This window comes from Carassius carassius, chromosome 39 (assembly GCF_963082965.1).
Source record: "Carassius carassius chromosome 39, fCarCar2.1, whole genome shotgun sequence".
Taxonomy (NCBI): domain Eukaryota; kingdom Metazoa; phylum Chordata; class Actinopteri; order Cypriniformes; family Cyprinidae; genus Carassius; species Carassius carassius.
Window position 1 is genome coordinate 843,651 of NC_081793.1, and position 144,179 is coordinate 987,829.

General features: G+C 38.0%; 1 protein-coding gene across 1 annotated transcript; it reads left to right on the forward strand.

Annotated features, from left to right (window-relative positions):
- The first annotated feature begins 20,946 nt into the window (after window positions 1-20,946).
- On the forward strand, window positions 20,947-93,971 carry LOC132120900 (ras-related protein Rab-26-like). Its single transcript, XM_059530121.1, has 9 exons — window positions 20,947-21,291; window positions 22,971-23,081; window positions 50,162-50,203; window positions 55,263-55,329; window positions 69,997-70,049; window positions 91,085-91,150; window positions 91,265-91,321; window positions 91,861-91,937; window positions 93,813-93,971. Exons 1-9 carry the CDS (start codon window positions 21,121-21,123, stop codon window positions 93,913-93,915), a joined length of 747 nt encoding a protein of 248 aa, XP_059386104.1. The 5' UTR covers window positions 20,947-21,120; the 3' UTR covers window positions 93,916-93,971.
- Window positions 93,972-144,179: the final 50,208 nt, after the last annotated feature.

Consider the following 144,179-nt stretch of genomic DNA (forward strand, 5'->3'; position numbering starts at 1 on the left):
CCGTTACTGAAAAAATAACGTCGTTACCTAACGCCGTTCTTTTAAACGCCGTTATTCCAAACACTGCTCATAATTAGTATTTTATCTCATAGTCATGATTTACAAAATGATGACTTTTTTTCTTATATAGCAAGAATTGGCTTACCCTACTTGTATGTGATGCAAATAATTTTAATCGAATTTATTTCTTTGTTTTCTTTTATCCAGGTGCTCCTTTGGTGAGTTATCATCTCTCACATTGTTTGTAAAATAAAGTCATGCACTTTTGGATTTCTAGTAGCAATATTCGCATAAATGTGAGTTTTTACTGAATCAATGCAACAGAAGAATAAATCAGGACTTGTTCTCCCAGAATTCCCTTCAGTGTTTCGATTTTTGATTTGGGATCTCCACGAGTGTGACCGATAGAGGCTTTGAAGCCAGATCCGTCCGGTACGATGCGGCCTGCGCCAAGTCACAGTGGGAAGATGCTTCATCTCAGCTCTTAGCCCAGCGTTTGACCTCATTCCACTAACCACATCTGTGATCGCTTCATCCTGTGTTTTACACCAGTTTTGTCATTTAAAACTGTTCCTGGTTTTAGGGATCAGTCCAAGTGCATGTAACATTGTAATGGTTTTCAGATGATTAGAAATCTGTTTCCATTTTCAAAAGTGGACATACTGTACCAGGGGTGTAAACTAGCGTTATGGATCGATGCATCAATCAAATGACTAACAATATAATGCATGGATGCACTGTGTAAAAACATTATAATAATAATTTGATATCCTATAAGTTATACTATAGGAAATAGATCGACTATTCAAATATTTTCTGACAGATTATTGACAGTTTGAAATCTTTTAATAAGTTTTTACGTTATTTTTGAAATATCTTTTTTAAGTATTTATTTTTCTGTATAAATAATTTTTTTTCCTTATGTTGTTGCTTGTATTTTAATGGTTGCATATTTTAAAAAACACATAATGATATCTATATTTATAATATTTGTATAGTTTATGTAGTTGCATTTAGTACATTTTAATGCAATTTAGATGCATATATTTATATTTATAGCAGAATTATGTTATATTTATTACATTATTAAAAAAAAGTGGATAGAGACTCACAATTCTGAAATGGCAAAATAAAATGTGTCCAAAATAGTCAGAATTGCGAGATATAGAGTCAGAAACTCTGAGAAAATAAAAGTCAGAATTATGAGGGGAAAAAATCTGAAATTTAAGACAAAAAAAATCACACTTTTTTTTCTTCCTGTAAATCAAAAAAATTATATTTCTCCCCTCCCAATTCTTCCTATTTTCCTCATAATTCTGAAAAAAAAAATCTCAATTGCGAGAAAGGAAATAGAATTTTGAAATGTTGCAATTATTATTATTATTATTATTATTATTATTATTATTCTTCTTTTTTAAATATCGGGGCAGAAACAAGCTTCCATAGGATCCCAATTAGGATTCAGGATTTGCAATGAAATGTTCATGTTGCAGTTTGTTGCATTTGTGGATTGATACAAAAGGAACAGGTTATGGAAAAATAGGCACATAACCTAACATCAATACATTGATCACAGACTGTTTGAACTGTAATCTAATTGTGGAATCAAATCGTCCAATGTAAACCTCTAAGACATTCAACATACAATTACATTTGGTCATATTTTTATGAACAGTAATTTTAGTGTGAGTGTTAAATTGCTAATCTGTTTTGTGGATGGGAGTGCCATCCAAAAACTCCTGTTGAGTCTAGTTAGGGGTAAACCAAATTAAGTGCAAAGAGAACCTGGCAGCGTCTCAAATATGCAGAATCTTTCTGTTCCTCTCCCAAAACTCAAATGCAATCAGCGGAGCTGCAGATGTAATGAATTATTCACTCCCAAACCAAATAATTGTGTCTGGAAATCTGATTAGGGGGTGTAAAAATAGCAGCGAGATGCTGGAGCGGATCTCTCGCCCGTCTCCTGTGTGTATGATACTCTGGAGAGATAAATGTGAGCACCTCCAAACTCTGTCCAATCTCCAGGCTTTACACGAGGAAACACAGTGCTGCGACGCTCCGAAGGACGTTTCTTTCCCAGAGAGACTTGAGGGTGAAATCACAGCATTTGTGACATCAGTTCTGCCTGGAGGCTGTTTGCAGGTGGTTATTACTAAACATTCAGTGCGCTTGAGGTCAGGTGAAATATACTAGTGTTTAAACACTTGGATGCGGTGCGATGCATGGATGGATGTCCTGAGGAGATGTTTAGATGGCAGTGATTTAGAGATTCAAAGCACATTCTCTTTGCTTTAAAGCAGCCCACGGCAGAAAAACACACATGGATGATGGTGTTGAATGCCAAGTGAAATACAATTGAGAATATTTGATTATTCGATGCCCAGAGCTCTTGTTTTACAACAGGGCCTGTGTACACCAAAAGACTATAAGTTTTAATAATCATTTAATTAGAAGAGAATAGGGAAGTTCTCATCACAGTAATGTTGGAGTCACTCCCTGAATGAATCTTTTTGACCCTTAAAGAGCTTGAGCGGTTAAAGCAGCAAAACTGTTGCACATCATATTCTGAATTAGAATTTATTTATTTATTTAAGTTTTTAGTAGTTGTGATTTTGTCATTTTTATTAATTTTCATTTAAAGCTAAATTTAAAAAATTTAGTATTTTGTGTGTTTTTCTACATTTTATTAGTTTTTTTGACTATTTTAAATTAGAATACATTTTTATATTTTTCATTTATATGTTTCATTTTAATTTTAGTAAGTTTTAGTAATTTTGTTGTGCTTTTGTTAATTTTATTAGATTTTATTAATATTTAAATGTAGATTTTTTTATATATTTTGTTTTAATAAAAATTTTAGTTAAAGTTTTAGTATTTTGACATTTAATTTTTTTTTAATATTTTGAATTTATTTTTATATTTCCTGTTTTCATTTAAATTTTAGATAAATGTTTAGTAATTTTTTTGTATGTTTTTGTCATTTTTATTAGTTTATGTTAATATTTAAAATTAGAATTTATTTTATATTGCCATTTTCATTTTAATTTTACTTAAAGTTTTAGTATTTTGTTATGTTTTTGTCATTTTTATTAGTTTTTTGACTATTTTAAATTACAATTGATTTTGCTATTGTATGCTTGTTTCATTTTTATTTTTATTACATATTCTTTTTTATGTAAATTTTAGAGATCTGTAACATTTAATTAGGGTTATGGTTCAAATGTAAATATGCATTTCTATCAGTAAAAATGTATAATTTTTTTGGTGACCTTCTCCCTCTCCAGTTAAAAAGCCAAAATGAGATGCGTCCAAATGCATCCCATTACTGATACACATCTGCTGAAAATCATGCGTTTCTGCCTCTTATGACCAGATCTCATAACTGGAGACTGAAATCCTAGAATATTGCCGATTTAGACAGAATCAAACAGGAGGAGTGGAGATGTTTCGTGAGCAGCTCTGTTGTAGTGTTTTGATTGTCATGCTGGTTTTGTTTGCTCTGACAGTAATCTTCCCCTCACAGAGATCTCTTTCGTCAGTGTTTGTGTGTTTGTGTGAGTGCAGGTTCTGATGTGGAGTTTGCTTTCATGTACATGCATGTCTTTCCCTGCTCGCCTCCAGTCATGTGTGTCACAGGACGAAGGAAAAGTACATGTGCACAGCTAATGCACGCATTAAACGCCGTCAGACGACTTCTGTCTGGATTTTTATGGCTTGTGCGACTGGTCTATATAACTATTGACTGCCAAAGTATGGAGGTTGGCATAAAGATGAAAATGTTTTTCCATTTAGCGCCACAAATGAGGAGGAATGGAGAAGGGAGAGCTGCACGTTCGGTTAAAGCAGGCCAAGAATATAATTACAACTGTGAAAACCCCCAGACACACGAGGAATAACAACGCCTGGCTTCTAAAAGCATGTAATGATGATCACTTGTTCAAGGTGTCTGCTCAGATTTCTCTCAAATAAAGACGTGTGATTGGGTGCGAGACGCTCTTTCGGTCCCTGATTCGTTTGGTTGCAGAGGAGTCATTAAAACTGATTGGGAACGTCGATATCTTTAGCCAATTAGCAAGACAATTATTCATGAGAATGAAGTGTGTTTGTTTGCAGTACTTTTGTGGAAGCTTGTTGGATTGAAAAGAAAAGAAAAGGCAATTGCAACTTTTTATCTCACAATTCATAGTTTATTTCTTGCAGAACCATTTTTTATAGCAGTTCTGAGTACATTTCTTTCACATTTAAGTTTATTTCTGCAATTCTGACTTTTTTTTCTCGGAATTAAAAGTTTATTTTTCTCAAAATTGAGTTTATAAATCACAGTTCTGGCTGTATATTTTGTCGTTTTAGTTATTTTTCTCTGTTTCTTCTGTTGCATTTTTCTGAATTATAATTTTTTTAATTCTTATTAACAATTCTTTTTTTATTTCTCTCAATTTTGGGTTTACATCTCACAATTGTGAATGTATTTCTCACAATTATTACTTTTTTTCTCAGAATTGTGAGTTTATTTCTTGCATTTCAGAACTGCAAAAAATAAAAATCAAAAAATAAAATTGAGGTAAAGGGTCACAATTATTCATTTATTTATTTGTAGAATCAGGCTTTTATAAGTTTATTATAGTTTGTATTAATCTGAATTAATAATACATATTATTTTATTAACATTAATAATATTATATTTTTTATATTTAGTTTATGTTTTAAAATTTTCTGGTTTTACTTTAATTTTAGTTTGTTGCGTTTTTTTTGTGTCATTTTTAAACATGTCTATATAGTTTAAATTTGTATTTGGACGTTTTAATTTTAGTTAGGTTCAAATTAAGCTAAAAGCAAATGAGAAATGTTGCCTTGGCAACTAGCTGAAATGAAATGTTTCCCTTTTTATATTGATACTGTATTTTATTTGAGGTAACACCAATGTTTTTCTAATGGTTTTAGTTGTAGTTATCTCATTTAATAACCCTGTGTTGTAGCTGGATCCATCTGTGGAGGTCTGTTACACAAGCACATGCTTTAATTCGCCAAGTGCTTGCTCCTCGTCATTTTTTCGAGTTTGCAGCAAGTCACTAAACAATCTGCAGAGGTGCCTTTAAATGTAAATAAATAATCTCAAAGTGGTCAAATGATGCTGCTAAAAATAACATTATTTTGTGTACTTAGTGTAATGCAATGTGTTTATGCGGTTTAAGGTTAATAAAAAAAACACATTATTTTCCACATAATGTACATTATTATTTCTCCTCTATGCTCCGCCTTCTGAAATGTGTCGATTTTACAAAGCTCATCGTTCTGAAAAAGCGAGGTGTGCTCTGATTGGCCAGCTATGCAGTGTATTGTGATTGGCTGAATGCCTCAGAAATGTTACACCCCTTACTATACTGTGGCCCTGTCCCAAATTCCCAATTGGATTTGGTGAACTGGTTCTACAGGTTCACTAAGAAGATCCGTTTAAATAGAAAGATTAGTTTGCGATCCGAATATCACTAGAGGAGACAAAACCCATTATAAACGAGGCATTTGTTGCATCCAGTGGGGACATAATTACTGATTATAATGATTTATACTACGTAAACATAAATGTGTTTAAACGAGGTGTTTTAGGGGGCGTGGCTGAGTCTTAACTTTTTTAAATAATATCTCTTTTGATTTGTGAGTTTAGTCTGTGCAACCTTACAGATCTTCCGAAATGTGTGAATAATGCAATTATTTTTGGAGTATTTGAACAGAAATTCATCAAGAAAGTTTCTGGAGAAAGGTTCATCTCGATTAACCTGAAATCTTAAAGGGACAGTTCATCAAAAAATTAAAATTGTCATCATTTTATTAATTCTAATGCAGATTCAAATATTCTTCTACAATGCAAAAGAAGATATTATAACCATACAGTTTTGGTGTCCATTGATTTTCATTGTATGGATGAAAATCATTTTTAGTTAAAGTGTTAGTTATTTTATAGCGTTTTTGTAATGTTTGGTAATTTATTATTATAATTTTTTTAATTTATTCAAACTTTTTTAAGTACATAAAGTTAAATTAAAATTTCAAACGTTGCTTTTGTAAGCTGAATTGTTTTTATTTTATTTGACGTAATTTGTTATGCAGTTTTATTCTAGTTTTAGTTAATCCTGTTTAAAAGTAAGTTCATTATAATAAGTAATAAATGATGACATCACTTACGTTTCATTGTTTTTAAGAAAAAATAAATAAATAAAAAAATAAAACAAAGAAAATAAAAATAAAATAAAAATGACTAGTTTGGGCCATTGTAATAAGTGTTAATTAAAAAATAAAATAAAATAAAACAAAGACAATAAAATAAAAATGACTAGTTTGGGCCATTATAATAAGTATGTTAATTAAAAAATAAAATAAAATAAAAAAAAGAAAATAGAAATAAAATAAAAATGGCTAGTTTGGGACCATTCTGCTATAGAAAACAATCACATTTCAAAGTCCATTGTTTTTTCTAATGAATAAAATTAAGTCCATGCCACATTCCAGAAGTAAAATGTGATGTAAATATGCTTTTACATTTTAAGATTTTTACCGTTTAGTCTCTCTAGAGCTCACTATTAAAACTAATTTTATTGTGAAGTTATCATTTCAAATTTCACTTAAATTAACCTCAAATTCTTAGTGCATAGATATTGTGTTGTTATTTCTCTTCATAGTATTTTTTAATCTGAAAGGCACATGTTGTCGCACACACTGTATGTTGCAACTTTTAGTTTGTGAAGAATTCAAATACGCTTTAGGGTTTCAAATGTGTTATTTATTTGTGAATAGGAAGCATTATTCATGCTTTTCTGCTCTGTGGAGGTCTTTGACATTTCCACACTTAATATTTTAAGTCTGTAATTGTCCAGATCTGGAGGTGAATAAGTTTTAAATGCACTTGGTTGTTATTTTTCATCGAATTACATAAAACATAGTGTGCATTGTGTTCAGGTTTGTGTGCCAGTTAAAAACGAGACATTCTCGTTTTTATGCATCAGATTTAGATTATGAGGAGAAACTGCTCTTGCTGTTTCCTTCTGTTTGATCATTTCTACACAGCTGTAGAGTTAGATGTTAGTGTTTTGTATAAGGTTTTGAAGAACCGACTGCTGCACAAAACATATGCAATAATTTTGCTACAAAAGCATTTGGCTGTCAACTAGTGGAAATAACTTTATTTTATGTTTTTGCTTGAATATTTTCATCGGCGATGTTTTAAAAGGTTGAATTTGGAGACAAAACGTATTTTTAATGTTGAGCTGCACCAATAAAAAACATTGAAATTCAAGAGACCTTTAGAAATCACAATAGTCAAGTTTCTCATTCATCTTATGTTATTTTAAATGTAACTTTGCATGCTTACAGTTAATACATTTTAGTACTTAATGTCATTTTTAGAATAAAAAAATATTAAGGCCTAAATTTAAGTTTTATGTATTTATGTTTTAGAGTTGTTTATAACATTTTTACTGTATGTTTGATGTAATTGTTTTACATTCAAGAAATATTAAAGCCTAAATTCAACTTTTATGTACTTATTATGCATTAAAATCGAATATAACATTCCCATCCATTTAGATTACACAGTTTATTATCAACAAACCAATAATCTGAATCTGATGCATATTTATTCAGTCATGCATAAATGAAATTATTTCTATACATAAACAATTATTTGCTATAGTTATTTGATTTGATTTAAATAATCATATTTTCTAAATGCATTCAGATTGCTCAGAATCATAAAATCATCATCAATTGCGAAATCATTAAAATATATTCAGTTCATTTAAAAGGTATGGTTAAGACGGAGACATGTGGGATTTATTGACAAATATGCATCACATTTCATCAATAGTTTGTGTATTAGTTCATCTATGTTCATGTTATACAGTAAGCAGTTCAAATTTACATTCATCTTAAATATTAGATTCTGCTGTTAAGCATAAAAATGGCTGCATATGTAATTATTATTCCTTAAACAGTATACATGTGTTGATTCTGTGCGTGTTAAGCCTCAGTATTTCAGTGAATGATTTGATTCAACCACATCAGCTTAAAAGTCAAAATGGCTCTAATATAGATGGAAATAAACGCCTGATTCCCGTCTGATTCGGATCTATTTACCACGATCTTAATCAGATTTATTTGTAATTCAGCTAAATAAGTAAATGGCATGTAGGATGTGAATGGCGATCATTAAAGCAGTGTGACGCTCTTAATGCTGGCTTTATTTTTTGGCCAGTTGAGGGTAGGAGTCAGTCATTTTCACATTAGTGCAATCGCATTTTAGGGAGCGAATACTCATTCCAAGGTTCCTTATTACATTATCCTTAATGTCATAAATGCAAGAATGCACTTGATAAGCAGTGAAAGTTACTGATGCAGTGGTTTCTCTTGTCTCAGGAGAACGATCTGACTGTGGATCCCGTACTGAATCTTAGGTTTAACCTCAGTGTTTTGTGACTTAACATGTACTGTAGCTGGTTGATTTGGTGCAGAGAGATCCAGATCACCTCAGGTTTATAAAAACAGCTGTCAGGAGTTAAAATGTTTAGAATCTGCCACAAGTAATACATCTGATGGGGAGAAGAAGCGCTTCTCTGTGTTTATGATGCAGCTCTTAAAGGGACAGTTCAGAAAGTCTGTCGGTTTTTACACTCTGTTGTTGTTCTAAACCTTTACCTCTTTTTCTTCTGAATGGAGTATATTAAAAGCATTATTGATAGTTCTGTCCTCCAAAGAAATATTCAGTTGAAGAAAGGAACTCATATGTCTATTTAACCCTTTAAATAGGTCTCTAAATGATCAAGATGATCAAAACTTTTGTTGAACCACAATCTCTTTCTGATTCAAAAGGGTTGTGCACAAAATATAGCTGAAGTTAGCTCTAACAGAGACTGACCATCCTTTCCTTCCTGTTTTTTGCAGGTCAAGTAACCTTTATTTCTATAATGCTTTATACAGATTGTGTCAAATCGGCTTCACAGTGTTAAACTGGAAAAACGTGCTATGAAACAGACTATTATTAGCGTAGATGCCATTCTTCTTATTATGTAACAAGTACATCAGGATGCACTGCATTGTGAGGTGTACAATATCAAGCACATTTCTCAGAATACAGCAACATAATTCATGTGGAAAAGCTGTTGGATACCTGACAGAAGTAATGAAGAATGAGGTGGAAAGTTGCTGTATCAGATCAGGTTTAATATAGCTAACAAAACCATTAAAATATCATTTTTATTGTTACTAAAATGAAACAGAAACAGTAATACTTTACAATCCAGATCCACTGGTTAATTATAGTGTAACTAACAGTGAAAAATACTGACTTAATGTTAATTTAAACATTTATTAATTGTATCTTGATTTTTTTTTATGGACTAATATGAAGTAACAATGAACAGCTGTGCTTTTATGAACTAAAGTAAACACATCTGAATAAATACTGCATCACTCATTGTTATTTCATGTTAGTTCATGCATTAACTGATGTTAACTAATGTAACCTTATTTTAAAGTGTTACAATAAAAAAACCTTAAATGCATTTTTCAACATTTTTCATTTTCGTTTCGTTCAGTTTAACTTGATGCACTAAAATAACTTAAAATGAAATAAAAATTCATTAACACTAAAAACATATAACCAAAATTTTAACTAAAATTGAAATGAAAATGGAAAATATAAAAATGAGAATTAATTCACATAGAATTAAACTGAATAAAAACTTAAATAGTATCTCCACGGCAAAGGATTTTTGTCGTTTCAGTGCAAATATCTAAAGATAATATATAAATCAAAAAACATCTACTTGAGAAGTGAAATGATTTAATGTTAGGTCTTGTATTTTGAAAAAATATAGAAAATTAAGTTGGTTTTGCTTAATGGGGTCTAAAAGGTAAACTTAATTCAAAGAGAAAACATGACCGTTTTTCTTGTTTTAAGCAAAAAGTTACTTTCGTTTTGATACATTTTTCAGAAAAAAAGACTTAATACCTTTAAATTATTACCTGATTAATCACCTTCTTAAGTCATTTTGCTTCTCAAGTAAATATATCCTGATTTAAGAATGCTGTATATATTTGTACTGGAAAACGTCAAACATTCTGAGTAAGAAAATACTTAAATGATACTTAAATACTGCAAAGCTAATAGAGACCTATCCATAATCAATATTAAAAAACTAAAGCTTAAAGCAAGAATCTTCTTAATTAGCTTTGTATGATTGTAAATTGCTTGAGAAGATAATGTTAAGGAAGTTCAGTGTCATTAGGAGAAATGTTGAAAATGATTTTTCATAAGACGGTCTTAGTTGTCTAATTTTTGAACACAATTACACCAGGACATGTGTCTCAACAGTCGGTCTGAAAGAGTGTGGCTGTAGTGTTGGTCTTATAAAGGCAGTGAATTGTTCTGGATGGACAATAAGAGTGTGTATAAATGCTACAATAAAACCTTTATTTCAGCATAATGAGGGGAATCCAGTATAGCCAGCACTATATGCTCATATGAGACATTCCCGGGTCAGTGGAGGTTAATGGCGGTCAGACCTCACATGGGCTCAAGGATAATTTAGGGCTTATTCCTGAAGTGGGTTTTCCCTCCTGTGGTTTTCAACGCTCAGCTCAATTGTGCTTTTATCAATGGCTTGCAATCCATAAGTAGATTAAACTAAGCACTTAATGGAGGATGTTTTTCTGGTTTTAACCTTCCAGTGCCAGCAGACTGCCAATGCCAATCTTTAAATTAATAATGACATGATAACCCTCGTGTAAATCCAGACATTCATCACTTTCTTCTGTGAATCAGAAAAGATCCAATATTATAGCTGGAACCCGCTGACTTATATTTTTACATTTCACACTTTATTTTAAGGTGTCCTTATTACACATTACATGTACTTACTATTAAATTTACAATTAATTATGCATATTACATGCAAGTAACCCTAATCCTTACCCTAACCATATAGTAAGTACATGTAATTAAGTAAAATTACTCAGTATTTAAATGTTTAATTACAATGTAAAAAAGACACCTTAAGATAAAGTGTAATCAAGATATGTATTTGTGTGTTTAAATTAGCTTAAAAATTGCAAAAACATTTCATATGAGGTGTTTTTGTTTTAAAAACATACATTTTACTTTTACATATGCAAATGAGGCACTACATAATTAAAAACGCACACATTTTGCATACATTACCAGAACATAAATCTGAAAATTGGATCAACATTTTTCTATTTCATTTTACTGCAAATATGTGTTCTTGTAGACTTCAGTTGCAATTTTAATAAATAATAATAAATCTAATAATAAAAATATAGTATAAAATGCATTGATTCACTTCAGAAGGCTTTAATTTACTCCCCATAACCCTGTACAGCACTTTTTATGATGGATGGATGCACTTTTTGGGCTTCGAAATCTTGACACCCATTCACTGCCATTATAAAGCTTGGGACATTTTTTGAGATTAACTCTGATTGTATTCGTCTGAATAAAGAAAGTCATATACACCTATGATGGCCTTACTAAGGTTTTAGGGTAGTTTACATTTTTGGGTGAACTATCCCTTTAAATCAAGGTTTTCTTGACAGATTTGATCAATTAAACAAATATGAGGTGAGATTATGTTTGAAAGAAGAATATCTCTCAATGTTGTCTGAAAACTTGTTTCCCCTTTGAATTGATTTTAGTTTTCTGATCCCATTTGCGGATATTTGTTCTTGTTTTAATCTTAAACTCACTTAATTTTGACCACTTTATCAGAAACTGAGTCTTATGTCATTTGGCTTCTTAAGTAAATTGATTTTGCTTTAAGAATCTTTTGACATCTGTCCTGAAAACATAAAAATACTAATTGTTTGCTCCCTAGACAATTACATTTAGAGAATGTATTAGCATTTTTAATTTATGGGTGCACTGTCTCTTTAAGTGCCTCGCTCAAGGTTGGGATTTGAACCTGCAACCTTTTTTTCTGGTCACCAGCCCAGATCTGTAACCACTAGCTAAACCATCCACATCACTGTCTTTAGACAACGGGATTAGGAAGAGCTGCACGTTTTCTCGGTTTGAAGAATTGTTTTTTTGCGAAGCTTCGTTAGCATCTTGAGTTGGATTACCCAGAGGGCAAAGGCAGAAGTTTTGGAGGAGCCAATGGAAAAATGAAAACAGAAAGTGTATCATTTCCAGATTGAAGTGGAGTCATTGCAATGGTTTGAAAATGACTTTTTCCCCATTTTCCCAAAACACACTGAGAAACATAAGGCAGCAGAACACAAGGCTAAACTGTGTGTATTTTGAAGGTCAGTAGAAACAATAAAACCACTATCAGTCTGAATCATGTGACGTATATTATTCCTTTACTGGACACTAATTCACCGGCTGACTAAAACAAATGATTACCAAATGTGTATGTTTTACCAAAAAAAACAACCCCACATTAAAATTGCTATAATAAAATGTTGCATTCTTTATGTGTATCATATGCAAACATTTTTAGGTGTATTATGATATATTTGATGGGATGTATATATATAATGCAACACTGTGGTGTTCCTCATATTGTTTAGTTTGTGGTGGTGTATGGGCTTAAGAATATAACGAGCCTTAAAAAGCTAATGTATGAAACACACACAGGAGTTTAACGGGTGACTTGAGTTTACAGTGTATGGAACTGATTTGCGCTCCTGTTTTAAAGCTACAGCTGAACATTGTAATAAGCCTGAGCCTGATTTATGTCCGTATGAAACCAGGCCGCGTCCCAATTACAACACAACTGGATTTTCAATCATAACTTTTCACGTTAACTCTAGTTGTGGCGATCAGCGAGTATTTGAATGCATGCACAGGAATTTTTAAGATAATGAATCTGTTTTGGTGGCATCCTCTCATGCAGCAGCTTTCAGACGTATTGATTCATAAGTTCATTGCTCTGTTCTTGGCTCGCTCTTCTTAACCCTCGTTGCTCAACCAGACCTCGTTCCTGTCCCGTGTCCCATAACTGTTTTTAATTTCTGAATGTTATATTACAGTGACATGGCAGAGCCCCCAGTTTTTTTCCATCTCACTTCTGTTGTTCAGTTTGGCAAGCTCACAGGAAGTGATGACGAATTATATTGTATGAATCCCTTAAGGGAGTCCCCAGTTCATTATTAAGCTCAAGTATTTTTAATTCTCACTGGAGCTTTAACAGCTATGAGGCCTTGCACAGTTATGTTTTATTAGCTCAAATCTTTGTTTATGCACGATCCAGCAGATATGTTGGAAGTGGAGTAGTAATGTAACATGTTTAATATAATACGTTTAAATGAATTGCCATTAAGAAGTGTTTTTAAAGCAAATCATAGTAGACCAGTCACAATGTTTATCTTTCTCAAATCAAGATTCATTTACTTGAGAAGCTATATGGCTGATGATATTCAACTTGTTTTCTGAAAGAAATATCTAAACTTTGCTAAAAATAAGAAAAACAAATATGCTAATGGAGTCAGAAAAGTAAACTCTACCTTTTTATGGATTAGATTTCTTACCCCATAGGTAGAAATTATTTAGTTTTAAGCATAAACTTACTTAATTTAGCCCCCCCCCCCCTTCCCCCCTCAAAACAAGACTTAATATTGTGTCATTTTGCGTCATGTTTTTACGATTGTTTAGGCATTTCGTACTGGAAAACAAGACAAATTTACCAATTTAACTTTATTATTATTATCATTATTGGCAGTGTAGAGGAATGTACTGTAGCTTTAAATCAGTGTGATTTTTACATCATTGAGACACTATAATAGCTTTTATTGTTATTTTAGATATTGTTCTGTTTTCACTTTAATTCTAAAATGTTAGTAATTTTTTGTCATTTTTAATATATATATATTTATATTCATTATATCTCAAGTAAGGGAATGTTTTTTTATTGTTTTATACCATTATACATGTGGTTAAAGTTTAGAAATTAAGATATGAAGTCTATCTAAGAATAGTACTCATAGTACATTTAGTCTTATATACCATTTTGATTTCAATTAAGTTAATGAGGTTAAGTTAAACACGCCGCACGGCATGCTGGGAAGGGCTCGCGGCGGGTGAGAGGGCCACTGTCTTCATGTTTGTTCACTGAAAGCAGCAGACGTGGCTTTAGTTTGGTTATTTAAGGTAGTTTTCCTTCGTTACAGACGCCTCTGTTTGCTTTGTGGCAACATGAGCACTCCATCACCTCACATTTATCTTAATTATCACATCGCCAGCAGCAAATAGAGAGCATTTCTGTGATATTAATGGTGTAAATGAAATAAACAGACTATTTTGGGCTATCATTAACATTTTTGCACCTACGTGAAGAGCTGTTGTTCAGGTTAATCTGGTCAAAAACACCTGTCTTGACCTTAGGGTGAAGCTGCTTCACACACACACACACACACACACACACACACACACACACACACCGGGTGTCATATGCCTTCCTTCAGATGTGAGCTCCATTCACTTAACTACGGCTCATTTACTGCCACAGCTGAGTTTAAAAGAGGCTCTAAACCTGTTAACATCAGACCAGGGTTTGAGCTGAAAGCATAATATATCATATATTATATATCATATTTTTTTATTTATTTACTTTGATAAATTTTTAATTTACATTATTAGATGTATGCACGCTGCATAATTACTATAATTAGTCTTATAAGTAGTGATGCAATGTACTATATAAAAAATAAATAAATAATAAATTGTATATTATTAATATTTCACATATAATTAAAGTGACAAAAAATAAATAATTATATTATATTAATTGTATATATTATAATATTAAATATAATGTATAGTTTTATATTTTATTTTTTATTTTTTTTGGATTTATAATATTAATATTAAATATATATTTTTTCATTTGTTTTGATATATATTATTAAATTACATAACATTAACATAAATGTACATGTACACATAAGGGATAATTATGCAAAAACATACAAATAGTTGTATAATTATATTAGTAGGCCTATATAAATAAGTATTGTTGTGATGTGAAATGATGTGATGTTTTCACACTCTCCAGGGATCAAATGCATCTTAAATGCCTCATACTGCATCCTAGACCCTGCTACATGCATCTCCTGCTTTCATTGCTTTAGACGCTCAGCATCACTTCATCATGAGGTCCTGCAGATCCTCTTCCAGGTGCATTTCAGAGCTAACTGTTCCACACTTCTAAGTCTGAGAGCTCATCCAGATCATTTCAGAAGAGTTTCAACATTGTTGCCATCTAGTGGCATCACTGGGTTTTTAACCCGCTCAACCAAACACAACAGTGTGGTCAGTTTCAGCATCATTTCCTGATGACAGTCTAAAGTGTGTTTTCTAACAGGTCGCTCTGATCATCAGACTGTAGATCCGCATGATGCGCTTTTAATAAGGACAAGGAATATATATATATATATATATATATATATATATATATATATATATTAAAATATAAATAATAGACGGAAAAACTTTAAATTACAAACATTGCCTTCAAAGTTGTAAAATCTACTTCAAATTTTCATAATTTCACATTTCATTGAAATAAGTTTGACTTTACTGACTAGAAATAAGTAAAAAGTAAAACTGAAAATAAAAACAAATGAACTAAATGTAACCTGAATTGTAATATACTGTATATATATATATATCAAAAGGACACATAATAAAAATTTTACTAAAATTGAAATAAAATCATAAAAAAATAATTAAAATAAAAAATAAATAAAATTAAAGCTACATTCATAAAAACTAGTTTACAAGTATATAAATAATACTAAATGAACACAAATGTTTGGTAAAATATGTTTAAACTATTTTTATTGATACTTTTCAGTAAACAATATTAATGTACACTACAGTTCAGAAGTTTGTGGTCAATAACATTTTTCACATCTTCTGCTCACCAAGGATGCATTTATTTGTTCAAAAATGCATTAAAAATTATAAAAATAATTTTAGAATTTTAAAAAATGTTTTCTGTGTGAATCTGTGTTAAAGTGTAATGTATTTCTGTGATGCTCCGCTGTATTTTCAGCATCATTCCTCCAGTCTTCAGTGTCACATGATCTTCAGAAATCATGAAAATATGATGATTTACTGCTCAAGAAACATTTCTGATTATTATCAGTGTTGAACACAGTTGTGCTGCACAATATTTCTGTGGAAACTGTGATGCATTTTTTTTTTTTTAGGATTCACAGATGAATAGAAAGTTCAGAAGAACAGCGTTTATTTGAAATAGAAATATCTATAATCTTTTGTCACTTTTAATGCATCTTTGCTGAATTAAAGTCCCACGGTCTCACCGAGGTAGTGCATGTTTGTAACCTCGTCTGTTTTTCTCTGTCTCTGACCATGTCTCAGGTCAGGTTTGTTGATCAGCCGAGTGCTGAATGTGTCTCTGGGGTTTCTGAAAGCAGATCTGAGTAACCTGCTGAGAGCCTTCAGAGCCTTCAGCATTAAGATGATTTTAACTCAAATACATAGAGTCTATAATCTATAATAACACTTCCTCCAGTGAAAAAAAAACGCTGCTTGATCTGAGCAGATTTCTCTCCTGATTCAGACCAGAACACTTTTCCACTGAAGGAAGTGGATTATAGACTCTATGTATTTGAGTTAAAATCATCTTAATGCTGGATGTGTTTCATCTTTTGTCTTCTCCAGATGTTCACTGATGGACTGGAGTGCTGTGGATTATTGTGATGTTTTTATCAGACTCTCATTCTGATGGCACCCATTCACTGCAGAGCATCCATTGATGAGACACTGCTGCAGTGCTACATTTCTACAAACCTGATGAAGAAACAAACTCTACGTTTCTGACGGCATGAGAGTGAACACATTTTCAGCAAATAAATTCCTTTAAAGCTGCTGTAAGAAATTTTACCGTGCATGAAATGTCACCTTTATTGTTCGGATAGGATGGAAATGTATAAATAGTGTCTGGGATGTCAGATGTGTCTCAGCACTGGCTTCGTAAACAGGAAGAAGAATGAAGGATACAGAGGCTCAGTCCAGTGGAGGATTTACAAAAGTTTACCCAGTTTACAAAACAAACAAAAAGCAGGCTGATTTCCTGATGAATGTCTGTGGATGCATGAGTTGAGACGAGACGTGTTTGTCTTTGTAATCACTGCTGTCCCTCTCTCTTAATGAATTCTTCACCAGGAGATGGATTTCAGCCCAATACAAACAGCCCAGTCAGTAGAAAGTGTTGAGATTATTTATAATCCTTATGTAACACGCACAGAGCGATAAGAAATCAGCTGCACAGACAAATGAGATCATCAATCTTCCACAGAGCGTTTGTAAAGCACTCTCTCTGTGTCTCAAATGTGAAGTTTTACCCTGAGGACGCTTGCTGTAGTGGTTTAGTGTGCTGTGAGGGAAACTGTAATACAGTGCTTGTTTCTCTGACGTTGTCTCTCTCAGACGTCTGAGTGGGTTATTCACACAATATAACACAATATAATTCCACAAATCTTTCCCTAATGGGACACAACCGCTCCAGGACAGAGAGAAGCTGAAGTAAAACTCAATAATAAACATCAGATACAAGACATGACATTGCATTTACATTACAACTTAACATAATATAGGAAGAAGCAATATTAGAAGTCAATTAAATTAAACAAATATTATTTTTTAATTAATATATATATATATATATATATACATATATATATATATATATATATATATATTGGATTTATTAAATAATAATTATAAAAATAATAACATTGATAATTACAAATGACAGTATTATTATTTCATATTTTCTTCTAATTTGTATTCCCTACGAATGAATTCAATTATTCCCATATTATTATTATTATTATTACTTTTAATAATAACAACAACAACAACAAATTATACTACTGTAATTTAAACTTTTCTTTTAATTTTTGTTTCCTAAAAAGTAATTAAATGATTTCCATTTACAGGTATTTTTGGTCAAATGTTCAATTAATAATAATTAATAGTTATATTTTTTATGTTTTCTTTTAATTTCTATTCCCTAAAAAAATCGGTCAAATTTGGAATTAACAATAATAATAATTATTATAATTTATTTAATTAATATTAATTATTAATATTAATTAATATTTTATTTAGATTTTTATTCCCTACAATTATTAAATAATTGTCATTTCCAGCTATTTGCAGTCAAATGGTTAATTAACAGTTTATTATTATTATTATTATTTATTCCCTAAAAATTAATTGTTCCAATTATTGGTCAGTAACACAACAGTGTTATGGCAAACTTGTTCTTAGAAACAATGCTAAATAAAAAGTGCAAAACCTTTGATGTGTTTTAAATACAATGAAAAACTAATCAGCTACTGTTTGCTTTGATCTTTTGTTTTATTGTGCAGTTACACTCATGCATCTTCTAAGTCTGGATTCCTTGCAGGGCACATCACATGCACATGCCTATGTTGAAAATAATATCAGTCTTCAGCTCACCGTTTGATCACAGTTCAGCTGCTCAGGATGCAGTGAGATGTGCGAAACTACACAAACATCGCCTTCAGTTTCCTTCTGCAGGTGACCTCACATGTCTTCTATAGTTAATGAGCTCAAACATGCATCACAAAAACTTGGATTTGATGCATTTGTGGTTTCAGATACGAGGAGAGCATTTCTGCTATGAATACAGGACAGCTCAGACAGCCAGTTTGTCTTTTTTTGTATGTCACACACTGAAATCTATCCTATCTGGGTTTGACTAATCTGTGCCAAAGATGATTTGTTACATAAGAAACTTCTGAAGGCATCTCTTCTGTGTCTCTGAGGAGCAGAGCATGTGTTGAATCCAGGCCTGTTTTAAGCCTGCCAACAAAATCTGCTCGTTTCTGCTATTATTAATACTAAATTAAGACATACGGTCCTCATTTAAGTCTATTATTCCTACAAAGAACTATATGCAAAATTGTCCAAAAGTTTGTAAATTTGTTATTATTTTTTTTTATATAGGACTTCAGCGAGCTAGTAATATATTTACTCAGCTGGCATCGGTAGACTTAACATCAGTGTGGCCTGACCATCTCTAAACTGATCTCTCACAGTCTCCGAGCATCTGTTTCTGCTAATTATCCCACCTGATTACGTGCAGCCATTACAGCCGCTGGACAGATCCTTTATTTGGACCGACACAGAAAGGAAGGAAGGACTGGAGTGCAGTAATTGTATTGGGATGTCTCCATATAGACGGAGCATGAGAAAGGAAGAAATCAATTAGTGTGTATCTATAGCAACTGACCCGAGTGACAGGTGTAGGCTAAAAATGACCTTTGTGGGATCATCATCATTTAGAGTAATTCATGAAAGCAGCAGATGGTAAGAAGGAAATCTTGAGGTTGCAGATAATAGTTTAGTGGACATGTCTATTTTTAATTTTTTTGTCATTAGTGGCTGTACTAATGCATTGTTCACATTTCACCATGAGTCATATCTTCAATACGAGTCACATAGTCAGACTTTTGACTGTTGTCATAAAGTCTGGATCAGTTTATAGCTTATTCCTGCCAGAAGGTTTATGCTTGCTTGTCTGTATGAAATGCAGTCTAAACATCTTGCTATTTTTCTGTTCCTTTTCAGAGCACTGTACTGTTAAACTGACCTTGAGCTCGATCTGAAGAGGGCTGTAAAATGTTGGAGCAATCTGATTGAATTTACATTTGCAATAATGCATTTGGCAGATGATTTTATCCAAAGTATGGAAACCTGTTTCCGCCACAAAAACAATAATAAATAAATAAATAAATAGGTCATTGTGACTTTTTTTCCCTCACACTTGTACGATATTTATTTATTTAAATAAATATTTTTCTGTGGTGAAAAAAGTCTGAATTGCAGAATAGAAACTGATAGAGTTTAAATCTCTTAATTATGGAATTAAAAAATAACAATATATAAAAATTCTATGTTATAGTAATTCTGGCTTGTTTATTTAGAATTGCGAGAAACGTATCAGAATTGTAGGAAATAAACACAGAATTCTGAAAAAAAAAACATTGCAATTACCTTTATTATTATTAACAACTTATTCATGGCAGAAAAAAGTCTGAATTGTGAGATGTAATCTCCCACCCAAACATCTCACAATTCAGACTTTTTTTTCTTTCACGATAACTCACAATTCTTTTAAATCTAGCAATTCTGAATCTCACAATTATGAGTTTATATCTCGTAATTCTGAATTTATTTTCTTGCAATTGTGCTTTTATATCTCGCAATTGAGATTTTTTTTCTTTTTTTTTTTACAGATTGTGAGAAGTAACAGCTAATTAAAAAAAAGTCACAATTAATACCTTTTTGTATTTTTTTTTTCTTTTGTGGCGGAAACAGGTTTACTGGAGTACTGACTGATCTACTACAGTACAGTAAGTTAAAACAAACGGTGTTTAAAAATTCCTGCTGATAACTTAGTTCTTTCATCGTCCAGCCATCATGACTTAAACCAGGGGTCTCCAAACTCGGTCCTGCAGAGTTTAGCATCAACACACCTGCCTGGAAGTTTCTAGTATGCCTAGTAAGACCTTGATTAACTGGTTGAGGTGTGTTTAATTAGGCTTGGAGCTGTACTCTGCAGGACACTGGAGACCCCTGACTAAAACTAATCCTGGTGTGCGTTCAAAACAACACTGCGCCTTTAAGGGAGCTTTGTATTCCAATAAGTGTAGAGTGAGAGCGAGCGTTTGCGCGCTGCTTGGATGCGCTCGGTGTGCGCGTGGCCAACTCTTCCACTGATTGTTGACAATGCGCCCTGCGCGCGTGCACTACCTCGCTGCTTAGAGGAGTGAGCTGGATTCTCTCTTTCAGAGCAGCCGCACAAGTGCGTTCGGGAGACAGGTAGCTACCAGAGACGCTTTTCCTTTCTAAAACAACAACAACTAATTATTGGAAGCAGGTGCACTGATCGCACTCTTTATTTGACCGAGCCCTCAAGTCATGCGCGCGCTTATTGATGAAAAGTTAATTCACGCATACTTGGATTAACACAGACTACGGGGCAAGTGTACCGGATAAAGCGCGCTCATTAATTACTCGTCGCACGTTCGCACGGGGAATAAGCAATCGTAATGTCAAGGAAAAAAGCGGTCAGAGGAAAGGGGGGCTCAAATACACCGAGCTCATCTCCGATTAGCGATCAAGAGAAGGGTAAGAAAGTCCCGACTCAGTCCAACGGAGCGGTGCATCCCAGCAGACCCTCTCTCAGCAGCAGCGGGGAATTCTACGACATCGCCTTCAAGGTACACGACAAGCCGCTTCCATCAACGCGAACACAACGCAGTATGGCAAGCGGTTTATACATCTAGTCATTTATGCGTTTTTATTCTACTAGCGTTTAAATATATCTACTAAATTAAATTCCAGAGCGTCCATTACATACTAGCACTTATTTCCTTTCTACTAGCTCTAACTATTCTCACTAGTGTCCAGTAGCCTATAACTATTCTATTGTTTCATTGCAATCACATTGTATATTTGAATTTCATTTACCAAATGCACATTATTTAAAACTTCAACTAGTATCAGTTTCTCACTACGTTTTTATTCAACGCTTATTTCCCTTCTTCTAGTCATGATCTCAGTAGCATTAAGTAACCATTCCATTGTAACTGATAGTAGTAATTTTATGTACTAGTAACTTCAGTGACTAGTAGTATTTTTGAATTTCACTAATCATTTATAAGATATACAATTATTCTAACTAGTATCTATTCAGCTGGTCACAAGTTGTCATTCATTACATACTAGTACTTATTCATTTTCTGCTTGTCACTCAGTAGTATCGAGTAACTATTTCATTGTAACTGGTAATAGCGTGTTTTTAGTTTTACAGTGACTAGTTCAATAACCATTTAGTCAGATTTTCCGATTCTTAATGTATCGATTCAGTTTGTCACTCGATCTCATTCATTTCATACTAGTACCCCCCCCCCCCTCTACAAGTCAGTATCTCAACAGTATCAAGTAACTATTCTATTACATCTAGTTAAAGTATTAAAGTAGTTAAAGTAGTCTGTTTTTACTATTACGCTTTAAAGGGGAAAATGGCTTGCCATACATCTGTATGCATGTGAGCATAAATAGCATAAACATGACAACTGTGTTATACAATTTATATTTCATAGTTCTGATGACTGTGTGCAGCTTCACTAGTTTGTGGCTATTATTTGTGCTACAGCAGTATTTAAAAACAATGCAATGCTATCCAGCCGCCCCATATGGACGAGAATTACGCGCTCCGTTTGAGTGAAGTTAAGCGCGTGCTCTAATTGAACAGCTGTGTCAATACAGATAAGCTGGAGCACAGCAACTGGGTTATCCAGCCTGACACAAGTATGCTCACTTACTTGCATTCTGCACTGACGTATTCTGATTTCTCCAGCCACATTCTGTATTTTAAGATGTTTCGAGCTTTGCACGTTAAAGCTGAAATGTCTAGGTGATTTTGTTGTGGAAGACAGTTTGATAGTTTGACAGTACAGACCAAAAGTTTGGACACACCTTCTCATTCAAAGAGTTTTCTTTATTTTCATGACTATGAAAACTGTAGAGTCACACTGAAGGTGTGAAACAACTGAAAATATGTCACATTGTAGGTTCTTCAAAGTTAACGGAATAACCCTGCTTGCTTCTTTCTGTGAAAATCACTGGTTTGGTGTACTAAATGTGTAGTTTTGTCCTAATCTCATCTCTCTGCCAGCAAACCCTCTCTTCCCGCTCCGATATTCCTGCCTTTAATCTTTACAGCCTTGAAAAAGTCTTTCTACAGAGACATACTGTAGTTTGATTGAAGCACTGATGGAAAGATGAGAAGTTGTTTTTATCTTAATAGAGTGAATAAGAGGCAGGGAAGACGAGAGAAGAGATGATGGGATAGATTGTGTGTTCTGCTCCATCTTTCACATGTCTTTCTGTCCAGGTAATGCTGGTTGGTGACTCTGGGGTGGGGAAAACCTGTCTGCTGGTTCGCTTTAAAGATGGAGCGTTTCTAGCTGGGAGCTTCATCTCAACAGTCGGTATAGACTTCAGAGTGAGTAGACAATAAGAAATACATGCATTAATGCACATACACTCATATACACTCATAAGATTTTTTTTCTAATGCATCAGAGGATTGCATTGAAATACATAACTGAAAGTTGAGTATTATAACAATGCACTCTCGAATAGGACTCATTTAAGTAAAAATCAATTGGTTAATAACATGAAATGATGGCAGACAGTTCTGTCTTTATTTTCTTTGTCCTTATGAGCACTAAAATGCTTGTGCTTAGCTACTATGGAGCAGCAAAACCATAAGATGTTACATCTGGCAATAAAATAGACCAATTCTGTGTCTCCTGTCTTTTATATCAATAAGAAGAAACCGTCATTATCTCTCTAAGCTCCTCAGGGCTTTTATTTTCAGAACAATTTTTAAGAGCACTACAGACAGACGACGCGGACTGATGAATGATTTGGCGTTCCTGAGAGTGCCATTACTTCAGTACAGCCAAAGGCAAAGAAAGCTTTTCACAAACCCAGTGCTTTATCATTTACGTGAACTAATCTACAGGACATGACAAAGTGTCTTTGTGTTCGGACTGCTTTGGTCAATGAAAATCTGAAAGGGTTTCTATAAAGGTTTCTCTTTAAATGCACAGTGGCTGGAGTTTACAGATCTTTTCGTATTTCATAATAGTTTTATGCTAGATTGAGCTGTTCTTTCAATCATATTCCCACTCTCTATCTTCAAATAATGTAATTCTCATAATGCATTCAAAGTCTGTGTACTCTATTTGCATTTCACATAATTCTTATTTTGTAAGACTTAAGTGTTTTTCAACTAAATGTATCTGATAAGCAACTTCTCAATAATGAATTAATGTGGGAAAATGTGTACTATGGTATTAATGCATCTATCCCTTTTTTATAAATTAAAAAAGAAATTATTTGAGAAATTCTGGTATTTCAAATTACACATGAACCACACTTAAAACAATAACTGAATATATATATCTAATATATATTCCCGTAGTCCCGAAACACCAGTTTGCCATTGTTTGAAGCAGTAATTGACTTGTCGGATTGGCAGAAGCAGCGTTTGTGAGGCTGTGCTCTGTAAACAGTGATACAGAGGAGAGACTTTGTGCTGTAATTGAGCCGTTTCTTCTGTAATCCCTGTTATCCTCTCACACACACTTTAGACCTGCGATCCATTTCATTGTCTTTGAATCAAGCTAAATGTTACTCACAGAATTTGTACTTGTTCTAACTAACTATACTTTATTCTGCATACTACATGACTTTGTTAAATAAATGAACTTGAAGCATTAATGAAATATACGAATGCAGTCTGACAGATCTTTATGACTTTAAATGCATTAACAAAACATGCATGACAGTAATATTATAGCTGCTGAATGTGGAATGAAAAGAAGCTGTTCCTGTGTCACTTGTGCTCTTTCTGTCCTTGGAGTTAATAGTAAATTGATTTTACATACACATCTTCCCAGTGTATAATACCGTAATAAAGTCTTCATCTTAGTTATTGATCGACAATATCTGTGGCATGCTGTTGGTTATTGCAGAAAATAATGTTGACTGTCAGGTTTTGAACATAAAGGAAACAGAGGAACAGAACTGTGAATGTAAAAGAGCATGGAACGGCTAGCAAAATAGGTTCTTGTTATGTTTAAATATGTTTGTTTTCTTAGAGTTCAAAACTTCCAGTTTTAAAAACTTTTGTCACACATTAGTTTGGGGTCCAATTCTCTCTATTAACTACAACTTTTACCACAATAAACTCCTTTTTTGCTCCTTATGAATAGTTAGGTAGTTATTAAGTTTAGTTATGGGGTAGGGTTAAGATATCTACAATATGATCATGCAAAATAAGGCATTAATATGTGCTTTATAATTGCTAATAAACAGCCAAGTAATATGCATGCTAATAAACAACTAGTTAATTTTAACTAGTTCAACTTTTCATCATGGGACATTTTCAGACAATGTCTTAAATGGTATCAGAGTACTGCAAAGGAAGCTCAGAGGAAATACATGTAAGATTAAATTGCACAAAATGCACATAGGCCGTAGATACTTTTTTTTAACACAATTATTGTCTTTTTAAATCCTGCTACTAGTGCTTCATTAGAATGTTCTGCACTGATTTGTGTGAACGGTTTTTAAAACATTTTATCCATGAAGTCGAGTGTATCAGGTCTAATATACCATCTCAAAATTATTTTCCTCTAGAAATGGCTTTTCATCAGAGCTCCCTATCTCTTTTCCGACCCGTGTCACCTTCTGATGTCCTGACTTTTCCAGCCTTAAGTCAAGTTATTACTGCTAATATCAATATCTCCTTAACAAATGGAATTGTACCAGCTTCTTTTAAACATGCTATAGTCCAACCACTGTTTAAAAATTTAAACTGTTTAATAATCAGCATGACCTAAATAACTATAAACCCATTTCTAAATGATCTTTCACCTCAAAAGTTTTGGAAAATGTTGTTTATTCTCAGATCTGATCTTACTTATGTACTTTTAATATTTTTGACATATTTCAGTTTGGGTTTAGAGAATTTCATGGTACTAAATCTTCCCTCTTGAAGGTTACTAAAGATATTTTACTTTCCCTTCTGGCTCTTGCTGCATCCTAATCATGCTTGATTTAAGTGCAGCATTTGATACAATAGATCATGACATCTTTCTTCAAAGACTTGATCAGGTAGCTGGTTTTCAGGGATCTGTGTTGAACTTGTTTGCTTCTTACCTTAAGGACGTATCTTTTTCTGTTAATTGTGGGAATTGTTTCTCATCTCGGGCTCAAATCTCCAATTGCGTTCCTCAGGGCTCTATTTTGGGTCCTCTCCTTTTCTTCTTTATTTGATCATATTATTTCTTTGCTGATGACACTCAACTTTATTTTCCTGTTAAAAACAAGAACTGTTCTGTGACTAATCTGTTTGCATGTCTTCATGACTTTAAATGCTGGATGGAGTTGATTTTTTTTATTTTTTTTACAGTTGAATAAGGATAAAATAGAAATAATGGTTTTTGGTCCAACAACTGTGCTGTCTGGCATTGCCAAGCAGCTTGGGCCCCTGTCATCAAATGTATGCGACTGTGTTGGAAGCCTTAGTGTTGTCTTTGATCCTACATTGTCTTTTGATAAGCAGATAAGTGCTGTTGGGAAAAGCAGTTTCTTTCAATTAAGATCAATTGTTAGAATCAAGAGGATGCTTTCCATGAAGGACCTTCAAACAGTAATTAATGCGTTTATAACTTCAAGGTTGGACTACTGCAACTCACTTTATCTGGGCTTGCCTAAATCATCTCTGTACTGATTGCAGTTGGTGCAAAATGTGGCAGCCAGATTATTGAATGGCACTAGAAAACATGAGTCCATGCATTACCCCAGCACTCGCCTCTCTACACTGGCTCCCTTTCAGAAAACATGGTAGCACTTCGGTATAGGGAACAATTCTCACTATTAACTATTAACATGCATATTATTAACATATTGACTGTTTATTAGTCAAGTCACCTTTATTTATATAGCGCTTTAAACAAAATACATTGCGTCAAAGCAACTGAACAACATTCATTAGGAAAACAGTGTGTCAATAATGCAAAATGATAGTTAAAGGTAGAGGTCGACCGATATATCGGTCCTATATACAACAGTCCTGGGAGATAAAGGTAGTCAGAGAATTTCACTCTGTAAATGGGGTGGAGAAGTTGACAGCTCTAACAAACACTGCAGCGTGACGTTACCAAAGTAAACTGTCTCTGACATTACTCCGCCGCTCACAGACAGCACCGCGCTCAGAGAGACAGCTGTCCTGGAGCTGCCCAGAACGGTGAATCACATTTGTTCGGAAGCATGGTTTGATGCAGACAATAACCAGGTTTCCATCCAACTCATTTGTATTTAGGGATGTCAATATTCGATAATTTCCATGATCTATCGTCGTTTAAATTAACGATCAATTAATAATCTTAATGCTGCAAAATGCGTCTGCAGCGGTATTATTATTGTGTGCAAAAGCCACTTGGAAAAAAAGCTTTCTCACCCGAATTAAAGGGGTTTTAGTATGAATAAAATGCTAGTAGCAGGACTGTAAAATGAATAGATGTGATTATGATCATTTGATAAAATGATGAGAGCGCGCCATATGTTGGAGATAATTTTACTTTGTTGACTGTTTCCCATCAAGGAGACCGCTGAATGCGCCTCTTTAAATGGTCTCGTGGTGCTCGTAGTTGTATTTTAAAACGCAACTGCTATGTTTTCAAATGACACTATAGTAGTGGTGCAACGGATCAATATGTTCGGTTCGGCACACACGTGACCCGCGGATTGATTTATGAAAAAAAAAAGAAAAAAGTTGCGCATGGCGAGCGGAGGAACGGAGGAGCTTGAACGCCCCGCGCATTTTGGCTTCCTTGTCAGATATAATGATGAAGGAAAGAGGTTAGAGTGAAAAGATTGTGCCCGATCTTTATGAACAGGAGAAAATAAAGTTGTGGATGAACTATCCCGAGCATCCTCTGTTGCGCTCACGACAGAAGGGTGGAGAGCTCTGTGACGATAACTGCTCACTTCATCACAGCAGACTGGGAGATGAGAAGTCCGGCTATTATGTTAAAAAGAAGATATTATGCCATGTGCACTTTAAGTTGATTTCATATATTTTAATTTAATAATTTAATGTTAAAGGGACAATAAGTAACTTTTTAGGTATTTTATTATCTAAAATCAATATTTTTATTCATAAATATGCCCTCAATGGTGTACAAATACCTATGCCAATGTTTAAACTAATCCTCGTAAATGATGAATTTATTATCTTTATATACATGGGACGGGTAGGTCGGCGGAGGCTTCCATGTAGTTCCGCCATCTTGCAAAACTATAATAGCAGAGAGGGACAAAAAGTACTAAGCCAACGCGTTTCCACAACGCGTTTTCGGTTAGAGCCAGAAACGCAGGTGCAGAGCAGTGAGAGGTGCTTGAAACTGCACCGGCAAGTTTAAAAGTCTGGATTGCATTCTTATTATGGACCAAACATATGCCGCGCCACAGGAGAAGAAAACATCGTTGCCAAAACGAAGTGCTATTAGAAGACATCCTGTCAAAGCTTTTTGGTACATATCGCCTACCGTAGATGCAACGCGCATTTGAAAAAGCGAGGCGCTGGAGAGCAAAATTAATTTGAATGCAAAATACAATTTCACCACTAGATGGGAGTAATTCCTACTTACAACCCCTTTAATAAAAAAAGGACGAAACGTATGTTTATTTGTCTTGGCCTTTTTTTTTCTTTTTTTTTGCTGATCCGAAAAATGATCCGATCCATACGAGGACGAGCGAGCGGGTTTGACTAGATGTATTTGGAGGTCATTGCTCACGTCTCGTTCTGCACATATCCAATTGTTTCCATATTCGCTATGTATCTGAACGTTAAACTATAATATTTTATATTATTTTAATGTAAACTAGACGGAAAAAATCATCCTCTTCACATGAGCAAAAACGTGCATAACAGCAGAGTGGAGCGGTATACTACGGTCTATTTAAACTGACCAGTGTAACCTTTTAAATGTTTGGTTGACTGTACTTTATTTTAATAATGAACAGACTGCGATGTAAGTTTGAAATTAGAATAGACTTTAGATGTTCTGTGTCATTTATACCAAACACAAATGTTGCTGGTTGCTAGTGTGTTTGCAGCACTACTGTTATTTATTTTTTTTTATATTTAATTGTTTATATTTTTCAGTTTAATTGAGTTTTATTTCTAACATTTTATTAATTTAAATGTATATTTAAGTTTACATTTATGTTCCAGCAAACTTGAAAAATTCTACTTGATAAATGCTCTAAAACTTTTATGTAAATGATTGACATCGGTGACAGAATGGAGAAAAAAACCTTGGGAGAAACCAGGCTCAGTTGGGGGGGCAGGTCTCCTCTCACCTGACGAATCCTGTAGTTCAATTCCAGGCTGCAGCAAAGTCAGATTGTGCAGAAGAATCATCTGTTTCCTGTGGTCTTGTCCTGGTGCTCCTCTGAGACAAGGTCTTTACAGGGGATCTGTATCTGGGGCTCTAGTTGTCCTGGTCTCCGCTGTCTTTCAGGGATGTAGAGGTCCTTTCTAGGTGCTGATCCAGCATCTGGTCTGGATACGTACTGGATCCGGGTGACTGCAGTGACCCTCTGATCTGGACACAGACTGGATCTGGTGGCTACTGTGACCTCGGAATAAGAGAGAAACAGACTAATATTAGCGTAGATGCCATTCTTCTAATGATGTAGCAAGTACATAGGGTGTTATGGAAAGTGTTCCCGGTTCCGGTTTACCTAATTATTGCAGCCTGAAAATCCTTTAACAGATTTGGATAATAAAAGCATATTAGTATGTTATGTGTATGCCAGGTTAAAGAGATGGGTCTTTAATCTAGATTTAAACTGCAAGAGTGTGTCTGCCTCCCGAACAATGTTAGCTAGGTTATTCCAGAGTTTAGGCGCCAAATAGGAAAAAAATCTGCCGCCCACAGTTGATTTTGATATTCTAGGTATTATCAAATTGCCTGAGTTTTGAGAACGTAGCGGACGTAGAGGATTATAATGTAAAAGGAGCTCATTCAAATACTGAGGTGCTAAATCATTCAGGAGTTTATAAGTAATAAGCAATATTTTAAAATCTATACGATGCTTGATAGGGAGCCAGTGCAGTGTTGACAGGACCGGGCTAATATGGTCATACTTCCTGGTTCTAGTAAGAACTCTTGCTGCTGCATTTTGGACTAGCTGTAGTTTGTTTACTAAGCGTGCAGAACAACCACCCAATAAAGCATTACAATAATCTAACCTTGAGGTCATAACTGCATGGATTAACATTTCTGCATTTGACATTGAGAGCATAGGCCGTAATTTAGATATATTTTTTGAGATGGAAAAATGCAGTTTTACAAATGCTAGAAACATGGCTTTCTGAGGAAAGATTGCGATCAAATAGCACACCTAGGTTCCTAACTGATGACGAAGAATTGACAGAGCAACCATCAAGTCTTAGACAGTGTTCTAGGTTATTACAAGCAGAGTTTTTAGGTCCTTTAATTAACACCTCTGTTTTTTCAGAATTTAGCAGTAAGAAATTACTCATCATCCAGTTTTTTATATCGACTATGCATTCCATTAGTTTTTCAAATTGGCATGTTTCACCGGGCCGCGAAGAAATATAGAGCTGAGTATCATCAGCATAACAGTGAAAGCTAACATCATGTTTCCTGATGATATCTCCCAAGGGTAACATATAAAGCGTGAAGAGTAGCGGCCCTAGTACTGAGCCTTGAGGTACTCCATACTGCACTTGGATCGATAGGATACATCTTCATTCACTGCTACGAACTGATGGCGGTCATATAAGTACGATTGAAACCATGCCAATGCACTTCCACTGATGCCAACAAAGTGTTCAAGTCTATGCAAAAGAATGTTGTGGTCAATTGTGTCAAACGCAGCACTAAGATCCAATAAAACTAATAGAGAGATACACCCACGATCAGATGATAAGAGCAGATCATTTGTAACTCTAAGGAGAGCAGTCTCAGTACTATGATACGGTCTAAATCCTGACTGGAAATTAGGGCTGCACGATATTGGGAAAAAATGACATTGCGATATTTTATTTTTCTGCGATATATATTGCGATATTTTTTCTTACAAACAAAAATGGGGTGAGCACACTTACATTCTCATTTAAAATGATTTAAACATCGACACCATCGTGTCAGTTGATTAATATGCGCGAGGGAGAAAGAGCGAGAAAGCGCTCGTGTTGTTTGAAAACGTCTCTCTCTCTCTCGGTCTCTCTCTGTCTCTCTGTCTCTCTCTCTCTCTCTCTCTCTCTCTCTAAATTCAATTCATATTGCTTTATTGGCATGACATACAAAGGTACATATTGCCAAAGCATTGTACATAGCAGAATAGAAACAAACAAAACAAAAATACATATATATTCATAAGAAAAAAAAATTACATGCAAAATAAATCCATATACATTTCTATAAACATTGATGGTACTTCTAATGTACTCTCTGTCTGTCTCTCTCGCGCGTGCTCTCTCTCTCTGTCTCTCTCGCGCGTGCGCTCTCTCTCTCTGTCTCTCTCGCGCGTGCGCTCTCTCTCTGTCTCTCTCGCGCGTGCGCTCTCTCTCTGTCTCTCTCTCGCGCGTGCGCTCTCTCTCTGTCTCTCTCGCGCGCGCGCTCTCTCTCTGTCTCTCTCTCTCGCGCGCGCGCTCTCTCTCTGTCTCTCACGCGTGCGCTCTCTCTCTGTCTCTCTCGCGCGTGCGCTCTCTCTCTGTCTCTCTCGCGCGTGCGCTCTCTCTCTGTCTCTCTCGCGCGTGCGCTCTCTCTCTGTCTCTCTCTCGCGCGTGCGCTCTCTCTCTGTCTCTCTCGCGCGTGCGCTCTCTCTCTGTCTCTCTCGCGCGTGCGCTCTCTCTCTGTCTCTCTCGCGCGTGCGCTCTCTCTCTGTCTCTCTCGCGCGCGCTCTCTCTCTGTCTCTCTCGCGCGCGCGCTCTCTCTCTGTCTCTCTCGCGTGCGCTCTCTCTCGCGCGTGCGCTCTCTCTCTGTCTCTCTCGCGCGTGCGCTCTCTCTCTGTCTCTCTCGCGCGTGCGCTCTCTCTCTGTCTCTCTCGCGCGTGCGCTCTCTCTCTGTCTCTCTCGCGCGTGCGCTCTCTCTCTGTCTCTCTCTCGCGCGTGCGCTCTCTCTCTCTGTCTCTCTCGCGCGTGCGCTCTCTCTCTGTCTCTCTCGCGCGTGCGCTCTCTCTCTGTCTCTCTCTCGCGCGTGCGCTCTCTCTCTGTCTCTCTCGCGCGCGCTCTCTCTCTGTCTCTCTCTCTCGCGCGCGCGCTCTCTCTCTGTCTCTCACGCGTGCGCTCTCTCTCTGTCTCTCTCGCGCGTGCGCTCTCTCTCTGTCTCTCTCGCGCGTGCGCTCTCTCTCTGTCTCTCTCTCGCGCGTGCGCTCTCTCTCTGTCTCTCTCTCGCGCGTGCGCTCTCTCTCTCTGTCTCTCTCTCGCGCGTGCGCTCTCTCTCTCTGTCTCTCTCGCGCGTGCGCTCTCTCTCTGTCTCTCTCGCGCGTGCGCTCTCTCTCTGTCTCTCTTTCGCGCGTGCGCTCTCTCTCTGTCTCTCTCGCGCGTGCGCTCTCTCTCTGTCTCTCTCTCGCGCGTGCGCTCTCTCTCTGTCTCTCTCTCGCGCGTGCGCTCTCTCTCTGTCTCTCTCTCGCGCGTGCGCTCTCTCTCTGTCTCTCTCTCGCGCGTGCGCTCTCTCTCTGTCTCTCTCTCGCGCGTGCGCTCTCTCTCTGTCTCTCTCGCGCGCGCTCTCTCTCTGTCTCTCTCGCGCGCGCGCTCTCTCTGTCTCTCACGCGTGCGCTCTCTCTCTGTCTCTCTCGCGCGTGCGCTCTCTCTCTGTCTCTCTCGCGCGTGCGCTCTCTCTCTGTCTCTCTCGCGCGTGCGCTCTCTCTCTGTCTCTCTCGCGCGCGCTCTCTCTCTGTCTCTCTCGCGCGCGCGCGCTCTCTCTCTCTCTCGGTCTCTCTCGCGCTCTTTCTCTCTCTCTGTCTCTCTCGCGCTCTTTCTCTCTCTGTCTCTCTCGCGCGCTCTCTCTGTCTCTCTTGCGCTCCCTCTCTCTCTGGCCTGTTAAACTTGCATGTGGTTTTCAGTCCTGTCAATTATAAACTTTCACTCTATGATGGTTAAGCTGTGCAATTAATCCGCAAATCACATTCGTCAAGGGCAGGGGAGTAGCTGGCCCGTACAGTTAATGAATAACGGATCAACTACGACAGCCTACATCGCACATCCTGCAATGTGACTATCGTGGATTCGTACATCGCGATATCGATGCTTAAACGACACATCGTGCAGCCCTACTGGAAATCCTCACATATACCATTTTTCTCTAAGAAGGAATATAATTGTGAGGATACCACCTTTTCTAGTATCTTGGACAGAAAAGGGAGATTCGAGATTGGTCTATAATTAACTAGTTCTTTGGGGTCAAGTTGTGTTTTTTTGATGAGAGGCTTAATAAAAGCCAGTTTGAAGGTTTTGGGGACATATCCTAATGACAATGAGGAATTAATAATAGTCAGAAGAGGATCTATGACTTCTGGAAGCACCTCTTTTAGGAACTTAGATGGTATAGGGTCTAACATACATGTTGTTGGTTTAGATGATTTAACAAGTTTATACAATTCTTCCTCTCCTATAGTAGAGAATGAGTGGAACTGTTCCTCAGGGGGTCTATAGTGCACTCTCTGATGCGATACTGTAGCTGACGGCTGAATGGTTGCAATTTTATCTCTAATAGTATCGATTTTAGAAGTAAAGTAGTTCATAAAGTCATTACTGCTGTGGTGTTGGGAAATGTCAACACTTGTTGAGGCTTTATTTTTCGTTAATTTAGCCACTGTATTGAATACCTGGGGTTATGTTTGTTTTCTTCTAAAAGAGAAGAAAAGTAATCAGATCTAGCAGTTTTTAATGCTTTTCTGTAGGATAGGTTACTTTCCCGCTAAGCAATACGAAATACCTCTAGTTTTGTTTTCCTCCAGCTGCGCTCCATTTTTCGGGCTGCTCTCTTTAGGGTGCGAGTATGCTCATTATACCATGGTGTCAAACTGTTTTCCTTAACCTTCCTTAAGCGTAAAGGAGCAACTGTATTTAAAGTGCTAGAAAAGAGAGAGTCCATAGTTTCTGTTACATCATCAAGTTGTTGTGAGGTTTTGGATATGCTAAGGAATTTGGTTACATCAGGAAGATAACTTAAAAAGCAGTCTTTTGTGTTAGAAGTGATGGTTCTTCCATACTTGTAACAAGAAGTAGAATTTACAATTTTGGCTATATGAAGTTTGCACAGAACTAAATAATGATCTGAGATATCATCACTTGGCTGCATAATTTCAACACCATCAACATCAATTCCATGTGACAGTATTAAATCTAGAGTATGATTTCGACAATGAGTAGGTCCTGAAACGTGTTGTCTAACCCCAATAGAGGATATTAATATCCCCCATGGATATTAAAATCACCAACTATTAGTACTTATAAAGCACATATTCTGCATGACCATAATCTACATCTCTATTTAGATGTTTATTGAGGCAAAAGTCTTAGTTAATTGTTTGTTAATAGCGCAAAATGAACCTTAAATTAAAGTGTGACTGAAAACATTGATTGTTTTGTTAGAATTTTTTTTATTTGGGAATGTCGCTTTGTTCTCTGAGCCAATTTTGTTTTGGTATCATTGAGATACTGTTATAGTTTGTGTAATATTTTAAATTAGATTTTATTTTCAGTTTTTTATAAAAATTTTAAAGTTTTAGTAAATCTGTGTTCTTGTAATTTGTATTAGTTTTTATTAATTACTAAATGACAATTAGATATGCTGCCTTGGCACCTTGCTAATTTTATTTAGTTTAACATTTATATTATTTAAAAAAAAAGTATTATTATTTTTGGATGTTTTTTAGTTTTAGTTGATTTTAATAACACTCCTCTGAACCATACCAAAAAGTATAAACTTTTATAAACATGAACATCCAATTAAATTGTTTCAGAAAAATATTGAATGAACAATGTGTAAATAATGTTTTTGACCGAGTAACTTGGAACGAACGTTCTATTAACGTTGCTGCATGAACGTTCATATTTATAACTTCAGAACCTTGCCAGAACTTTCTGAAAACATTCCCTGTTAGCGGGGCACAATGTTTGAAAAATAAAACCTTAAAAATTGACCAAGCTGAAATAACTTTTGTATGTGCAAGATTATTTTTAATCTAATATTCAATTTAATGTAAATGGCAACAGAGGCAGCATTTAAGGCATCATAGACCTTTGTCCATATTTTAATCTAATAAGACATTGAGAAGTCATTTTTATTAATGGTCTTTACAGAATCTTGTTTCTCTTGTTGTGAGTCGAGTCTCTCAGGAGCTTCACTTGTGCACCGTTCAGAAATCGGTCATTAATGAACATGTCATGTACAGCTTTAAAAGTTTTGGAGTAGAGCTATAATGTGTGTAGCTTTTCATGCAGCGTTTTAAACTCCCTGCCTGTCCTGAATGACTGATAGTCCTGCCCTTTAGTTGATTTAATCTGCACACATGAGCCCGGTGTGATCTTCAGCTCAATGTATTCATAAAGCACACTCAGAGCAGAGCTGTAGGTGTAGTACGCTTTCAGTGTTGCATCTGCTGAAATACCAGAGCGCTTCACACCACTCAATTGCATTTGAGAGTCCCCAGTCACGGCTTGTGTTTCGTGGCTTATACTTATCAAGATGCTTGCTGTATTGAAATTATGCTTTCTGATTGCTTACACCACTGGCAGAGAAAATTAGGCTATTTTTCCTCTGTACCTGGACGCATAAAACGTGAAATATAAAGTCCAATCCAGTTCCTCTTTGCACCAATCACTCTTGAGACTCCAGATACTTGCATGCATGCTTTTAATTAACTAAAAGCCATTGTGCATTGGTGATTTATATATATATATATATATATATATATATATATATATATATATATATATATATAAACCGTGATGCGATTAAATTTTTTAGGATTCTTCGATGAATAGGACAGCTTTTATTTGAAATTGAAATCTTTTGTCACATTATAAATATATTTTCTGTCACTTTTGGTCAATTTAATGTGTCCTTGATGAATAAAAGCATTAATTTATTTCAGAAAAAAACATGTTATAAATAATCAGACTGATGTGTTGTAGACTAAAATTAGTTGTTCATTGTCGTATAGTGCCTCTTAACATAATTGCAATCTAAACACTTAATTGCAGGATTCATTTTTTATGTAATTAAAATGGTGGTTGAGAACAAGTTGCTTTCAGAAGCGTGAACGAGTATTATAGTGAGCTGTCTTATTTTGCATTTGTTTCCTTCAGAGAAAGACATGATAGCGCTGTAAAAGCTGTCAGTTGCCTGAACAGAAAAACATTACAGAATGATAAGAACACAGATAATTTCAACAGATCATTTTTCTGTCATTTTGTATCTGCTCTATTGCATTTCTCTGCTTTAGAAACACTCCTGCAGTGAAGGACGCAAAGATGGAAGAGGGGAATATGAGAAATACATGTAGTAGTCTGCTATTATATATTATATATTTAAGTGTTTTGTTAGTCCTTTCACTCTGATTTTGAGGCTGGTCATTGTATTGTTGTCTGACAGACTGCAGAAACTGTCCTTTTTTTTCCCCGCTGGGACTAAGAATGGACGTCCTTCTCGTGCCTGTACGAAAACATCTCCAAATGCTTTCACAGACTATTGATCTGCAGGAATACACTGTGGCGATTAGAAACTTGAGAAATATGTTGCTGTTATAACGGTACATTTGCAAACAACTATGGGGTAAATAAAAGAAGAATGGGAAATAATGTCTATTAGTATATTTTTGTCCGAAACATTCAAAGAAATGCTGTCTTTATATGTATTTATATTTAAGGACAGATCTTTTTCTTTTTCTGCATTTTTGAAAAACGTTGCCACCATCAGTATTTTTGATCATTTTCACTACTATTTCATGGCCCCCAGAGTATATTGTTGTATGAATATCTGAACATGCAACACATCAAAATAAAGAAAATAGCCTACTTGTGAAATAAATAAAAAATCAGTAACCCTTTTCAATAAGGTTGTATTAGTTAACAATGAACAACACCTCTGTTCAGGATTACTTAATTTTTTGTTAACGTTAACTTAGACATTTACTAATGCATCTCTTTACAACTCGAGAAACAACTGAAAAGTAATTATATTTTCAATTTATTCATTCACTTTCTGGCTCAGGATTTGTTCACCCATGAAGAATCAATAAAAATCAGAGCTTGGAAATCACACAGTTTTTGTTTCCTCTGTAAGATCTGAGAATATGGAGCGGTTGTAACCTCACTTGTTCACACTCATTCAGCATATAATGACTGTGGATTTGTCTCTTATACAACTGGTATAAAATCTCCACACTGTAGATTTGTTTTCAGAATACATTTGCTAACCATACTGGCGAAGCAAAATAAAGCGATAAATCACGTCCCATTTTCATGCTTTAAATAACCAAACACATGTTGTTGATTAATATAACAAGCTGTCCTCTCAAATAATTTAGTTGTTTCACCAGAGGCTCAGTGATGTTTAGAGAAACTGTTATAGTCAATCAATCTGGATACCAGTTATCTACAACTAGCCTCTTCACAGTAGCACCTCTCTGCATGTAAATGCATGCATAAATGCATGCATAAATGCATAAATAAATGCATACATGAATGCATGAATGCATTAATGCATAAAATACATCCACAATAAATACATAAACAAATACAGAAATACATAAAAAATAAATCCACAAATAAATAAATAAATGCATGTATGCATACTTGAATACATACATACATGAATGCATAAATGCAACAATTAATGCATATATAAATACATAAATAAATGCATGCATAAATGCATGAATACATGAATGCATGAATACATAAATGCATAAAAATATGTCCACAATAAATACAAAAACAAATACAGAAATGCATAAGTAAATAAAATAAATATAAAAAAACAAAAATAAAAAAAGCATAAATGCATACATGCATAACTAAATTAATGCATACATAAATATATAACTGCAGTAGTAATTAAATAAATGGATAAATAAATAAAAATACAGTTTCATGCTTCTATCAATTAATTTGTTTTGTTCCATTCAGTGAAATATGTTGTAAAACCTTTATGAGTGGGCCGTTATCTTGATGCAGTATATTCATTTGATACAATGTACTGTAGATGCCACAGTAAATGTTTTAGTTTTAGTTTTAATGTTTGTTTGCCTTCCTGTAAAACCTCAAATCTGCCTGATTGTAACAGGTTTGGCTGATGGTTCCCGGCACAATGTGTTTTAGTTTAAAGTTGAATGAGTCCCTGCAGTGTTTATTGCAGCAGATCTGCGCTCTGCCCTTGAGTCTAGTAAACATTTCTGCTCCATAACCACAAAACTGTTTATTTTAGATGTGCTGATGCGCTGTTGGTTTTTTAATATGATTTCTGCAATGCCTAGAGAGCTCTAAATGCTCATTAAGTATTGCTAAAGTGTTGTTTAGACCGTAAATCATTGAGTTATCAGTCCTCCAGCTCCAGAAGCACTTCAGCATGTCGACTAACTGCCTTCGGTGAGTGGACAGAATCACCTGGAGAAACAATATGGTGCTTATTCACACAGAGAAAACATGCCTCTCGTTCTTCTGAGATATTTTCTCCAATTTCACGTTTGTAACAAAAAAAAAAGAAAAGAAAAATGGCAGTGATTTTATTTTAGTTATTTTCAAAGCTTTATATGTACTCTCATTATAAAAATAACATTAATAATGTTTATTTAGTTCTAAAAGGTAGATTTTTTCTCAATTTGTAAAATTGTACTCATTTGTTTCTAATCTCACAGGATAGAATTGGTGTTGTTTCCATATTTCGAAAGGAAATATATTGCTGTAAATTACTCCAAAAATATCTGCAAAAATCCAATATCGGCATGTATGTATGGCCTCGAAGTTAAAGAGAGTCATCTCAGTCATCTGAGAAATTATTATAGTTTTTATTAATCTTTTTTGTTTTAGTTAAATTTGGTGATCTTGCTTTGTGTTTTTGTCATTTTAGCTATATATATATATATATATATGTAAAGTTAAACTAAATGGGAAGTACAGCATCTCAGTTAATGTTTCTTTTTTAAGATGAATATTTTTTTTTTTGGTTATAATTTTAATTTCAGTTTAGGGAACTACGTGAATGATCAATGATTCTGTATTTTTTTTCTGTTCATTTCCATGCTTTGGCTAATTGTCCGAGTGTCTCTGACCTGTGGAGCGTGCTGTACAGTATAGTCTGTGAATGTGGAGGTGTTTTGTGTGTTTTTAGCGTGTTTGCGTGTGGCTCTCTCTAAAGCAGAATAAATCAGAGCGACGTTAACGGTCAGATCAAACGCAGGCCTCGGCTTTAGAAAGCAGCGCTGCTGGAAATGAGTTCAGACAGCAATACCTAATAACCTTTTAAACACATTTTTTTCACCAGTTATAAATCTTTTCCGTTTCCAGAATGTTTGCGTCAGTGAAATAAAACCAGGACTTTGAAGGTTTTCTAGCAGACAGTGAGGGAATGTCCCAGTATTGTGTCTGATAGCAGCCCTGTTGATCTTTATTGGAGCTAATGAGGGCTCTTCAGCGGATCTCTCTACGGACGAGCCCAGATGGTGTGTGTGTGTGTGTGTGTGTGTGTGAGAGTCGTTTCATCAGCACCTGTGCAGGCATCTTGTAAAGCTGGTGTTTTTTCTACCTTGTAAACTTGAACAGAAGTTCAGCTATTGGGAACACCGTTTGGAGATTTATTAGTTAGATTTATATTGAGATTTATGACTTATTCTTTAGATTTATGAGACAAGACTAAATAAAAAGCTGATTTTCTTTTGGGGTACCTCTGTATATGGAAGACTGTTTCTGCCACAGATTAAAAAATAAATAAAAAAATAAATGTAATTGCCAGTTTATATCTCACAATTCTGAGTTTACATCTGGAAATTCTGACTTTTAAGGTGAAGTAACAAAAACAGTCAGAAAAAATGTGAAAAATGCTTTTGCAAAACTGAAATATGAGCTTTTAATACTTCACATGCATTAGAATTGGGGAAAATAAAATGGGACAGAATTGTTTAATATCCTGATTTAGGAAGATCTGAATTAATCCAGCATTGCAAATGTGAGCATGTGGTTCTCTAGCAGTCTTTGTCCAGTATGAGTGCTATGTGACTGCTGTCTTTTATCATCTCGCAGCAATACATGGATCTGATCACCGAGAGTCTGATGGATGTTTAATGCTAAAGGAACCAAGCGCTTGTGGTGTTTAACCAGTCGTGTGGATCTGTTTCAGCATATGTGCGCCTCACTGCTCGCTTTACTGACAAACCCTGACGCTTCCGCTCACATATGCTGTGTAATTTCTGGATCTCTCTTCTGCAGACTGAAATAATCCCATCAAGAGTGTCATCCGTCAGACAGACAGCGTGTTGAAAACCCCCGTCTTAAACCCTGCGTCCTCTGAAGCAGGCACAGACGTAAAGATAATGTGACAGCGTGTGAGTCTGTTTAGGAGCTCTGATGTGACATGAAATTGAGCTGTAAGAGAAGTGGAATTGCAAAAAACATTTACAACTATTTAAACTCGTCCCTTCCACTGAATGCTAATAATACTTAAGACTAATTTAACCAGTTAACTGTTGACACAGATGTTGGAAACCTTTCTTTCTTCTGGAAAACAAACAAACAATAAAGGATAAAGAATGTTGGAAACCAAACACAGACATTTCTTAAAATATCAGCTTTTATGTCCCTCAAAAGAAAGTCATACAAGTTTGGAGCAACTTATAAATGGATCAATGACTGGATTTTCATTTTCAGGTGAACTGTCCATGCCTGAAAATAACAAACGTGTCGTTTAATCAGTTTTATGTTGGTTTTATTATATGCATATCAAGAGCTGAGATTTCATTTTAAGATAAAATATAGAAAGGCCATTAACGCTCATAATGCAATCAAAATCTTAAAAGTCTAACAAAACATAAAAGTAGCCTAAAAACTAAATATAAATAAATACATTTGACTTGTTTTAATTTTTAGATGAATAAGTTGCTGCAGTGGCTTGTCAATCAACAAAATTCAGGCCACAAAGTGTGTGAGATATGGGGAAAAGGCTGAATATGGGTCACACAAGTTTTTTGACACTAATATAACTTAATAGATCATTTAACGAAAGTATTTTTTAACATTGATGATAGCCCATACATACCCGGGTCAAAAAGGACCCGAGCATGAAATATGTTTTTTTTTTTCAATGAATAGATCTCTTTAAAAATAGCTTATATATATATATATATATATATATATATATATATATATATATTAGAAATGTTTATGTATCTTTTCCAGGTCAAAATGGACTGGAGGGTTAAAATTGATATTTTTCCTGAGTCAGCGACCCATGTCTGTTATATAAAAGCATTTCAATGTTTGGATACTTCTCTGTGTTTCTGTGTAACACTCAGAACCATTGACCTGTGATGCCAACAAGCTGAAAGATGGTCCTGCAAAGATTTCCACTTCATTTCAACTCCATGTTGACTAAAATTTCCATGATTCTGTGCCCTGGCCGATTCTGAAAAGCAGTCAAAGTGTGTCCAAAGTGATTCACTTGGAAGTTTGTGCCATGAATAGGTCTTTTATGTGTTTCACAGTCTCCGCTGCTGCATTGAAAGCAGAAACTTTGGCAGTTCGGCATCTTTTGAAAATGCTACTTGGTGCAAATGGTCTTTGTAGTTTGACCCGGTGTGGGTCTCACCCTCAGACTCCATGTTCTGACAAGCTCTTGATTTCCACAGATAGCTGTTCCCTGGTGTCCTCCAGCACGCGTCTGATCGGAGCTTTCTTCAGTCGTTCGAGCTGAAAGATCAGCAAAGGAGGTTCAGCTCTGCATGGGCTTGACGAGAGATCAGAACGCAGTGCTTCAGCTTATTTCTGTGGATCATTTAAGCAGCTTTTAGGGCGAGAGCGAGGCCCGGTGATTGGCTGATCCTGTAATGATCTGATGGCATTGATTAATTGGGATGGGGACTGAGGTAGAACACACTCTTCTAAAGACAGTGTACTTAGACATTTAAACCAAAAAATGTGTTCTTTAAGTAATTGTCTCTCTTGTAAAAGAAAAAAGGTCTGGAAATCTGAAATAGATTTCAGAGCCCTTTGCGTCTCGGCTCTGTCTTGATTTGTCTCTAAATAAAGGTCAGTAGCTCAGTGTTTTCACCCATATACACAGTTTTTATGGTAACCATAGTTTCTGGCAGAATACCATAGTTACTGTGGTTATTTTTATTACAATATAGCAACTGCTGTCATCAAAGCAAAAAATAAATCCAAAGCTTCTTTCACTTGGAGATCCTTCATTCATTATTATGATTTCATTGCTGTTTAGGCAGAAGACGGACCTCCCATGATATTAGCTGTGATTTGAACAATCGTTTTGGCGACAAAACACTTCAAAAATATTACCACAGGCCTATTAATACTGAAGCAATTTGTTAATTCAAGTTACCTACATGTTGAAACATGATAGCAACTTCTACACGAGAGACATTCACATATGAGCTTTAGTTTGATGTTTTTTCACCTCGTTAGGTTGACAGGATGAAATCGGTCTAAATCACTGACTGTTTTAAACAATCTGTTGTTGTTGCAGATAATTGCTTTTATTGGACGACATATTGATGTATCCTTACTTTTAAACAAATCTCTTTTTAATTGTTGTGTACATTGATTAGTGTACTATTGCAGAAGTGTGAGAGATTCAGGCTGTACAGTATGTGTACGTGGAGAAGAATCAGTCAAGGCTCTCATTCATCTGTCAGGGTCTCTCTTTCACCTTAGCACAGAGACAGATGACAGATTAGCAAGCTGCAGTTGCTCTCTAAAGCTAGTTTTAATGTCAAGGTCTGTTTTATAACATCAGCTGTGTCTCTAGTGATTTGACTGACTGGTAATTGGGAAATGGAAAATGAAAGACCCATTGCATTTGTTCTTTTCTTTTCTTTTCTTTTTTTTTTCAGAACTTTATGATAAAACACCAACAGAATAAAGTGCCTGAAAACCCTTTAATCATGCAACATGTAAAAACATGCAAGCAATTTGTTAAAACATGCTAGCCATTTAATAAATCAAGCTAGCGACGTTAAACCATGGCAAAACATGCAATCGTTTTAAATTGTACTTGCAACATGTTAAAACATGTTAAATTGTGGTAACAAAATGCTAAATAATGTTATCAACATTTTAAAACATGTTAACAATGTGGTAACTTATGCTAGCAACATGTTAGCAACATGTTAAGAAATGCTATCATGTTAAATTGTACTAGAAACATGTTAAAACATATTATGCTAGCAACATGTTAAAACATGCTAACACTGTGGTAACTCATGCTAGCAACATGCTAAAATGTATTAGCAACATGTTAATACATGATATCATGTTCAATTGTACAAGAAACATGTTAAAACATATTATGCTAGCAACATGCTAAATATGCTAAACATACGGATGGAAGTAGGTGGGATTGTCATTTAACATGCATGTTTATGGGTTATTATACAATATATTTCAGACTGGACTCTATATGATAAAACGCAAACAGAAACTCTTCCTGCCTTTGGTTTCACAGATGGGGACGAATACAGTGAATACATAATTACCACTTTAAAGGAAATGGTTAATTACTCAAAGGTGCAACAAACCTAACGACCAACTCTTATGAATCTGACAAATTTTCTGTCCGTTAATGAGAAATGCTTAAAGTGCCGCTGTGAGAAAGTGTAATCACTGCATGGATCGGTTCAGCTTTGGCACCCTGCCTTCTGGAAAATCTAGTATTATAGATTGGGCTGGATATGCATTTTAAATGAAAGTATTAAAGTACAAAAATGCTGTCCAATTTTAGGGTTTCATATTTTGAAGAACAAGTAACACACATATGTGACACCTTTAAGTAGAAAGGCTATAGTATTTCTTGTAAAAATAATTTCCAATGATCACTGTTTTATTAACAGTTTTGATATATATGTATGTCACGCCCCGGACTCATTATGTTTTCCCTCCATGTGTTCTGTGTCCCATGTTTATTGTGTCATTATGTTCAGGTGTGTCTTATAATTACCATCATTAACATTCGCCTTAAAGGGTTAGTTCAGCCAAATATTAAAATTATGTGATTAATAACTCACCCTCATGTCGTTCCAAACCCGTGAGACCTCCGTTTATCTTCTGAACACAGTTTAAGATATTTTAGATTTAGTCCGAGAGCTCTCAGTCCCTCCATTGAAGCTGTGTGTACGGTCTACTGTCCATGTCCAGAAAGGTAAAAAAAACAGCATCAAAGTAGTCCATGTGACATCAGAGGGCCAGTTAGAATATTTTGAAGCATCGAAAATACATTTTGGTCCAAAAATAGCAAAAACTACGACTATATTCAGCATTGTTTTCTCTTCTCCTTATGTATTAGCCCTATATGGATTATTAAAGACTTTATATCATCATCTTTCTCATTTACGTGCTTCTCTCCCGCACCACACCATGACAGAATATATATAATTATTTTTTTATTTGATCAGTTCTTGAGCAGTTTTTACAGTCGTGTGCTGATGAATATTCATGAGAAGTTGCTTTGTCAGGGTTTTGAGAGTTTGAGTGAGAGCTTTTGCGTCTTTTTGCATTTGCTTGTGATGAATATTAAGGAGCGCCTGTCAGCGTCCAAACACAGCAGGTCATTAGGGTTGATTATGAGAGTGTCCATTCACACACCTGCAGTCACTACATAGTCACTACATATACATACATACATACATACATAATTTCATGGGTGTGTTTGCGGGTGAAGGTTCTTGTTGTGTTTCTCTTAGTTCTTCAATGCTATCCCAGGAGACTAGGAATTAGGATGATAGAGGGTGGGATGGGACCAGAGATGTGATGCTCTGTGGAGAGGTCATATTGACAAGAAAGAGCATCTGCTTTTCCATTCTTGAGTCAATGTTCGCTGTGAGGTCAAGAGAGAGAGTATCAATTCTTAAGCCAACAGGGAGTGTGAATGACTTGTTGCTTAAAAGAGCAAAATGTACAATATTTACCCGGGGATTGTTTTGAAGCTTGTGAGAGCATTGTAAACAGCGGTGGCCTGATTCACCACAGTAAAAACACGTCGTTGATTTCGCCTCCGTTCTCTCTCACTCTCGGATAATCGGTACGTGTTTATATGCAAGGGTTCTTCAGGGGAAGATATTTCCACAGGGTTGGGTGTGAGATTGTTGGTTTGTCCACTGTTTCCACTTTTACTTTCCTTATAGGAGCTTGTCTCATGAGGTTATTAATCCTGATGGCGAGCATGATAAAATCGAAGAAGGAGGACACCTCACCCTTGCATGCAAGTTCTGCCTGAAGATCGCATTTGAGACTTTTATGAAACATAGCTTTTAAAGCGACATCATTCCATCCACTCTGTGCAGTGAGCGTTCTGAATTCAATGGCAAACTCAGCAGCGGAGCAATTACCTTGTGTACGGTTGATGAGCTGTGTCAAAACGTCCTTTAACAATAGTGGAGTGGCAGGCAATGAGTCCAAACACAAACATCAGTCCTATCAGGCATCAGAACAAAAGGGGCGGAGTACTGTGGGTCAAGAAGAAAAAAACATAATTATTAAAAAAGATGATGTCTGGGAGATTGTCTGAGTGAATCTGTGTCAGTCAGGCATCTGTTCATCTTCTCAAGCTGAGCTTTGAAGCATCTTGGTTGAAGCTCAGATCATCACAGACCTGTTCTCTTGCCAAACGAGTGTTACTCGACACATGACCAGGATATGCAGCACTCGTCATGCTGAAGACTTATGAAAAAAGACTGATGAGTCACACTGTTCTGTTGCTATTTTTCAGTGCATTTTCATATTCAGATGATGTAAATAAATGAAAAAAAGAAGACTGAAGAATGGAATAATAGCCGCTGACAATTCAGCTTTGCCATTGCAGATAAAAAGGTAAAACATATGGACTGTGTTAATTTGAAATATTCATAATGAATATATTGAATTTAAAAAATAAATAAATGCAGCCTTGGCAAACATGAGAGATTAAAAAAAAAAAAAAATCTTACCAAACCCAAACATTATTTTGAGTGATGATTCAAATGAATCGTTTACTGAATCGATTCTTCGAAGCTGCCAACTCCCCAACTCGAACTCTTCTTTTTTGGCCAGTGAAGTTTAAATCAGAGACAATATTAAAATTAATTCCATTAGAATGCTATCACACGCTCTTGAGTCAACAAATCTACTGTAATGACATGCGATGTTGAAAAGTTCATTATATACGTAACTTTATATCCCCGGCAAATCAATGTGAATGTTACAAATATATATATTACCCAGCCCTAATAGTCTTCCAAAACAGATTAACAGATGAAAAAAGAGTGACGGGGGCATCAGCAGCTTTACATGTCCGTAGTACTAATAATGAGGCAGAGGAAAAACCTTGAAGAAGAAAGACTAAAAACACTCAAAAACTGCTGCGACTGTTGGATGAGAGAAAAAAGTGGAATTATAACTTGAGCTTCAGAGTTTCTGAGTCTCATTATCATTTTTTTCTTCAAAGAGGAGCTTTGAAGTCGTTCACCTCTACAGAGAGACTGAGAGATGCATGACAGGGTTATCAGTCAAAACAAAAAAATCCTTGAAATAAAATAAATGTTAACTGAAATAGAATAAATATAAATAAAATATTAAACTTAATATAAGCTACAGTAATTGCTGAGATAACATTTTAATTTCATTAAGTTAAACATATATATGTTAAACTTGAAATTATTTTATTTCAGCTAATTATCAAGGCGTCATTTCTCATTTTCATTTAGTAACTTGTACTAAAATAATTAAAGCTAATATATAAAATTTATAAAAATTTGAATATAGGCATAAAAATAAAAATAAAATAAAAGCTAAATTTCTAAAACTTTAACCAATATTAAAATTAAAACAAATAAAATAAATCCTATAAATATAAAATAAATAAATAACTTAAAATAATTTACAAATAAAAATAAAATATATAAATAAAAAAAAGTTTCTAAATAATACTCAAATAAAGCTGCAGGTGTAGCCATTACAAAATAACATATTTCAGCTACATTATATGGCCAAAACACACATTAGATCGCAATCGGGAGTTATTACAATCATTCAATGGTGGTTTAAAGTGAGTTTTGATTATAAGCGGAGTATAAGTCCCATAAATGGTCTCATGTGGCATGATTCGCAAATTAACCCCTTAGGTATCAAAATTTGGTCCTATTTGCAATAGCAATACGATGAGGAAAGAATCCCTGCTCCAGATATTACTGTATAAGCTACAGTGAAGTATATTCGTACGAGGGCTAGTTTGTCTGAAATCTATGACAGACTGGAGCTGAATAAATGATAAATGTGTGTATTTGTGTGTATCCGTGCCGCTGGGAAGCCCAGGTGTGTGCTGGTAATTAAATCAGGACAGTGTTGAGCTGCTCTCTGCCTCCTGCAGCTGTAATGTCACCCTCACAGACTGATCTTTGCAGGAATACTTCAGCTGTGTTCACTGTACGCAAGAAGCTTCCTCCATAAAATCAATGTGATTCTGGACCTTTGTGTGCTGCTGAAAAAAAAAGAGAAGAAAAGTCATGGCAACGTGTTTTTCCATTACTTTACCATTAATAGTTTAGCAACTTTGTTTTTAAGTTATATGCTGCTTTAAAAAAATATATGTGACTATAAAGAAATTAGCGCAGAAATTTTGAAATTTTGCAGAATTTGCTAGTTAAATTTCAGAAAAAATTACAAAGAAATGGCAAGTGACACTGAAAAAAACTGAAATAGTATTTTCTTGTAAATTGTACTCCATGTAATCTTTTTGTTTGCAACTTTGAAAAAAACTGTTTTATAATGCACAACCGATTTTATTATAATGTTTCAAAAATGATAAAAGCCATGGCAACATTTGTTTTTCAGTTGCTTCAAAATAATTGTATAACTTTAAAATATGAGTTGAAATTACTTGTGCATCCAATTTTATCGAACTTAAAAAGTAAGGCTGCTTACTTTTTAAAAAGTTATTAAGTTTTGCATATTTTTCTGCAGTTTAAGGTCATTTCGCATTTCTGATTATTTAAGGCTTTTTTCTCCGTGAGTCAATCTTCAGAGACTTTATAAATGCATCCTTTACCCTTAACAGACCCAGTATCATTATATGTGGTGCATTTAGCTATTATCAAGACCTTCTTCGTGCATTTAATGGATTTAATCACCTTTCCAAAGATGAACATTATGATGCTGTGGATAATGGACTATTGAATATTATTCAGTGACATTCATCATTTATACCAGGGTTAGTTTGAGATTTATCTGGATCCTGAGCTGATAATGACGAAACTCACTGCTTTACTAAAATAGTAGGTTTGTGAAATTTCTATTTATAAAATGTATATCAAATATATATGTAATTTATTTAGACAAAACAGTGTTATTTAAGTATCATTGGGATACTATCATCGTTTTTTAATATTTAGAATTAGATTTTATTTTTATATTTTCCATTCTATTCTATTTCTATTATTTCAGCCTTAGTGATTTTAGTATATCAACGAAATCAGTATTAATTACTATAATAAGGCAAAAAATTTATATTCAGTAAAAATTGATTTAGATAAAATAGTATATATTCAATATAATATAATATAATATATTAAAAAAAATATTAAATATATATGTTCTTTATTAAGACAAAAAAAGTAGGCTGATGTAATAGTATTGTGTTTTGGAGATAAACAAACAAACAAATACATACATAAATATGTTTTACCATATCAGACTTAATTAAAGCATACACAATACTTCATATAAAAGTTGTTGGCAATAACGTGAAAATTGTTTTTGTAAATATTTGTTTACACTGGTAGAAATTGCACGTGTTCATTGGTAGTTTGTGATAATACACAATAAATGTGTGATAATACACGGCAGCATAATAATAGTATAATAGACTACAAAAGCGTGCAATAAGTTCACTTTAATCAATCCATCAGTGAAGTGCATCATCATCATCATCATCATCATCACTCTGCACTTATGATGATGTTTTATTATTTCACCATCAATCATCCTGTGTTATATAAGCGGATGTAATTGGCTCTCAGTCTCAGAAGGCAGCAGTGCAGGTGTTCACTGTCCTCTCTGTTGGACACCCAAACTAACGAGTGTCTAGAGCACATCTTCACTAACGATCCAGTACACCTGGAGCACACGCTTCACCACCTCCAATATTGAACGTTGCTAGAAAGATGACAGGAAGAGTGAAATTCAAGGGATTGTATTAATGTTCATCAAAGATGCAACAACTAATGGATGAACTGATCATTAAAGTAAACGCCATCAAATGTTATAATCAGTTAGTTGGAGTGTGCACTGGGAAAATCTGTCAGTAACTAAAGTAAACTGTGAACTAAGTAAAATACTCAATTGTTAATGCATTTTTATTTGCAAACAACACATCTAAAAAGCAAATGTGGGATTTAAACGTCTCTGTCAATGTTGAACTTTGTTTATTATTATTTTTTATTTTTTTTGTGTTTGCTGTTGAGAAGTAAATTTAGGTTTTAAAGTAGCTAAACATGCTTGTATATGTAATAACAATTTTAAATGAACAGTAACTGTAATTGGATGTATCATATTATTATGTTATTAAGATTTTTTTAATGTTTTTGAAAGAAGTCTCTTCTGTTCACCAAGGCAGATCAAAAATATAGAAAAAAGGGAAATATTATCACAATGTAAATCAGCTGTTTTCTGTGTGAATCTGTGTTAAAGTGTAATTTATTTCTGTGATGCTCCGCTGTATTTTCAGCATCATTCCTCCAGTCTTCAGTGTCACATGATCTTCAGAAATCAGAATAATATGCTGATTTACTGCTCAAGAAACATTTCTGATTATTAGCAATGTTGAAAACAGTTGTGCTGCACAATATTTCTGTGAAATCTGGATTCACAGATGAAGAGAAAGTTCAAAAGAATAGCATTTATTGAAATACAAATCTTTTTTTACATTAGAAATGTCTTTACTGTCACTTTTGATCACTACAATGAGTCCTTGATGAATAGAAGTATTAATTTCTTTTTAAAAGGACGCTCCTAGAAACTGCTCATAGAAGTAAAGACCTATTTTTCGACTTTTGTACTGAAGCTGAACAGAGCTGTGTAACATGGCAGTAGCATCTCTGGAGATTTAATAAAAGTCTCAGCTCTAAAGTGTGATGGATCTGCAGTGCTTTCCAGAAAAGCCGAACCACTTGTGCCCAGTGACCCAAAGTTAAACGGTAATGAGACTTCTGCAGGGAGCTGTCCAAATCCATAACTTGCGAGACTGATCTTTTTCTCTTTTATTGCAGAATAAGGTGCTGAGCATTGACGGTGTGAGAGTTAAACTACAGGTAAGCATGCAACTTTTTAATTATATTTTAAAGGAATAGTTTACCCAAGAATGAAAATGTGCTGAAAATGTACTTACCTCCAAGCCCTCCATGAGTTTGTTTCTTCATCAGGTTTGTAGAAGTGTAGCATTGCATCAGGGTCTCATCAATGGATGCTCTGCAGTGAATGGGTATATCTCATACAAACACGTGCCATTTTTATTACGAATGAAATCAGTAACCAATGCACACATTTTCAATATAAGCTTTTAGGTTTGAGTGAAGTGACATTCAGCCAAGTATGGTGACCCATACTCAGAATTTGTGCTCTGCATTTAACCCATCCGAAATGCACACACCCGGAGCAGTGAACACACACACACACACACTGTGAGCACACACCCGGAGCAGTGGGCAGCCATTTATGCTGCGGCGCCCGGGGAGCAGTTGGGGGTTCGATGCCTTGCTCAAGGGCACCTAAGTCGTGGTATTGAAGGTGGAGAGAGAACTGTACATGTACTCCCCCCACCCACAATTCCTGCCGGCCCGGGACTCGAACTCACAACCTTTCGATTGGGAGTCCGACTCTCTAACCATTAGGCCACGACTTTCCCCCCTGATGCCATCTGTTGCCATTCATATTATCTCAATAAACCCTTGAGTAATTAGGTGATTGAATTACCTAACTGCAAAGCAACTCCAATTATCTGTGCTGTTTTAAATACTAAGGTGATGCATTTGGATGTTCCCATGCTGCTTTGCTCCCTCTGGCTAATATTGACTGTGTAAACAATGAATGTGCATCTCGAGGATCAGCTCTAATGAGAGTTTAACGAGGCTGTCATTAATGCTTAATGCTCCATTAGCCACATGCCTCGCACTATTGTAAGGATACACACAGACTCGACTCAGACAGCTTCACGTTGTGAATCCGTCTTTTCACACATCAAGATTGGGCCTCATTACTGGGGGCTGTTCACAAACCTTATTTTTAGAGCAATAGTTCACCTGAAAATACTTCTTCTTTTTATAAATGATTTGCTAGATGTAAAAAAGCTGTTTAAACTAGATGTATAACAGTTTGTGATTTCTTGTGTATTAGAAATCACTTTTATTGCGTGCAGCCCGCTTGAGTTTGAGACACAGAAGCATGATTATCTTTCTCAAAATGTTTCAAACATAAACTTATGGAAATGTGTAATATAGTATCTTAGTTTAATGCTATCTTGACAAGTTTGGATTTCTGAGACACAGAAAAGTAGACACAAGAGCCATCGGATTTAAAAATGACATTTTTATTCATAAGTTCACACTTCATATTGGGTTCACAGAGTTACCGTTGTGTTATTTTTATTTATTTATTTAAAATGTAAAAATATTAACATTTATGCATTTGGCAGACACTTTTATCCAAAGAGACTGACATTGCATTCAAGATATACATTTCTTCAGTTATTAATGAAACCGTCTCGGTTACGTATGGTAACCCTCGTTCCCTTTCAGTCGGTCACTCTCGACGCCACGTCGGTGACCGACGAATATGGGATATCGCTTCGATAGACCAATCTACTTCGAGTGTAAACTAAACATGCCAATGCACATTGGTATTCAATTATTGCATCCAGCTGCCGCTGATCACTGCGTGAGTATAAGAAGGCAGCAGGTGCAATGCATTCCAGTTTTTTGCTTCGGAGCCGAGCCGGGGACCCGGCAGCTCAGCTGCGGTACAGCAACCATGGCGACGGGACGTGGCGTCTCCGTTCCCTCCTTCAGGGAACGAGGGTTACCATACGTAATCGAGACGTTCCCTTTCAGTCGGTCACTCTCGACGCCACGTCGGTGACCGACGAATATGGGATTCCTATCAAAGCGCCATGGGTGCTGCCCTTTCCAGTGCCCTGTGCAAGCCGCCTGCGCCCCTATTAGGTGTAGGCCGGGTCTCAGAACAAGTAGCTCCACTCACCGTTGTCAAAGCACTACCTCACTGGGTGAGATTGGATAACACTGGGAAAACGTACCCGGTCCGCTTGGAACCGGGACGCTGCGGAAACCCTATCCTTCCGGAGGGTGAATAAAAACCCTCTTGGGAAGGCAGAAATCTGCCGGGGAAACACAGGCTCTAAGGCTATACCGTGGACTATACACATACGAGTACCGCTTAGATCTCAATATGGAACCTACCCTTCCATGGTTCTCACGGATACATCATGAAGGCCTGGTGCCGGACATTCCGCCGCATCCAGCTGCTTAGGGTGATGGAGGATCTCAACAGGGTCTACAGTACGAACACTCTGGAGCGGTTTAAGCAAGCCGACACTAACCAGGGCCTCTCAGTGCCACTACCCGTTTGAGGTGAGAACACAGGAGGATACCGGCTCTACACGAAGGCTATAGAACCATGCGAACGTGTTAGGGGTCGCCCAGCCCGCAGCTCTACAAATATCTGTCAGCGAGGCACCACGAGCCAGCGCCCAGGAGGATGCAACACTTCTAGTTGAGTGAGCTCGCAACCTGAATGGGAAGGGCACACCCTGAGCCTGATAAGCCAGGGTTATGGCATCCACAATCCAGTGGGCCATCCTCTGCTTAGAGACGACACTTCCCTTCTGCCGGCCTCCGTAACAGACAAAGAGCTGGTCTGAGGTCCTGAAGCTTTGTGTCCGGTCTACGTAGCACCTTAATGCTCGGACGGGACAAAGCAAAGCCAGGGCTGGGTCTGCCTCCTCCAGGGGCAGCACTTGCAGGTTCACCACTTGGTCTTTGAAGGGTGTAGTGGGAACCTTGGGCACGTAGCCAGGCCGGGGCCTCAGGATTACCTGGGAGTCAGCCGGCCCGAACTCTAGGCACGAATCGTCGACCGAAAATGCATGCAGGTCCCCTACCAATGAAGTTTTCAATGAAAGAAACTTTAGCTCAACTGAATGCAAAGGCTCGAATGGGCCCTGCTGTAGTGATTTAAGCACTAGAGACAGGTCCCAAGAAGGTATACAGGGGGGCAGGGATGGATTTAACCTCCTGCCCCCTCTAAGGAACCTGGAGAACATGATCGACATCTGGTCGGGGGTAACGCTGGTATGCTCCTTGAAGAGGGCCCAGCGCGTTCCGTGGGTTGCGCCACTGGATTGGAGGTTCAAGAGGAGTGGTGGTCCCCAGAGGGTTGGTTCCCTGCGGTGTTTGCCACCACTGTGACCCTCAAACCACCCGCGCTACTGCCGGAAGTGGTTCTCGTCTGTCGGCCACCAGAACGAGCCCCAGCTCGCGGCCGCGGCAATGGGACTCCGCCCCCATGAACGGGGGGGAGCCTGGTTCGCAGCTCCGAGATGGTCATATTCCTGCAGTGAGATCATGACTTATCCACGAAAGCCACCTCAGCATGCTCGACGCCCAGACACGTGAGGCAGCGATCGTGACCATCACCTGTTGCCAGGTAACGACCGCACCCAGAAACGCATGGGTGAAACGGCATCCTTATAAGGACGATCCGTCGTCTTTACAAAGTTGACCCGTGAAGCTCTTTTAGAGAAATTTGCTCTTTAGGAAATGCTCTTTTAGTGCTGAGGCGCACAGGGGAATTGGCCGCTTGCAACATGACAGGGCCAGTGCAGCCTGAAGTGTGCAATCCACTCGACACAGGAACGACCGCCGCTGAAGCGCCGTCTCGTCAACACACGAAGCTTCCGAGAGCATGCTGAACTCGTAGTTCACAGCAGACACAGTTGAGCAGAGCGATACTAACGCTCGGCTCCGAAGCGAAAAGCTGGAATGCATTGCACCTGCTGCCTTCTTATACTCACGCAGTGATCAGCGGCAGCTGGATGCAATAATTGCATGCCAATGTGCATTGGCTCGTTTAGTTTACACTCGAAGTAGATTGGTCTATCGAAGCGATATCCCATATTCGTCGGTCACCGACGTGGCGTCGAGAGTGACCGACTGAAAGGGAAGCATAACCGCTGGGTTGCTGGCACTGTACTCTCAAAAAGAGGTTTCCCAAAACCTTTAGTGCAATGGAAAGTTTCCACTGGATCTTAAATTTTCTTCACTGAACCATCAATGTCTGCTAAAGAATCTTTATGTTTAAGAGTGCATACTTCTACAAATCTACAGGAATGCACATTAAAGGGATAGTTCAGCCAAAAAGAAGCTAAAATTGCTTTGTTTCTTCATCTCTTCTGCTCTGCAGTGAATGGGAGCCGTCAGAATGAGAGTCTGATAAAAACATCCCAATAATCCACAGCACTCCAGTCCATCAGTGAACATCTGGAGAAGACAAAAGATTAAACAAATCCAGCATTAAGATGTTTTTAACTCAAACACATAGAGTCTATAATCTATAATAACACTTCCTCCAGTGAAAAAGTGCATCTCCTCTTGTCTGTGCTGTGGATTACTTGTGGATTATTGTGATGTTTTTATCAGCTGTTTGGACTCTCATTGTGACGTCACCCATTCACTGCAGAACATCCATTGATGAGACACTGATGCAGTGCTACATTTCTACAAACCTGATGAAGAAACAAGCTCATCTGCATCTTGGGTGAACTGAGGGTGAGAACATTTTCAGCAAATGTTAATTTTTGGATGATCCATTCCTTTAAAAATTAAAAATATTATACTGTTTATGCATATTAAAAATAACAGAATAAATTATTAATGCATGAAGTGTCTAGAACTATTGCATGCCTTCATATTACTTGGAGACATCAATGATGCTTTTTAGTGCTTATTTGTGTGTGTGTGTGTGTGTGTGTGTGTGTGTGTGTGTGCAGTATCTCCCAGTCTTTGTTAATGTCAGGCAGCTCTGCTCATCAGCATTCATGTCTGCTCGCTCAGTTTCATCAGTGTGAAACATGACCCTGGCTGACAGGTTCTCTTATCAGGACGGGGATGCTGTAAAAGTCTCGACCTCACCATAAATCCACATTCTTGTCCTCTACTGCACGCCAGTACCTCATCAGCTAATTAAAGCTTTTGCTCCTCTGCTTCACTTCAGTCTCTGTTATGTTGAAGAGTGAAAGCTGAAATGATAGTATGAATGTGATGAATGCATGAATGAAGCAGGTCTCCTCTTGTTCTGTAGATCTGGGACACGGCAGGACAGGAGCGATTCAGGAGTGTGACGCACGCCTACTACCGAGACGCTCACGGTGAGTTGCATTGCATTGCATGAAGACTGCAAGAATCATTCTCTTTATCAAAAAAGTTACATAAATAGAGAAAAAAAGAGGGGAAAAAAACAAGAAAAATGTAATTCCTTGCAAAAAGTGTAAGAAAAATCATGTCCTCATTATATTTTTAATGGAAAAGAAGACAAAAAACTGATTAAGAAAGTGTTTTTTTGTGGTGTTAAAGTTGCAGGAATTACAGCGCTATAATTGGTCTCTGATATTAGAAACAGTGTTCGAATTGAGGGGGGGCTGGGGGGTCCAGGTCCCCCCATAAGTATCAAGGGACCCCCATAAGGCCCAAAAAAATGACCTTGGGGGGTCCCCTGGTTTTTCATTAAAACTAAAATGGAAACAATATTTGACATAGCCCTATCTATTTTTCATCAAAGTATTGCACTGCAGCTCCCATAAAAAGCTCCTTCAAATTAGATGTGCATCTGAAAATACGCTCAAGTGCGCCACACGCTGTTTTCTGAAGGAATTTACAGACTGCGGGTGCGACATCGCTGTGTGATTGGCTGAGAGTGATCCTTCCTCATTATTTTACCTCACGATGATGGTAAGATAATATTTCTTTGTTTTATGATTGTTTGGTACACCTAATTTACTGCTACTGAATACATGTTTGTATATTAGAATCGGACAGTCACTTTTATTATAATCTTGGTCTGGCAATAGTTGTTTTTTTATCTTAAGATTCTAGCTCACCATCGGATAATTAGTTGTAAATTAGCCATCTAACGTAATTCTGAGAAAAAAAAAAAGATAGCATGCACCCATTCTGAATTAAACACATAATTTAAATCTAGTAACCTTAAAGCCACGTGTTCACCAAAGCGTTTTTCCCTGCAGTTAGCGTATTTTTTTCAGTTGTTCTCAATGGGAAGGCCGCGTTTTTTAAAATGCCACGAGCGTGCCGAGCACTGAGTGTCTTTTCCGCGGTGAGCGCGAGAGTTGAAGAATGTTCAACTTTGGATAAAACGCTGTGCTCATTACTGTCACTTTCTAGTCAGCTTACCAATCAGAGTGCAGGAGGGCAAATTCCACACCAATCAACTGTCACAACTGTTATTTTGTTACAACGACGTGTCAACAAGCGCAACAAGGAATAGAAATTCATATTGCTGGTTTCTGAGCATCCAGAGCATTTAAGTCAGAAAAAAAAATGATTTACCAAATCAGATACAAGTAACAGTTTAGCGGTTATTCCGTATCGTAGCAACCAAAGTGTCTCAACCACTGATCTATAATATAGATATCGTATATAGGTCAGTGGTCTTAACTGAAAATAACGCGTTCTCAAGCGCTCACAGCTGGGCGTTTTCAGCAGAGCTCCTGGTGTTTTCAGCTGCCTAAAAACACTTTGGTGGACATAGGGCCTAACTGCTCAAAAACAGTGTTAATTTAATTAATGACATTATTACTGATGAACATGTTCATTAGGTGAAGTCTTTTTTTGTGTCAACGATGACAAAGCAGGGTTGCTAACTCTCACAAATTGTGCGTGAGACACACATGCATTGATTATTACGCCGAAGACAAACATGCAGATCAATCGTTTTTGTTATGAATTGTATACTATTTTCCGTTATTATGTATAGCCTAATACAATTAGTGTAGTATTTAAAATTAAATGGAGAAAATGGTTTTAAATTCAATGCAAAGAGGCATATTAATTAATGCAAGAAAATACTGAATTTAACCCAAGAAAAGTAAGTACAGTAGGCCTATTTATGTGAATTGATAGTGAATCAAGAGATATAAATTGATTAATGGTCATCAGCATCGTAATCGTATCAAATTCTTTCTATTTTTTTTCCCTCATGTAGAAACACTATTGTGACAAAACATATATTTAATGTAGTCTCTCATTCACCACTATAGAAGTTTACCCAACTATGACAACTTCCGCTAGAAAATATGAAAGGGTTATGCAACTACATTCAAGATAAATTCGTTTTTTAATTAAATAAAATGCATACATGTGCACTGTTATAAGTATATAGATTTTTATTAAATTTTACATATAGTAAATGCTCAGCTGCAAAAATATGTTCTGAAACACACAAAGTAAATGAAATTCACAAGTAAATTAAATTAATTTTTATTATTATATGAAATAAATAAATACAATATATATATATATTAGCTTTTGTTTGTTGTGGTTTTTTTGGGTGGGGTGGGGGGGACCCCCAAGAGCTTTGACACAATTCGAACACTGATTAGACATCATTTTTTTGCTGTATTTGGTGCTTTTATTAATAGAGTTCTAAAAATGGCACATCTGAGCCGTTTGTCACTCTGTTTTGCTCTGTTTATCCTTCAGTTTCTCTCTCTCTTCTAGACTTAAATGCATATTGTAGTATATATCAGATTTGTTTAAATGTGATTTGGACGTTAAATGGTGACCCAGTGCTACAGATTATTGCACAAGTGAAATTAAAATGCCACTACAAATGTAGTAATGTAACCACGAACTGCACAGGCCCAACATAACCTGACATGTTAATAACTAAATAGGAATGAATAAGAATATAGACATTTTTTATAAATGCATAAACAAAAGCAGAACTGTGATTTACACATTAACCCATTTCAGATGTAGTTTGAGTAATTTTTTATTTTGTGTAGTTGTGTTTGTTTTGACATGTTAAGAATAAAATATGAATAAGAAAGTATAAACAATAACAAAATTGTGACACCATAAAAAATTATGTTGTAAGTAAAAATTTATGCATTAAATTATTATTATTATTTTTTTTGTAAATGCATAAATAGCAGCAGAAGTATGATTTACCCATGAATGCTTTTAGATGTAGTGTGCGTCATATTTTCTTTTATGTAGATTTGTTTGTGAGGGTGAGGGCATGTCATGCATCAGTCTTATTTGGCTGCTTTTAGAAAGATTGCAGATGAAATACTGATTGTACCATTCAGTGTTAACAACAAAAGAAATGGGAAGCGCTTTCTAATACCTATTTATTTTGCCATCCTAATTGCACATGATTATATGGTTAGCAGCATTTCATCAATTGCATTCAGCATTGTTTTTCTGCTGTCAGAACAGACCTCGCAACCCACCAGTTGAGATTCACTCATACATGACTACCAAATATCTCACATTTCCCATGTCATAAACAATAACAGCGTAGTCCAAAGGAAAAAAACGATGCTTTATTTTAAAGTTTTTCTCACTCATAGAAAACTATTTTGGAGAAATATTAAGAGTATTGCATTTATATTCTTGGTTCAGTAACTTGCATGTAGATGGATAGAATTTTTTTCATTATAATAGTTTTCTACAGCAGAGAAAATTAATGTTTAAGCTTTGTTTTTGCTTGTTTCGGCTTTATTAGTCATTGTTTCAGAACATTAAACCATGTTGTGTTTTAGGATGTTACTTTTCTTACAACTTTATTCTCATAATTTAAAACTTGTGCAAATTCTGCATAACACTAGAAACACTTCAAACTAAGATGACATGTTTGGCACATGGTTATTATAGTAAACTAAAACTAGAAATAAAACCATAAAACAAAATGTCCTGGGTTACGTATGTAACCCTAGTTCCCCGAAGGGAACGGACGCTGCGTGAACTCGCAGTGGGAACGCCCCCAGCGTAGTGTGTCTGAAGCATGAATGAAATCAGTCAATGGCGAGAGTGAGCGCATCAGCTTCGACTGTACTGAAGCAAGCGATCCAAGGGGATGCTGAGAGTATGGCAGGACACGCAGCGTCCGTTCCCTTCGGGGAACTAGGGTTACATATGTAACCCAGGACGTTCCCCTTCAGGAACTACCGCTGCGTGAACTCGCAGTGGGAACGCCAATAACCAAGTCCCCATACGAGCCAGTCCCTGTAGTCTGGTTAGGAAACACAAGCTGATGAGAGAACCTGCGCCCCAGGAGTAAAGCTAAGATCAAGACAATAAAATCTGACTAATGTGTGTGGTGAGGACCATCCTGCTGCATCACAAACATCTTGAAGATCAGCCCCAGCAATAAGAGCTTTAGAAGCGGCCATACTCCTAGTGGAAGTGGCCCGTACAGTCAAAGGTTACGGCTGGCCTGCTGATTCACACGCAAGTGAGATGGCCTCAGCCACCCACTTGCTCATCCTTTGCTTAGATGCAGGACTCCCCTTGTTGGGTGACCGGAAAAGATAAACAGCTGTTCTGATTTTCTCCACAGGGCAGCTCTATGGACATAAGCATCTAAAGCCCTCACTGGGCAAAGCAAATTGAGTTTCTCCAGGTCAGACGTCAAAAAAGGAGGAGGAAAGAAAGCCTGCAGTACGATAGGTCTAACTACCGTAGTAGGAACCTTAGGAACATATCCTGGCCTAGGATGAAGAAAAGCCTTCGCCATGCCAGGAGCAAATTCCAGGCACGAGGGAGCCACAGAAAGTGCTCGAATATCTCCAATTCTTTTTAGAGATGAGATAGCAAGAAGAAAAATAGTCTTAAGAGTAAGAAACCTTTCTGATACTTCTTCAATGGGCTCGAAAGGAGCTAGGGAGAGGCCCTCTAGAACGATGGCCAGGTCCCAGGATGGCACCCTCCTACGTACTACTGGCCTCAGCCTCAAGGTGCTATGGAGGAAGCAAGATATAAGTGGGTGTCTCCCGAGAGAACCTCCACTCGAAGGGGCGTGGTAAGCAGCTAAGGCCGCCACGTACACCTTCAATGTAGAGTGGGAAAACCCCGTGGAGAGACGGTCCTGCAGGAACTCCAGCACTGTACCAACCGGGCAGTTAACTGGGTCCTACTGGTGCTCTCCACACCTGAAAGTGAAGAGTTTCCACCTCGCGGCATAAAGCTTCCTCATGGCGGGAGCTCTGGAATGGAGGATGGTCTCAACAACCTCAGTCGAGAGACCAGATTCTATGAGCTGGGCCCCCTCAGAGGCCAAGCCCACAGCCTCCATAGTTCTGGGCGGGGGTGAAGGATCGACCCACTCGCCTGAGAGAGTAGGTCTCTCCTGACCGGTATCTCCAGGGGAGGGCCGTTGAGGAGAGACACTAGGTCCGCAAACCATACTCGGGCTGGCCAGAATGGGGCTATTAACAAAAGACTGAGCCCGTCTTGGCGAACCCTCTCCAGAACTCCCGGGAGCAGAGCAATCAGGGGAAAAGCATACAGGCGTGACCTCGGCCATGCCTGCCCCATGGCATCCAACCCCAGGGGAGCTGGATGGCTGAGAGAGAACCACAGTGGACAGTGTGATGTCTCTCGGGAGGCAAATAGGTCTACCTCAGCACGACCAAAGTGTTCCCACAGAAGCTCCACCACCTCGGGGTGAAGTCTCCATTCCCCGGGCCTTGGCCCCTGTCTCGACAGGATGTCTGCCCCCGGATTCAGATACCCCGGGAGATAAATAGCTCTCAGCGAAATAATTTTCCCCTGGGACCAAGGAAGGATCTGACGTGCTAGTTTGTAAAGAGGGCGAGAACGCAGACCCCCCTGATAGTTTATATAAGAGACCACCGATGTGTTGTCTGTCCGGGCAAGAACATGGTGGCCCCTCAGGTCTGGGAGGAAGTGTTTCAGAGCCTGAAACACTGCCAATATTTATAGTCAATTTATATGCCATGAGAGATGATGGTCCTGTCACAGACCCTGTGCTGGGCGACCACTCATGATCGCCCCCCCAGCCCCGTGAGAGAGGCATCCGTCGTTAGCGTAACGCAACGAAACGCACTCATGATCGCCCCCCAGCCCGTGAGAGAGGCATCTGTCGTTAGCAAAACGCAACGAAAAGGAACTCCCAGAATGGGACCTTGAGAAAGAAACCAAGGATCTTTCCACATGATCAGGGCGCGATGACACCGTCCCGAACTCAAGATCGTGCGAAACGGATTTCCCCTCGGGGAGAATCCCTTAGATCTGAGCCACCACTGTAGCGGTCTCATGTGCAAGAGGCCAAAAGGTGTCATGTTGGACGCTGCTGCCATGAGACCTAATAGTTTCTGAAACTGTTTCACAGTGAGTGACTGGCCTAGCTTGACCTGATGTACAGAGGTGAGAATCGAAGCAATACGAGCAGGTGACAGTCATGCCTGCATCGTCGTCGAATCCCATACTACACCTAGAAAAGTGGTTCTCTGTTGTGGAGAATGTACACTCTTCTTGGCATTGAGCCTCAACCCCAAACTCTTGATGTGAGCGAGAACGACATCTCGATGCCGAACTGCCTGATGTTCCGATTGAGCTAGAATTAACCAATCGTCGATATAATTCAGAATGTCTCAGAGGAGCTATAGCAGCATCCATACATTTTGTGAATGTTCGGGGTGACAGTGCTAGACCGAACGGAAGAACCCGATACTGGTACGCTTCGCCCCCTAAAGCGAACCTTAGGAACTTCCTGTGTTGAGGGAGGATCAATATGTGGAAGTAAGGGTCTTTTAGATCTACCCTGACAAACCAGTCCTCGGACCTGATTTGTGACACGATTTTTTTGAGTGTTAGCATCTTGAATTTGAGCTTCCCTACAGAGCGGTTCAAGAGACGCAGATCTAAAATGGGATGCAATCCCCCGTCTTTCTTTGGAACGATAAAGTAATGGCTGTAATATCATGACTCCCTGCTGGGGAGAGGAACCCGTTCTATAGCTCCCTTTAGCAGCAGAGTTTCTACCTCCTGTTCCATGACCAGCGCCTGCTCGGGGCCCACCACTGTGGTTAGAACCCCTCTGAACTGAGAAGGAGGCGACCTGAATTGAATGGCATAACCTCTCTCGACTGTGTGCAGGACCCACTGAGACACATTGGGAAGATTTTTCCACTCCTCCAGAAAATCTACTAAGGGAACCAGCCTCTCGAGGTTGGTATCTGGTTGAATATTGTGAGTGACAGACACAGTGCCCTGTAACGGCACACCGGCAGGGAACGACTGGTCTGAACACTCCAAGGCCCTCCTCGGAGGGGGCGAGCGTCCCTCGGGAAAACACTCGCCGGTCCCTTCTATGCCCTGTATTGGCAGGGTTAATAGAACGGACCCCTGAGGGCACCGGGAGAGACAGGGCACCGCCAAGTAAGGTGAACTCAAGTCTCTCTCATTGGGGACCACCCTCAGAGCCCTGACACTTTTGGCGTCAGGTCCTCTTCAACGCGGCCTGCTTGGCGGCAATGGCTGTCCTCAGATCAGCCCTGCCCCTCGAAGACTGCGCCTGAGAGAGTCCCGCCTCGTCCCTCCAGTCTCTCTGTGGGGGGGGGGGGGGGGGGCACGAGACGCGACGCTCTGCTTCTGTTGCACTCTCTTTGAGGAGCTACTCGACGGCTGGGGCTGCCCTCGCCCAGCAGCCCCAGAAATCTTAACTTTGAGCGGGATAAGTTTATGAAAAGCGGCAGACTGTTTCTTTCCTTCCTGAAACCTCTCAGTGACAGATTGTAATTTTTAGCACCCATAATATTAGAATAAATGTTTGAAGTGTAGGTGTAAATGCGCACTGACATCGGTCTAGCCCAGGTCTTTGACACCTCAGTGTGAAGATCCAGAAAGAACGGTAAGCTCCGGCGAGAAGGCTGAGTGCGTTTGGGCAGAAATCTGTCATCAAGTTTGCTTTTAATAAAAGACTCCTGTTTGCTTTTAATAAAAGATCAGATGGCCACTCAATGCTGAGCTTTTCTACAGCACGGGACAAAACATCAATAAGCTCCTCATCAGGGGGAGACCGGAGTGACGAGTCTCCAGCCTCCTCTGTTCCCAGGCTTTCAACATCCAGCTCCTAAGAGCTGGATAGCTGAAGCTCGGAAACATCATGTTGTGTCTCAACACGGGGAGAAGTAGCGGTGAACCGCGCTTCCACAGCCGCGATAGAGACACTGGATCTCATCGGTGAAGGCTGAGATAGGACGGAGCCCGTCTCAAACCCCTCAGTGAGATCCATTTGTGAACCCCACAACAAACGCCACCGCTCTGCCACGACAGAAGCGGGACCCGAGCCGCGGTGAACGCGCATCGAACTGCTCTCCTCAAAGAGCGATCGACGGGAGCGCAGCGTCCTTAGGGGCAGACGCTCGCAATGCTCACAGTCAGCCCCCTCGAGAGCTGCCTGGGCATGCTGCACTCCTAAACAAGCCACACATAGTTGGTGTGATTCCCCACCCGTGAGAAATCTAGTACAGGGGGGAACACACTTTCTATAATGCGGCTCGCTCGTCACACTCTCTCTGCTCATTTTTCTGTGTTTTTATTTAATTTATTTTATTCCTGTCTAGTGCCTTTACAACTAGTGACAGACAAACACAAGAAGACAGTTTTCAAATACACACACAGCGCTGCTGAAGTACGGAAGCTGATGTGCTTGTGATTCTGGGGTGCTTTATAATTTCCTGGTCGGTGACGTGACTCTCCGTGACGCTCACTCTCGCCATTGCCATTCATTCATTCTTCAGACGCACTACGCTGGGGGCGTTCCCACTGCGAGTTCATGCAGGGGTAGTTCCTGAAGGGGAACAAATGTTATCTGAAATAAAATATATAAAACATTTTGGTTAATAAGATGTTTTTAATATAATATTTTGAATACTGAAATATTTAATTATTTAAAAAATAATAAATGAGACACTTCTGAAAATTGAATCCTTATTTAGACAGAACTGATTAGTTCAAAACAATGTTATAATTTCTGTATATAACATACTACTGTATATAATACTAGCGTATTATATATATATATATATATATATATAATTATTTTAGTATATCAAGTTTAAACTAATGAAAATTTTTAATGTTGAAATAAAATTAGAAATAGCTGAAATAAAATAAGTTGTTTATATTTTATTTCATTTCAGTTAACATTCATTTTTTTCATCAAATAATGAAAATTATCTCTATGAAGCTTGTTGCCAAGGCAAAATTTATCATTGTCATTTAGTTTGAGATGAACTAAAGAAAAAACTATATAGACATGTTTACACACACACACACTTAAAACATTAATTAAAAAAAAAAAACTAAAAAAAAATTATTTAAAATATAATAGGATCTCAATGATACTACAATAACACATTATCTTAGTTGGCCATGAATACCTCTGGACTCTGGAGCATATCTAATATATTGTCCCAAACATATATCTTAGGAGAGATGCACCACTGGATTTCATTGTGTAAGCTGGCTTTTGTGCTTCATTTCAGCCTACCTGGAACAGAAAGAGCTGCAGTGAAATGCAATTAGTTTGAAGTACTGACCATGTAAAGCTAAACCAAATGACAGGTCATTATAACAAAATGCATGTTCGTGTAGGCAGAGTCGCTGTTTTGAGTTTCCACAGTAGATCTAGGGTTTAGTGCATTGTTAACTTTTCAGTTTTAAAGCAGAACTAAATCAAAAATTATTTCTGAGAGCATGTGAGACCCGCCCACGCTCTTATACTCAAACATGATTGATTGGATCATTAAGAGCAGCTATTATGACCCTTTTAAATGAGGTTTTGATGCACGTACACACACTCAACAACCTTTCACTGCACCTTCAGTGCTTTTCAGAAGAACACTCAAGTGATTGGCATTTAAATGTATGCATAGTGATGCGATAATTCATGCTTTTTGCGGCCGAATGTTTTCCCCTCCTGAACTTGCCACATGCAAAAGTGTGCATGCAGATCCTCTAATCACAACCCAGAGATTCACCTTAGACATTAGTCTGGTGGAGCTCATACTGTCCTGCATGTGTGGAGCTTTATTAGGGTTTGTGTGAGGCTGAGCAGATCTACTGTACTCCTGACGCCCACAGACTGCCTCTCTCCATGCCTGTGTGCCATCAGCTCACCGAGAGACATGGCACTGCACCACGAAATACTGCTGTATTGTATCGGATCTGAACTGGAGATGCATGCGTTTGAATGTTGACCAGATGATTAATTTCTCATTCAGGCACTCTTTCATATGCTTTTAGCATCAAAAAAGTTGTTTAGTGTTTCCATATTCTTCGGAAAATGCAAATGTTGTGTTATAAAGGTTTTTTGATAATGTATTATTGTATTCTTTGAAAGTAGCACATCATATGAATATGCTTCATTCAGCTCATTCAGTGAAAGGAAATTACAATTGCATAAATAATATTATAAGATTAATGTTTTAAATGTAACATTTTGAATACTAAATTAATACAAATGTAATGATGCACTTTAAATATGTAACTAAAGTTAAGTAATTGATTTGTAATAGTTTTGTGCTACTTCAGTAGTTTTTATTTATTCATATTTTAAGTTCTAATTTTTATATTTTGCATTTTAATTTGATTAAAAATTAGCAATTTTGATTTAATGATTATTTTTTTTTACATCTATATGATGTATATCTATATAATGATAACACCTATACATTTTTTGAAGTTTATTTTCAAGGTTCTATTTAATTGTATGTTATTTCCAGTTTTAAAAAAATGACTATGAATGGATCATTGAATCCTTGACTCACCTGATTTGTTAAAAAATGCTGACTCCTTTCAGTAATGAAACACCTCTGTATGTTGTTCAGAGAAGCATAGCTGTGTTTTTGCTATGTTTACAATTACTGTTGGTGAAATAGAGTAAAAGCAGACAATACTGACAGTAATGTGTCTAAAATGTAAGTCACTTAAAATGTATTTCTGTTGTATAAATTCAATATCATATTTGCAAAAACAGGAACTCCTATCTTGAATTTGGGGTATTTCTATTCATTTTGGTGGCATTTTGGCAACCATATAAAATAAATATTATATAAAACATGATATACAATATTTGTCAGATTCTTTTTTCTAATTACTTTGAAAATGCGTAAAAAATTTATTAGAAATATTAACTTAATATTTTCCTAAAATAAGTAACTGTTTATTTATGTATTTATTTGAAAAATTATTTAGATTTTAGGGTGAAATGTGACCTGAACATTTTTCCAGGTCTGGAAGGAAATGTGAACAGTCTGACATTTGTCTGTCATACAATGCTAGTGAGAAATGACGATCCCTCACTTCTCTTTAATCAGCAGACCTGTAGTATATTCATCATTTACTGTTCATCAGATAAAACAAACACAGTGTGAAGGGAAAAGGACACAGGCACTCTTTAGATGAACTTTGACAGTCATTCAGATGAAATCAATGATGTTTGAGCTTTATTCATTGAATATGTGAGTTGTCTGTATCGAGTGAATCCTTCCATCCATCCATCCATCCATCCATCCATCCATCCATCTTCTTCCGCTTATCCGGGGCCGGGTCGCGGGGGCAGCAGTCTAAGCAGAGATGCCCAGACCTCCCTCTCTCTAGACACTTCCTCCAGCTCTTCTAGGGGGGGCCGAGGTGTTCCCAGGCCAGCCGAGAGACATAGTCCATCCAGTGTGTCCTTGGTCTTCCCTGGGGCCTCCTCCCGGTGGGATGTGCCCGGAAGACATTCCCAGGAAGGCGCTCAGGAGGTATCCGGAACAGATTCCCAAGCCACCTCAGCTGGCTCCTCTCGGTGTGGGAGCATCCTATCTCTAAGAGAGCACCCAGCCACCCAATGGAGAAAGCTAATTTTGGCTGCCTGTATCCGGGATCTAGTCCTTTCGGTCATGACCCACAGCTCATGACCATAGGTGAGAGTAGGAACGTAGATCGACCAGTAAATTGGTCCGAGACATATGGCCAGAGGTCTGACGAAATGACCACAAAGTCGATCATCGACCTCCAGCCTAGGGTGTCCTGGTGCCACATGTACTGATGGACACCCTTATGTTTGAACATGGTGTTCGTTATGGACAAACTGTGACTTGCATAGTCAAAATAACAGAACACCACTCGGGTTCAGATCAGGGGGTCCATTCTTCCCAATCATGCCCCTCCAGGTGTCACTGTCGCTGCCCACGTGAGCGTCCCCCAGTAGAACGACGGAGTCCCCGGTCGGAGCACTTTCCAGCACCCCTACCAGAGACTCCAAGAAGGCTGGGTACTCTACACTGCCATTCGGCCCGTAAGCACAAAGGTGTACAGAGGTGACATTCCCAGTCCCTAAGACCAGTTTCCGTGTCCAGAGATTGGTCGTCGGGGCCCCCTGCCTTCAACCGCTGCCTGTTCCACAATGAACCAGCCCCTTACGATTCCTCCCTCAGATGGTGAGTCCACGGGAGGTCGGCCCCACTATTTTTCTTTCAGGCTAAGCCCGGCCGGGCCCCATGAGGGGAGGCTTGGCCACCAGGCGCTCGCATTCGAGCCCAATGTCACAGTCCACGTTTTTAAAGAATTCATAAAGGGCTTCTAAATCGCTCTTAGTCTGACCCATCACCTAGGACCTGTTTGCCTTGGGAGACCCTACCAGAGGCATATAACCATCATCCGGGTACTCAAACCCCTCCACCACGATAAGGTTGCAGTTCAAGGAGGAGATGTACCAGCTTTATTCATTGAATGTGTGAGTTGTCTGTATCGAGTGAATGCTCTACTTTATTTGCCTAATTTGATTATCAACCACCTTACAGCCAAACGCAAAGGTAATATGAATGATGAAATGTCTTTCAGAGCTAAAGGTGCAGTTGTTTGTGAGTAGTTTTAGTTTACTCTCTCTCTCTCTCTCTTTCTACCTCCATTTCTCCCTGATCTACTTTCTGGGTCAATAATAAATGATAGTATTTTTGGGCAGGGTTTTGAGAGCAAGATAATAATGGGCTTCAGTAATGGTTTTGACATGATAATTGTTAATTGCAGTCATTATTGAAGTGTCAGTCTAACTGGGCTCTGAAAAGACACTTTGTGAAGAGACTTTGTTCCTCCAGTTTGGTTGTTTATTCAGGCCAATATGCATCCGAAGCAGCATTTTATGTCTTTTGTTTCATCTTTTGCATATGCTATACTTAAATATGGGAAATAACAGACAGCACATCTTATATGAAGACATGAATCGGCTGATATTTCCCCCTACCTACTTAGTGACGACGTATTAACAAATTACAAGTGTCTCAAAAATCATTTACACTGTTTTGGCTCTATTAAGAAACATTTTAGCAATAGTTTGTTAGTTTTTTACTAAGATGACTTCAGAGAAGAGTTTGGGGTTAAATATGAAGCATGTGATGTGTGAATAAAACAAAGATTTTGGGTCATTTCAAATCAAGCCATAAATTTGTCAAATTATGAACGCATTACTAAATTATGTGTGTGTGTTTACAAATGTTCATGCTTTTAAAAGAAAATGTCAGAAAATTATTATAATTTTTATTTTTTTTATTTTTCAAATAGTTGTATCTCAGCCAAATATGTATAATGACCAGTATGACCAGAAAACATCCAGTAGTTTTCTATTATGTTCACAGCATTAATTTTAAACCTAAAACACGTCTAACTTCAATGCATAATTCACAATATGGTTAAAATCAATGCATCAAATATTACCTTAATATTACTACAGTACACTGGGCCTTATTATTACGGACTGTTCTTAGATTGCAGGCTAATTAAATAAATTAGTGAGTCCATTTTAAAATAATTTATTTTCTAAATAGTCAACGGGGCCAAAAGTGCATTTAGTTGACAATACATTAAAATGCACAATATACATTACACATGGACCAGAGATTTTGAAACATGAATGGGGTAAGAGTAAATGTTTACGGCTGTTCTCTCTCTGATCTTGTTTACTTTCATTGATGCAGTTCATGCAATTAAATCTGCTTTGCAGGTGTATGTAAAATATGCCAAAGTTCTCCATATGCACAGCTGAATACTATGAATAATCTACATTGCTGAATTAAAACGCAGGCGTTTGATGAAGCTGCAGGGGGATGATGTCTCTGTTTCTTCCACTGCAAGATGAGTGAAGGACGTTTCTGGAGTTCGATTGGCAGAAATCTCTACATGCCACACTCTAATGTTTTGGCTCAACAACAACTAAAATAACGCAACAGTTTGCATCAGTCTTTTGGAGTTATGACCACTTCTAATGAAATTATGTCATTGAGTTAGAACAACTTAATAATCTGAAGCTTAAAATAAGACATTGTAAATGGAGAAAACACCTGAGATGCTCACGAACAAGCTGTCAGTTATTTCTGTCTGCACAGCTGAATCACTGTCACGTTGGCTTCAGACGCACAGGCTGATGTGATTATATAGGACCCTCAGATGGACTTTAGACGACGCACCATGAAGAAAACGTTTGGTTTCGAAGACTTCAGAGTTGCATTGTCTTGCAAAAAACTAAATTTAATTAAAAGCATTTTGTATGCAAACCCTAGCTGTTAAGAGCTGATAAAACCATCGGCATTCAGAGCTCTTCTCCTTTCTGAATTTCGGTGTGTGTGTGTGTGTGTGAGACAGAATGCACATCCAGATGTTGTTTGTTCCTTCGTCTGTGTCGCTTCCCTCGTACCAGAGATGCTAATTATCCTTTAATGTTTGCCCTTCATGGACTTTCATCACCCCTAAACCCCAAATAAAGAAGTGAATCCATAAATACATCGCAGGGGGAAGGCATCGCCGGCTGGAGTGCTTCAGATTGCATGCTTGTAAAGCCAGAGGACTCATCCATTAACTTTATACTCCTTTCTCTTGTAGTAATAAAAGATTTTACAGAGTGCAAAGGGACTTTTTGTGTTTAGAAACAACTAAAATGATGTCGTCTGAGATATAGAGTTTTTTTTCCGTCTTTCGTATATGTGATTAATGTCTTGTCTCTTTTTCAGCTCTTTTGCTACTGTACGATGTGACAAATAAAGCGTCTTTTGACAACATACAGGTAAGACTTGTGTGCATTTAAGGGGTTAATACCCCATTTGATATCGTAATCTTATTTTAAGAGTTTCTCTGTAATAAGGCAGTTGTGCATTTGTTTATCTTAAAAAGCAATTATCTTCTGCATGTTTTTTGCATTTTAATGTCTTCCTGAGGACTATAAGTCAAGGTTTCTTGACCCAAAATCACAACTATAATTGAGTTGTTATTATCCATTTTCCATTTCCATTTTAACTTTAAGACTATTCATATATATCCTGTAATTATTGGCATATTTTCTTTAATGATGCATAAGAAAAGCACAACTATATGTTGCTGGAGTGCAATATAATCATTGCAGCAGCTTCTGTACATTACTTTGAAACATCATTTTGAAATAAGAGAATCAGTATAGATTTAATCTTTTTGAACGACATAAAAAAAATGATTCATAAGAATCATTTGTTTAGTGAATCAGGCTTCACTGGTCATGTTAAATGTATTTGATTCACTTATACAGTCAGAACTGATTTATAAGAGTCATTTGTTTGTGAATCAGATCTCACACTGTTTGGTTTTTGCATCGTTTCTTGAACATACTGTATTTCAAAAGTCCAGTGAAACTCCTGTCTTCATGATAAAGTCTTGATAAAATCAATGCATGTTTCAGCCATAACTTGCTTCCTTTGAGAGTTATTTTTTAGCTTTAAAGTCAACATGGCACCCAGTTTACTTTTAACGCACATTCCTGGCCTTATTGTTGATGATGCATCAATATAATAACTAAAACTAAGTTCATAAAAATGGCATTGCGTGTTGACTTTAAAGTCAAATCAAATGTATTTGTATAGCACTTTTCACAGTACACTATAGAAAAAAAAATCTTATTTCAGAATTTCTTTTATTATAATTTGCAAGATATAAACTCATCATGCAATGCACTTAAAAAAAATCTTAATTCTCACAAATTTGGTCTTTTCTACTTATTCAGATTATTATTAAATCTTACCATTCTGAGTTTACTGCATATCTTGCAAAGAAAACAAGTAAAAATTGTGAGCTATAAACTCACAATGACCTTTATTTTCATCCCGTGGCAGAAACAAAATTCCTTAATACACATTGTTTCAAAGCTTTATAGAAAATCATGATATTAATGTTTATAATATTTTAAAATCCTCATGCATTAGTTGCATTTAGACCTGGACAATAATATAGACTGACTTACAATTTGTGTTAATGTAAAGAATCAAGCAGCTGAGATTTGCTATTTAGTATAAATCACTTTACATGAGTGTACTGTATGTATATTGATAAAGTAGACGTATATAGAGAGAGAGAGAGAGCTGAGCCATAAAGTCTGCTTCTCTATCTTGGATCAGTCTGGTTAAATGCATATTGATCTTATTATGAGCAATTTATCTATGCTGCATATTTCAATTTTAACATTATTTTTAGGCAAAACATTTTCAATAATTTAGACTGCTTAAACTCTGACAGATATGAAAGAAAACATCAGACTTTAATCACACTTTCTTGTGCATCTGTGTGTTTATTACATGTTGATCAAAACGCACTGATTTGAGGAGAGGGAGAGTGAGGGGACAGAAAGTTTTGGGTTAATGATTTGGAGATGAGATGTGAGTTTAATGATGAGAGGTGTTGAGGTCACCTGTCCTGCAGGTTTACAGCTGCAGACCCAGTTATTAATACATTATGAATTATTGCACAATTTATAAACATTAGCCGTGGCACAGGGGGACAGATCTCACCCTGGGCTTTTAAAGATCTGTGAACATGTAAACACACACACACACACACACACACAAATATCCCACATTCACATGTGCTGTTCCTCAGACCAAAGGTTGCAGCTCACTCCTACATACATTTGCATCTCAAGAAGCTTTTGTCTGGACTCATAACCATAAAGGACTTTATGAGTGAGTGTGTGTGTATGTGTGTAACTTAGCACCGGTTCATTTGCACAGAAGCATTCAAGCCTCAACTCTGCTGCTCGGGGTAATTAGCGTAAATTCATGCTAATCACTGAGACGGACGAGGAACAAAGGCTCGAGACACAGAAAGCCAAAGCCTTCACGGCACACAGCAAAAAACAGCAGTATTTTTGTCTGGTTTTGAGGTCAAATACCATTAAAAATGTTAATATATATATATATATTCAATTAAAAATATTTATTATTAATAATAATAATATATGCATAAACCCGATTAAATGCATGTATGTAGAACTGTTCAAAATTTACAGGTTGCTAAGATTTTTATATTTAAGAAGTCTCTCCTGTTCATCAAGGCTGCATTTATTTGATCAAAAAACACAGTAAAATTGTGAAATATTAATACAATTTCAAAACAGCTGTTTTCTGTGTGAATCTGTGTTAAAGTGTAATTTATTTCTGTGATGCTCCGCTGTATTTCCATCATCATTCCTCCAGTCTCCAGTGTCACATGATCTTCAGAAATCATGAAAATATGATGATTTGCTGCTCAAGAAACATTTCTGATTATCATCAGTGTTAAACACAGTTGTGCTGCACAATATTTGTGTGGAAACTGTGATGCGTTTTATTTTTCAGGATTCACAGATGAACAGAAAATTCAAAAGAACAGCATTTATTAAAAATAGAAATCTTATATGTAACATTAGATTTATATTTATTTTTGACCAGTTTAATGCATTCTTGATGAATAAAAACATTAATTCCTAATAAAACATATTTAATTTTGTTTAATTTGTTATGTGTTATACATTGTGTGTGTGTCTGTTTGTGTGTATATCTTGCAGACCCTGTTAACCTTCATAATTTCACTGGTGTATTTACCATCCTGCAGCCATAATTCAAGCAGACACATTACGTTTTCTCTTTATTGTGAAGATATGTGGTGCTCTGAATAAACATCAGCTTCTGTCTCGCTGTGTGTAAGTGCTGCGCTATTGCTGGCATCATCATTTCATTACTCTTACAGATAATTGACACATTCAGTGCTAAATAAGATTAGATTGTATTAAGGGAGGAGAAGTGGATTTCACATGGTTGCATCAGCATCTTAGGTAGTTCTTTAATGAATCAGCCAGAATAAATCTCCTTCTGTGGCTTGTTGGGGTGTCAGTAAAGTTTGGATTTTTTATACACTTTCACTAATTTACACATAATTGTTTTGCTGTTCGGTGAGATAATGAACACTGTTGTGGTTTTGTAGGTCATGCATTAGATCAGGCCAAATGTTTTAAACCACCAAGAGATATTCAAAATCAAAAGATAAATCAATTAAGGATTAGAGAGAAGGGAGGTGATTTGTATGCATAGATTAATTATGAAAATATGAGTTGTTTTTTGAGGTTATCTTGAACTAGTCTTGCGTAAAGCATTATTGTAAATTAATTCTGAATTATTTTAGGGAAGTCGTGGCCTAATGGTTAGAGAGTCGGACTCCCAATCGAAAGGTTGTGAGTTCGAGTCCCGGGCCGGCAGGAATTGTGGGTGGGGGGAGTGCATGTACAGTTCTCTCTCCACCTTCAATACCATGACTTAGGTGCCCTTGAGCAAGGCACCGAACCCCCAACTGCTCCCCGGGCGCCGCAGCATAAATGGCTGCCCACTGCTCCGGGTGTGTGCTCACAGTGTGTGTGTGTGTTCACTGCTCTGTGTGTGTGCACTTCGGATGGGTTAAATGCAGAGCACAAATTCTGAGTATGGGTCACCATACTTGGCTGAATGTCACTTCACTTCACTTCTTTTTATTTATTTTAATGTCAATTTGAAATTAAACACTGTTATGATGAGTTTAACTGTTTGGTAATGAAGTTTCCTAAATACTGCCACACAAGCCTCTTCAGTGAAAGCAAGGAATGGTGTAGGATTTACTTTAAAAAATAATTTCAGAACGACTGAAATATTGATTTCTTGTAAAATAAACTCCAGTAACCTTTTTTTAAAATTATTTCCCAAAATTAAGTCAATGTGACGCACAATACGGCCTTTCCTTTCTGAATCAGTGTTTTGAGCAAATTCGTTGAATTAATTCAGTGTCTCAATATTCATTTAACTCTTTCCAGAATGAATCTGCTGTTGAACGACTTGATTTAGTGAATAATTCAATGACTTAATCATAAAGGCAATCACTTGATTTGTTGCTGGTGGAATCAATGATTCAATGACTCACTCATAAAGATACTCATTTAGTTCTTTCTAGAATGAATCTGTGTTACTGAACAAATCGATTGAGTGAATCAGTGACAGACCTTTTGAATAAATGATTCAGTGATTCAATCATAAAGATACTCATTCAGTTCTTTCTAAAATGAATCTGTGTTGTTGAATGTATTGATTGAGTGAATGAATCAGTGACAAATCTGATAATGATTGATTCAATGACTCACTCATAAAGGCAGTCATTTAGTTCTTTCTAGAATGAATCTGTGTTGTTGAACGAATCAATCGAGTGAATGATTCCGGACCTCACTCATAATACAATCGCTTGATTAATTCCTAAATGAATGATCATTTTGAAAAAATCTGTTGAATGAATGATTCAGTGACTCACTCATAAAGATATTCAGTTCTTACTAGAATGAATCTGTGTTACTGAACAAATCGATGGAGTGAATCAGTGACAGATCTGTTGAATGAATGATTCAGTGACTCAATCACAAATATATTCAGTTCTTTCTAGAATGAACCTGTGTTGTTGAATGCATTGATTGAGTGAATGAATCAGTGACAAATCTGTTAAATGATTGATTCAATGACTCACTCATAAAGATACTCATTTAGTTCTTTCTAGAATGAATCTGTGTTATTGAACGAATCAATTGAGTAAATGATTCCGGACCTCACTCGTAATACAATCGCTTGATTAATTCCTAAATGAATGATCATTTTGAACAAATCTCTTGAATGAATGATTCAGTGGCTCTCATACATAAACATCATAGTAGTCAATGAAATTTACTGATGTTTATAGAAATATTTATTGGCTGAATCACCTAGCCTAGAATTAAAGTTGCATACACCTAAAAAGGTCATTTCAATATTAATTTAACTCACTAAAACATGGTTTCGCTTGAGCAGGTGCCAGTGTTTATGCAACAGAACTGCTGTTACTGAACAGGGCACAATGGTTGTTGTTGTTTTTTTGAGTAGTACGTAGATCTGTATTTAAGACTGTGAGCATGTGTCTGCTATTTGCTGAAACACTCACTTTATTCTGAATGTTCTGTATTGTCTATCTGAAGTGTTATAAGGCTCGTGGTGCAGCCTTGAAGCAGGTGCTCTGTAAGATTGCATGCTGCAGTCACATAACACTTGATTGGTATTCATCACTCCCTCCAACTCTTCCTCATCTGGCTCCCTCGCTCTGGGCTCTGGGCTCTGGGCTCCTGGATCTTGTGTTGTTAATGTCTCTCTTGTTTGTGTCGCAGAGTGTCAGCGGCTTTGAAATATTGCCCAAGTGACTCGTGGTTCATGAGATTGCAGACATAAACTGAAGAAGCACGAGAACAGTGTCCACTGCGTAACGTACAAACTCAGAGGCACCTCTGGCTGAATTCACTGCGCTTTTATGATTGACAGCAGTGCTGATTTATTAATCAAACAAGAGTATACTGGATTTTTTCAAGTTTGACAACATGGATGCATTCCAGTATGAATGCATAGACTCTAAATTCTGAATGAACCCTGACTCAACCCATAGGCATGGCATATATACTGTACAGTCGGAAATTGGAAAAGTTTAAGCTTAAGTTTTTATAATAGCAATTTGCATATACTCCAGAATGTTATGAAGAGTGATCAGATGAATTGCATAGTCCTTCTTTGCCATGAAAATTAACTTAATCCCCAAAAAAACTTTCCACTGCATTTCATTGCTGTCATTAAAGGACCTGCTTAGATCATTTCAGTAATCGTCTTGTTAACTCAGGTGAGAATGTTGACGAGCACAAGGCTGGAGATCATTATGTCAGGCTGATTGGGTTAAAATGGCAGACTTGACATGTTAAAAGGAGGGTGATGCTTGATCATTGAATCATTGTTCTTCCATTGTTAACCATGGTGACCTGCAAAGAAACGCGTGCAGCCATCATTGCGTTGCATAAAAATGGCTTCACAGGCAAGGATATTGTGGCTACTAAGATTGCACCTAAATCAACAATTTATAGGATCATCAAGAACTTCAAGGAAAGAGGTTCAATACCTGTAAAGAAGGCTTCAGGGCGTCCAAGAAATTCCAGCAAGTGCCAGGATGGTCTCCTAAAGAGGATTCAGCTGCGGGATCGGAGTGCCACCAGTGCAGAGCTTGCTCAGGAATGGCAGCAGGTGTGAGCGCATCTGCACGCACAGTGAGGACAAGACTTTTGGAAGATGGCCTGGTGTCAAGAAGGGCAGCAAAGAAGCCACTTCTCTCCAAAAAAAAAACATCAGGGACAGATTGATCTTCTGCAGAAAGTATAGTGAATGGACTGCTGAGGACTGGGGCAAAGTCATATTCTCCGATGAAGCCCCTTTCCGATTGTTTGGGGCATCTGGAAAAAGGCTTGTCCGGAGAAGAAAAGGTGAGCGCTACCATCAGTCCTGTTTCATGCCAACAGTAAAGCATCCTGACACCATTCATGTGTGGGGTTGCTTCTCATCCAAGGGAGTGGGCTCACTCACAATTCTGCCCAAAAACACAGCCATGAATAAAGAATGGTACCAAAACACCCCCCAACAGCAACTTCTTCCAACAATCCAACAACAGTTTGGTGAAGAACAATGCATTTTCCAGCACGATGGAGCACCGTGTCATAAGGCAAAAGTGAGAACTAAGTGGCTCGGGGACCAGAATGTTGAAATTTTGGGTCCATGGCCTGGAAACTCCCCAGATCTTAATCCCATTGAGAACTTGTGGTCAATCCTCAAGAGGCGGGTGGACAAACAAAAACCCACTAATTCTGACAAACTCCAAGAAGTGATTATGAAAGAATGGGTTGCTATCAGTCAGGATTTGGCCCAGAAGTTGATTGAGAGCATGCCCAGTCGAATTATAGAGGTCCTGAAAAAGAAGGGCCAACACTGCAAATACTGACTCTTTGCATAAATGTCATGTAATTGTCGATAAAAGCCTTTGAAACGTATGAAGTGCTTGTAATTATATTTCAGTACATCACAGAAACAACTGAAACAAAGATCTAAAAGCAGTTAAGCAGCAAACTTTTTGAAAACTAATATTTATGTAATTCTCAAAACTTTTGGCCACGACTGTATATATACACGCACACACTCTCTCTCTCTCTCTCTCTCTCTCTCTCTCTCTCTCTCTCTCACACACACACACACATGTTTGTTTTTGTGTAAAGTGGGTTCATCCCATAGGTGTAATGGTTTTTATACTGTACAAACTGTATATTCTATGGCCCTACACCAACCCTACACCTAACCCTAACCCTCACAGGAAACTTTGTGCATTTTTACTTTCTCAAAAAAACTCATTCTGTATGATTTATAAGCGTTTTGAAAAATGGGGACATGGGTTATGTCCTCATAAGTCACCCTCTCCTTGTAATACCTGTGTCATACCCATGACATTATACAGAGTTGTGTCCTGATGTGACACAAAAACAAGAGCACACACACACACACACACACACACACACACACACACCTACACACTCTCTCTCTCCCTCTCTCTCTCTCTCACACACACACACACACACACACACACCTACACACTCTCTCTCTCTCTCTCTCTCTCTCTCTCTCTCTCTCTCTCTCTCTTTCTCACACACTCACAGACACACACCTACACACACTCTCTCTGGCCTAGTCCACACGGACACGGGTATTTTTATAACCAGAGTTTTTCCTCCTGCGTTTAAAAAAAAATCCCGTCCACATGAAAACGCCAAAACATGCTATCAAGCGCTGTCAAGAGCATGCCACACCAGCAGGCGGCGATATAGCCCAAATTGTAAAGTCACCTTGGCCAATCAGAAGCAGTCAGCGGCGCACAATCTGACGTCAAACACAGCGGATAACGGCGCACACTCTGACGTCGCAAGGCAAAAACCCCGGTTATACTGTCCACACGACAACACTGCAACCGGCGTTTCTGAAAATGCTCAGCCTGGCCATAGTTTTCAAAAATGTTCGGTTTCGGTGCCCTGAAACTGCGTTTTCGTGTGGACGAAAGGCCGAACCGCGTAAAAAAAGTCACGGTTATAAAAATACCCGCGTCCGTGTGGACAGGGCCTCTCTCTCTCTCTTTCTCTCTCTCTCACTCACACACACACACACACACACACACACACATACACTCTCTCTCTCTCGCTCTCTCTCTCACTCACACACACAAACGCACACACACACACACTCTCACACACACACACACACACACACACACACACACACACACACACACACACACACACACACACACACACACACACACACACACACACACACACACACACTCCGGTCTTGTAGTGTGTGCCAATGTTCCTCCAGCTAGTGATCTGAGCTGAAAAATAGCCAGTCTGACTCTATTTTCTCTCTGTAACTCCACCAGAGGCGACTGAGCTATACATGTCACTCAATCCCTGATTGCTTTTTGCCCTCGCTATATATATATATATATATTATTTATTATATATTATATTTGCATAGTTGCTAATAGAAACAAAATGGTTAGGGCACAGAATGACATTAGCCGCTCATGTTGTGGGCTCTTGTGTATGTTGTGTACGTCTGTCTTGACCCTCAGTGACCAGTGACTTTATGTTCTCCTAAATAGACCTCGAAGAGTGATTTTGCTGTCTGCAGAGACACCCACAGCAATGCATCAGTGCTTTTCCGCGGCTCAAGCCACCTAATTGACCAGCTGCAGCCTCCTTCAAGGCTAGAAGATGTTTGGCACAATGCCACTTCTGCCTCACGGGTTTCATGTAATTGCACAAACATAACTTTGAACGCTGGCCATTCATCAGTGTGCAGTTATTAGTTTAGATTTAACTATTTTTGCATGTGTAAAATCTGCACATACTTGGGTCACATACGCTGTTACACTCTAGATTTCCGTTCGATTAGAATTGCATTTGTTGAAGCAAACAGCAGTGGTTGCAAAGCAAATTATTAATGTGATAACGGTTTGATGTGCTAGTCTCAAATGTTCTCACTTGTCTAGCATTTTCAAAGGAAACTTTAAATGCTTTTACTACATGGAAACAGCTTTTCTGAGTAGAGGAAAAAACACACTATAACTGAGCAGAAGTATGTGAACTAGAACAGACCTTTAGTGTTAGAAGTTGAGAACAAACCCCAAAAACCGCAAAGTCTGAGAGACACAAAAATAATACTTCCTTGCGAACTCTGTAAAAACAAGTTCAGAGGTTGTTTGGATGACAAATGGATCTGGTTAAAAGCATTACCACCAGAAGAAGCCTTTTTTCAGGAAACAATGGCTTTTTGTGGAGCTTTAATGAGATGGTTAATGAAGAACAGTCTGCTCAGACACTCGAATGATGGTTCAACCAAGATTATTTATTGTGGCTCCATCACTGCAGATGTCTGTGAAGGGCAGATTTCAGTCAATGTGCTCTGACCTTTTTAGCAAGAGGTCAAAGGAAAACGCTTCTAACGCTTCGCCTGAGAGATTTGAAGAGGATTCTTCCTGAGGTTTGCTGCACTCATTGTGCAAACATTCAAGTTCGTTTTCAGTGATAAAATCATGAAGGGTATACTGGGAAATCCTGTTTCTGATGTGCATGCCTTTAAAACTCATTTAATGTTTCCAGCTATGGGATTTTTTTTTTCCTTCACATACCGGGCTATTGCATATGAAAACCCTGAGGGTGTGCTATACGATATGAAGCATGCAAACAGTGATGAAATTGTCGTTTTTGTAATACTTTAACCCATTTCACGCAAAGGTCCCATTTCTTTGTCAATGATTTGAGCTCTTTCGCACATTTATGCTCATGCATAACAATCAGATCAGACCGATTCTAATGTTGGCGTCTTGGTTAGTCAATTCATTTTTCACGAGGGACTTAAGGAGAAACCGCAGAGAAATAAATCAATAGAGACAGTTGCTGTGTTTCATTCTTCAGGGGAGGTTTCACTCCTCGATTCAATATTAACCCTCTAAAGCCTGACATATGAAATTATAGTCAGAAATTGAACAAAATATATACTGTATATAAAAAAGAGTTTGCTTATGATTCTTATATTTTTGTTGAGGCTTTTATGGCTCATAAAGTCTGAAAGAGTGAGAATATAATAATAATCACATATAACACAGTGACTGAGAGCTGAAGAAATCAAGGCTCCTCAGAAGATGTGAGATGTTCTGGAGGCTTGTGAAGATCATTCCTCCGCTGAGGAACAGTGAAAGTAAAGCTTCTGGAGACAAACGCTCCTCAAAAGATCCTGAGGATCAGATTTGAGACTCTAAAACATGATTGATGGAGAATCAAGTAAAGCTGAGCTGCTTCAGTCCAGGAAGAGTTCATCTGGAGATATTACTGACCTTATTCTGACCTTTACTTGATCACAATCAGACAAGATCTGACATCAGATGAAGCTGAACGCTTGTACAGTAGAAGAACTAGAAGAACTTTGACTTACACTATCAATCACAGACAGAAGACATGGAGGAGATTGTGTGCGACAGCAAACTTTGATCATTTAGAGACCTTATGTCTGAAACTAAGACCAGCATTATGCAAATAAGTCCAATCACAGTGATTCATGCTGAAGAGCACGTCTGTTTCTTGCTCACTGGGGAAAAACAGCTAGATTTGCCTCTGTTTGATCTCTTGTATCTAGTTCTTATGGCCCACTTGTTCCCGACTGCAATATAAAGGGGAGTCCTACATGCACATGTAGTTAGAATACAAATATATATATTTTTAAAAAGCCTTGAGGATAAAAATCAACAAATATCACGTGAACCAGAATTGAAGCTAGTCTAGAGAGAGCAAAGAAAGAAACAAAGACGTCTTCTTTAATATTCTACATCTCCAGTTAAATGATTTATTTTTAAAGCTAAGTATGTACAAGTGTTATTGTTATGTAATCTGCCAACAGAATGCTAACAAGCTAAACGTTGACCATTTCTGGGTTTGTAACCGTACAGAACAGCAGCAGATGTTCATATTGATTCAACACTTTTGAAATGATATACAGGTACACTGCGTTTTCTCCAGTTTCATTCCTGTGACCAGTATCAGCATTTCTCAGCAGTACAAACGTGAAGAAGTGCAGACTCTAGCACACTTTCTGACACCTTTTGAAGTGTTTGGTCACCTGAAGAACACACATCATGTGACTGACACACAGCAGAGCTCAAATAATCAAATATTTATAAAACCATGATCTCACGTTGAAATGCACAAGTGTTCTGACATCCTGTGAGTCTTACACATTTTACACTAAGATTACTTTACAGTAAATGCTTATAAAAATACTGGCCAATGTACTGTTAATGTGGAGGATTTTTTGCATTGATTTGTTCACGTGTTTTGAATTATGCATTATTATTATTATTATGTATTATTATTACACACACACATACATATATATAAAATTACAATACTGAAATACAGTAGAATGCAGAAAAATTAGACAATTCAGTTACACTGTTAAAAAAAACTTCACAGTAAAATGTTATATATTTTTATAACAACTTTTGATTTGTATAGATTTAACTTTACAGTAAAAACTGAATTATTTTTTTTTTAAATAAAGCTGATAAAAATAACATAAGGTGCATAATGTCATAACACAACGATATAAAATGGCATCATGATTTAAAAAAATGCAATAAAAATTAATTTACATTAATATTCTTTTTTAATGTTCAAAATTAACACATATTTATGTGTATAACTGACAAGAAAAAAAGATAAAGCAGCTATTTAAATGACAAAAAAAGATTCTTTTTTTTACTGACAAAAGTATTCATATATTTATATTAAATATCCTGCTAAATCTATTGAGAACCTCAGTTAACAGGTTTTTACCATAGCCTTTTTACAAAATTATTAAAATTATATAAATATTGATGTGATATTTTGATTAAAAATAATGAGGTCAAAATAAATAAAGAAAAAAGAAAAAATGAAGCATATGCACAATTCAACCAACAACATGCATTTACAAAACTGGGTGGGTTTTGCATCCTGACTATAAATGTCCCAACAAAGGAGATCCGCTTATGAAGCTATTTAGTCTAGTCAAGTTTCAGTCTACTAATAGTCTGAGCATTTTAGTCTTATTTCAGTCAGAATTATCCATGACTATTTTCGGCTAGTTTTAGTCAATGAAAATTGTATTTTAGTCTATTTTTAGTAATGCAATTCTATTTAACGCAACTAAACGAGACAAAAATGACATTTTAACATTTCATTTTGTCTCGTTTTGGTCAACGAAAACCAACATTTTAGCATAGTTTTTATTTTGTAAACCACATTTAGTCTTGTTTAAATTCGTCAGCAATATTGAATTATACATTTAATTATAGTCATCGTCACATGACCAGCATTTACATTGCATCTCATCTCCGTTTCATCACGTGATAAAGGTTTGTTGACGACAATATTTAGTCATAATTTTTGTTGACGAAAGCAACACTACACATGAGAATGGCTTATCCTGAAAATGTTTATGCATCTGTGAATTCACACATTTAATTCAGTATGTTATCTGTCATTTAAATTTATTTCTTTGTAATAGTGTATTTTTTTTTTTTTTTTTTTAACTTTTCAGCGCTGGATCTTTCCAGGTAACTTCAGTGTAGAACTGGGAAATCTAGCCAAAAATATCCTCACAATATTTCTTTCCATATTTCTATATCCATATTTATCACAATATACATTTACCATTAATTAATGTTTGTTAGAACTTGGGAATAAATGTAAACAAAACTCTTCACAATTCTACTCCACAGTCTATTAATGTAAGAGTCAATTAAATCCATGTTATTTTCCTCTAAATTCTGTGTTCTCCATTTAGTTATTTTTTTCTGTATTCTGTGATTTTTATTTAGTTTTATTTAATACAAATTTATAATTTAAAAAATTGTGTCTAATGAAATGACGTAGTAAAACTTGAATATTTAAACAAATGTAATTAAATGGAAAATAATAATTAATTTATAACAAATAAAATAAATATATATTTTTTGTCAAATAAGATTCTGCATGAAAGAACTGTGTAAATTATAAAATGGAAAAATATATTTGTTAAATAATATTCCTTAAGAATATTATTATTATTAATTTGAGAATTATATTTTATAGTAATATATTTCTGTCATAATTTCTTCAAGTTAAACCAAACATATATTTTGATGGGTTTTATTATATTTTCTGCACTTTCTTGTTTTATTTGTCATTCAGAAAAACTCGATAAAACTATTTGGTTACATACAGTACAGAAGTGGTAATTTTTATGTCTTATTTTTGATTTTGAATGAGTTATCTATAATAGCTTTTTTCACCTGCAGTGCATTGTGGGACTGCATATTTCTGTATTCTGCAATATATTCATAAATGTATTGTGCTAGTTATTTTAGTTCATTGTAACCACGCCCAGTGTTTAAGACGTTTTGAACCGTTATTTAGAATTTGAATTCTATTTAGAATGCTTTATACACTGAACAAAATTATAAACGCAACACTTTTGTTTTTGCCCACATTTTACATTAACTGAACTCAAAGATCTAAAACTTTTCCTATGTACACAAAAGGCCAATTTCTCTCAAATATTGTTCACAAATCTGTCTAAATCTGTGTTAGTGAGCACTTCTCCTTTTCCGATATAATACATCCACTTCACAGGTGTGGCATATCAAGATTTTTGTGTTCCTCTTTTATTGCACAGGTGTGCCTTAGGCTTGCCACAATAAAAGGCCACTCTGAAATGTGCAGTTTTATAACACAGCACAATAAGATGTCACACAGATATCACAAGTTTGAGGGAGCATGCAAAAATGTCCACCAGAGCTGTTGCCCATGAATTGAATACATTTCTCTACCATAAGCCGTCTCCAAAGGCGTTTCAGTGAATTTGTGTGCTTTACCTTAAGTTCTTCACCTTAGCCTGGTAATACCAAACCCTGCTACTTCGCTTTTGCTTCATAGACAGAGTCTGGAAGAGCATAATTATAATAAGCCAATCACATAACATTTGGTTATGACGTGTGTTTTTTCTCGCCGGCTCAGCCACCTCAATCTTTCACAGTAAACACCATCGAGCGAAATACCGGAGTTAACATGGCAGTTCACAATCACAATTATCACCTTGCCGGACTTTGGCCTCTCCAGTTTCTCGCTGACGATCGGTAACAATTGATAAATTAAACTTTTCCCAAAACCTGCCGGGAGTAGGGCCACAACTTCACCTCCATTCAAAAACAAACACTCTTCTTGTTCAGGCTTCAGTTGGCAAATTGGCTTGACCTTAAAATAAAGTGTGACCAAAGCTTTAAATATCTGTAGAGTGAAGGTGGGTTGCTTCATTGCTGTGTCCTGTGGTCTAACACTTTAACCTCACTGTTTATTTGTGTGTTTAATCTTCTCAAAAGTGCACTGCATAGCGCTGGAGGCAGTTAGTTCCAGGTCTTTAATGAGCCTGCTGGAGCTCCACGGCTGTGTGTGTAAACACAACCACAGGTTTCTCTCTCTAAACCCCACAGGCAGGCCAAAATTGTGCCATATGTTGTGCTTTTCGTTGTTTGCAATTTAAAAAAAAAATCAATGCTACTCTCTGGCTCCTTTATTGCTCATCAGAGTAGAGTGACTTGTAAGGGCTGCTCGCATTAATGTGGATAAGAGAGCAGCGGGAGAAGAGCTGTTGGACTTGGCATGGAAACGGACCGTGTGTTTTCTCTCTTCTGCTTCCTCTTGCTGCTCGTAATTAACCCCAAATCCTGGGTCAGTCTGAACTGTGGGAGTTTAACCCTGACGTGACTGAGGAGGAGTTTTTATAGGTTGAGAATGTTGACTGAGTCGCAAGATATATGAAATTGTTATATGGTTATGATGTACACTTGCATTTGTATGTTGAATCGAGACTAAGTTCATCTCACATATACACTTCACATCTCACATCCTTTCTTCTGTTCTGTTTTCTTCAGAACTTTAAATTAGTTTTATCGCTCTGAATTCTCCTGGCTCGCTCATGTCCAGGTTGTAATGGAGAAGTCTCATTTTCTTCAGAGGATGAAACTAACTTTAGCAATCAGTTCAGTTCTCTTAGATGTCGTGTAATCATCCGTGTGATTGTGGCTGAACAACGCTGCTGATTACAGTAGCGCCGAGGCTTTGATAGAGCCATTAAACACAATAACCATTAGACCCACAGCAGCGCTGCTTCATTTCACTGTTTTTCCTCATTTGTCTCACCCAAAGGTTATACCAGAACAATATATCAGTTGCCAGCGCATATATTGGTATTATATTATATTATCTGAAAACAGGGATGATAGAAGAAAAGAAAAGAGAAGAAAAGCTGGAGACTGGGAGGAGCTGGAGAGTGAGATGATTCACAGAGGAACTGACCTTGGCGATCTGAATTTAACCTTGTCGTGTCAACAAATGGAAAAGTCAGCTATTTATTATCACATCAATTATTATTATTTAGTGCCAACAGCAGAAGCACACATAAAATCATTGTTACAAAATATATTCAGTAATTCTATAGATTTTTTTATTTTTTTTATTCTTAGTTCCTACATAAATATACAACATTTTGACAAACTAATTTTTTATGTACAAAGTGAAGTACGGATCTTTAGGCAAATGCTGTGGTGTGTTTTTGTGCAATCAAGATGTCAAAATGAGAATAAAATCAACCATAAATGTAGTCTTAATATCTGCTGGTAGGACAGAATGGATTGAGTGGAATGGAATCAGAAATATTTTTCGTACAAATCTCTAGAGCGTTTAATCCACCTGTGAAGCACACTCTGGTGAAGCATGGCAGAGGTTTTGATTTGGCTCTGGTTCTCTGTCACTGTTCTGTGACGAGGACGGAGCGAAAACACACATGATGTCAATGTGTAACTCCTAAAACAGAGAGACGATTGCGACTCAGCCTTCAGTTATGACAAATGTTTTTACCCCCATCAGGTTAATCTTATGGCAGCCACACTTTACAACGAGAACCTTCATTTCTCACTTTCTTTAAAATGAATTTACAGAATAATCTTGATAAATACTACTATAAATGAGATGTGCATGACCCATATCTCTGAAGAAAGAAAGATACATAGCTGAATCTCCAAGTTTTCTTGAATAACTGATAACATTACTTACTGTTACTAGGTCAGACTAACTCTCCTACTATCAAACACGGAGAAGCGATCAGATTGAGTGAATTAAAGGAATACAGTAGTTCACCCAAACATTTTAATCTGCTGAAAATATCCATACATACAGTACAGACCAAAAGTTTGGACACCTTCTCATTCATAGAGTTTTCTTTATTTTCATGACTATGAAAATTTGGACACAAAAAATTGGGAAAACTGTGATTAACCTGTGATTTCTGAGGCTGGTGACTCGGATGAACTTATCCTCCACAGCAGAGGTGACTCTTGGTCTTCCTTTCCTGGGGCGGTCCGCATGTCAGCCAGTTTCTTTGTAGCGCTTGATGGTTTTTGTGACTGCACTTGGGGACACTTTCAAAGTTTTCCCAATTTTTCGGACTGACTGCCCTTCATTCCTTAAAGTAATGATGGCCACTCGTTTTCCTGTACTTAGCTGCTTTTTTCTTGCCATAATACAAATTCTAACAGTCTATTCAGTAGGACTATCAGCTGTGTATCCACCTGACTTCTGCACAACACAACTGATGGTCCCAACCCCATTTATAAGGCAAGAAATCACACGTATTAAACCTGACAGGGCACACCTGTGAAGTGAAGACCATTTCAGGTGACTACCTCTTGAAGCTCATCAAGAGAATGCCAAGAGTGTGCAAAGCAGTAATCAAAGCAAAAGGTGGCTACTTTGAAGAACCTACAATGTGACATATTTTCAGTTGTTTCACACTTTTTTGTTATGTATATAATTCCATATATAATTCCACATGTGTTAATTCATAGTTTTGATGCCTTCAGTGTGAATCTACAATTTTCATAGTCATGAAAATAAAGAAAACTCTTTGAATGAGAAGGTGTGTCCAAACTTTTGGTCTGTACTGTATATATAATCCAGTCCATCAGTAAACATCTTGGGGAAACAAAAGATGAAACAAATCCATCCAAAGGTCCATAATCTATAATAACACTTCCTCCAGAGAAAAGTGTTCTGCTCTGAATCAGGAGAGAAATCTGCACAGATCAGATATGTGTCTGGATTTTGATGTGAGAGACAACAGGAGATGCACTTTTTCACTGGAGGAAGTGTTATTATAGATTATAGACTCTATGTGTTTGAGTTAAAATCATCTTATTGCTGGATGTGTTTCATCTTTTGTCTTCTCCAGATGTTCACTGATGGACTGGAGTGCTGTGGATTATTGTGATGTTTTTATCAGACTCTCATTCTGACGGCACCCATTCACTGCAGAGCATCCATTGATGAGACACTGATGCAGTGCTACATTTCTACAAACCTGATGAAGAAACAAACTCATCCTGATCTCAGATGGCATCTTGGATGACCTAAGGCTGAACTATTAATTTAACTCTAGAAATATATATATATATATAAAAAACATCTGGATTAATCATGCATTTATTGACTACTAAATAATTATACAGAGTTGCCAAAAAGATCACACACCTTTATTTAATATAATGCATTTGGTGCTCAACAAACCCAACAACAACAAAAATGTGTTTTTAAATTGTATCTGTGTTGCTATTTCTGCCACAGGACAGAGCAGCTTATTTATAACCTTTTGCATTTTATTTCCTGATAAAACTTTACAGAAGGTTTATTTATCAGAGGTTCAAAGGGCTTGACCATTTGTCCAATCATATCTCCTGTGAGAAACTGCAGGAGGAGTTTTCCGGTTATCACCAAAGTTGTAAAGGGAAATAATTTTTAAACAGTGTTGCATTCCTTAAAAACAAGACTTTAAAGAAGCACAGCTAGAAATCAGTATAAGTAAATATTATAGAATCCTTTGCACTGTTCATAAGGGACACTAACATTTGACAGCAACATAGTGGCTGAATTGGCTTGTTTTTGGAAATGCTTTGCTTGAAAAGAGCTTGTGCTTATTAAAGACAAGTTAGAAAAGGGTAAAGGTTATCTATGTTTAAACAAAATAAGTATGCATGGCATTTAATATCCAATATCCACATCTCTTGTGCAGTTTCTCACAAGAGGTGTGATCCCCGTTCCAAAGAAACCCAAGATAACAGGACTTAACAACTACAGACCTGTGGCTCTAACATTTGTCCTCATGAAGGAATTTGAAAAACTGGTTCTGGCTTATCTGAAGGAGTTCACTGGACCCTTACTGCACCCCCTGCAGTTTGCTTACCGGTCCGTGGATGATGCAATCAACATGGGATTGCACTTCATCCTGCAACATCTGGACAAAACAGGGACTTATACTCAGCTTTCTGACAGATAGGCAACAGTTAGTGAGACTGGGGAAATTCATGTCAAACAGCTGCTCCACCAACACTGGTGCCCCTCAGGGATGTGTTCTCTCCCCTCTGCTCTTCTCGCTGTACACCAACGACTGCACCTCTAAAGACCCCTCTGTCAAGCTCCTGAAGTTTGCAGACAACACTACAGTCATCGGCCTCATCCAGGACAGAGATGAGTCTGCTTACAGACAAGAGGTTGAGCAGCTGGCTGTCTGGTGCAGTCTTAACAACCTGGAGCTGAACACGCTCAAAACACAGAATCAGAAAGAGCTTTATTGCCAAGTATCCTATTCTGCTATCTTCTGGATAAGATTCATCTCTGTGAAACCAATTTCATTACAAATGAATTCTTACAATTCATGTTCAAGTAATATTTGTAAATTTTGAGTGTAAAATACGTAAGATATTATTTGCTATACTATATTTGCTAGAATTAGGGGGGACTAGTGGTTAGCGAATCGGACTCCTAAACGAAAGGTTGTGAGTTCGAGTCCCGGGCCGGCAGGAATTGTGGGTGGGGGGAGTGCATGTACAGTTCTCTCTCCACCTTCAATACCACGACTGAGGTGCCCTTGAGCAAGGCATCGAACCCCCAACTGCTCCCCGGGCGCCGCAGCATAAATGATGTTCACTGCTCCGGGTGTGTGCTCACAGTGAGTGTGTGTGTGCTCACAGTGTGTGTGTGTGTGCACTTCGGATGGGTTAAATGCAGAGCACAAATTCTGAGTATGGGTCACCATACTTGGCCGAATGTCACTTTCACTTTCAGAAAGAGTAGACACGCAATGAGTATTTTTTCTTTAAATCAAAGATACATTTATGTATGAAGCAAAATGAAGATGTATAACATCTTCTTTTCTGACAAATATATAAAAATGAAGTGACTTTTTGCTTAAAACGATAAGTAATGTCTGCCTTTGTGGTCAAAAACTATTGTTTACATTTGAACTAAGATTATATTTCTTACACCTTTGGCATATATTTTACTTGTTTTAAATATAAAGTTTCTCCAGAATACAAAACTTATAGCTTAATTAATTTTGCTTCCCAGGTAAAAGTATCGTGACTTAAGAATGCTTAGATGTTTGTATTGGAAAACAAGTCAAACATACTGACTAATATAACTTCTTTGCAGTGCACATTAAATATATATGTACAAACCTGGTTGTGGTTGTGCTGTGAATATGAGTGAGCTTTTTTTGTAATGTGTGGCGTAATATTCTGCCAGGGGTGTGTTATTAGTGAGAGGGCTCTTGAAATGTGCCCTTTTATTCAGAATAACACAAATCAAGCATTTAATACCGCCTTCTTGCCTTGTGAAAGACAATCAAGCCTATCAGTGGACCAGTGTTGATGGTGATTAAAAAAACAAAACACTTGGAAGCAGAAAATGAAACAAACATAGGAGAGGGATCAAATTGTGTTCCTTCTCTTTCAGTGTCCTGTTCTGGGCCCGAGGGGAAATAAACATGCGCACTGACATACTACAAGGCTTTAATGACAGTTTGCTAAATGGCACTGTTATGCATTTTAAAAGCAAATGAAGGTTGAGTAAGTTTCAGAGGCTTGGAGAGAGAGCAACCCATTTTCAGAGTCTGTGACGATGAGTCAGGGTACGAGATCGTGGGAGTGCGGCCGCATTTATAGATGCACATGCAAAAGTGTTGAGATCGGGGAGGAACAGAAGCGATTACACACAGACAGATTCTACAACACGCTTCTTTGTCTTCTGCATGCATTGCGGCAAATGCACGTGATTGGAAAGCCCATGCTGTGTGCATGTCTTTGCCTTTATTTGGTACGGAGCTGTGAAATAAGCCTGATGAACAGTCAGCTGGTCATTATTGCATACATGACCAAACATCCTCTTTTGTTGGTCTCAACACACTCTGGACTCTTTAGTCCCTAAAGTACTGTACATATTAGTACCTTTTGCACAGATACCACCGAAGTGACAGCTGCTATACCTTTTTTCTGAGAGTGTTGCAGCAGTGAAACTTGTCTATCGAGCACATCTTATTGATGCTCGTGTGTGTGTGTGTGTGTGAGAGAGAGAGAGAGAGAGAGAGAGAGAGATGATTGAGACTCCGGAAATGAGTGACCCTTACTGTTTGACTCAGAGTGTCATTGAATTTTATCACTGCTATGATTCCCTGCTTTCAGTATTAACAGGCGGCTTTCATTAACCTGTGGTCAGGCTTTATTTGTCCGTTGGGTGTTTTTCATCACCCTCTCTGTATCTCTCTTTCAGTCTATCTCCTCTCTTCTCTCTAATGCGGTTTCTCCTGGTCTTACTTATTAGCTCTTTTTCTAGTGTGACTGCAAATTCACTGTAGCAAACACTCCTGCCCTCTCATACCGTGTTGGAAAATATTTGCATGTGCAGGAGAGGTTGTGGTAATTTCCTGTAAATTTACAGTACAATTACTGTCAGTTGTTCTCTTTTCGCAGGCCTGGCTCACAGAGATTCATGAGTTCGCTCAGCAGAACGTCGTGATCATGCTTCTGGGTAACAAGGTGAGTGCGGAAGCTTATAGATAGCTACACATTGATTGGAAATCAACACTAATAAATAATGCATTATTTATTAATTGATTGATTGATTGATTGATTGATTGATTGATTTTTCAGGCTGATGCTACACATGAAAGGGTTGTGAAGAGAGAGGAGGGTGAAAAACTGGCCAAGGTTTGTATATATATATATATTAGTACGTGTAAGTGCAAAATCTTTTTAAAAAGGGGAAAATGGAGATAAATGCAAATCGCTCATCTTATTTAGCTTCTTTTGTTGTCTTTTAGAAGAAGCACAATTATTCATAGTGTATATGTGACAGAAACACACTTATGCATTTATTTTGGTCATCTAAGCATGTTTTTAAATACAAATTATTTCTTTATGTGTAAAACCTTGAAAAATGTTTGAATGCATCTTTAAATGGTGAAACATCAAACCGGCATCATTTCATGCATTAACTGAAACTGTAATTACATATACACAGCAAACTAAATAAATGCATTATTCAGCCTCTTTTATTGTCTTTGAGAGGTTGCCCTGTTTAAATTATTCATGCATATCTGACCCAAACTCATGCATGTGTCTTGATCTTAGAGGGACCCCTCAAATGAATGCTGAAGCACTGATCCCACTGTTTATTAATGCATGTATTGTTTAAAGTCTGCATTTTACAAGAAAGGAAGAAGAGCATTTATTCTTTCTCTCTAAAGGAGTTTGGCGTTCCCTTCATGGAGACCAGTGCTAAATCAGGCCTGAATGTGGAGTTGGCCTTCACTGCAGTGGCCAAGTAAGTCACATCTGTGCATTTTCCTCCACTGAGAATCTGCAGAATGGGTTATTATCCGGTAACTTGTTGTAAATGAAGCTGAGAGAACCAAGATGAATGTTATTAATATGCTGAAAATAGGAAACAAGCATTCCTTGCATGTTCTCTGAGAGTTCCTGCTTGTGAAGTCACATGGGCAGTCTTTGAAAACGTACAGTTTACAATATTTTATGTAAAAGTGTGTCAGTTGTGTGTCTGTTGGTAAAAAACACAGAGGGCTGATTCACTGAATAAATGTGAGCCACTTTTGCACACAGTATCAAATTTCTAGTTGCATCATATTCATTATTCTTCTAATTTAACCAATTTATACCAGCTAGAATGCATTTACTTTTATGCATTTAGAAGTTACTTTTATCTGAAGCTGTCACAGTGTCTGGGTTGTGTTCCCTGGGTTTCCACTAGGTGTCCTCCTTTCTCACGGTGTCTGTCTCCTTATCACTTCCTGTTCCCTTATTTGGTCACCTTCCTCCTGTTGAGTAATTGATTGTTCCCCACCTGTCTCCTGTTCCCTCATTCTCCTTCTGTGTATTTATACCCGGTCTGTCTGAGTCTGTGTTACGGAGTCCTTGTTTAATGTTGAAAGTTTATTCATGTCCGTCGCTTCTTGCCTTGCCTTGCCTTGCCTTGCCTTGCCTTGCCTTGCCTTGCCTTGCCTTGCCTTGCCTTGCCTTGCCTTGCCTTGCCTTGCCTTGCCTTGCCTTCGTTGGATTTGGATATTCTGGTTTTGACTCTGCCTGGACTGTTTACCCCTTTGGATTACCCTTTAAATAAATGACTTGCCTGCAATTGGTTCCCTCTCCTGTGTTTTCTGTAACACCGATCGTGACAGAAGCATCTTACAATATGCATTGTTTAATGATAATTTGTGTCTGTATATTGTAAAGAAAACACACATTTTCAGTTTCTCTCTAAATAATCATTGCTATTCAAGCATTTAAATTCAGTTTCAGTGCAAACATGCCTCTTTTCTGTGTAAATGATTTTTAAATGGCATCTTATTTACAAACTTAATACTATTCTCCTGGTACAGTTAGTGTGGTTTAGTTTACATACAAATTGTGATCTGTTACTCATTCCGACGTGCATGACAAAAATTGTAGTTAGAAATGTAATGCATTACATACATAAAAAAGTAACTGTAGTCTGATTACGAGTATTTTATGTAATATAATCTAATTACAAGCACTTATCTGATTACATGATGCAGATCACATGTAATCAGTTACTAGCAGTGGGTGCAATTAATGTTGCACTCTGCAGTGATTTATTTAAGATTTTGTTGCAGTTTAACCAGCTTATTAAACTGCATTTAATTGAAAAACGTGCATTCCTGTAACTGTTAAACAGGGTGCGAGTAAATGCCAAGATCATGGATCTGGTTCCGATCGAATGCATGGACTGATAAAAAAATTTACAACATGAATGCAGTTAAAGTCGCTTTGGAGGAAAGCGTCTGCAAAATGCATGAATATAAATCCTCCACAAGCCTTACAATCGACCCGTAAATTGGGGTATTGCACACTGCAAATTGCATATTAATGTAAAAATGTATTCATAATGCATCGAATAATATTGAACCTACTCAAGGTGTTTTTATTTTAAAATATGTGCAGAACATTAAAAAAATATATCTGAAAATATTTTAAAATAATAACAATGATATATTAGTTATAATGGTGATTCCTGTGTAAATAAGTGTTGAGTGTTAATTTTGGGGTGTGTTTGTGCAGTTAACAGATTTACATTGAATCCTGTGCTAATTAGCACAGACAGCATGTGCATCTAAACACAGTAATCAGCAGAGGATCTGATGTCTCCCTCTCCGTCTCTCAGGGAGCTGAAGCACAGGGAGATGAAGGAGCCTAACGAGCCCAAGTTTCAGCTGCAGGAGTATGTTAACAAGGAGATGAAGGGAGTCGGCTGCTGTCGCTCCTAAACCCTCTCTCTCTCTGTCTGTTTGTGTGTTTTTCCACTTTCATCCTCTTGCCTGTCAGATATTCTGCGGCTCTGGAGACTTTGTGTTTATCTTTGGACCTCACAGCTCACAAACAATATCCAATGACACAAAGCAAACACGGCGTAAAGAGCAGCAGTCATCAGAATGCAATTGACACGTCCTTAAATATTTGCACCCCACATAAACACAGACCCACCTCTCGGAGCAGCTGCGAATGTACGTTCAACTCTCATGACCATGAAGTTTGCTTTTATTGCATGAAAAATCATTCAGTAGTTAGATTTAGAAGCACTTTTCTGTGGCAGCTTCAACTGATCCCAAATATGCGCCACTTTTACTGTTAAAAATACCCACAAGTGTGTCATAAGCACAATGTGTCAAATCATAATTAACAAAGACTTGCCTTGTTATAACATGGCGTTTTCTGTGGTTTCATTCTGTAAACGGCTTGCAAAAGATAACCCTCAATTAAAAGAACCTGTTGATTTTTTTTTCTTATATCTTATATTATCTTTCTGTTCTTAAAGCATAGATAATGATAGCTGTAAACTTTATTATTGTGTCTCTTTAAGGTTAAATTTGCCAGATTTTTTTCTCTTTTTTATGTACAATGTCTGTTTCTTTTGGAGGCTAAGGAAGCTTGTTTTCTGCCACAAATATATATATATATATATATATATATAATAGAATTGTGTGAAATACAGTAAACTTGCAGTTTTGAGATGAAAGTCCAAATTGTGAGATATGAAAAAAAAAAGTTGTTCTTTATTTTCTTTTTTTATTGAAAAAAAAAAAGTTAATGAGAAATTTAAACTAAAGAATTAGTAGAAAAATTGTCAGATTAAACAGCTGCAATCACCTTTTTGTGTCGTAAATGTTTGTTTCAATTAAATTTATCAAAGGAAGTCGCTTTTTTACACTTATTTGCATATTCATGTCATATTCTCTCCAGTTTTGTCTTTGTTATTTATCAATGTCTTTTCATCAAATATGAACTAATATGAAAGATGTATGTATTGTACATATGAAAAATATCATATGGTACTTACAGTAGTTTGCATAACATAGAATTGATGTTTTGTTAAATGCCTTTATGTTTAATGTCCTGTACGCTGAATATATACAGTAGAAAGCTGTCATTAGAGTTAGTCTTTAAGTGATGTTCCGAATGTGCCCGAATTTAACAAGTTGATGTAATGTCAGATTCTGTGCGTACTGTGCATCGTTTAATATACCGTGCTGTACGAATATTTTTCAGTACTATGACTTTTGCACTTTTGTTCTTGTTGTTGCTGATATTTTAATATCATTTGAAACTAAAGGAGGAACCGTTTATGGACTGAAATGAATCTTTTGTTGGTCAGGAAATTTCTACTGATGTGCCATCTTTAACTGCTCAGAGATTTTTGACAACAAATCAACTCATGTATGTAAGTTGAATTTATTTTAAGAAATTAGATGAACTTGTAATATCAGAGAAATGACAAGCAATGATATACAGAACTTTTTTCTATCTGGTAGGTCAATGCAAAGAATTGATCTCAGTGTGTTTTTTTATTTTATTTGTTATTTTTTCTTCTCAAGGTTTTTATGTAATGTGTATTGTATTCCCAACTATAAAATCTGACAGTGAAGTGAATTCTTCTGCTTTGGTGTCTCAGTAATATTATACAACAGTGACCTCTCATGGACACAACATCACATTGCTGCTCCTTCCTTATAAAACAAAATAACCATGAAAACCAGTTTTCTACTGTTTACAGATTTCACAATATCAGATATGCATGCATTCATAGACACTTTCATACAAAGCAAATTACACATGAGAATGATGCAAGCAGAAGTCATTAATCCAAGCAGTGCATCTTATTTGAGCTCTTTTTGTTTTTTTGTTTTTATCTTTGATGATATTCAATAATGATCACTTTCAGCATCAAATATTAACCCTTGTGGATTGTTCAAATTCACTACCCTTTCGAGTTGTTCGGGATGAAAACATCCACTCAATTAAACTGCTGTAAAAATATATAAGATTCAGATTTTTTTTTCAATTTTTTTTTGCATAAATCTGTTAATCAACCTCAGTCCTGATCAAAACTACCAAATGTTTTTAAAAAAAATCCAAGATTTTAACTCTTTAAATGCCAAGTTCATAAATGATGTCACTGATTTGGGGGGGGGGGGGGGCACACAAAATGACTTATTTTCAATATAAAAGTAATTGTGGCTGGATTTTTTTTTTTACTTTTTATAACAGTCTTGGGCATGTCAAAGATTAGTAGAAACATTGGCTTTGATGCATTTTTAGTTTTTGTGCAGCATTAGATTTAATTTTTTCTCCCTCATTTGTTGTTGGTGGCTGTTTTTGCCCCATTGACTTCCATTATAACGACATTTTTTGATTGCAAAGCCATGACACCATGTAATCATGCATTCTTGATTGTTTGTGGTTTTCCCTTTTGGGAAGAGGTAAAATTTGTTACTTTTACAGTTGATCACTAGGTGGGACCATTAACCCTTTAGATAGGCCTGTGCAAAAAAAAGGCTTGGTTTCTGGCTTGTCTATGGAGTTATATGGAGTATAACAGCAAATTATAGTGTTTGTGTGTGTGTGAGATTCTTGATTGTTTGTGGTTTTCCCTGTTGGGAAGAGGTTACATTTGTTATTTTTACAGTTGATCACTAGGTGGGACCATTAACCCTTTAGATAGGCCTTTAGATAAGCCAATCTTGTAACTAATCTTTGACATGCCCAAGACTGTGATAAAAGGTAAAAAAAAAAATCCAGTCCACAATCACTTTTTATATTGAAAATATGTAATTTTGTGTGTTTTTTTTCCCAAATCAGTGACATCATTTATGAACTTGGTAATTAAAAAGTTAAAATCTTGGATTTTTTTTTTTACAAATTTGGTAGTTTTGATCAGGAATGAGGTTGATTAATAGATTTATGAACATCCCGAAAGGGTAGTGAATTTGCCCACAGTGTACCGTTGAGTTTTTGAAAAATTTCAATATGTGTCAAAATAAGATTTGTCACCAAAAAATCATTCCATTAGCTCAAACACAGAGAAAGTTGTGGCCAAAATAAGACTCAACTTTACCCCCTAGTGGACGAAAACGTCCCCAACAACCCACAAGAGGAGCACATTGCATCTTGAAAAGCATTGTTTAGGGTTTAGCTGATTAGGTTTAAATCAAAAGCGGTAACACTTTATAATAACTTTTATTTATAAATCAATAACAAAATAGTATATAATGCTTAACAGATCATTAGTTAATATATATTCACATAGGTAGAAATATGAGATAATGTTCTTGTTAGTGTTTACTAATAAACTTCCTAAACATGAGATTAAATGATGATTAACTTATGATTATTTAATGTAAATTGAAATACTTGCACATAACTTTCAGTTCATAAATTCTTCATTTGTTAATTTTTGTCTGTTGTGTAGACCTTTATTTGCATGTTAACATATACAGTATTTTCCATGATTCATAAATAAACAGGGAAAACAAATCATTGGTCTTCATGTGTTCTTTTAAACGCTGACATCGCCATGACCTTCTCTGTCGTTCAGCTTGGATGATGGATGAAGATGTTTTTCTGCTGTTTGTACAGGGTTTCACGAACACACGTCACGCAGAAGCTACTGAGAAGAAGGGATCTCCGAGCTGGTCATCAAGATATTGTCATCAGGGTCACAGTGTCGTCACACTCGGCTGATGGAGATGTTTGTGTTCTCCTCGTACAGAAAACCATTCCGTTATCTGACTGCTCGACGGGAATGTTGTTGTAACAGGAAACTATTATTATTATTAAATCACGATGATAGAGACTCCTGTACAAATGCATTTCTCACTGTGCTGTTCGAGGAAAGAAATGAAGTGTTTTTGATTATAAGTTTAGAAAACATCAAGGGAATGTGAGCTCTTAGAGGACAGTTCACCTTGACATCATTCCAAAACCTGAACAAAACATTCGATAATACACCAAAGAAGATATTTTAATAGATTACATTTTTTCTAGCCATGAAATGAAAATCAATGGGGCCCTATTGATTTGTGTGCTTGTCCACAGTTTTTGGATCCATTTAAAAGTTTTAAAGAAAATAAATAAAAATAAAAGCAAGCAAACAAACATGAATTAATGCATATCAACTAAATTTGCCGTATCAAAGTGCAAGAAGTTGTAAAGTAACAGCACATGCGGATTTGTTGGTGATGCTGTGTCAAATCCTGTTCTGGACTTCAGAGCTTTTGTCAAATATCAAGGACTTTCTGATAATGTTTCGGGTGACCTTTGACCCACCCATCAGGGCTGAGAACAGCATCATCCATGATACATAAACAAGGTCACTGTGAGACTGTTGTGTAGTAACTAGCCTTCTGTTTATTTAAATGATTTATTTTTATTTTTAAGTACAGTTAGTGATGACTGTGATATTTCAGTTAAACACAGGAGGGCAGTGTTCCTCAATAATCCCAGTTGTCCTCGAACTACTACATGTAATGTAAAACAGGTCCAGAAATACTGTAAGCACTTACAACTGAAGACAGGAGAGCTCTTGAAAGACTAGAAGGTCCCGAGCACATTTAATATTTATTTATTTATTTGATATGGACATAACAACAGCATTGGACAAACCAGATACATTGTTTTTTTTTTTTTTAGTGTTATAGCAAAACTGCTAATTTCCAACACTTGTCCATAGGAGGCTACACATTTCACAAAACACAACAGTAGACAGTGAAGACATTTATAATGTTACAAACGTTTCTGTTTCAAATAAATGCTTTTGAACTTTCTGTTCATCTGTGAATCCTGAAAAACAAATGCATCACAGTTTCCACAGAAATATTGCGCAGCACAACTGTGTTCAACACTGATAATAATCAGAAATGTTTCTTGAGCAGTAAAACATCATATTTTCATGATTTCTGAAGATCATGTGACACTGAAGACTGGAGGAATGATGCTGAAAATACAGCGGAGCATCACAGAAATACATTACACTTTAACACAGATTCACACGGAAAACAGCTGTTTTGAATTTAATGAATATTTCAAAATGTTACTGATTTTATGGTATTTTTAATAAAATAAATGTAGCCTTGGACTCCAAAAACATGAAAAAATAAATCTTATAGACCCTGACATTTTTAATGGTGTGTATATATACACACAAAACTTTTTGACAAAATAATGATAATCTTGAATAGTCAAGTTGGGTTCAATTACAGTTACAGTTACAGAGAGGCCTGTCTTCATGTGTGAGCAGCTTTCTGTTGTTGAAAGCGAGGCTTATCTTCATAAACATATACATGTGAAAAACTGACCTGGGACTCACACACACACACACACACACGCAATTCCTGTAATACACTGCAATCTTTAATAATTAATCTGTTAACAGATGTAGCCAGTGCTCAGCATTGTTTCTTTCTGCATTAGTACAATCCTACAATTTTATTTGCATTTTTACATTGTAGTTGCAGAAAACTGTGCCTTTCTGCATCAGGTGCAAACATGCATAGTGATTGATGAGACATGCACAACTGTGTTGTGAGTTCATATCTGGTGCATTTATGCTGGTGCATGGATTGAAGATTGATTGTGCATTAACTTAAGAATAAAAATCAGAAAGAGCTTTTTTTTTGCCAAGTGTGTTGCCAAGGAATTTGTCTTGTTGTCATGACCTTCCAGTAATGAAAGTACAGACATCCATATCATTTACGAGAATAAAGTGAAATAAAACACTAATAATAAAGAGAATGCAATATGCTAATAAAATATAGAGAAAAAGGAAATATCAATAATTGTGAATGTGCATATGTGCTATTTACAGATGAAAAGTTTTGAGAAGTTATTTAAAGATATGCAATCCTGTGATGTGTTATGTGTGGTTCAGGTGGGATATGGCCTTTGGGAAAAAATAGCCAGCTCTTTAACCTCCTGTCTGTAAGCAGACTCCTCACCGTTCTGGACGAGGCAAATGACCGCTCACAACTTCAGGGGCTTGACAGAGGGGTCTTTTGAGGTGCAGTCATCTGTGTAGAGGCAGAAGAGCAGTGGGGAGAGAACATAACCCTGAGGGGCGCCAGTGCTGATCGTGAGAGTCCTGGATGTGAGTTCACTTAACTTCATTACCTGCTGCCTGTCTGTCAGGAAGCTGGTGATCCACTGACAGATGGAGATGGGTACGGAGAGCTGGGTTAATTTGAGGTAATAACATGCATGATGGTACTGAAGTGGACGCAAATAAGATAATTGCAGAATAAAATGCAGAATATAATGCAGTCCCATGTTGACTGCATCATCCATAGACCTTTGAAGAGGATCCAGCAAGGGTCCAGTGATGTCCTTCAGTTAGGCCAAGACCAATCTCTTAAATGCGCAGTAGTTCGTCTCTTGTACAGCTGATGTTGTACAAATGACTAAACAAATAAAAACAGCAAAAGAATGGGAGAGCTCCACACCGAGGCGGCCATACGCTTAATGCTTGATACCCAATTTCAATGATGCATAACCGTAAACATGTTACATAAATATAATTTGGTGTGTGTCCTGTGCATGTGTGCCATGCCGTGTCTGTTGGACTGGCGCTGGCTTTGTTTATTTGCTCAGATTGATGAGGAGGATGTCTTATCTACGGCCCAGCATGACCGCAGAGCTCTGTCTCCATAACACTCCACTGTTTGCCTTTCCTCTGATCACGTGTGCTTTGTTTTTATTCCTCACACACATGCGCTTTAAAGTCTGAATGCAGAAATAGATAAAGATCTTGCATGTTTCTTTTGCTCATTCGTGTGTTTGTTACAAAATATCAGTGCTGTGATGATGCTCAGAGTGTTACCATACGTTTGCTACGGCATTCTGGATGACTGTGAGTTTGCAAAGTGGTGGAAAATTTCCAGTACATTTCCAGAAACCTTATGAAACGCTTGCTAAAAATCTTGGAACGTTTCTGGAAATTTACCAGAAATGCTCTACCTCGTTGCATCCCTAGTTGCTAGGATGTTGTTTACTTACCTGAGTCAACAGTGCTGTATAAATGCCTACTTTAAGGTGGTCTTAACTGTTCACTGGTGCAGAAGATTAATTATTACAAACAATGCATCATAATCTAATCATCTAACATGGCTAATATACCTTGCTTATATAACCCTGCAGAAAAAAAAATAAATAAATAAAAATCTGAAGGCGGTTTGCTTAAAAACATTGAATATAAGCATCTTAGATTGGTTTAATCTTAACCGGTTCATATGAACTGGTCTCCAGGTGCTTCATCTTTTCCATCCCACCAGTCTTTGACTTCCTGTGAGCACCAAAAACACACAGAGAGATTCCACATCACATATTTCCTCTCCATTATTCGGCTTGAGTAAAGGTCATCACTCTCCTTCGAGAATATTTGTTTTTTCAACGTAATCAAACAGCAGTGTGCTCAGTGAAAATACATGATTCATCTAAAGGACTTTCAATTCGGAGAGCCACATGAGATGATTCTTCAGCACCATGTTTATTTGACACTGGTTTCCCTTTGGTGAAGTTTCGGGGTCAAAGGTCAAGAGACTTCATTTCCTCGATCCTGTGTGCAGCCAGTAAAAACACAAAGACAGGATCTATAGCCTTACATCACACTGATTGAAACTGAATTTTATTCACACACTTTAGTTGAATGCATTTGTTCACTGATGCACAGAAAGGTTTGACAGACTACTAGATGTTTGTATTTTAATGACATAAACTGAACATGTTAAGCCACTACTGGGCTATAGATTTTTCCCTATCACTCACTTACAGTAATTTAGACCCTTCCTGGCAAAGTTAATCAAAACCTGTTTAAACACGGGCACACCTTGCTAAATTATAAATTGTCACCATATACAGTAACCATATCAGTTTAGTTTCAGTTGCAGTGTGTTCAGTGTGAATCTAATTATTGGTGAAAATGTCTGAAACTGCATAATGTAATGACAAATCATACTGAAAGAAAAGCACCTCAAGATATTATCAAAGCACTTTTGATTACCAAAAAAAAAAACATTGTTTCAAATATTCCAGTCATAGTTGATCATTGGATTGATCCACATGAGAGGGCAAATTAAGTTGCCCAAACACATCAAATGCATGATTAATAATCATACATTCACAACATTAGAGTTGCATCTCCAAACGATGCAAATGTGCAACTTATGTTTTAGTGTGAATGTGTAATGCATGTGAATGCACTCTTAAAGAGTAAGGCATAATGAATTCAAATGCAGTACTAATCTACTCATTATGATGTTATTGCATGAACCCAGGTTTGCACAACTAAAAAAATATGTAGGCCTAAATTGTAGATGTATATGTTTGATTTGAATTTAAAATTTCCATCCATTAGGATTACACAATTTCAACATAAGTCAATGTTATGCATATTTCTCAGCCAAACAGAAATGAAACAGGTCAGATTTCAATATTAGCACTAAGAAACAGAAGCTGTTTTAAATCCACAACAACCAGGGAGGATATATTTATCATCAATAAATCCATTTTGTCTCAGTGTCATGCATTTTGACTAACTGATTTATGCTTGTTCAACAGCTAGACATATTTTTACCACATTCATACTTTTTAATTGAATACATTTAAAGGAACAGTGTAAATGGCTTTATTCTTTCAGATGAATTCAATTATAGTTATAGTGAAAAATGTCTTGGGTCTTCCAAGCTTCATAATGGCAGTGAATGGGTGTTGAAATGTTGACCCCTAAAAAAGTGAAAGTACTTTTTACAATGGATGGATGCACTTTTTTGTCAGTCAAAATCTGAACACCCATTTACTGCCATTATGAAGCTTGATAGAGCCAGGACTTTATTTTTTAATATAACTCTGATTGAATTCGTCTGAAAGAACAAAGTCATATACACCTAGGATCTCTTTAGGGTGAGTAAATCATAGGGTAATTTTTGGGTGAACTATCCCTTTAATTGTCGTCATTCTATTATAACTAGATTCATTAACAATATAATAATTATGATATTTATAATTATATATAATTACGTAATTCTTTGATAATAACGCCTTTTGAGATGGTATTATAGTTTATATTAATAGATTAATCATTCATTTTAATTGTTTTATTAATTTAATGTCATTTTTTGTATTTTTGTATAGATGTCTGTATAGTTTTTATTAATTTCATTTCAGTTTTAGTTTTATTAGTACATCAAGTTAAACTAAACGAACATGTGAAATGTTTGCAACTAGCTGAAAAAAAAGTTTTTATTTTATTTACATTAACATTTAATTTATTTTTTATGGTTTAGTTAACTATAATAATTCTGCAAATAGTCGATAAATTATGCCATGATTTTTGAATCTGTTTTATGAAATGTGTGACTGACAAATATTCATCATGTAACTTTTATCAGTTTGATAGACATCTTATATGGAATATAATTTTATGTGTGTGTGTGTGTGTGTGTGTGTGTGTGTGTGTGTGTGTGTGTGTGTGTGTGTGTGTGTGTGTGTGTCTGTGTGTGTGTGTGTGTGTGTGTGTGTCTCTGTGTGTGTGTGTGTTTGTGTGTGTCTGTGTGTGTATGTGTGTGTGTGTTTGTGTGTGTGTCTGTGTCTGTGCGTGTGTGTGTGTGTGTGTGTCTGTGTGTGTGTGTGTGTGTGTGTCTGTGTGTGTCTCTGTGTGTGTGTGTGTGTGTGTGTGTGTGTGTGTCTGTGTGTGTGTGTGTGTGTGTGTGTGTGTGTGTCTGTGTGTGTGTGTGTGTGTGTGTGTGTGTGTGTCTCTGTGTGTGTGTGTGTGTTTGTGTGTGTCTGTGTGTGTATGTGTGTGTGTGTTTGTGTGTGTGTCTGTGTCTGTGTGTGTGTGTGTGTCTGTGTGTGTGTGTGTGTGTGTCTGTGTGTGTCTCTGTGTGTGTGTGTGTGTGTGTGTGTGTGTGTGTGTGTGTCTGTGTGTGTGTGTGTGTGTGTGTGTGTGTGTGTGTGTGTGTGTGTCTCTGTGTGTGTGTGTGTGTGTGTGTGTGTGTGTGTGTGTGTGTGTGTGTGTGTCTTCTTAGCCGAATCGTGCATTCAGACAGATGTTGTATGTAGGTGAGGAGTATCAGTACGGGTCAGTGAGGACACTGCGAGTAAAAACACTGAATTTTAACTATTGTGTTATGAGCGATGAGTGTATTGTGTTTCTAGCCTCGGCTGTCGTTAAAACCCACTGACCCTGAGGTGAGGTCGGGGGAAAGTGTAGATGAGCTTCATTGGTCAGGTGTTGTAGTGAGAGATCGAAGCTGTTGCTATGTGTGTGGAGTAGAAGTGAAGCAGGAGGAGTCTGTTTAGCGCTTCCAGGAACACCTAAGCCACTCGTTTTGTATTAGGAGGCACTGAGAGAACATGTGTGCTAAAACAGCAGACTGGATAAACAAAGGAGGGAGTACCACCGATGGACGCTTTTGTCCATGCCACCTAAATCACATGGCTGACGACTTTTACACTGTGCTAAATGCAGACTGCTCCTCAAACAGCTAGTGATTATTCTAACCACAGGTTCACAATGTTCACGACAGTCCAAAGCTGCCATTACCTTTTGCATAAAACACCGGTGAAGCCATGTCATGGTTATGAGACTCTCACATAATGCAAACGTCTGTCAATGACTCGGAGAGTGAGGCATGTGAATTTGCTGATCGGTGTCTTAGAGGACATCAGACCACCTGTGGATATCAGTGGAGCTCAAGAAACAGTGACCCAGGAACCACGGGGTTATGAGAGAGACTGGACCTGTAATTAGAGGAAATGAGAGCAGGCTCATACTCAAAAATACTGGAACAGAATGATTCCTTAATGGTTCCTCAATATCTGGGTCATTCCTGGCACACAGACTGCCATGACATCATATAGCATGTTAGCATATAGCATGCATTAGCATGCTTTTGGCTAAAATGTAAAATTAAAAAAAAAATTTCTAAAGTTGAAAATCATTATTGCTATTTTTTGTCTATCGCAGTTATAATATTTTATAATTAATGTAATATATATATATTGATATATGATAAATAACAAATATAAGACCATTTTCTACAGCATTGTTTTGGCAGCGAATGAAAGTGAAAATGTAAATTTGTTTAGTATATAGTAAAACATTTTTTTATTTACTTAATTATTTATTTATTTTTCACAGCATTTTCTGGCAGCAACCAAAAAAATAATATTTAGTGACCTGTGAAGTCTGATTCACACATTATTTTGAATCATTGTAATGACTCATTTAAAGCGACTCTTCACTTATACTTTTAGAGTACGTTCAATGTTTTTTTTAAAATTGCAAATAAATTAATAAATGCATGAATAAATAAGTAGAGAGATAAAGAGAGAGAGATGGTTCTTCTAAAGGACACAGAAACAGGATTGAGTTTGTCAAAATCGTTTTAAGAAAAGCATTGAGATCAAATGATGCTAACTCAGATTAGATGGGAAGCATCCAATCTAATAACCACAATCATTTACAGACTTTATTTTATATTAAGACATTTATGGCTCTTAATTTACAGTATAATGTTATATATCTGACCATGTTTAGAGGGCATTATGTTTTAAGCAAACTTTGTTTGGGCAGATGCCAGTCCAGTTCTGACTATCTTTTGTTCGGGAAGGTTTTGGAGGATCTCATGATCATACAGCAATTATCTCTCAGATGATTATCAGAGGAAGAATCAAGGCATTTCATAACGTAAACACTGAAGTGTGTTGCATGCTGATGTTGATTTTGTTTTTAATGCAACAAACCAAAAACTACTGAACTGTACAGGATGAGAACATTCCTAGTCATTTAGATGCATGAAAGAAATGGTTCATTTTGTGTGGGTACATATCAATCATAAAAATGTGTATAACACAATATTACATAAGTGTCTCTAAATCAACGTAATGAGGAAGTATTAAATTCACTGTGTCTCAGTTCGAAGTTCAGAGATTTGTGAAGAACTGCTACCGTTGGTTGATCTGCTTTGTATACCATAATATTATGACTATTTGTTGTATTGTAATATATTAGTGTAATAAATCACAGTGTATGTGAGGTTTTATGCCGAGCTCTTTTATTAGCAAACAGAAGATCAGAGCGGTGGTTCATCAGTAACCCGAGAGCAGCTGTTCTGTCTCCTAGCCAGACGTTTGCATCGCAGAGACCGCGCTCTGATGTGTCTGTTCGGAGATTGACGCACTGGTGTGGTCAGACACGCTCGAGTAGGTTCAGTTCATCAGTGTAATCAGTGCTGCTGCTGTGTGTGGACACAGAGAGGAAGATGGAGCTGATGCTGGAGGCAGATTCACTCTGTAGATCGAGTTAAAGAGTGTGGAAACATTAAGGATGATGCATTAGCTCTACTGTAGCTGAAGCAGGCTAAAACAGGGCATACTCATCTGAAGGATATGGAGAAATTGCCTGGTAACATTTATGATGACTGTTGTTGTTGTTGTTGTTTATTAAATATTATTCTTCAATAAATAAAAGTAGTATTTAGTATCGGAAAACGGTGTGCGTGTTTGTGATGGTGATTTTAGTAACATTGTTCCTACATTAGATGTTCACAAGAGACTGTGAGTCAGCAGTAAAGACTTTTAAATTGAAAGAGACTGAAACAGGGTGTTAACAAGCAAGTTTTTTTACTTTCAACAAACTGTCATCAGAAATCTCCATTAACGGATGAAAGATAATACGACAAAGATATCGCTTTCCTCAGTGGACATTAATACTAATGTTTTATTGTGAATATTAGATTGAGCTAAATAATGAAAGCTGTATCAGATGCAGAATCATCTCACTCAGTCAATCTGTTATTTTACTACTTGTGTGACATAGCGCATATATATATGTATATGTATATATATACTGTTCAACAATTTGTACACATTTTTTTTACAAGAGCATAATCAGATATCTTCTTAATTTTTACAGTACAAAAAAATAAAATTATTCACTCTACTATTAAAACTACTGATGGAACAATTATAAAAAAACAATTATAAAACTATTTATATATGTATATAGATTTTCTTTTATTCATTTGTATTTAATTTATTTACAAATATTTAAATTTTTTATAAATGCATTTATTTAGTTACACATTCATTCAAAATAACTACCTAAGTAAGGTAAATACTTTTTTTTATGATAAGAAACCCAACGGGGTTACAGTTATAGGCGTTGACTTTATAAACTACATAAATCAGTAACACTATACACGTTATTCTATGTTGGATGAAATGTCCTCAGATGAACCTCTGACCTTTGCTTGTGACCTCACGGATCAGGTCAATCTTCAGGTCAGAGATTACGAGCATCAAACCACGTCTGTACCAAATCATCAGTCCCTTAATAATGTCATTGTTATGCGAATTTCACGCCGTGCTCTTCATCATCATTTTGAAATGCTCCAATTAAGCGAACACCAAAGAGTTTGAGGTCTGAGTATCTCGAGTCCTGATCTTAGACTTAGTGAAATGTCACGGACGAGGAACAGTTGATGCATCAGTCGATTTTGATCTGACTCAAACGGCATGATCCTGCTGCCACAGGCGCGTCTGGACACCAGCGCTATTGAGGAGCTCATCATGTGTAGTCAGGGATGTTAAAGGTGTTCGGGTCAGCTCTCGAATGGAAACACAGAAGCGCAGTTGAGTTGCTCTGCGTCAGCACTGTGAAAACAGTCAAAAGTCAATGTTCTGTCACATGCTGTCAGAAAAACAAGCAATATTTGGCTTTATAGAACTCCTTAATCTACATTTTTCATGAACACCGACGTTCCTGTGATTCATCATTTTAAATTTCCAGTCAAACTGTTTTGTACTCATTTTTCTTTACATTTCATCAGCCGTTAGGAGTTAAAGTGGACTAAAGTAAAATATATTGGAATATATTGGAAAATATAATGCGATGCATTAAATAATACATTATACATCCATATATTGGAAGATATGCTTGTTTTTCAATACGTATGCGTGGACCATGATATTGATACTGTATATATTAATATGAATAGCATTGAAGACAAAAACTTCACTACATTTTCACATGTAAAATCTTTATCCAAACTTAATTTTATGTTATTGCATAGGTTTGCTCAACACAAGTTCACAAACTTTATAAAATGTACCGTAGTTAAACATTTGATATATGATAATATGTGTGATGTATGTAAGTAAAAAGTGTTAACTGACAATAAATATTATCATTTTAGGATTTTCAATATATAATAACATTTTAGGATTTTTGTACACCAAGTTTAAACTAAAATATTAAACATAAGTTTTTTGGAAAATGTGATGTTTTGATACAACATGGTGCATGGAAAATAACAATTTGGAAACTTAACAATTGGAAATTTAAATATAATAAATTAAATTCAAAGTAAATAAATAAATAAATAAATATTTATGCATAAATTATATTTGTACATAAAAAACATAACTTAATAAAAAACTATCCATATACATATATTTTAAACAAAACTTGTGCACAAATAATTCATTCATTAATATTCAATAATTCAAATAATCAGTGTTCAAAAGTATGTATGTATGTTCAAATATATTTGAAATGTTTATATATTTATTTATTTAAATGCTTCAGTAGTACATGAGACTCAGCTGATTTATGCACCAATCAATTCAAATGAACATCAGGTGAATTATTCGATTCCATCTTTAAGTTATTAATATGTAAATAGAGTATTACACAGCAAACACAGCAACCATTGCTAAAAGAAATCTGTTTACTTCGAACCTTCGAAATAATTGATTGTGCTTCAGAATACACTCTTTTATGATGGTTGAATCTTCTGGCTGATGTTCTCACGCTGCTTGTGCTGTGGGAATGCAGTGCAATTACAGTTATGCAATTAATAAATAGTCCATTTCTCTTGAGTTACAGTAACGCAGGTTAAAGGTCTTGAGCTTCAGTAATCAGAAGGGTTACATAAGAAATGTCCTGCATCAGAGCGAAGCTCTCTAAACATTAGTGACTGACGCTCCCGAATGTCTGCGTGTTTCTCAAATAAGTGAGTCACTCAGAAAGGAAGAGGCTGAAAGGTTTTTGCAGAAACACGCCATTACTTTTGTTGAGCCGTTGAATGGGATTTGTTGACTTATTCATAATTCACATTATGAAATGAAAGCACTATTTTGATTCAGGCAGGAGAAATGTTTGCCAAACAAAAGTTGTCAACTGTTTTCATACTGAATAACAAGCTTGCTATTTCACTCCATTATGAAAGAAACGCTTCTGCTTTAATCCTGATAAACAACTGCATTTCCTTTTGTATTGTAACGTCCGGAGAACTTCTGAATGTTTCAGTCTTCTGTTTATTAATCTTTCAATTGTGTGTCTATTTCCTCTTCATGTTAAAAACAAGCATACACTCAACACTTCATGAAGGATTTCATCAGGTGTCATGTACAGGTTTATCAGTTTACTAATGCTTAAAATTGTGACATTTATGAGCAATTTATGAGTGGAAATGATTTCTTTATTCAAATAATTTTTTTTCAGTGCATATCTTAGTCTCAAATCTGACTTATATTAATTGTTGGAGTTATTGTTGGTTATTGTTGGAGTTCAAAAAGCTTTCTTTCTTACTTTCATTCATAAAAGTTACCCAACATACACAAAATTTGATTTGCTGCTTCATTTCCTGTTTTACATTTGGATAGAGAAATGTCTGTTCCTGAGTTACCTTACATTGCATGCTGACAGTATGACTCTTAAGTGTAAGTCCTAGTTATACTAGCGTCTCAGAAACCGTTCTTCTCCTTGGGGAATACAGCACCTCGTCAAGGGAACATGTTCTGAAGCAGAAGGACAGCTGATTGGAGTTCAGACCACAAGATGTCCTTGTCCTGAAGTACAGCGATTTGAGTCACTACGGCTGGTCTGGAACAGAGAACGGGGACAGAAATGATCTAATATGCTGAACAAATAATTGACAGTCATCCCCTGACTCAAAACATTGTCGCCCACTCATTCTGGTCACTGAATATTGGAAACAAAATGACCTAAATAACTGTCTATTAAAATAAATATGAAACGTTTGTTCATATTTGGGAAATATGGGTTTTGTTGTGGACCAAACCTGCCCTTTTCTGACCTTCAGTGAAGTCTTGGTCTGTACATATTGTTCAGATGTAAACTTATGAGATTTTCTACTTAGAAAAGTAATAACACACCTGTTCACAACAAAACATATCATTTGAGCCATCATATCACACATGCAGTGTGCATTGAGCTAAAAGTGAAGTTTAATACATAGGCAACTGTAATGAGCTGATATATAAAATATGAGCCATAATATATTATCTATTCTCGTCCAGTCTTTCTGTGTGTCTGCTTTGCTGCTTAATATCACTATAAACACAGATAAAATGCTGCGGTTGGGTGAAGTGTTTCATAGCCATATCCCTTGAATTTTTTAAACTTTTCAATCAGGCAGAGATCTGTTATGTGTGGCACACAATGGGATGTGATCGCACTCATCAGGGGCTCTTGTAGTGATGAAAAGGCCAATGCAAATCAATCACTAATGTCTCTCTGTGCTGAATATCAGTTTGATAGCGAGCTCTGAGTCTCACACGCATCTCATCCAGCCTCGGACTGCTTGGACTCGTGTTTGTTAACTCATTATTCATATATTCTGGTTGTCAATTACCAGATTCATCTCTGCAATTCTTGGTGACATTTGTTCTTTGTCTACAAGAGCGCTGATTAGTATGATGTAGATAATCAAAGATTGTTTGAAAAAAATCACATACTTACACATTGGCACAGGAAGTGTCTGAGAATTACAAATGAGTGTAAACATTTCTCATTACACTACTGTTTTATGAAACGGTTGACCGTGAGTTAAAAGAACGGTTCACCCAAAAATTTGCTGAAATGTGCTCACCCTCAGATCATCCCTGATGTAGATGAGTTTGTGTCTTCATCAGTGTCTCATCAGTGGATGCTCTGCAGTGAATGGGTGCCGTCAGAATGAGAGTCTGATAAAAACATCACAATAATCCACAGCACTCCAGTCCATCAGTGAACATCTGGAGAAGACAAAAGATGAAACACATCCAGCATTAAGATGATTTTAACGTGTTTAGACATTTTTAAAAATGCACTGCGGCTTTTTTTTAATGGTCCTCCAGTTGAAAATATTTCTGCACTGTAGTGCACTCTTACTGTATGTCAGCAGTTTTGGGTTTTTTCTCCTAAAGGGTTTTATGAGGAAAATTTGAGACAAAGCAACCATTATATCTAATGAACTATGAAACGGCAAAAAAACAGAAAACATTTACGTCAACAGAATGCTACTAAAGTACTCAATCTATTTTTTTTATACAGATCTCCTGAGAATTTGTCTAATTTCCAGATCTCTCTCTCTCTTGCTCTCTGTCACACACACACCTAAATATTTCTCATTTTACACTAAAATGTGTCTGAATATTTCACTAATATAACAATCTACCGCTGCAGGTTTAGTGTATAATCATAGAAAGACAATTATTGAACGTAGTCTTTCTGTCTTTTAGAAAAAGACGGCTTGTTTCTTCATGCAAACAATAATATAAACCAGATAAGAAGCTCCTAATGAGTCCAGGCTCGAGCAGATTGTCTAAATCTGTAATTCAAATGAGTCCAAAATCCATTTTATTTATTTATTTATTTATGCACTTTCTGTTGTTGTTGTTGTTGTTGTTGTTGTTGTAAATGCATTCATCCATTAGCAATTACCTCAGAATTAGTCTTCAGGGTCTAAATCAAACTGACCAAATTAAATCAGTACCTAATGCAATCACAAATATTGCATTGGTCAAAAATGCTATTTTTAATGCCATTTGCAAACATTTTCACCTCATATCCCAAATTAACAGCGCTGTGCTAAAGAAAGAACAGAAGAACGTGTGACGTCAGGTCTGGAGGATTGCTGTCATGCTTAAACGATGCTTTTTAAAGTTCCTAATGCTTTATTTTTCAGTCTCCTGTCATCGAAACAGGCAAAGTTCCTTCCCAGGCTGATTTATCTGGTGCTGCTGAACAACATGAAACAAAAAATGCACACTGCAATACTGTTTTACAAATAGGGATTATAGAAAATGGACAGGAGATGGGTGCTTTTTGCTGTGGCCTATTTTAACGCATTAGAGAGTTGTGTTGTGAGAACTATTAGATGAGTAAAAATACATATAACCTATATATATATATATATATATATATATATATATATATATTGCATAAGCCAATTTTCTTAGAAATAGATGAACAAGATAAGAATCAGCACTTGAGTCTATATCCAGATCCGATAGTTACTGTATATGATGCTGAACTATAGCAAAACATACTATATAACATACTATAAGTCCATCCCTCAAAACATTGATTTTGTCATGCAGTAATCCAGAAAATAGTAAGCCTATATACTGTCACATGGCTTTGGTTTTTGGACTTTTATGTTGAAGTGTATTTTGGGTTCCTTTGTTTACTCCTTGTGTCTAGTTCTGGCTTGTTAGTTGCCATAGTGATTCTTTAACTCCTCCCACTCTTGTTAGCCTTGTTGACCTTTGTATAAACAACCCTCTTGTTTCCTTTGTATTTTGTCTAGCTTTGTCCGTGTAATCACTGTTGATGAGCTTCTTGTTCATGTTTGAGTTTGTTTTTTACCAAGTCAGGTCAAGGCAATCTTTGTTTATTTTTGTATCTGCACATGTTTGGATTTAATAAAACTGCACATGGGTTCTCATTCAACTTGCTTCCATTGGACATATATGCATGTATATTATAATCCAAAATTGGCATGAAACACGTGAAAACCATGTGTTTTTTTAATTATTATTATTAATGTGAGGAGTTTATAGTTGTATTTTGGTCACATCTCGTAATGGGGCAGCAATGCTGCTGATGTTAGTTAAGCTTAAGGATAGTAGCTTGTGTTCTTCCCTGTAAATATGACAGAAGCACTCATCATTTCCACAGAAACCTTGAATCAGAGAGTGTAAGTGTAGAATGAGATAAACAAGAGAAAACATTGCACTTGCTCATTGTTGAAAACAGTTATTAGGAGAAGAGTGAATGAAAACAGTAGGCCTACATCTACTTCAGTCTGTGTCTCTGTATTAAATCACAGCAGCTGTCTACATAGGCAGCATTTTAAGGAAGCATGAAAATGCATTTCAAAAGATATGCAGACTTTTTATGTTCTTTGATATAATGCAATATTGCGTGTACCTTTTACAGACAAATCAAACCAAGAATTCACAAGTTACTGTAAGTTAAAAAAGTTTAGGATGGCAAATGAGCTTAGATTGCAAATATAAAATAGTATGCAATCTTGTTTAAGATGTAATTGTAATTTTTGTAACCCAGGCCCATTGGAAAAACATGCTTCTACATTTATGCAAAACTTCAAAAACACACTGCAGTTTCCAGCTGAAATGAACACTAGTGGCAGTCGAACAACATCAACTTTTGTTCTTTTCACACAGATTATCATTTTTGCATGTTTTCTTGCACAACACTATGTTAAGAGCTCATAACCCTTTTATCATAGTGCATGATTTGTAAAGGAACAGATTTTGATGTTCTCATCTGATAAGCAGCTCCATGTGTGTGTCTTGTCTAATGTAGTAAACTTGCTCGGTGGTGCACCCGGTGCAGCATTGCTCTTGTGATGTGAAGCGCTCGGGTACGAGTCCCTCAAACACCAGTCACCGTAAAAGAGCTCAGAGACTTGTAGAAGAAACATAAAACCACATGATTGCTACAGCAGATGGGTTTTTATATCACGTTTGATTTTGTTAACACTAGGTTTAGGGTCGGGTTTAGTTACATTATTTTCTAACATGATAGAGCTTTCATTTCTGAACTAGGGTTAACCCTAACCCTAATGTTACGTACAACAACCATGCAATAAAATGTTTCAGATAAAACTGAACTTGGTTTTGGTGATGCTCACTGGACATTTATTTTTGACTGTGTCACAAAATGTGCAAGAAAAACAACTTAATTCAATTTTACACAAATGTCACCACAAGCAAGGTTTTTTTTTTTTCGTTCAAATGATCGAGTAGTTTAAAAAGAGCAAGTACTTTACTTTACTTGCCCAGAATAATCCCTGTTCTCCATCACGTCTCTTCTGTCTTGTCTTTTCCTGTTACCTGTGCATTTACCTTCTGCAAAATTACAGTTATGAAGCCTAAAGTCTGTAAGAACTGTGAATCAGACACAACATGAGCGATTCTCACAGACAGCGAGATAATAACAGTTTGGGCTCAGGCCGTATCTCACGTAAGCCCTGCCAGCCTCAGTTGATGATTCACACATGGGTCAGAAACACACTCTGCAGTTCTCGGTGACACAGCTCATCTTCCTCTGTATATGCAGCTGATAGCGAAACACACTGTGCCAAATGCATCACAATATTAACAGCCGTGTGTTAGAGAGCCAGATCCCAATGGACTGATAAGTGGGAAGTAATTAGATACGTACAGAGATATATTCCAGTCCGATGAGGTTTTGAATTCAACGATCATTTAAAAAAAATCATTTTTGCTACATCTTCGGTAGCACATGGAAACGGTCGTCCTAGGTGCATGCTGGTGATTGTTTATCTGTGTCCTAATGATGTTGCGTTGACAATGTTCAGTGTGCTTTTCTGTGTCATTTCAGGGGTTTGCTGTTTATATAACACAACAGTATTCCTCTTATTGCGTTTTTTACCTCCAGGCAGTGGGCAAAAATAGTACGGGAGCTTGTAAATGTTTGTGTGCAAGAAATGTAAAAACAAGTGTGACTCCACAAGCCATGGGAGAAATGATGCATGTGTTATGCTTGGTGAGATTCAGAGATGAAGGCGAGGGGTTCCAAATGCAGATGAGATTTAATAATGAAATGAACAAGAACCAAAACAACCAAAACCTTGAAACAGGAGAGAGCCAAACACACAACAGCCAGCAAAAGAACAAGACTAGAGAAAGAACATGGGCAAACACCAGGTTTAAATACACAGGAGATCAAAAAGGGCCTAAATGAGTTACAGGGACAGGAAATTAGCAAAGGAAGTGAACAGGGAAACAACCGGAACATAAACCCATTACAAAACAAGAGTCCTAAAACACAAAAGAACAGGGAACACTCGCTGGAATTATGACTGCATGGACAAAAATAAATAAATAAATAAATAAATTATATATATATATATATATATATATATATATATATATATTCAATTTGTGTTCATTGGTATAGCGCTTTTCAAGATACAAATCGTTGTGAGGTAGCTTTACAGAAAAAAAAGTTTCTACATTATATTTTGTAATAGCTTATAGCACAAAAATATGTTCTTGGAATGTTTTGATAACGTTCCCTTTAAATCTTATTTCATAATGTTCTCTTTTAAATGTCCATTTTTTTTCTTTCTTGGTTATTTTAATATTTAGCAAAAAATATGGTTATTTTCTTTTGAAGTTTCTGTAAACCAACTAAAATGTTGCAAAAAACATTCCATAAATAATGTATACATTTCTCTTTTCATCACTTGATTTTATAAAAATACAGTCAACAGTCGTAATAATAATATATATATTTATGGAATTAAATTTATAAAATGTGGCAAATTAAATATGAACAAAGCTTGCAAAAACCTTCAGAATAGGAATAAAACTGTATGTAAGTGTGAATTAAGTGGACTCAGTGCAGGAGAAAAAACCTTAAAGATATGCATTGTAAAGGAAATCTACAGACACAAATAAATAAAGTGCAATAAAATGCTTAAAAAGTGTATTTTAAATGTTTTTTTCCAACTAGTCTGAAAGAACACTTCATGAAAAGCCAAAAAAAAAAAATAAGATGTATTATTTAAATGTATATTCTATTAAAGTTACTGGAAGACTGATTGTTGGTCATTTTGAGAGAATCTTATCTAAATGTTCATCACATGCATCACCTGAATCTCTCATAGACATGCACATGTTTATAGTAGCGTGGGTTACGGTGGTGTGAATAATCTGTTCCTGTGCAGTGTGACTGTATGATTACAACACACAGATCATACTGTCATCAGTATGGAGTAAATGTACAGTAACATTTCTTATATTCAATTAAAAAATCAGGACTTTGTCTTTCTGTTCTAGATTGTCAAATGCATTATCAAGGACAGACACAATGAGCTAGGTGTACACAAACAAAACTAGATTAGCACTTTCTAGAATAAAGAATAGATAGAGAAACATCTGTTAGCGATCCCATTCATCTCTAAAGCATTTGCTTAACTGTGCATGATTCTCAGAAGTAAACTTAGGTCAGTGCTGCCTTAAAATGCACCTGAGAAACTCATGTATCGAGCTAGGCTTTTGTTATGTAATGCAGTCAAACTGGAAACATATGGAAGTAGTCTAAACGTTAAAAAAAAAGAGAGAAAGAGAAAAAAATAAATAAAGAAAAAACTTAATGAACCAAACCATGAAACCACTTTTATTCATCGAGGGTGCATTAAATTGATCAAAAGTGACAGTAAAGGCATTAATAATGTTGCAGAAGATTTCTGTTTCAAATAAATGCTGTTCTTTTGAACTTTCTATTCATCTGTGAATCCTGAAAAATAAAATGCATCACAGTTTCTACAAAAATATTGTGCAGCACAACTGTGTTCAACATTGATGATAATCAGAAATATTTCTTGTAAATCATCATATTTTCATGATTTTTGAAGATCATGAAGAGTGGAGCAATGATGCTGAAAATACAGCTGCACATCACAGAAATAAAATTACACTTTACAATAAATTAACATAAAAAATTGTTATTTTAAATTGTAAAATTATTTCACTATCTTTACTGTATTTTGACTCAATAAATACAGCCTGGGTAACCAGAAGAAACTCCTAGGCATAGTCCACACAAAAATGATTCATATTTAGTCAGTTTGAGGAACATGAAATCAGTTTGGGAAATAGATCAATACATAAAGCATCTCAGGTTACTTGACTGTAACCCTGTTCCCTGAAAAAGCGGGAATGAGATGCTGGGAGAACTTTCTTTGTTCGACCGGTTGTGAAGCATGTGTGTCAAACACGCCAAGAATTGGCTTAAATAACCTCGGCAGGTGACGTCACTGATAACGTGCACCTGCAGGTTATAAATAGACGTGAAACGGAAACATCCTCAGGTTACCCCTTTGTCTGAAGAGACATCCGGACACGTCGACAGTGCGGCATTGAGGCGCAGCATCTCGTTCCCACTTTTTCAGGGAACAGGGTTACAGTCAAGTTACCCGAGATGTTCCCTATCAAAAGCTACTCTCGATGCTGCGCTCAATAGCGCTAATGGGAACGAGAATACCAACGCCGCCGCACTGTAAGTGTCTGGACCCCCAAGGTTGTGTAGTGTGTGCGCACAATCATCGAAGAGGTCTCAGACATGACTCTGGGATGTGGACTCAAGGACATGCGAGCCCGGAGTAGCATGGACATCCAAGCTATAGAATCTGACAAATGTGTGTGGAAAGGACCAACCTGCCGCATCACACACTTGCTGCAAGGGCGCACCTCTTGCTCAAGCCATTGAAGATGCAACCCAACTGGTTGAATGGGCACTAACTCCTAGAGGCAAGTTTGACCACGCGCCTCATGGGCTAGGGCAATAGCAACCCTCACCCAATGTGAAACTTTTTGCCTGGTCACAGCCGCACCCCTGACTGCGGCCCCCACGGCATATGAAAAGCTGCTCTGACTTACGCCACTAGCTAGTGCGGTGGAAGTAAATCTGAAAACACTCCATATGAGGGCATAAGTTCTTCTAGTGGAGGGAGTCCTAGCACTTAGAATAGTATCTATTACTGTGGCTGGAAGGCCAGCATCTCTAGTTGGTCCCCCTCAGGGGCCAGACGTGAAGGTTCCAGAGTTCAGGCCGGGGATGAAGTACTGTCCCCTGTGCCTGAGAAAAGATCTCTCCTGACTGGAATCGCGCATGGCGAGCCATCAAGTAGGGATATGAGATCTGAGAACCAAACTCCCCCGGTCGGCCAACTGGCCACTATCAGTAAGAGGCGAGACCCCTGTCGACGGACCTTGACCAGGACTCCCGGGAGCAGAGCAATCGGAGGAAAGGCGTAAAGACGCAGTCTGGGCCACGCATGGACCATAGAGTCCAGACCCAGGGGAGCTGGATGAGTCAGAGAGATGTAGAGGGGACATTGTGCCATCTCCTGTGAAGCACAGAGGTCCACTTCTGCTACTTGAAATCTTTCCCAGATTTGACTACTTAGGGGTGGAGTTTCCATTTTCTGTGTTTCACAGCTTGTCTGGACAGCAAGTCTGCTCCCACATTCATATGCCCAGGAATGTAAATCGCCCTGAGGGACAGGAACTTGTCCTGTGCCCAAAGCAGAACCTGGTGCGCTAACTCGTTCGAGCGGCGTGACTGCAGTCCGCCCTGGCGATTTATGTAAGAGACTACAGATGTGTTGTCCACCCACACTAGGACATGGTAGCCTCTCAACCGCTGTAGGAAGTATTTCAGGGCCAGAAATACAGTCTTCATTTCGAGGCAATTGATGTGCCAATTCGAGAAGATGACCTCTCCAGATCCCTTGGGCTGGACAGCCAACTAAGGCCGCTCCCCAGCCCATGAGGGAAGCGTCTGTCATTAGCATCTTGCGATGACAACACTGACCTAGAGTGGGACCCAAAGTCAGAAACCGGGGTCTGAACCACATAGCTAGGGTACGAAGCCCCTGGCGCGTAACCCTTATTTGCCACTGGGGATTGGCCCTTGGATGAAATCCCCTGGCTCTGAGCCACAACTGAAACGATCTCATGTGCAGGAGGCCCAAAGGTATCACCTTGGATGCAGCTGCCATGAGACCTGAACAGTGACTTTCTGGCCTAGCTTGATGTTCTTTAGGGTGTTTAGAATGGATTTGACGCATGCAGGAGACAGCTGTGCCTGCATTGTGATCGAATCCCATACCACACCCAAATACGTTGTCCTCTGAGCCGGAGAGAGAACGCTTTTCTTGGCGTTGAGTCTCAACCCCAGAGATTCGAGATGAGCTAGGACGACATACTGATGTCGAAGCGCAAGCTCTTGAGACTGGGTCAGATTCAGCCAGTCGTTTATAAACATTTTAAATGTGGATGCCCTGGAGTCGTAGAGGAGCCAGAGCTGCATCCATGAATTTTGTGTAAGTGCGGGATAACAAAGCTAGGCCGAATGGAAGAACCTGTGACTGGTAAGCTTTGCCCCCTAAAGCGAACCTCAGGAACCTCCTGAGTTGTGGCAATATTTCAAAATGAAAATACACGTCCATTAGATCTATGATTGGATGCAGCCCCCCGTCTTTTTTGGGAATCAAGAAATACCGACTGTAATAGCCTGACTCTCTGTCTGGCAGGGGAACATATTCTATGGCCCCTTTGACCAGCAGAGTCTGTGATTCCTGCGTCAACAGATATGCACGTGCCGGTTTCACAGAGGTGGAGACCACGCTGTTGAAACGCAGAAGACGATGTGCAAACTGAATCCCGTAGCCCTTCACTCCAGTTCTTTCGACTCATGGGGAGATATTTGGCAGTAGCTTCCATGCTGCCAGCTTCTCCAAAAGGGGCACTAATTGTGAAACTTTGTTTGTTGTGGGGGGGGGGGGGGGGCGTGGCAGGAAGCAACAGAGCATGTATCATTTCACTGGAGACCACTGCCCCCCGAAATACCGGTGGTGGCGGAGGTTGTTCAGTTATCCCCTAAGGGTGCCAGGAAGGAGCCTTACACTTCTGATGGAATTTTCCAGGGGCTTCCCTGAGGGGACACACTCTTTGTCCTGGGCACAGCTTAAGGCCCTTGATTTGGTCGTGATGACCATACTTTAGTCCAGCTCCATCTGCAGCTGCCAAGTGTTACAAGCTGCTCCCCAGTCTTATGAGGGGGCGCACAACTCGCCACACTCTCTCTTTGAACCTCCTACCTCAGAGGAGCTGGATCGGGTCGGGACTGTTTATTTATTTATTTATTTTTATTGACAGCCCCAACACTTGAACACAGTGAGTGAGAAACATATTAAAAGTCTCCTCCTGGCACTAAGATTTTTCAGATCAGCCTGATACGCCTGCAGAACCCATGGTGTGCAGGGCAGCACTAGTCTGACCCACAGCATGAAATATATATATTATATATATATTTGTTTTTCATCATCATCATCATCGTTTTATCATCATTTTTTTAATTTATATTTTTATTTAAATGATGTTGCTCCAATAGGGGAGAGATAGCCGCTAGCGTCTCTCTCACCTATGAAATCATAATGTACAAAATCAAATTTTAAGGCTTTAATCTGGTCACTGCACGAGTCACTACCTAGTAACTCCTCATGTCCTTATAATCGCGAGAGGAGCGCTAGGAGAGAGCACTCTCAATGTCCATTTCAACAGAAGCTAGAGCTACAGCAGCCTCTGCCCAATCCAAAGAAGTGCCTGGACACGCATCGGAGGTGGGAGCGAGAGCCTAGCGCGGACAGGAAGTGAACCGCGGTGCTTACAACTGCCACTCTAGAACGCGAAAGCAGGCTTTTTTTTTCAAACAATAAACATGCGCTTTCATCGGCCATGGAGAGCGAGGCACACATCTCTTATAGAATCAGCAAGAATAGTTAGAACTTTATTTTTCTTTTTTAACTCTCAACATACATACCTTTTAAACTAATACTTTCATCAGTGTGACACACACACAAACACACACAATGCGGTCTCTGAAGACAAAGAAACCTGAGGATGTTTCCGTTTCACGTCTATTTATAACCTGCAGGTGCACGTTATCAGTGACGTCACCTGCCGAGGTTATTTAAGACAATTCTTGGCGTGTTTGACACACATGCTTCACAACCGGTCGAACAAAGAAAGTTCTCTCATTAGCGCTATTGAGCGCAGCATCGAGAATAGCTTTTGATAGGGAACACTGTAATTAGCATTTATGATGATGCCTTTAATTATTTACAACATAAATTATGTTTGTACTGTATATTTTTTACCACGTGACCAAGCATCCCTGATATTGACAGTCGACTCTTTCAAAGCAGCTTGATTTGAAGCCAGCCTATAAAACTCTCACACTGCAGACAACAGTGTAAAAGTGAGCCTATTTATAGCATTCTCCAGTTTTAATAACCAGCGGTTCACCATACCTAGAAAAATAACCACCTTCACTAACAAGCGAACCGAAAGTCTTCTGTCAGCGTTTTTAACTCTGGTCTCAGCAGGTGGCTCGTGGTCTAACTGCATGATGAGACTCGCTCCTCGACCCATCGCTCCTGAACCGGGCTCTTATTGGATTCATGCAGCTCTAGAAACCCCACAGACAAGCTAAAGCTCCCCAAAATAGAGCCTATCATGGATTGAAGCACCTGGACTGATTGCCTCTGAATGGGCTGCTGAGCTCAAATGAAAATGACTGATTTCGGTGCATCTGGACACATCAGTGACATTTCTTTTATGTGTAATGCATTCATTCGTTTCAGTTCAAACAACATGTTGTTGGGTTTTTTCAATCAAAATGAATGAAAAAGCTCCAAAAACGTATTCCTTCCATTGCCTCTTAATACTCACATGAAAAGAAAGAAGATATAACTTGGTATATCATTATTTGGTTGCAAAATGGAGTGCAGAATTATATTCGTTCATTGATCATGAAGGAGCACATTCACGTTTTCTCACTCTCTTTGAAGATCGATACGCTAGAGAGATACAATTTGGGAATCATTATGTGCTTTTTTCCCTTTACTTTGATTCAGAAAATGTGTTGATGCTCACTATTATCACTCATGGTCAAAAAATCCCTGCATTTCTACTAAATGAGAAAAAAGGTACAAAAGCTGTCACTGGACCGGTATTCTCTTTCAAAAGGTACTAATTTGTACCAAACTGGTACTAATATGTACATTTTAGGTACTAATAAGTACCTTTAATGTATTAATATGCACCCTTTAGAGGTAATTGAAAATGTACCACCCCAGTGACCCTTTTGTACCTTTTTTGTCTGAGAGTGCATCAAATATTGAAGTCTATTAGGCTGCAAACAGCAATGCATTAACTAATGCATTCAGCTTTACAATTTCACACAAGGTAAAATTATGTCAAAATTCAAAATGAGCATTATTTCACTCTTGATTACAAAGAATGCATGTTCAACCTTTTATCTACTTTCTTACTTTCTTTTTCTCCTTTTTGAGGATGTGAGGAACCCTTTAAAATAATCAGTTTTAACACTGACTTCTTAATTGTGTTCTTTCTTTCTTAATTTTCTTGTTTTAAAGAACATGGGAGTGATGTGATGTTGAGAAGTGATGCGTCATACATATTTGATTCATGTCTGATTCGCACAATGCAAAACAAATAGAAATAAAATCATCTCCACACACTGACACAAATTCATTTCTATCTTAGATTCTGACCAGCACACATTCACAAGATGCTGTGTCAGTATGACTTTTTTCTATGGAAACTTTTTTTTTTTCAACACTTTTTGAGGTTTATAAAAGAGTAGAGGGACAGAAAAGGAGGACAGAGGGCCGTGACGCACACCGGACTCAAACCCACGTTCCCCGTCTAACCTGCTGCAGCTCTGATCTCACATCACCAGTGACTCACAAACAGGACCATGATGACTCTGTCCCGACTTCGGCTCACATAACCCACTTCACAAAATACAGCCATCAAATATGATATCTGCAGATTCTCTTGGAATACAGCAGGTGTCACAAGGTGTAATGTTTATTGATGAAATGTTTATTCAGAAACGTCTCTCGTTAGAGATGCTGTTGATATGCATGAATAAATAATGAGAACTATAACAGCTAAAAATTCTGTATGTTGTAAGATTTGAAAAGAAGTGAATGAGTCTGTTGTAATATGTTGCCTCATTTTGGAAGACATTTTTTTTTTCTTATTAATTTCTTATAAGAATATACATAATTGGATTCGAAGGATTTACCAAGGCAGAACAAGGATAATTTAGATTTTTTTTTTCTTATGAAATAAAGGAAGACAAATTGAAAGTAAATATATTTAAAAAAAAAAAAAAAAAATATCACTGATATCACTGAAAGTATTACGTCCTACGTAAATTTTTGTGAGAGCATCTGTGTTGAAACAAAAACTGTATGTATATACCCAAACAATAAGAATTGGTTTACAAAAGATTTAAAAGTATGCCTTAATGAGAGGAAGGTAGCCTTTACGACGGGGGATAAGGAACTAGTTAGAGAGAAAAATAGAGAACTTAGGGGGAAAATTTAAAGTGCTAAACTAGAATATAAAAATAAAATTGAAAGTAAATTCTACAAGGGTAATGTAAAGCAAGCTTGGGGGGGACTGAATGTGATGATGGGGAGGAAGGGAAAGAAAACGAACCCCACTCAATCTCATAATGCATCTTTTGCTGATGAACTAAATGTATTTTTTGGCAGATTTGACACTGGTGAATGTAGCACTGAGGTTGATAGGATCTGTTCTGATATCCCCTTATATGAAAACATTACCCTGGAAGAACATGAAATTGCATATTGCTTGTCCCGCACAAAATCAAATAAGGCACCTGGACCTGATGGGTTGAATGGGCGTGTACTAAAGGATTGTGTTTATCAATTGACCGGGGTCTTTACACAGTTATTCCAGCTTTTGTTAAATACACGAATAGTACCAAACCTATGGAAGGTATCCACAGTTGTCCCAGTACCCAAAATTACAGGAGCAAAAGGGTTAAATGATTTTAGACCAATATCATTAACATCTTATTTGGGGAAATGTATGGAAAGAGTAATTATGCGGCACTTAATGTATTTTGTGAGTGATGTCTTGGATCCATTGCAATTCGCATATAAAAAAGCAAGAGGTACTGATGATGCAGTTTTAACATTATATAATTCAGTTGCTGAGCATGTACAATTAACTTCAAATTATGCCAGAATTTTGTTTTTAGATTTCACATCAGCTTTTAACACGATGAAGATTCACATTTTAATTCAGCGACTGATTGATTTGGGGGTAAATGGTGGACTTATCTGGTGGATTAAAGATTTTCTATCTAATCGCCCGCAAAGAGTGGCTATTAATGGCAAACTGTCTGGAATTATCACATTAAATACAGGAGCCCCTCAGGGAGCAATTCTATCACCAATATTATTTTCTTTGTACATAATGAGTATAAGATAAAAAATGAGGGGTTTAGTCTCCTTAAATATGCCGATGATATGGCACTTGTGGGTCTTATGAAAGTGGGAGATGTTGGTGGTGCTTCTGTATATTATGAACATGCTGAAGCACTTTTTGAGTGTTGCCAGTCGAGTGCACTGGTGATTAACACAAATAAGACAAAGGAGTTGGTAATAACTGGAGACAAGCGTAATATTTTGGGGTTGGAACCTGTAGTACTAAATGGAAATCCAATAGAATTTGTCAGTAATTTTAAGTATTTGGGGACATATATTGATGCCCAAATTAATTTTTTAGAAAATACTGATAGCATCTGTAAGAAGGCTCACCAGAGGTTACATCTAATTAGGAGGTTGAATCACTTTGGTGTGAGCAAGATTATACTCGAAATGGTTTATAAAAATTTTGTGGAAAGTATTCTGGTTTTTAATATGACATCATGGTATGGTAACCTGACTGTTGTGAATAAAGCTAGACTGTCCAAGATTGTGATTGAGGCAAGCAAAATAATTGGCAAGACACAGAGACACTTGAATGATCTTTATCGTGGAAAAAGTAAGGAAAAGGCTTTAAAGATAGTAGGGGATGTTTCTCATCCTCTACATAGCAAGTTTCAACTGCTGCCATCTGGAAGACGTTATAGGCAACCACGAGTAATTAGGAAGGTTTACCAATTATCCTTTGTGCCAAATGCTGTCAAGATTTTAAATGGTAATGATTGATGTGTGCTTTGTTTATTACATTCCCCCCTTTGTATTGTATTTTATGTGTTATGTGTTGTTGTATTAATGTATGTGAAGCCAGAGACAAATTTCCACTACGTGGACAATAAAGTAAAGTAAATATATATTTTTGTAGGCCCTCATTGCGTTTTTTTGATTATTATTCTTTTTTTCATTCTTCTGCATGGACATAACTATGATTATTAGAAATAAATAAAAATGTGATGTGATGACAAAAAAAATTTAATTAAATTAAAAGGCTGAAATTCTTAAAAAAATAAAATAATTATTTGAAATAGTCTTTTACTTGCATATTCTTCTTCTTAAAATTAGAAACAAAGCTTTATATTTAAATAGCCAATGAATTTTTTTTAAAAATGTAATTGTGTTGTTAATCAATTAACAAAAACATGCATTTAAAAACAGTAAGAAGCAAACTTATCAGAGTGAAAGCACTTATTAAGTAGGGCTTGTCACAATGATAAATGAAGGATCCAAAAGCAGAGATGAAAAATAAACAGTCTTTAATGGAATAATCTTAACAAAGGCAGTCTGTCGTATAAGCACACAGAACTGGATCTTGAAATTATGAGCAGACTCCTGTCTGAGGATTAACAAAGCAGGGCTTCCTTGAAGCAGGCAGTAGCAGCACAGGAGTAGAACTCAGTCAGGTGAGCACCGCAGATTCACTCACTCATCAGTACAGCAGGAAACAGAGACTAAAGGAAAACTCGACTGTTCCAGACAAACAAGACAGAATAAACGTGAGTACAATTCTTAATTCAAGCTAGCAGCAATACGAACGTGTGACATACAACAATAATCCGACAGAGAAACTACTAAAACCAACACCAGATAAAGGGTGAACACTCAGAGCAAAGTAGGAACAGGTGTTAAAGCAAATCAGCGCGAGCGCTAATAGTAATGACTACCAGGTGAATAATGAGGTGTGAGTGAGTGTGTGTGTGTGCGCGTGCGTGTGTGCGCGAGTGTGCGTGAGAGAGAAGAGACAACCTGACTCATGACAGTACCCCTCCCTCAACGAGCGTCACTAGACGCTCGAAGAAGGGGCCTGGCGGTACCGATAAAAGTCATCAATCAGCGAGCGGTCCAGGACGTCCCGGGCTGGAATCCACCGCCTCTCCTCCGGACCGTACCCCTCCCAATCCACCAGAAACTGGCGGCAACGCCCCCAAGGGCGAACATCGAGGAGCTTGCGGACTCTGTAAATAGAGTCCCCCTCATCAATAGGAGGAGGGGGAAGGACGGGACGAGCGGGAGCACGAATAACGGGCTTAATACAGGAAACATGAAAGACCGGGTGAACACGACGCAACTGACCAGTCAATCTAAGCTTAACCGCCACTGGACTGATGACCTTAACGATAGAAAAAGGTCCGACGAAACGAGGCATGAGCTTGCGAGACATCTCCTGAATAGGGAGATTGCGGGTGGACAACCACACCCTCTGACCGCAAATATATCTGGGAGATCTAATTCTGCGGCGATTAGCGGCCCTACGAGTTCGCTCCCTGGTCTGACATAAAGCAGCTCTCACCCTCCTCCAGGTACGCTTGCACCTCTGAATGAAAGCCTCGACGGACGGAACTGAAACCAGCGACTCTTGTGCTGAAAAAACAGGCGGCTGGTAACCGAGACAACTCTCAAACGGGCATAACCCAGTGGCAGACGAAGGAAGAGAATTATGGGCATATTCAGCCCAGGGCAATTGCTCGCACCAAGACGCGGAATTCTGAGCGGTGAGACTACGCAACATGCGACCAAGAATCTGATTGGTCCTCTCGGCTTGCCCATTCGTCTGAGGGTGGAACCCTGATGACAGACTGGGGGAAGCCCCAATCTGACGACAGAATTCCCTCCAGAACTGAGAGGTGAATTGAGAACCTCTGTCAGACACAATGTCCAAGGGAAGACCATGGATCTTAAAAACGTGATTCACCATAACCTGCGCAGTCTCCTGAGCCGACGGTAATTTAGGAAGCGGAATAAAGCGCGCAGCTTTAGAGAAACGATCCACGACGGTGAGGATGACCGTATTACCAGCCGACGGGGGAAGCCCCGTGATGAAATCCAACGGAATATGAGCCCAGGGACGCGAGGGAATGAGAAGTGGTCCGAGGAGACCCGCCGGAGGACTGTTATTAGACTTGGTCTGGGCGCAAATGGGACAAGCCGCAACAAACCGACGAATATCGCGCTCACGAGTGGGCCACCAAAACCTCAGACGAATAGCAGCAAGCGTATCTCTAACCCCGGGGTGGGCGACTAATTTAGAAGAGTGACCCCAGCGAAGCACCGTCGAACGCGCAACTTCAGGGACATACAACGTCTCGAGATGCGCGAAAGTGCACGCTTTACCACTTGTTCCACTCCCCAGACAGCTGTCCCGACCACACAGTGCCGAGGCAAAATCACCTCATCGGTCGAGGAACTCCTGTGAGGAGTCGAACTGCCGAGAAAGAGCGTCAGGTTTGAGATTCTTGGAGCCGGGTCTAAATGAAATAGAAAAATCAAAGCGATCAAAAAATAAAGCCCAGCGGGCCTGACGGTAGTTCAAACTTTTTGCAGAGTGAATGTACTCCAGATTGCGATGATCCGTCCAGACGATGAATGGAACACTCGCTCCCTCTAGCCAGTGTCGCCATTCACCGAGCGCCAGACGGATCGCCAAGAGCTCCCGGTTACCAACGTCGTAGTTACGCTCCGCGGGCAACAGACGGTGGGAGTAAAAAGCGCACGGATGAACCTTGTCATCCTGGGAAGAGCGTTACGACAAGACAGCTCCTATCCCAATGTCGGAGGCGTCGACCTCAACAATAAATTGACGTTCAGGATCAGTAGTGATCAGGATGGGTGCGGAGGTAAAAAGCCTCTTAAGGTGATCAAATGCATCCTGAGCAGCCTCTGACCAAGCAAATCGAATCTTGGACGAGGTGAGAGCGGTAAGAGGAGTGGCAACCTGACTAAAATTACGAATAAAGCGCCGGTAAAAATTTGCAAATCCCAGAAACCTCTGGAGCGCGAGTCGAGACTCAGGAACCGCCCAATCGAGAACTGCCCGGACCTTATCAGGGTCCATACTAATCCCCTCCGCAGACACGACCAAACCGAGAAACGTAACCGACTGCGCTTGAAAAACGCACTTCTCAGCCTTAACATTAAGGCGATTCTCTAAAAGACGCTGCAAGACACGACGAACGTGTTGAACATGTAACTGGAGAGATGGAGAGAAAATTAAAATGTCATCCAGGTACACAAACACGAAAACATTTATCATGTCTCTCAAGACATCGTTGACTAACGCTTGAAACACAGAGGGGGCGTTGACCAACCCGAACGGAAGGACCCGATATTCAAAGTGACCGACAGGGGTGTTGAACGCGGTCTTCCACTCGTCCCCCTCTTTGATGCACACTAAATGGTAGGCGTTGCGCAGGTCTAACTTAGTAAAGATCTTTGCGCCCTGTATGATCTCAAAAGCCGACGACATAAGGGGCAAGGGATAACGATTCTTGACCGTTATGTCGTTCAGCCCTCGATAATCGATACAAGGACGCAAATACCCATCCTTCTTCTTGACAAAGAAGAACCCTGCGCCGGCGGGAGACGAAGAGGGAACAATGATTCCCACATCAAGAGACTCCGTTAGATATTTCTCCAGAGCCTCTCGTTCGGGCAGCGCAAGGGAGTACAGTCTACCGCGCGGGGCGTGGTGCTGGGAAGGAGATCGATCGCGCAATTGTACGGACGGTGAGGCGGTAGAGAAACCGCCCGGGAATGGCTGAAGACCGCCCGCAGATCATGGTACTCCTCCGGGACTCCAGACAAATCATCAGGTTCCTCCTGAAAAACAGAAATAGAAGACACGGTAGTAACAGCAGAAACCAAACAATTAGAATGACAAGATGATTTCCATGAATGAATAGACCCCTTAACCCAATCTATCTGTGGATTATGAAGAATAAGCCAGGGATGTCCTAAAACAATGGGGGTGAAGGGAGATTGAAAAACATAAAAATAAACAGTCTCCTGATGATTACCGGATACCGTCAAACTAACCGGACTGGTGACAGGACGAACTGAGGTGAGCTCTCTACCATCCAGGGCAAAGACAGATGTTACATCAGTGAGATCGATCAGAGGAATCTTGTGTTCACGAGCCCACCTCTCATCTATAAAATTGCCCTCTGCCCCGGAGTCAATAAGCGCGAGTCCAGTAACAGAGAAGAATAGCAGAAACTGTGGTTCGAGACCTTGACGTTGAGGAGATGACAGAAGCGCTCACCAGTACTCCTCCGTCTACTGGCGAGCCTTGGCTTTTAAACCGCAGGTGGAAGCATAGTGGCCGGCCATACCACAGTAAAGGCACAAACGGTTCACTATACGGCGCTGACGCTCCTCCGGAGAAATGCGCACGCTCCCCAGCTGCATGGGCTCCGCGTCAGGCTGGTTTCGGACGGGAGTTGCAGCAGAAAAGGTCTCACCAGAAGTGGGGAAAGAGCGAACTCGCCGTCTTTGCTCAAAACATTTATCCAAACGGATGGCCTGGTCGATAAGCTGATCGAGGTCCGTAGGCGCCTCTCGCGCGTAAATCTCCTCCTTCAGGTCTAAATTCAGTCCCTCCAGGAAGCGAGCGATTAAAGCAGGTTCATTCCATTCACTAGTGGAGGCAAGGGTGCGAAACTCAATCGCAAAGTCAGCTACAGATCTTCTGCCCTGGCGAAGAACCGCAAGCAGACCAGAAGCCTCACTGCCGAAGACGGACCTGTCTAAGACCTTCAACATCTCCTCCTTAAAAAGACGGTACTTCTTGCAACATGCAGACTCAGCCTCCCAGACCGACGTTCCCCACTCGCGTGCTCGTCCCGTGAGGAGAGAGAGAACATAAGCAATGCAAGCCCGGTCCTCCGCGTACGTCTGGGGCTGAAGTGAGAAGACAACCTCACATTGAATGAGAAACGCTCTACATTCCGTTTACTAACCCACATAACAGGACGGATTGTTGACCCGTGGTTCCGATGCCTGTTGACGACTCTGAGACGCGGCTGATTCCTCGTGAAGATGATGTAAACGAGCAGACAGATCGGAAACCTAGGCTGAAAGGCTCTTCATTGCCTCATGAGCGGCGACCAGCTGCTCCTCATGTCTGCCAAGCAAGCTCCCCTGTATGTCGACCGCTGTTCGGACCTCCTCTGCTGGATCCATGCTTTGGTCGGATTATTCTGTCACAATGATAAATGAAGGATCCAAAAGCAGAGATGAAAAATAAACAGTCTTTAATGGAATAATCTTAACAAAGGCAGTCTGTCGTATAAGCACACAGAACCGGATCTTTAAATTATGAGCAGACTCCTGTCTGAGGATTAACAAAGCAGGGCTTCCTTGAAGCAGGCAGTAGCAGCACAGGAGTAGAACTCAGTCAGGTGAGCACCGCAGGTTCACTCACTCATCGGTACAGCAGGAAACAGAGACTACAGGAAAACTCGACTGTTCCAGACAAACAAGACAGAATAAACGTGAGTACAATTCTTAATTCAAGCTAGCAGCAATACGAACGTGTGACATACAACAATAATCCGACAGAGAAACTACTAAAACCAACACCAGATAAAGGGTGAACACTCAGAGCAAAGTAGGAACAGGTGTCAAAGGAAATCAGCGCGAGCGCTAATAGTAATGACTACCAGGTGAATAATGAGGTGTGTGTGAGTGAGTGAGTGTGTGTGTGTGTGTGTGTGTGTGTGTGTGTGTGTGTGTGTGCGCGTGCGTGCGTGTGTGCGCGAGTGTGCGTGAGAGAGAAGAGACAACCTGACTCATGACAGGGCTGCACAATTAATACATTTCTTAATCACGATTGCAATACGTATGCACTATTACGTTATCATTCAAAATGGTAATTAATCGTTTGTGCGTAACATGTTTTTTTTCCTTCTCTCTTCTCTTTCTACATGTTATCTTAAGGGTTTTTCCATCATTTTAATTTTAGTATAATATCAGACATATTTTTACTTTTTTTTTAAATTTGAGTCTTAGTGCTATAGAAAAGCTATTAAAGTTTTTCAGTTAGAGTGTTTTTTGCTTGTATATTTTAATGTAAAAATCATATGGCATGCAGTTGCTTTAAGCAATGGTATAAACATCATTCAGTGTAAATTGTGATAATCAATAATTGCAATTACAATTTCAAGGGAATAATCAACAATTATACTTTTTCTCAACATCATGCAGCCCTACTATTAAGTATCATTAAGTGTATACATATTTTGAACAAAAGAGCAAAATTTCTAATTTTCACTCATCATGATTAAAATATTTAAGATATTTGCAATTAAAAAAATAATTTTAATACCTTTTCTGAAAATGGTCTTTATGTGTAAATCTTAGTTAATAATAATGACATTCTTTTACAATTCTGGAGATGCTCTTTCATTTTATTAATTACGTTTTTTAAATTTTAATAAAATGAAAACTAAAGGAATTTCAAATCACATGAGCCAATATTTTATTCACAATAGAACATAGATAACGTAGCAAATGTTTAAACTGAGAAATTTTACACTTTTATCCACTTAATTAGCTCATTTAAAATTTAATGCCTGCTACAGGTCTCAAAAAAGTTGGCACAGGGGCAACAAATGGCTAAAAAAGCAAGCAGTTTTGAAAAGATTCAGCTGGGAGAACATCTAGTGATTAATTAAGTTAATTGATATCAGGTCTGTAACATGATTAGCTATAAAAGCTTTGTCTTAGAGAAGCAGAGTCTCTCAGAAGTAAAGATGGGCAGAGGCTCTCCAATCTGTGAAAGACTGCGTAAAAAAATTGTGGAAAACTTTAAAAACAATGTTCCTCAACGTCAAATTGCAAAGGCTTTGCAAATCTCATCATCTACAGTGCATAACATCATCAAAAGATTCAGAGAAACTGGAGAAATCTCTGTGCGTAAGGGACAAGGCCGGAGACCTTTATTGGATGCCCGTGGTCTTCGGGCTCTCAGACGACACTGCATCACTCATCGGCATGATTGTGTCAATGACATTACTAAATGGGCCCAGGAACACTTTCAGAAACCACTGTCGGTAAACACAATCCGCCGTGCCATCAGCAGATGCCAACTAAAGCTCTATCATGCAAAAAGGAAGCCATATGTGAACATGGTCCAGAAGCGCCGTCGTGTCCTTATGGGCCAAGGCTCATTTAAAATGGACTATTTCAAAGTGGAATAGTGTTTTATGGTCAGACGAGTCCAAATTTGACATTCTTGTTGGAAATCACGGACGCCGTGTCCTCCGGGCTAAAGAGGAGGGAGACCTTCCAGCATGTTATCAGCGTTCAGTTCAAAAGCCAGCATCTCTGATGGTATGGGGGTGCATAAGTGCATACGGTATGGGCAGCTTGCATGTTTTGGAAGGCTCTGTGAATGCTGAAAGGTATATAAAGGTTTTAGAGCAACATATGCTTCCCTCCAAACAACGTCTATTTCAGGGAAGGCCTTGTTTATTTCAGCAGGACAATGCAAAACCACATACTGCAGCTATAACAACAGCATGGCTTCGTCGTAGAAGAGTCCGGGTGCTAACCTGGCCTGCCTGCAGTCCAGATCTTTCACCTATAGAGAACATTTGGCGCATCATTAAACGAAAAATACGTCAAAGACGACCACGAACTCTTCAGCAGCTGGAAATCTATATAAGGCAAGAATGGGACCAAATTCCAACAGCAAAACTCCAGCAACTCATAGCCTCAATGCCCAGACGTCTTCAAACTGTTTTGAAAAGAAAAGGAGATGCTACACCATGGTAAACATGCCCCGTCCCAACTATTTTGAGACCTGTAGCAGAAATCAAAATTGAAATGAGCTCATTTTGTGCATAAAATTGTAAACTTTCTCAGTTTAAACATTTGCTATGTTATCTATGTTCTATTGTGAATAAAATATTGGCTCATGTGATTTGAAAGTCTTTTAGATTTCATTTTATTAAAATTTTAAAAACGTCCCAACTTTTCCGGAATTCGGGTTGTAAAACAAAATAGTAAGATGCAATAAGACAAAGTGTCCACTATTCGCTCCAAAAATGTTTTTTACTCAGTATCTTGGCTTTTCATTACTGTCTATATCTAATCTCACCCAGAACTGCATTTGTTTAGATATGCACAGATATTAATCCAGGCATGTTTTGGAACCGGTATATGCTGGCTTAATTATTCAGATTTCACAAAACCAGAATATGCTTAATCTGGTTATGGCGGTCAGGTTAATGTTTTGTGTAATCCGAACATGACCGTTTCTTTTTCATGTAAACTCAAATCAGTGGGCTTTTGTGATGTTGGCCTATCTAATGTGTGTTAGTGAGACTGTGAAGTGTAGAGCGCTGAGGGCAAAATCAGTCCCAAAAGCATTTGAAAGCCTGCTTTGTATCTTTTTAATGTCCTGTTGTACTCAGTGGCATCAATAAATCACAGTTTGTTGCATAAGACTAGAATCAACAAAGAAAAATGGTATGGTTGCAGCAAAACAAAGTCTTCTGTGTAAACACGTGTGTGTCTGATTAATTGGAATTTGAATCGTCGTGAAAAAACATGAAAAACAGTGACCTTGTTCTTTTACTGAACTCGACATGATCAGATGTTTTGCTCAATCAGCATGATTGTGCATTGTAATGAATGTTCAGCTTTAAAGGTGCAGCATTATGCAACTGTGGCCTCTCGATAAAAAGATAAAATTGCAAGCTGTTTGTCAGGCTGTTTTTTTTTTACCTCCAAAATCTGCTTTTCATTTAAAGTGATGTAATTTTTCCAATGCTATACTTTAAATCAGAGCTTCTTCCATCTTCCATCCTAGTTTAATGAGCAGAGACAACTAAGCTAATTGTAGGTCAAGTGAAAACACTGACTGTGACTTTGTAGTGCATTAATTGGGTGGTTATACAATAACATCTCGCTAAGCAGTTCAAACAAATCTACTAACAACACAGGAGCAAAATTGAAGACATGTTTTTTTTTGGAGGGGGGGGGGGTAAATTAATGGTGCGAATATCTGTAAACTGACACACTGAGTGATTCATGTAAACACTCGCCTCCTACAAATGTTTTATCTGAAAGTGAAACTCCTATAAATGCATATGCAATAAGATTAGCCCAAAAATAACTTCAGAAAATGATATTAGTACTGCATGTTGATTAGACTGCAGAGTTGTTTTGAAACAACACCGATTTTTTTGACTGTACTAATGCATAAAAATATCATCATATGTTTACAGATTTTGTTATACTAGACACTTTTCACATGTAAAGTGCTATGTGAAGCTTTCGTATAGTCTATATATTTTTCTTTTTCAGTCTATAAAGTATATTCATATTCAAAATCTGTCAAATGTGTAAAGATACAGTGTTTATGTGTAGCATTTGTATAGTTTGTATTTTTTAGTTTATGTATAGGTAAACATTTGTATATAATATATTTATAGTCAAAATCTGTCAGTAGGTTAGTTGTGTATAGGTTTATACTGTTTTACTTCATTGTTGTATGTCTGTATTTGTGTAGCACCGTGGTCCTGTGAGGCATGAAATTTAATTCCACTGTATGTCCACACATGTAGCGGAATGACAAAAAAGCTCAACTTGAACTTGAACTATTTGCCTGCAGTTGTCCAGTGTACTTTAGAAAGTAATGCATTACAACAGTGCATTACTCCATAAAAGTAACTAACTGCATTACCTATTTACTTTTTATGGAAAGTAATGCATTTTACGCGTTACTTAATGCATTCAGCCCAACTGGGATGGGCTTGCTTGTTTGTTTTTAATATAAACAAAAATTATTTTTGGCATATGTTTCACACCAAAAGTGAAATGAATTAGCCTCAGGCTGAAGGAAATGTAAATTCACGTCTGTACAGTAGAAGGCGCAGCTCAAACAAACCTTTCAGCTGAAGAGGATTTTTACATTTTTTTAATTATTATTATTATTATTATTATTTATTTATTTATTTATTTATTTTTGCTTATTAGCATGGTTTGATTTGGATCATTGAAGGTCAGCTGCAAAGACCTTAGTTAATCAAATTAGATTAATTGCATAAAGGATATTTGTGTTATTTAACACATTTAATTATTGCAGGTTTGTGTCATATTCTGAGTTTGCATTTCATTTCATTTTTTTCATTTTTTTTTTCTTTTTTTTAGAAATACTGAATCTGTTTTTGTGTAAATGAGATGAGTAAATGCATGTTCACATTTAGTCTAGAATACAATAACATCATGTTCACAACAGCTCTGCACTTACTCGCGATTTCTCCCAACATGGCAAACAGCTGCCAGTCAATAGAAGGGAAAAAGTAACTCGTAAAAAGTAAAAAACTACTTTTGTAGTTACTTAAAAAAGTAATCCGGTTACGTAACTCATGTTACTTTTAATCTGTTACCCCCAACAAATGCTATCACGTGTCCTCAATCTGGCAACCTCTTGAGCGTCGAGTCTTACATGGAGGGGCAGGAGAAACAACACTATATTATTTTAGTGGTCAGTTTTACATACTGCACCCTTTAACTTCTTAAACTGCAATAATAACTATGATATAAACAACTTTGCAGTTCAAATAATGAAAGTTACTGAAAGAAAAAACAAAAACTTTCATAAAATGATAAAACTCACATTTCAGCCTTATAAAGGGTTATGTGTTATATATATATATATATATATATATATATATATATATATATATATAATTGGTCTGAACAAAAATATCAGACAGGCTGAATGAAAATGCACATTTACTCTCTGACAGTAGGTGGAATAGCAGAAAAACAGCACATATCCCTGTGCAAAGTACGTATGTTATAAACACTATTGTTAGGCATCCTACAAAGGCAAAATACAGGCGATATACTATACATTCACACAAACCCAATGAATACAAATTGAGTTAAAAACTCAATTAGCGTGAATGGCCTATTTCAATGTCAGAACAACAAATTTCACCTAAAGGTGACATGTTTTCAGCATGCATGTTCTGTGTTGTACCTAAACTGTCATGCGGATGAGAGCTTACCTGCTTCTGATGTGTTTAGTTGTCTCTTTATCTCCTCAGATGGACATGTGCATGCTGGCAGAGCTGTGGAGGTTAACAGACCTGACAGAGCCCCGGTTCTGTGTGGAATGTGGTGAGTCACTGTATCTGCGTTTCTTCAGCTTTAAGAGACGATCAGATTGTGTTTATGATCAGTTGCATGACTTTTCTAAGCTCACGTAATGCTGTTATGTGAGCAGCTCTTTCTTGCATAACATTTGTAAACATTACTCTGATTTCGGTCGTCCCCCCGCAGTCTCAATTATAAAGACAATGCTGAATGCTCTTGCTGATTGCTTTTGTTTGAAACAGGAAAGTGCAGGCCTAGGAAGAGCTGATGTTACTAAGCTGCATGTAAATGAGCGACGCAGTAGTTTTTAAAGGTATAAAAGAGAGAGTGTTTTACAGTATATTTTATCTTTTATCTGGGCAGTCCTGATAATAAATATTCAGTTCATTGTGTATTGGGTTGTGCCGACATACAAAGGATTTGCAAATATCCCTAAGAAACACATCCGATGGCTGGTCTGGTGGACACAACATGGCCTTATTATACTTACTTAACACTGACTAGTCATTCAGACAACCCACTGACTAGTTAATCATGAACATTTATAGTTTGGCACATCCCTAAATGGAAGAACTGCATGAAATCACTTGATATGCAGATTTCTTTCCTGTGTTTCCTTCTGAAACATGAGGTTTGGTTACATAACAAGCACTGAAGCAGGATTTGCTTCCAAGTTGGTGCTGTAGTTGATGGGAGACAGGGGCATCAGACTGGGGGTAAAACCAGTACTGATTACCAGAGGCCTATTTCCTATATAGACACACCTGACAAGAAGGCCTTGGAGGCTGCCACACTTAGGTTCAAGTGAGCCTTGACTCACAGTGGTAAGGGACCATAGGAACCGAGGTTTTAGGATAGCATCCTGATCAACCACTTAGCATAAGCTTCTTCTAGCCGGAGGACTCAGCCTCAGTGCACCGCAGAGGAAACATGTAACCAGAGGGTGTCTGCCCACTGAAGGGCCACCAAGAGGGGCGCGGTAGGCTGTAATGGCCACCACGTAGACCCTCAGGGTGGAGTGGGTCAACCCTGCAGAGAAAAAGGCCTGCAGGAAATCCAGAACTGTCCCAACTGGACAAATAACTGGGTTGAGCTGGCAGTCTTCGCATCAGGAGGTGAAAAGTTTTCACCTCAAGGTGTACAGTTTCCTCATGGAGGGAGTTCTGGATTGGAGGGTGATCTCAGTAACCTTGGTTGAGAGACCAAAAGCTATGAGATGTGCCCCCTAAGGGGCCATTCCCATAACCTCCATAGCTCCGGGCGGGGTTGGAATATTGTGTCCTCCGCCTGTGAGAGGAGACCCCTCCTGACGGTAATCACCTATGGAGCGCCGAGAAATCAGATCCGAGAAACATACTTGGCCCACGGCCCACTAGTAGCCCAGAACGGGGCTACTAATAGAAGATGGACCCCATCCCGGCATACTCTCAGCAGAACTCCTGGGAGCAGAGCGATCAGGGAAAAAGTGTACTGACAAAGCCTCTGCCAAGTCTGCACCATGGTATCCAGCCCCAGTGGAGCTGGATGAGTCAGAAAAAACCAAAGGGGACAGTGTGATGTCATCTGAGTCGCAAAAAGATCCACCCGACTAAATATTCTCCAAATCTGCTTCACCACCTTGGGGTGAAGCTTCCAGTCCCTGGGCCTCATCCAATGCTTCAACAGGGTGTCTGCTCCCATAATCAGATGCCCAGGAATGTAAACTGCTCACAGCAAGAGGAGTTTGCCCTGGGACCACACAAAGATCTGGTACGCTAGTTTGTACAAACTGTGTGAACACAGACCCCTTGTTGGTTGATATAAGAGACCACCGCTGTGTTGTCGGTGCACACTAATACATTATTACCTCTTAGGTCTGGGAGAAAGTAAGGTGGTGCTCAAAGCACGGCCAGCATCTTCAGGCAGTTGATATGCTATGTCAGATGGCGGCCACTCCACAGACCGTGGGCAGGGTCGCCACTCATGACCGCACCATAGCCAGTGAGGGACACATCTGTCGCTAGCATTACGCGGTGGCAAGGAGCTCCAAGCACCGGGCCCTGAGACAAGAACCAAGATCTCCTCCACATGTCTGAGGCACGTAGGACCGCCACGTGACCTTGAGCATGCGAAGCTGCTTTCCCCTCAGGGAGGACCCCTTGGTCTTGAGCCACCACTGTAGGGGTCTCATGTACAGCAGGCTAAGATGTATCACATTGGACGCAGCTGCCATCAGACCCAGCAGTCTAGAACTGTTTGACAGTGAGTAACTGGCCTTCTCTTACTCTTGTGACTGCGGTGAGGATCGACTCGATCCGAACAGGAGACATCTGTGCCTGCACCATGGTGGAATCCCACACCATGCCCAGATAAATGGTTCTCTGTATTAGAGAAAGCACACTTTTCTTGGCATTAAGTCTTAACCCCAGGTCTTTCGTGTGAGAGAGAACGACATCTCGATGCCGAAACACCATCCAGTCTGATTGAGCTAATATCAACCAATCATCGCACCATGTGCTTAAGTCATGAAAGTGTGGGGTGAGAATGCAAGGCCAAAGGAAGACCCGGTTTTAGTAGGCTTTTGCCTAAAACCAACTTCAAGAACTTCCTGTGATGGGGAAGATTGCATCTTTCTAGATCGATCGTGACACCAGTCCTCAGACTTGATTGTCTGCTTTTAGTGCAAGCGTGCTGAACTTCAGTCCACTGACTGAGCAGATCAAAAGACATAGATCTAAAATAGGACGCAAACCTTTATCTGTCCTCGGAACGTTGAAGTACTGGCTGTATGACCCGGACACCACTACGCCAGGAGGGACCACCTCGATGGCCTCCGTCCTCAGAGGGTGTCTACTTCTGTTCCATTACCAGAGCCTGCTTGGGGCGCACCAGGGTGGAAAAAGCCCTGTTGAATTGAGGCAGAGGAGAACCGAACTGGATTCTGTGGCCTCTCACTACAGCGTGCAGGACCCATTGAGACATGTTTGGCAGTAGCTTCCACACTGATAAATAGTCTATTAAGGGAGCCAGTCTCTCGAGACTGACCTCTGGTGTAATCAGAGCTGCTGGCTAGGTGCCCTGAAGTGGCGAACCAACAGGGGAGAGCTGAACTAGCTGCTTAAGAGACCTCCTCAGAGGAAGAGAGGTAAACACATGCTATTATTTAAATTTTTACATCTCATGAGCTCCTGTATATATATATCTTCTCAAAGTGAGATAAATGTCATTATATTCCTCAGAATTAAATGCCATAAAACAATCAGACGAGTAAACACGTTCTGGCTTGTGATACAATTCATATCGAAGTTATATATCTAACTTCTCATATTCAGATTAATACTGAATTTAATTCCTCAGGATTAAATGCAGGTAAACAAGCAGACGAGCATACATGGTCTATCATGGTAAGATTAATATCAAGAATAAAACATTATATATCTAACTTCTTGTAGTTAGATAAATGCCTGATTTACTTCCTCATTATTAAATGGAGCTAAACAACCAAACGAATAAACAGCCTGGTGTGGTAAGATTCATGCAAAAAAATAACTTCTCATAGTCAAATAAATGCTTCATTTAATTCCTCATAATTAAATGGATCAAACAACCAAACTAGTAAACACGGTCTGGTGTGGTAAAATTCACATCAAAACCGAAAATGATTTAATACTCGCATTGCCTTGACAGCGCGTGAGCCGCTTAGTCACACAATATAAACAATGATCTCCTTGGAGATAAATAGCTGCAGCAGCGAGTTCACAGTCAGCGGTAGAAACCGCCTTTATTTAGCGCAGGCTTCTGAGCCTCGAAAATGAGCTCTAGATCTAGGGAATGCGGGTGGAGATAGGAAGATCCGTCTCCAACCCGTTCGGCAGATCTTGTGCAATCCCCGCAAACTTAGTCCCACCTGCCTCAGCAACAGCAGGACCGGAATTGCAAGATTACAAACACGGACACACTCCTCGAAGCGTGCCCGGTGAGAGCGGAGAAGCACAATCAGCCCCCTTAATTTTCCTCGAGAGCCGACTGCGCGAGTTATGCTCCTCATTAATGCTGCTCTGCCTACTTTAACCCAAAACTTCTCTTGACTGAGGTTTGATATAATGGAGCTTATCAGTGGACAAACAACACGAAATAAGACTCACAAAACAAATAGCGACTTACACACACAAAGAGCTTTGCTGAATGACAAAATCTGACGCTCGTTCCACCTCACGTGCTTTTATAGCTTCCTGGTCACTACGTCACCTGCCTATGACGTCACACCCATTCATGAGACTGATTTCACATATTATTCAGAACCGGTCACGCTGAAAGGCATTCCCATAGCATTTTCGGACACAGCTTGAGTTCTTTTTTTTACCAAAAATTAAAATAAAAAGAAAATAAAGAAAATATGAATAATAATAATAATAGTTTTTCTACTTCAAAATGTCATGTTTATTTAATGGTACTTGCCCTAAATTGTGAAATTTACTGACAATTTCTGAGTGAAAACTGTTTCTAAACCAAACATGAATTGTATTTTTATGAACATTTATTTATATCATTCATTATTAGTTCATGTTATCTAATGCATTAAATAATGTTAACGAATGTTTCCATATTGTGACATTAACCTGAGCTCATATGAACTAATAATAAACTGTATTTTAATTAACTAACCTTATTAAAAGATTAATGAATACTGTAACAAATGCATTGCTCATTGTTAGTTGATGTTAGTTAATGCATTAACTGTCACGGTTCAGGGTGCTTCATTGGCTTTCCTGTTGTCTGTGTCCTGTCATTGTCTGCAGCTCGTGAACTGGGCAATCAGCGCTGATACATTGGCGCTGGTGTGTGCAGATCACAAGCTGATTGCCCTCACCTGTTGCTTGTTCCCATTTTCCCTTATATTCCCTGTTGACTTTGTGACAGTACTGCATGTCTGTTTCCTTACCTGTTTTCCACTGTGTTGCTCAGGACGTCTAGATGAGGAGTCTTTCGTTGGTCTCTTTTTTCACATTCCGTTGGACATTGCACCAGTGGTGGTCTCCACAGCCTGTGTCCGCAGGTGACTGTACGGAGGGCTCTGGAGTTGTTACACGTGGGTTTGGTTCATGTTTGAGTCATCACACATTGGATTATTTTGGGATTCACGTTTATACCTAATAAACTGTTTCACTTATCCTCTGCGTTTGAGTCCTCTCTCTTCACGCCCTGACAGAATCTACACGTCACGCGTTTTCGGAGCTGTCACTGCAACTGACCCAGCTCACAGAACGGCTTGATCGGCTTCAGATTATTCCTCCCGCGACTCCGGTTGCACAACCTCCGTCCGAACCAGAGGCCGTGGCTTCCCGTCATGCAGAACCTCGTCTCAATCCACCTGCTCCTTACTCAGGTGAGCCCAACTCATGCCGTTCATTTCTGTCACAATATTCACTGACTTTTTCACTCCAGCCCTCCTGTTTTCCCACGGAGCGGTCTAAGGTGGCATTCACCATCACGCTTTTATTCTGACAAGCGAGAGAATGGGGAACGGCCATGTAGGACAATGAACATCATTGTTGCAGCTCATTTAAGGAGTTTTCGGAGGAGTAAGGTGTTCGCTCGCTCCGCACTTGGGACATGTGGCGGCCTCGTGTCCAGTGAAGGGGCGGCGTTTTTTTTCCAAGGAGGGGCGTACGGTGAGCTTCACTAATACATTGTTGCCCTCTGGTGGTCGTTCCATCATCCAGGCTTCATTACAATTTAATAAGGCTATTCATCAGGTGTCTGCTTTAATTGATTTTGGAGCAGAGGGTGATTTTATTGACAATGAGCTGGCTGCCCGATTAGGTGTTCCATCTGTTCCACTGGCCGAGCCTATTTCAGCCAGGACTCTGTGCGGCACCCATCTCACTAGTATTACACACTCCACCAGGTTTATCACTCTCTCCCTCTCGGGTAACCATGCTGAGGAGATTCGTTTTCTCCTCATTCATTCTCCCTCCGCTCCATTAGTGTTAGGACACACATGGTTGGTCAAGCATAACCCACACATTGACTGGACTCTTAATTCTGTTTTGGCATGGAGCTATTTTTGTTTATCTCAATGTTTGGGCTCTGCATTTTCTCCTGTTTTGTCTCGTTCTGTGTTACAGGAGGAGCCAGTGAGCCTGGCGAATGTACCGGAGGCTTACTGTGACTTGAGAGCGGTTTTCAGGAAGTCCCGAGCTTCATCTCTTTCTCCGCACCGCTCGTACGACTGTGCGATAGATCTGTTGCCTGGCACTTCTCCACCTAGGGGGCGCCTTTACTCTCTTTCCAGGCCTGAGAGGAAGGCCATGGAGAAGTACATCAATGATTCTCAGGCAGCTGGCATCATCTGGCCCTCTTCCTCTCCGGCTGGGGCGGGGTTCTTCTTCGTGGGGAAGAAGGATGGATTGCTGCGTCCCTGTATAGATTATCGGGGCTTGAATGACATCACGGTCAAGAATCGTTATCCTTTGCCGTTGATGTCATCTGCCTTTGAGCTCTTGCAGGGGGCGATCATCTTTACGAAGTTGGACCTTCGCAATGCTTATCACCTAGTTCGGATTAGGGAGGGGGACGAATGGAAGACCGCCTTTAACACCCCATGGGGCACTTTGAGTATTTGGTCATGCCCTTTGGACTTTCTAACTCCCCGGCTATCTTCCAGGCACTCGTCAATGATGTGCTTTGAGACATGGTCGACCGGTTTGTATTTGTTTATCTCGATGACATCTTGATCTTCTCCCAGAATGCAGCCTGAGCCTGCGGCGACCAACAGAAACGTCTACGAGTGGAGGTGAGATCCGTCAGAGGAGAGGCGACCTGTCCAACACGTCAGGCGAGTACTCCAGCGGCTGCTTGAGAATCGTTTATTCGCCAAGGTGGAGAAGTGCGAGTTTCACGCACGGTCGGTTCTGTTCCTGTGATTTATTCTTTCAACCGAAGGAATCCGAATGAACCCTGCCAAGGTAAAAGCAGTTGCTGATTGGCCAACCCCAGATAGTTGTAAAGCGGTCCAGCGATTTCTGGGGTTTGCCAATTTTTACAGGCGGTTCATTCTGAATTTTAGACAGGTCGCCTCTCCTCTGACAGATCTCACCTCCACTCGTAGACGTTTCTGTTGGTCGCCGCAGGCTCAGGCTGCATTCTCTAATTTAAAGAGTCGCTTTATTTCGGCTACCATTCTTGTAACTCCCGATCCGTCTCGTCAGTTCATTGTGGAGGTGGATGCGTCAGAGGTGGGAGCAGGGGCAATTTTGTCTCAGAGGTCACCTTCGGATGACAGAGTACATCCCTGTGCATTTTTTTCTCATCGTTTAACCCCCTCGGAAAGGAATTACGACATCGGGAATAGGGAGTTACTGGCTTTTAAGTTAGCGCTGGAGGAGTGGCGTCACTCGTTAGAGGGTGTGGAGGTCCCTTTTTTAGTTTGGACCGATCATAAGAACTTAGAATATATTCGCACCGCTAAACGACCGAATTCCCGACAGGCTCGCTGGGCACTATTCTTCGGTCGGTTCAATTTTAACATCTCCTACCGTCCAGGGTCCAAGAATGATAAGCCTGACACACTTTCGCCAATCTTTGAGGCTGAACCAAGATCCATCCTTCCGGTGACCATTCTGCCCCCCGATCGGGTAGTAGCAATGGTCACCTGGGGGGTGGAGTCCAGAGTCCTCTCAGCTCTGCGCAACGTCACAGTTCCCGCGGGTTGCCCGGAGAGCCTGTTGTTCGTGCCAGAATCGGTCCGAACTAATGTCCTACAGTGGGGTCACTCTGTAGCTTGCCACCCAGGAGCGACTTGTACCTGTAGTTTAATCAAGCAACGCTTCTGGTGGTCTTCCATGGCACGGATCGCTCGTCAGTTCGTATCGGCATGTCCTATTTGTGCTGCGGGGAAGGGCTCCAATCGACCCCCAGCAGGGTTACTCCAGCCGCTGCCTGTCCCTTCGAGACCCTGGTGACACATAGCTATGGACTTCGTAACAGGCCTACCTCCGTCTAGCGGCAACACGGTAGTCCTTACTGTGGTGGACAGGTTCTCGAAGGCCGCACATTTTATTCCCTTCCCCAAGTTGCCCTCAGCGAGGGAGACAGCGACTATTGTCCTGGATCACGTTTTCCGTACTCATGGCCTCCCGGCGAACGTGGTTTCTGAC

Bases quoted from the DNA above. Each gene is read 5' to 3' on its own strand.
- LOC132120900 (XM_059530121.1), top strand. From the start codon at position 21,121: ATGTCAAGGAAAAAAGCGGTCAGAGGAAAGGGGGGCTCAAATACACCG. The intron at 21,292-22,970 runs GTACACGACAAG...CTTTCTGTCCAG, and splicing joins TCTACGACATCGCCTTCAAG to GTAATGCTGGTTGGTGACTC. The intron at 70,050-91,084 runs GTAAGACTTGTG...CTCTTTTCGCAG, and splicing joins CGTCTTTTGACAACATACAG to GCCTGGCTCACAGAGATTCA.